Below are 137,817 nucleotides of genomic sequence, written 5' to 3' on the forward strand. Positions count from 1 at the left end.
CGTTTTTTATGACATTTTGAGGTCAAATTTTTTTTGACTTTTTTTGGCCGATTTTGACGCCTTACTATACTAAGACGTTTTTTATGACATTTTGAGGTCAAATTTTTTTTTGACTTTTTTTGTCCGATTTTGACGCCTTACTATACTATGACGTTTTTTATGACATTTTGAGGTCAAAAAAATTTTTGACTTTTTTTGTCCGATTTTGACGCCTTACTATACTATGACGTTTTTTATGACATTTTGAGGTGAAAAAAAATTTTGACTTTTTTTGGCCGAAAAAAACAACATACTATACTATGACGTTTTTTATGACATTTTGAGGTGAAAAAAAATTTTGACTTTTTTTGGCCGAAAAAAACGACATACTATACTATGACGTTTTTTATGACATTTTGAGGTCAAAAAAATTTTTGACTTTTTTTGGCCGATTTTGACGCCTTACTATACTATGATGTTTTTTATGACATTTTGAGGTCAAAAATTTTTTTGACTTTTTTTGGCCGAAAAAAACGACATACTATACTATGACGTTTTTTATGACATTTTGAGGTCAAATTTTTTTTTGACTTTTTTTGTCCGATTTTGACGCCTTACTATACTATGACGTTTTTTATGACGTTTTGAGGTCAAAAAAATTTTTGACTTTTTTTGTCCGATTTTGACGCCTTACTATACTATGACGTTTTTTATGACATTTTGAGGTGAAAAAAAATTTTGACTTTTTTTGGCCGAAAAAAACAACATACTATACTATGACGTTTTTTATGACATTTTGAGGTGAAAAAAAATTTTGACTTTTTTTGGCCGAAAAATACGACATACTATACTATGACGTTTTTTATGACATTTTGAGGTCAAATTTTTTTTTGACTTTTTTTGTCCGATTTTGACGCCTTACTATACTAAGACGTTTTTTATGACATTTTGAGGTCAAATTTTTTTTTGACTTTTTTTGGCCGATTTTGACGCCTTACTATACTATGACGTTTTTTATGACATTTTGAGGTCAAAAAAATTTTTGACTTTTTTTGGCCGAAAAAAACGCCTTACTATACTATGACGTTTTTTATGACATTTTGAGGTGAAAAAAAATTTTGACTTTTTTTGGCCGAAAAAAACGACATACTATACTATGACGTTTTTTATGACATTTTGAGGTCAAAAAAATGTTTGACTTTTTTTGGCCGAAAAAAACGCCTTACTATACTATGACGTTTTTTATGACATTTTGAGGTCAAAAAATTTTTTGACTTTTTTTGTCCGATTTTGACGCCTTACTATACTATGACGTTTTTTATGACATTTTGAGGTCAAAAAATTTTTTGACTTTTTTTGGCCGAAAAAAACGACATACTATACTATGACGTTTTTTATGACATTTTGAGGTCAAATTTTTTTTTGACTTTTTTTGTCCGATTTTGACGCCTTACTATACTATGACGTTTTTTATGACATTTTGAGGTGAAAAAAAATTTTGACTTTTTTTGGCCGAAAAAAACAACATACTATACTATGACGTTTTTTATGACATTTTGAGGTGAAAAAAATTTTTGACTTTTTTTGGCCGAAAAATACGACATACTATACTAAGACGTTTTTTATGACATTTTGAGGTCAAAACAATTTTTGACTTTTTTTGGCCGAAAAAAACGACATACTATACTATGACGTTTTTTATGACATTTTGAGGTCAAATTTTTTTTTGACTTTTTTTGGCCGATTTTGACGCCTTACTATACTAAGACGTTTTTTATGACATTTTGAGGTCAAAATTTTTTTTGACTTTTTTTGGCCGATTTTGACGCCTTACTATACTATGACGTTTTTTATGACATTTTGAGGTCAAAAAAAATTTTGACTTTTTTTGGCCGAAAAAAACGACATACTATACTATGACGTTTTTTATGACATTTTGAGGTCAAAAAAAATTTTGACTTTTTTTGGCCGAAAAAAACGACATACTATACTATGACGTTTTTTATGACATTTTGAGGTCAAAAATTTTTTTGACTTTTTTTGGCCGATTTTCACGCCTTACTATACTATGACGTTTTTTATGACATTTTGAGGTCAAAAAATTTTTTGACTTTTTTTGGCCGATTTTGACGCCTTACTATACTATGACGTTTTTTATGACATTTTGAGGTCAAAATTTTTTTTGACTTTTTTTGGCCGAAAAAAACGACATACTATACTATGACGTTTTTTATGACATTTTGAGGTCAAAAAAATGTTTGACTTTTTTTGGCCGAAAAAAACGCCTTACTATACTATGACTTTTTTTATGATATTTTGAGGTCAAAAAAATTTTTGACTTTTTTTGGCCAATTTTGACGCCTTACTATACTATGACGTTTTTTATGACATTTTGAGGTCAAAAAAATTTTTGACTTTTTTTGGCCGAAAAAAACGCCTTACTATACTATGACGTTTTTTATGACATTTTGAGGTCAAAAAATTTTTTGACTTTTTTTGGCCGATTTTGACGCCTTACTATACTATGACGTTTTTTATGAGATTTTGAGGTCAAAATTTTTTTTGATTTTTTTGCCCGATTTTGACGCCTTACTATACTATGACGTTTTTTATGACATTTTGAGGTCAAAAAATTTTTTTGACTTTTTTTGGACCTTCAGCTACAAGCGCTCACTGTGTGTCGCGGTCGCACAGGGTCAAAAGAAAACAAGAAAGACGAGCAGGGTAAATTAAGAAAAAAGCCACAAACACAGCCAGACAGCCAGCCAGACAGCCAGACACACACACACACACACACACACACTCACACACACACACACACACACACTTAATAGCTTTTATTTGAGCAAAACCACATGCAAGCAAAACACAAAGCATCTTCTCTTCCATGTTTTCATGCTACCAAATAAAGCAGAAATTGAACAGAATTTTGCCAGTCTTTTTGCCTCTGTTCTCCACACACAAACACACACACACACACAGACACACACACACACACACACACACACACACACACACACACACACACACACACACACACACACAGAGTAGTTTTAATTTTTAAATAAACATAGTGTTTGAGTATGCATAGTATGTGAGCATCTGTAGCTTACTTTAGTTCACTCTACTGATTCTATATCATCTATATCATTAGATTGTTTTTATATTGCAAATAAAGTATTCATGTTAAAATCACAGTTCGACTTGCGTCTGTCGTGCGATCGGGTAAAAGGCCTCTCCAAACCAAGCTCCTGGGCTGAATTTCAACCCCATCCTGGTGACAGCTGTGTGAAGTTTCCTTGATTTAAGAGCATCTTGATGAGATTAATATGATTAATATTATTATTATTACTAGTAGTAGTAGTAGTGGCAGTAGTAGTCGTAGCAGTAGTATTTTTACACTGTAAGCTTCCCTAATCCCGGTAAAACCACCTTACTTGACCTAGTGAGTGACGGTGTATTGATTTCCTCAGTGTTTCTGCCCCCGTGTGGTGCAGTGACACTCGTGTTTATCCTGCAAACACAACCGGCTGTAAATTCCCCGGTAAACTACCGCGTTTAGTTTCAAGACCCTGCAGGAAAACAGGAAATAAACGAGAAGCTCCAGCTTGCTGCTATGAATGGATTCCTGACCTAAGGTCTGTTACCATTATCTTTATTATATGATGATTATTATTATTAGCTGTAGTAGTAGGGTGTCTTTCTAAACTTATGTTTTGACAGAGGTCTGCTCATGCTGAGGTGATCATCCTCAGACTTTCATGGCCTCTTTAAACACCACACACAAATATGAGCAATATGTGAACAATTATAACCAAATGGTAAGTGACCATTATGACTTTTTTCCTCTTTTGAAGTTAATTTTCTCCAGCACAGAACATTAAAAAAAACTTATTTTTTCTTAAGTATCTCTGGTAAATTGTCTCCATGTTTGTTTCGGGCAATAGTGGCTGTCTGCATTTCCCCTGCCCACATTTAATGGGCATGTACAGTGGTTTGTGCAGCTATTGAGAGACAACAAGCACTGGATAAATATGTGTGTGTTTTTTTATGCTGAATGTAAATTTAGTATCTCAAAGTTTCCAAAACCTTAGAGGCCTCAGATGGAGCTGGGTTTGTCCATAAATCTCCATTTTAATGAGGTCTTCTTGCAGGGAGACTCATCTTAGTGGATTTTATGACTTCATACATAATTATTATGGTAAACTCTTCATGATAACAGCTGTGAGAGGAAAGTGAAACCTAAGATGTGTTACTCTTCAGCGTTACAGAGTGCCCACCAAGAAAGATGACATTCCTAACAAGTTTCAGTCAGCATTTATGACAGTGTTTGCCAAAGGAAGGGAAGATGTCTTCATAAGCAGGTGGACGTGAACAGGTAGAGCAGCTCTCGTCACCACGTCCTGCTTCATCCTCTGTCTTCTCAAATCTATGGGAAATTAAAGGCAAAGAACAAATCTCTGGCAGTCTGGATTCAAGAGATTTAAGACCTGGCTTATATCCAAATGTTTACAGGCCCAATTGGTTATGCTTAAAGCACATTTTAGGAAGCAGATTGCCCTTTAAAAGAAAACACTGAGGCTGAGCAATTTCTCCCTTGATCATTCCTCTATTTGGCATCAACCACTGGAAACATACTGAAACAGGTCAGAAGTTGTGACAACATAAGTGAGAGCTGGTGAGCTGAGCATGTGTTCATATGATCAGGGCAGCAGTTTATAGTTATCCTAGGTTAACTGTATTATTCCTGCTGTCTGTTTTTATTAAAGTGAATTACGTTCCTGGAAACCTGCTGGGAGTAATCGTCTAAAAACAATAAAAGAAAGTGAAAACTTGTAACTTTCCACTAATGGAATGCAGCACTTTGTTTAGCGGGACGTCTGTCAAAGGACATTTGATTGGATTTCAAATAAACGGGATCCTGCAATTAGTGGAAAGAAACTTTTTTTTATGACCATACATAATGTTATGTTTCCCTCAGCACTTTGTGTAGGAACAGGTGGGAAAATATGATGAGCTAAACTCTGACCAATTTGCTTTTCCTTTTCAAAGCACAAACATACTGTGAAATCTCTTTGATATGATGTAATACCTCCAAAAGGAGATTAAATGAGAAGATAGGCAGCTATTTTGGTCTTAATGGTCCATTTCATCGACACAAGGCTCATTTTATTTCATGAAAAGGCTACGAGAATTAAACTGATTCATCTCTTCTAAACATTTTCTCCAGTTTTATTTTCTTACTTAGTGACATTAACCAGACGTTATGTGACACGTTGCTCTCAGTACAGTAATTTAGTGAATCAATACAAGTATGTTGACTATTATAGAGAGATTAATTCCACCATAATTGGCTGAGAGAGCACTGACGGCCAAAAACACTTTGGCTAGAGTGGAAAGTGATTGTGTGGTTAATAAGAAATGAACTCTGTGTCACACTGTGTCTGTTTTAATGAGCACTGTGAGAAGCTGTGAGTTTTTAACACACTCATATCTGACTTAAGATTAATTTTCTGGCCCTTGTGCCAACATGTTGCATGCTGGGTAAAAAGCAAAAGCCAGCACTTGTGGGGAATCCACTGCCTCAATGTACCTGTTCTCTGAAACCACAGGTTCATCATAACAACATGTTTAAGTAATGGAGGAACCCAGCAGGACAGAAATATTGTTTCTTAGAGACTTGTGCTTTCTCTAACAGTGTCTGTGGTGTAAGCATTGTTCCTTACCTGCTTCTTGTGCCATCTGTTTCTCTGCTGTGAGCTATGCCGTCTTCTTCTGCTGTCAAAGCTGTGTTATCCACACAGAAAACAGCGTCATGTGGAGGAAGAGCTGCGTGGGAGCCATTCACAGAGCAGCCAGGTAGGAAGTCAATGGCCTGGCGTACTTCCTGGGTTATGAAGTTATAGGCAGGTGGAATGCATCGCATGGTCGTAGTACTGTGTAACACGACTGGTTGGTTTAAGCCACTTAACGAACAAGAAAGTCCCCTTGAGGTCTGCTCCGTCACAGGCATCACAAGTCCCTCTTCGTCCCAGTGTCTGCGGGGCCAGCAGGACACGATGCCAAACTTGCAGATACTGGTGAGCATGAACGTACCTCCAACGGAGATCAGGACTGGGCCTAGCAGTTTGGTCCACTCAAAGCTGAAGTCGGCTTGGTATTGTTGCCAGCCCATGGCGGTGAAGGTGATACCAACCAGAGCCAGCAATGCTCCAGAGAACAGCAGAGCAGCTCCCGTCTTCTCACCATCCAGCAGACTGTCTGACTGGTGAGGATGAGGGCGCGGAACAGGTGTGACCATCTGAGTCGGGTCACCAGGTGACCCACTGAGGACCGCTGCAGGATTTCTAATGCAGTTGGTCTCCATTGCAGCCCTTTGTCCCACCGTATTAGTCCAGAAACCTGGGGGGCCTTTGTCAGCCCTTGACCTTGGTATCACATGCAGGTGAACTCTCAGTCCAGGCCACGGTGCTTCTTACAGTGAACACCAGCTCAAACTGAATCAGCACTGAGTAACTCTGGAGACTCCTTCCAGCCAAAAGGACAAGTTATAAGTTAACCTGCTCCAGAATCCTGTAAGGACGTGGTGTACTAGTGTAATGACAACCTCTCTATTTCAGTGTATGAATGAACTAGTGGACGACGTCGTTACTATTGAGTTAATGGCTGACTTCACAAAGAAGTGCTAGTGAATTAGGGCAGCTTGTAGCTAACACTCTCTTACACAGCACACTTTCAGAAAGCGGTCAAGTTATCAAAATAGATTTTCAATAAACCCAAAAAGACCACGAAGGAAAGATCTGATGTGTTTAAGGTCTGTCTGAGAGGCTGAGAAATAGAAATAAAGGGAGGTTCCTGCACGCATAGAACGTGATCCGAAATCCACCTTGTCACATGTCATTTCACGCAGACACGTCTCCCAACTGAGCTGTTATGCATAACTTATCAGCAACAGCTCATGCTGCAATAGTTGAACAATCAGTCTAGCATGTTAAATGGAAGGGCTTAAAAACACGTCACGCTATACGTGTTACAGTCAGAGGCTAAATGAGCTGCACACAAAGTGAAACACACACATAACACGCAGGCGTCCCCCCCGAAAGAACCTCCAGACTTGAACCAGGGTGTCGGAGGAGTGCTGAGGCTGGCTGTTCTTTATGCTGCTGGGGTTTATGCAAATGTATTGATTGTAAAATTGCGCAGCAGCATCATGCCTCAAATACAAAAGGATAAAGTAATTTTAGTAATTTTGCAATGTGCTTTTACAGGAATGTTATTCAAGTGAGAAACTAGAATTTGTTTTTCATGTTTGTGTATACTTTAAGCCCTTCTCACTAGCAGTTTAATTCTCCTTTCTACAATCTATAATCTCTTCTCCACTGTAGTCTCGTTTAGTAATTGTCAGTGTGTCCCCTCTGCAGGCTGCAGCAGAGCAGTCTGCAGAATAGCCAGACGTGAGTGTGTGTGCTACAGTAAAAAAAAAAAAAAAAAAAAAAAAAAAAAACCTATGTTCATGAATTTTTAATTCTGAATGCAAACACAGTGACATGCAAACATGTTTTTCGGTTGAATTTCATAGCGGCCTGCTCTGCTCCCAGCGGACAGCTTGCGTTTGCCTACATAAAAGCACATCCACACTGCATTGCGTGTAACAAATCTGCCATTCGGAAAGGAGGATCATGTGCCGCTTATGGCAAAGCAAAACAAAAGGTCTTCAGAGGGAAACAATTGACTATCAAACACACAAGGCCAGTGGCTGATCAAATCTAACCTGTGTGTGTATTTGTGCCTTTGAATGTGTGCCTGTGTCTGTCTTTATGTTTACCATAGCCTCAGCTCATTTCACTTGGCACTAATGAACAAAGGGACACATAACTACACAAAGAATCCATATGAGTGCAGTGTTTAAAGAACCCCCCCAAGAAATGAAGCTGCACAGATTCTTTCAATTAGCAAACTCCAAATATTTATGGACCGAACATTTCCTCTCTGGAAGGAAGGAGTTCTGTGTGTGTGTCTCCTGTTGAGTCACACTGGGGTGTATTGATCCCCTGGGCTTATGCTTCATTTCACTTCAGCTCTGCCGCCATCCTTCTAAAGCACATCTGTCCAATATCTGCGCAATGTACTGTCTTTTTTTTCTAATCAGGAATGATCACAAAGCGGCAAACATGTTGGCGTCCAGTGAAAGATACAATAAAATGATTTTTTAAAAACTGTGTTAAACAACAATGCCACATCCTTTTAAAGGATAAGATGCCCTCTTATTTGAAGAAGCCTAAATCCTCCATCATTGCTCATTGTGCTCCTAGATTTATGGATTTGTCCATGGATAGTGTATAGTATCTTTGTCTCTTCTTCATCTGTGTGAACGATGACCTTGTCTCTTCTCCCTCTTGTCTGTCCTCTGTCTGTGAGAGCTGCTCTTCTAATTCTGTGTGAAAGGTGGCCTTGTCTCTCTTCCCTCTGTGTGAACGATGACCTTGTCTCTCCTCCCTCTTGTGTTAACAGTATCCTCATCTCCTCTCCCTCTACGTGAATGGTGTCCTCGTCCATTCTCACCTTGCGTGAACTGTGTCCTCATCTCTCTATCTGTGGTAATAGTGTCCTTGCCTCTCTCCTTCTGTGTGAACAGTGTCCTTGAGTTTTGATTTTCCAAATTGAAATTTTACTGATGGTATTTGGGTATACTTACAACATCTTTTGGAAAGGGGATCCATCCTCTGCTGCACTTCCTGCTGTTTCTTTCCTTCCTTCTGAATCACGGGTCTTTGGACAGAGCACAACAGATTTGAGGCAAATTTGTGATTCACTATATTAGTTTACATAAATAAATTGACTTGACTAGAAAACAGCCAAGATGATGTTTCCCATATACATTTTACATAGTCTGTTATCCCCAAAATATAAGGAACTTGTGTGCTTCTATATCATAATCGAAGAGAAGTAATACAATTACAATGGCAGATTTTGCCTGGCCAATAAAGCAGGACCGAAGGACCACCATAGGAATTAAGATGTGGCCATTTCTCAGTCGCCCCCCTCCCCCAACCACACACTCACACACATGCTTACCATGACAAATAGCCTGTGACGTGCCTCTGTGAACATGGCACGGAAGGGTCCACTCCCTCTCCCCAGGGCTGAGAAGGCAGTGAAGTCTGCCATTAGATGGGACTCTGAGCGTCTCATCACTGTATCTCAGTTTTCCTGCCAGTAACTAACTTCACCTTTCTGCCAGTGGTCAGGAAAAAAATCTCCAGAGAAATTACAACAGTACAGAACAGCTGTCTGTTTGTAGTTGCCAGGTAGCAGCAACACACTTATTGCAGTGTATGTATCACTGGGCTTAACATATAACCTGACATGCAAAGGAACTCTGAGATGAGCCGTTCGTATGATTTAATTACTTTGAGCTACTGAAATCCAAGGAATTTTTTTTAAATTAAAAATTAAGGTTGTGTAAGGGTACAACCCACACCCTCTGTTTAAATGACAGCAACCCCACGGAGACTGGGTTTGGACTGTGAAGATTTCATTGCAAAGGTCAACTCACTTCCCTCTCCAAGGGGCATCAAAAAATTTAAGGCGCACCTTTTGTTTTTTTTTTTTCCTCACAAAAAGGCTTGATTAGTGTAATGTTCTACTTTCTCATGTACACAAACAGAGTAAGCCAGCGAGGATTTGTGGAAAAAGCTGCTGAGATTTAGATTTGTTCCAAAATATGCTCAAAAATATCCTTTAGGCCACATTTCAAAGATACATATCAAGCAAAGGGCTCAAGGCTTCTGATGACTTGCTTACTAACAGATCCTAAAGCCTAAAACAGAAACAGTGCTTTTAATGTTGTCTGAATCAATGTCTTTTATTATTTTGGTGTAAATCACATTACAGTGCTCTAAAGATTGAGAGGCTAAAATCAGCTGATTAACTGACTGATTGTAAAGCTGATGATCTGTGGTGTCAGCCAGATAAAAGCAGTTTGTCTCAGTCCTTTCATGGTGATAAATTTCCTGTCAGTTTTCTTAACGCTGAATTGTGTTCATATTTTTATTGCCAGGGGGAAACAGTTGACTGAGGTCTGCTTGCTGAGTGGAAAATGTGACAGATGCCTTTGGATGTGAGTCTGACATGTTCAGGGTTTGAGTTATTCTAAAGAGGTCTTCTGGGCTTCAGAGCGAGTGGGAGAAGCAGGGGAGAGGAATTCATATTAATGCAATAAACTTACACCATCCTTGTTTGTTCAGATGTTTTTTTCTCCTGGTGAGGAGAGAGATCAAATGGGCACATCAATTATAAATTGTCCGTAAATGTTACTGATGTGGGGTTTGCTCTCTGGATTGTAGAATAACTCAACTCTATGGCTCCAGTGGGCCTTTGGACAAACTCAACTGTCATGGTGGACAACAAAGACGAAATGCTCCCTCTGCTCCGACTGTTTCACGGAGCTGATTCTGACGTCCAGGCTTCTCAATCGATACCAGATTTAGGCTGTAGTGTCGATCTTCTAGTCAAACTTTTGGAAAGAGAGAAAACAAGTTTAGTTGCCAAAACGTCAAACCATTCTCTTAAACTTTCACAGTCACATTTTTCTTTATTTGCCCTCTTACCTGTACAATGAGATTCACAAATCCTCTCAAGCTGTGTGAGATTGGCCACACACAAACACATGGACCAGTGCAGTTTCTGGATATGACTTCAGCGCACATATCTCACTTTGGCCTTTCAGAGAATAACATCATACACAAGAGACCCTAAGATCTCTTCATCTTCGTCTGAGTGAGGCAGACAGGGAAAAGTAGAGTCAACACTGATGGCTCACACATGTGGCTGTGAAAAGGCAGCTCAGACGCTGTATTTCAAACAGCGAGGAGGAGGTCTTCAGGCCGAGGGACACAAGGCATGACTGAGTGTGTAAATATGCACAAGGTGTTGATGTAGTGCTGAGCGCGTACGCACAGTCATGCATACATCCTCCTAAGCAAAGAACTGCATGAGGTTCTCGCAGTGCAAACAGGACATTAGTAACACATGTGCGCTGGTGTCTTCAAACTTTGTTTTTGCGCTCTATCATCCTGCACGACTGTACAGAGTTTAATGCCTGACCCTTTGACACGGATTATGGTCATAAAAAAACTGACAATAGATTTGTTGTTTTTATCTTGTAGTATTGCAACTTCTGACTTTTCAGTTTACAACATTTCATCAGGGGGATTTAGGGGGCTTTAAAAGGCCAGTTCACTCCAGACACAGTTTTTTTTTTTTTTCTATCCCTGAGAGCTATCTCTCAATTCAGTCTGCAGCCGCGGCGTTAGCATGCTCTGTTAGGCACAGCAGTGCTCTGAGCGAAGTGAGCACAGAGTTCGGGAAACATAAATGTCTGTACAAAGTTTTGTGCTAAACCAACTAGTATTGAGATATTTGGATATTTCCTGCTGGCGCTGATGGAGGGAAAGTCTGAGGATAACCAAAGTTGGTAGGTTCCAACTCTGGGGACCATGAATGGCAATGCCTCCATCAATTATGAAGACATTTCAGTCTGAAATTAATGACTGACACTGCCATCCCAGGAGCCATGCTGCTAAAAAAATGATGATAAACACACTATATATTTATGATAAGGCTGGAAGAAATTACACAGAACACACTTAAAGTAGTCATTTTCATATATTTGTATATATTCATATATTACACATTTAATACAGGCACAATGAGAAATCATAAAGTAGAGACAAAAAGTGGCTGAGATATTGGTAAAAATGTACAATTTATGAGAATCTTTTACACAATTTTGCTCTTTTTAAACTCTGTTTAATAGAACATATAAAGAAAGAAAGTGAGAGTGACCGAAAAAGGAGCCTTGAAAATTTTGTTTTGTGGAAAGTTTTGTGGGGACAGCAAGAACCAGCTTGCTAATACTGACTATAATTACAGAATCTGTGTACTCTGTTTTTTTTGTTTTTTTAAAAAATGTATTTGGTTTGTCTGACCAAAACCACTGATTAATTCAGAGAGAACACAGAACGGCATGTTGATTTCTCGCTGTACAAATGTCTGGTGCTACAATTTTAGGATTCAATGTAAACTCATTCATTTCAACTACCTTGAAACATCTGGCTGATTAAAGTTTCAGCCTCAAATGCTGAAACTTTAATTTTATTAAGATCGACTGACAGTTGGTGTCTGGCTCTAAATTATTATCAAAGGCTTGAGTCTTAAACCAGGTACTGAAAGAATCATACAAAACATTAAAAAACATTACAAATTGCTGATTACATACTATCACCCTGGTCAGATATGAGGACTGAAATCGAATGAATCATGCGTTTCTACCAGTTTCTGGGTGAGACATTAAAAGAATCAGATATGGAAATTAGTTTAAATCACCTGCAAACCAGTTAAAAACTGCACTGAGCCATGTTTTATAGGATACAGTAAAACATAAGTCTGATGTGAAAGGTTGTTTCCTAAAACCTTATTTGAGAGGTCAGTTGGCCACATGATGCACAGTGTATGAAACTCCTGCCCTAAAAGGTTTCATCGATATCCAATCACAGCTTCGAGGCAACCTGTTGCATCTCCACACGTCACATACCAACACATCAGCCAATTTAAGGATCATCGCAAGGATGAGGTCAACGAAAACATGTCCTACACAACATGAAATAATCTAGAAGTACAACAGCCTCAACAGCAGCTGCCCTTCGATTAGTAAAAGAAAAGAATGAAGCACCAATTTTCCACCCTTCCACTTTCCATACCTGCTTGTGCTGTTTATAAAAGCAAGAAGCTGAAGCTTTTCCCAGCATGCACTGGGTGAGAGGCAGTACAGAGTCAGTAATCTATCACAGGGCAATGGCAATGGCAATACTGTGTCACAATATCTAACCACAGTCAACAACATTGGATTACTCAGTGTAGAGTAGTTGTGATAAGGCATTTCAATCATTAATTTGGCCTTATTGTGCTACTTCACTAACACCATCTACTGCACAGTGAGCGTATGAGAGGTTGAGGTCAACTGACGAGTAACGAATAGAAAAAGGCAAAAATCACAGAAGGCAAACATGACTGATTCATTTCTGGAAGACAGTTGTCTTGTAAAAAGAGGAGACATTTTCCCTTCAATATCCAAATAAAGGAGTTTAAAAAAAAAACACAACTGGCACATTGTTGGTGCTATTCTCATTAACTGTGCTTTAGTGTACAAAAAAAGTAGAGAAAAGTTCGATTCAGGCACATTTCTCCATTAATAGGGCACGAGTATGATTAAAAAACACTGCCAGTTTTTAAATAAAGGTTGCGAGTTTTTGGGTAATGTCCCTTGATTTTTTTTTTTTTTTTTTTAAAGCATCTAACATGTGACACAAGGTTTTACAGTCAAGATTGCTGAGCAATTTTCTTTTATGAAGAGTAAAAATTAAGGGCTTAAAAAGGGCTGAAAGGGGAATTTACAAGGGAAAAAAAAAGCTCAATTTTAAAAAGACCACGCTGATCACAGACCCCATTAGGGGTGATTGTTTAAAAAAAAAAAAAAACTCCATGCATTTTACCACAGAGAAATGTAGCTTAAATCTGGAAACCCAAATCTGGGTAAAACATTGACGTACATTTGTTGCCTGTTGATCCACAGTATAAGAGGAGGCACTGAGGTCAGATTTTTTTTTTCCTTTTTTTTTTTGCATTCGTTTGAAAGCACTTCAATGTTATTTTAAAGATCAAGCTTGTCTCACGACAGCGTGAGAGAGGATTCATACTGTTTAAGACAGATTCTACCTTCGTGGCTTCATTGCACATGGTCAAAAAAAAAGACAAATTGTGAGGAGGAAACGAGAACAATCAGCAAACAAAACTGATTTGAGAGTTAAGTCAGAGCTGGTCGAGCAGAATATTCAGTGTTAATATTTACAGTTCGAAGGGAGAGAGGAAGACACCTTTTCTTCTCTTCCACACAGAAATGGTTTTGTTTTATATTCCTTATAGGCTCTTGAAAAATGAATATAAGAGGAAAAAGAGCATTTGAAAGATTGTTAGTGCACTTTTTTCTTTTTTTTATGATTTCAAATACAATATAGATTTATATCTAATCCATAAATTGTTTCTGACTATACAAAAGTGAATTGATCAGAAAGCATTATTAGACTTCATATCTACACAGTTCCTGAAAGCTCATCTTAGTTTTTTTTTATTTTTTTTTTTAAACAGTGTTCAATACTCAGTGCTGTTTTATTGTAGTGAGATTCTCGCCTCCAGGGAAAAAGCACGACTGTGCTCACGTGGATCCAGAGATTCAGGAGGCAAAGTTGCCAAGTTTTGTGTCAAGCGAGATTTTGTTTTGTTTTTTTCCTTAAGAACCAGAGTGGTGGGTCACCTCAGCAATCTGCCATATAACGTCCTAAAGAAAAGTATACAAGGGATGCAATTTGAGTTGCTCAGGCGTTAAACATACCAAAATCAGACATATGGATGGTGTACTACATACCTGTGACAAATCTCTTCTTGCTCAGAGAAAGTCTGTATCCAGTCCCCTGTAGCTCCATGTCCGCTCCGGACAGGGTGCTCCCCTCATTCATAAACTGCACTGCCAGAGTAGAGGGGTTTGACGGGCCATCTGACAGTTCAAACTTGGCCCTCAGAGATCCGGCACCTGGGGTTGGACACAAACAAACACACCCAAATTCCAGCGACTGATCCAACTCTCTCCCTCACCATCCACAATCTAGAATTTAGAAGAAACTTTCTTTCATGGCAAACAAATTTCAAAGAGTAGAAAAAAGAAAATCTTTACCTTCATTATCAGACTTTTCTGAGATGTCACTCAGTTTCCACAAACACTTATTCTGCTCTGAATTCCTAAAATAAGAGAAAGAAATAACAACTTGAGCTTTTTCTGTTTAACTAAGATAGAAAGGGTTCTTCAGCTCTTCACAAAACAAGCGGCACATCTCACCATATAGAGTTGGGCAGAGACTGCATGTTTGTCACTCCTCCGTCAACAGGCACTAAGATCTGTACGTTGGTGAGCGGCCCAGGAGAGGCCATGGAATCCGGGTTGTAGCGGTAATCCACCCTCAGGTCTGTTGTACTCGGCGTACACTTCCAGTACACGGCCAGGTTTAGAGGAGTGGAATGGATGCCATCAGACTGCACCTGAACACGGCAGTACAGCGAAACAGAAAGCAGTGATACAGCAGTCTGAGTCTCAACTCAGAAGTTCAAATACACTGTTATAGTTGTGACAGACACATTTTTGGTTTGCTGTGCTGAAAACAGAAATGTGAGCTGAAACAAAACCCATGTTTCTCCAAAGCTTCCTGGAAAGTTTGAAAGCAGTTTGAACACCAACTGTTGTTTCAGGTAAACAGAAATCAGGACACATCAATTTTTTAATTCACTTCACATAAACTAAAAATATTAAACTTTATTTTATCAAGAAAACAACAAAAAATTGGGCTTGATTATGAAGTGGTAGTTGTGTCTTGATGCTTGATGACACCGCTGACGAATCCCTGACAAGATATTTAGCCATGACCTGCTCTGGAGCTGCTGGCTGACAAGAGAAATCTTCCAAATCATCCATAAATTTAAAACATTGACCAGTTTTAAATACCTCTCAAAGTTTCTGGACATTTGTTTCATTCATACAGTAAATACTGACTAAATAACACACAATCACTGCTCTTTTTTCTCTTGTCTCACTCCCAGTGGCATAAGATAAGAATCACAGGTAATACTCAGTGTCTGTGCAAACACTTATAATATAGTGTTACAGACAACATGGATTTTCCAGTTTAAACCTCCACAATGTCATTTCATATGCACAATGTCATTAAAGATGGATAAACTGTAAACAAGCCAGCTGGAAACTGTAAAACCAGATTTTGGTTTGTTTGTTTTAAAGATTTCCCAAAGGCATTTCACTTTGTGTGAGGCTACATGATTTTGGGAGCAGGCCCACAGTGCATACACGTAGCTGGAATCAGATTATCACAGCTGTTGTTTTGGAGTAAGTTCAGTTATAAAGACAATGAGTTATGACAAATTGATTTAATTCTTATCTTGTCCAGAAAGATTGCAAGACTGTGTGGCAGGCACAGGCCACAATGTTAAAACTATTATGGATTATTAAAAGAATATTATAGACCGAGTCCGCAAAGGGCTGAAAGATCAACCAGAAGTCTGACACAACACAAACAGCACTATGAAAATACTGTGATATCATTTCTGCACTGCTTGTGTTTCTGCCCTTCTCCCTCCTCTGGCCCCATGTTCATTTTCTTTTTTGCTTTTCTCTCAGACTTGTTTGGACTGTGAAGCACTTTGGGAAATATGTTTTCAGAGAACATTCTTTATCTACTGTTATTTTATCTGGACCGTGTTCTCGGCACGGTGCTGGCTGACTGACCTGGTATTTTAGGATGTCCACATTATAATAGGAAGCTGAAGGATTCTGATCTGAGGCTTTTCTGAGGTAGGACGTCAGTGCTTGCATGTTGAACCAGAAGTCCTTGGAATTCGAGTCACTTTGGGAAGGATCACTAGATAAAAGACAAACAGAAAGAAACACACACACACACACTGAATAATCAGAGGCTCAATTATTCATTGCTCTTCTTGGCTTTGTGTGTAAAGCTCCAATAGCTCGGAAAAAATGACCCTGTTATATCCAACCAGCTACTAAATCATGAATTCCATTTGATTCAATTAGTCCAGCCATGTGGTCTTGGGATAACCGAGAGGAACCGGACGGAGAAACATTAAAAAAAAAAAAAAAACACAAACAGTTTGTTTTGAGAAGTTGCAGTTTTAAAATAGGGCCAATAAATTTAATGGCATATTGAAACTGCAGCACTGCATGTGAGGTAAAACATACACTGAACACCTTCGACTGAGACAGAAGAGGTGAGAGATAAGCTGAAGTATGTTAAATGAAGCAGCTGTTATATAAAGTTTGCTGTTCTTTGCTATTTTAGGGCGTGAAGTATTTCAGAAGAGACATGGGCTGTTGAGAACCTGGCTGTTAAAGTCTGGTGGAAAATACTTCCCTGACAACTTAATGATAGGTTTATGTCAGATTACTAATTGAATTTCCTCTCGCTGACGCAGACTACATTTCCTCCATTCTCACTCGTATCATCGAGGCCAAATCCCTCTTAGACTCAACCGCAACTCTGACAAGTTATCAACTCGTCAACTCCACAAGTTGCAATGCAAACACGCCTGCTTGTGTTCTAGTTTCGTTGCCGATCATCTTTCCTGGACACCTCACCTGTACAACAGCTGTTGGTTGGGCAGGATCTGCTCCAGCCTGCTGGTGTTCTTCAGTTTGAAGGTGAGGACGGCCGGGGAGGGGTTGGTGGTGAACACCTTGATGATGCCCATGGGGAACGACAGAGTCATGTCTCCCGTGATCTTCACAATGCACCTGTGGAGGGCAGCCACATGAATATGAACTACGTCTTAGAAAAGGGCTCCAGGTAATGAGCCATTTCATTATGAATCATCTGTCTTTTGGTTTATAAAATACCAGAAAACATTTTCCCACGGTCTAAGGTGACACTTTTTAATCACTTGTTCTGTATGACCAACAGCCCAAAAACTCAAAGACATTCCATTTTATTCAATAAGCAAACAGGGAAAAGCATAAAATAAAGTGTTTGAGAAACTGAAACTAGAGAATGTCTGGCCTTTTTCTCAAGAAATAATCTGTTACAAAAAAAGATTCTTCTGCTTCTTTTCTTTTTTCTTTTGCTCCACTTTTCATCACTATGACTGAGTACAAAGCCAAATTTGACATATTTGGTATTAATATGGATTGTACTTAAGCCCAGTAATCCACTCTTTATAAAAGGTTCTAACCAATGTCTATTTAGAGTAGATATCAAACCTGAGTAGACTTCTGGTCCGATCTAGCACATTTTCTTTAGGTTTTAGATTTAACACGTCTCCGCTTTTGTAAGTTTTAATATATATCTGTGTGCTTCTATAGTCTAATATTGGTCCAGTTTTTTCTGGGACGGGAAGAGTCCTCTTGCATTCGGGGTCCGGCCGAGGCTGTGGTGTTTAACAGCCCACAGCGGGTCTCAACCTCGCACCGTGTCTCTGCTGCATTGCTTATGAAATGTTCCATTTGCTAATCCCTGCAAAAATAAGCTTTTTTGCACAGCGGCAATTTAACAGCAGTTAACCAATAAAAGGCTGTATGTTTTCTCTGCCCCAGACTATAATCTGCCCCATGTAGGTTATCCACTCTGAAAGAATGGTGTCAGACTAATGCAAAACATTCCACACATGCAGAGCGAGAGCGAGAGACACTCTGCAAAACGCACTACCAAAGGCCTACTGTGCGTTGTGCGCACTGGGCAGGGACCATGAAGTACAGCGCCATTTAATGCAGAACGTACAGCGTCCTATGTGTTATTCTTTAAGTTCAAATATGGACAAAAATGTGTATGCGTGCAGGCCTATGTCAGGGCCTTTGAGCGGTAGGAGGTCATGTGAGGCTCACTTAGTGGGATCAGCTCCTTTGAAGTAAGCATTAACCGACTCTGTGAAGGCCACGGCAATGGGCAAAGCATCTTGGGATGCCAGGGTCACAGGGCTGGGACCGCGAGACGTCCCTGAGAATGAGAAAGGCACAGAGATTCAGGTCTGTTGACTCAGCTGCAGATCAGACTTTCATAACACTGGGGTCCAAAGCTCACATCAGAATTAGGAAGGCTTGATCATGCAAAGATGCATTATATAATTAAGAATACTTGTATTATTACACTTCATGAGGTCAGTCACTCATACGCGGCAATCAGTACATTCTGTTATTTTTCAAATAAACAGAAATGAGATACGGTTTTAGAGCAGTTCGTGCTACAGCTGCTTTAGTTATAATTACGTACTATTAGTCAGAATGACCTCAGACAGCATATTAAAACTGAAGTTAACAAAAGATGTACCAGTCAGAGCACTCGTTACTTCATTATTTTAACCAACAACTCTTTATAATGTTAGAAGTTGATGCTTTTGATAGAAAGATAAATGTGAGAAACAGGCTGAAGGGATGAAAATGCACACAAGACAGAGGAATGCAGTCACTGCAGAGCAAAAAAAAAAAAAAAAAATCCAGTTCTCCATCCAGCCAGTTCATCACACTGGTGTTAGTTTTAGTTAAACACAGAGGAGAGTCCTCTTGAATGAACTTCAACCGTACCTGCTGGTGTTTCACACCGCTTCTCAAAGGTAGGCAGCTTCGCTATGAACACATCATCCTCTTTACGCCAAATTAAAGGCATAAAGAGGGAAGGAGGAGATAAACAAACCCAGAGAGGACAAATGTGAGGACAGATGATGCTGAGCACAGATGTAAGCCGGTTCCTAAATGCATGATGGTGGCAGGTGAGCCCTAAGCTGATAAGGCAGACATGACTGCACATGAGATGAACAAAGAGCTAACAGGACCTAATGATGGCAATCTTAGCATCAGTGAAATGTATACAGAGTAGAGATGATGACTGTAAGCACCACAGAGAGGAGTGTCTCTTAGGGAAACAAGAGTTTGGAAAGGCAGACTCACTTTGGCTTAGTAGAAAGAAAGGAGAAAGGGAGAGCAGCTCTGGCTCTGGGGAGGAGAGGGGGTGAGCAAAGGTGTGCTCAGCTCCTGTAAGGAGAGGAGTGAAGCAAGGAAGGAGAGAGGAGTGAGGGAAGAGGGAAAAGGAGAAAACAGCACATTGTGGTGCAGAGACAACGACATGCGGCAAACTGGTGAGGAGCTGAAGAAAAGGAGAGCAAATCGTCCAAGAAAGGAGAGATTCTCTGTTCATGGAGGAGGCTGAGGAAGCTCACCAACGGTAGGGGTGTTGCCGGCGCTGAGTGAGGCGTTCGAGGACAAGGAGGAGGAACTCTCAGCCCGGGCGAGTGGTGCTGTAGGAGGAGGACTGGCACTGGACGTTTTGGGTGGGCTGAATGGCCGAACCTGAGCGAAGGGAGTCATTCAAATAGGATGGTATTACAATTTCAGAATGTCATTTCAAGAGAAATCGAGGTTTTGTTGTACATACAGAGATGTTTCAATTACTCACGATCTCATTGATTCCCGTGAGTTTTCCAGTGGGAAGTTTGGGCCTAGAGGAGGGTCGTGGTGGAGGCACCAGGGCTCCAGCTGTCAGCGGGGTCGTAGGTCGGTTCGGTACTGGCACTACACAGGTAAACACACGGAAGTTTTAGTAGTTAGCAACAGTTAAACAGCGAGAAACAGGAATCAGTACAAGAAATCATGTACATCTACAACTGGGCTTCACTCAGGCAAATGCAAAACCGTCGTGCATCGAGACCTCTGATATGTAAACCATAAAAGCAAAACAGTCAAAATTAAAAAATCATCACAGGAAACAAGAAAAACACATTCCAAAATAAATTTCATAAAGCAAAACTCAAAGACAAAAATGTTGCAAACCAGGCAGTGAGTTAGATAAACATAAGTCTGTAAAATAAAATGTAAAAAAACAACAACAAAAACTTTCAAAAGTATGTGATTGTAAACTTCAAATATGAAACAAATGCACACAAATGACAAGACACAGAAAAAATAATAAATTATACAAATCAAACTCCAAACCTCAGGCATAAAACACGTCTCTGACATCAGTAATAATGTTACCATTGAATACTTTGCTTGATGGAGCGGCAGCCATCGCCCTATCTGTAATCCCAGCAAAGACATCAGGGAAACAGGAGCTGCCGTCCTCTCTGCTGCCTGGTGCTTTGCAGTAGGCATCAGCAGAGTCATCAGAGAGGAAGCGACTTGACCTGCCGGAGCCAGGCTGAGGCCTCTGGAGGTCCTTCACACACGACCCTGAGCCCTGACGGCGAGGTGGAGTAAAATTATCGCTGAAAGCGATCCACTGGCTCTGGGACCAGGACACGGAGGAGAAGGCGTCTACGCTCTTTGGAGGGCTGGCGGTGACCGGGCTTTTGATGGGGTCAACTGTCTCAGTTGGCAGGGTGATGGGGGCGCTCTGGGCCCGAGCTGGTACGGGTTTGAGTGCTTGGAAAGCATTTTCTGGCGAGTCCCAGGGAGAGGACGTGGACGAAGAGAAAGAGGAGACATCTTTGGATTGCTGGCTCTCTGCCAAGGGAGGAGAGCGCTCCCGTTGTAGCACCGTCTCAGCTGAAGGAGGTGACGTGATTGACAGAGGTGATGAACATGACAAATGCAAAGCAGAGTACAGAGAGAAGCCCCTGAGACATTTCAGACATATCAGACATCTATGTTTCCAGTGAAATCAGAAAAGTTATCATCTGTCTCCAAATCCAAAATGATTTTATTGGTAAAGAAAATGAAATTCAAAATGAACAAGTGTACATGTGTATGTATGTAACTTCACTTACTGCTGTTAACAAAATAAACACTAGAATACTAGACTCATACTACTGGTATTTTATAAGTAAGTATTGTTAGAATTTGTTCATTTGCAGCATGCCAGGGAGATAATGGTTACCGACAGTATCAGTGCTTAGACTGAAGGAATAAAAAAAATCAGCAATGGTCCAAAACATGTCTGCAGACTGACGGCTATGTTTGAAAGCAGATGGGTGAGCCAGCTCACTAGAATGACACTGAGTTTTAAAACACTGGGTAACTGCAAAATTAAAATTTTAGAAACTAAATTAAATATGTTACGTTTTAGTCGTGTCATTAAATTAGCTGCTATTAAACTCATTCAGGAATTTCACACACACAGGCCCCCGAGGTGCTCAGTGACTGTGCCCTTAGAGAATCATTCCTCTAAGGGCGCTGCAGTTATGTCATTGAATTTCATGATCATTTTACTGTACCATTGTTGCACTGTTGTTCTAAATGTACTGTCCTGTTGGGTTTTGCGTCTTGTGCTGTTCTGTATTTATTATCTCGCTGAGTTTTGAGTATTTTAGGGGCCCATCTAGGGAAGAGCATCGCAAACTAGCTTGGGCTGTAATTGCTGTGGTACGCGGTTCACACCACATACCACAGCATTATAAAATATACAAAAGCTATATAAAAATAAACATTAAATAAAGCATAAATAAATGCCAGTTTATTGCATCTGTTCATTATATTGCTTTTGGTTTGTTTCAGCTTGTGGCTTCTGTCCCTCTTTGCTGATGCCGTTCACCTGTACTTGGCGTGTGGTCATGATTTTTCAGGCTGTTCTCCTCGACAGATCAAATAATTCTTAAACCATTTGGCAGATTTGTTTTATACCAATGGAGCAGAAGTTTCAGCTCAGATGATCTGCCCTGTTTGGCTCTCTGACAGTTTTCTCATGCTGCTTTAAAACACACACACACACACACACACACACCACATGCATCGACAGACCACTTATAGCTACAAAAAATCTGCTAACTGGCATTCATGCTAATATGAACCACCTCTGTGGTCCTGTTCGTAACTGTATTGAGTTATAATGATGTTTTTGTCTTTCCTAAGGGGTTACAATATATTTTTTAGCCCCTTTAATGGGTTCAGACACAGCAAGCAGCAATAGTTGCAGCATTTCATCTAAGATTTATTATATTACAGTCGGTGGAAATTGAGTTAAACTAAAGTGTGTCCTCTTATCAACATTAGACATGCATAAGGACACGTCCTGATGATCAAAGTATGAATACTTCAAGTTCTTCAAATGAGTTTTCATTTAAATCACTGTCTGATGAATGGGGCACACACATTTTACCTGATGCCTCTGGCAGAAAGACGTCTGAGTCATTCATCAGAAAAGATGGAGATGGAGGGATTGAAAGGAAAACAGAGGCAAGGTCTAATAGGAGAAGTTAAAATAAAAAAAAAATTTAAACCCATAAAACATCAAGTCATTTTCATTCTGACATTTGAATTGTAATAAAACAAAAGCAAATTTTAAAAAAATGCGTAAAACTGACAAAAATCTACAAACAAAAAACAAACCAAAAAAAAAATCAGTGAACACAAAATAAATGAATACAATGAGTGACATACAAAAAATGAAAAATCCATCCATGTTTTCAAACTCTGCCTCATTCAGTGAGAGTTTAATCTTTTTAATACCGGACAGACTAGACTTATTTAATGTGTCATGTGTGCATCTGGAGCTGGTAATACTGTACAGAGAGATTTAACAGGCCGTACGTGGTTACTTAATTCCCACTTTTCGATGCTCTTTTGACTTTTAAGTCGTGACCTTTGACAGTAACAAGACACAGTTTGACAACATACGTGCCAGTGGGCTTTATAGCCGACTCTCTGACCTCAACTAGGTGCCAATTAACTGTGGATTACGCTTAGCCAAGGCAATGGGTCAGCGCTAATGTCACTCTGTTTAAACACTGGTGTCAGGCACGTAAAGCCATGAGAATCACACTATCACTTTTCTTTTTGTGCCACGAAAACTTCCAAAGTAAAACAAACTCAGAAGTCAAATGTCTCTTGGAAAAGAGTGACTGTAAACACTTCAGGATGATTTTTGAGAAATAAAAACTGAGACAGATTTAGCTCCACGGCACAAACTGGGGGAATGACTATGATGAAAACTGCAAACTAGGATAGAGCAAGCCTGCCATTTTTATTCCCCAAAGTCCAATATTCTGTTGCCTTCAGGGGTCAGTTCCTCCATCTGGGACTGCCCTAAGAGGAAAGGCTTCCAACTGAGCAGCTTGGAAAAAGAAAGAGAGGGGAAGGGAGACTATATAGTGCATAGAGAGATGGTGATATCAAAGAGCTGAGAGGGTGAAAATGACTGGATCACAGGCTCAACTGAGTGTATGAGTAAAAACCAGGGTACTTAAAGCATCGCTGCTCCTTAAACCTTAAGACTGTCATTAAATCAACCCCCAATTTACCTTACTATTTATTGCTAGCATTTTTTCTGAAATTGCCCCTCAGTGTATTTACATTCCATTAGTATCTTTCTATATAGTGGTTCTTATGGGAATGGCGAAGTCCACACTACCCATGATCATTTCAGATTGCCTACAGAAGCACAAGGGATTCACAGAAAACAATGAATGCCTGTATTCCATCGCTGTTTTATCTCATTAATAACTGTTTGCTCTCTTCACACCATCTCCTCGCTGAAATCTGACTGAAATCTGAAAGACTACAACTTTGAAGGAAGGAGATTGTGTGCACAGGACTCCAGATCAAATGTAGAGATGTTACCTGTTGTTGAGGACACAGAGGAGGAGGAGCCTGCTGCCAGAGTCGGGCTGAACGGGTCCAGAGACAGGAGGTCGTTGTTACTCAGTCTGACAGAAGAGAGAGTGAGTCAGGTCAGACTTTGATTGCTATTTACATTGCAAATAGCAGCACAATTTGCTTCACAGTAAAAAAATGAACATACATACATACATATTTTGATGTTTTGCTCTAATACTCACTCGTACGACGTTGGCACTCTGGTTTTTGCCAGCTCATCACCTGCAGCGAGAGAAAAACAAACAAAAACTAAGACCTGCAGACCTGCACAGAGCGATGACAGTGAATACTTTTTCACAGCGAGTAAAAAAATGAAATAAAAACCCAACACGAGAGGTTTTCACCGTCTAGTATTCAAAGACATTTGCCAAAAAGTACATCACACCTTGAACCAGAAATATAAACTGAGGTTTTGAGTGAACAAGTGAGAATCACCATCTGCCATGAAAAACCACTGAAATTTGCAGTAAGATTTAGGTTAGAAACGATATATTTCTCATTTCTGCCTTATAAACCTTACTGCAAAAAAAGAGTTAACCTGCTAATGTGTTTTTATGTGATGATAACACTTTACAACAGGGGAAGGAGTGATTTAAGTAACTAAAAATAAAATCAGGCATTGCTTTGTTATTTTGTGCCCCTGTCTAAAGTGTTACAGTAAACTGCAAGGATTCATTTAAGCAGAACTTAAGCACCAGAGGTAAGAAGATGCAACTGAGAGGACCCAAATTTATAACCGTACGTGTCAGTAAATTCTTCAAAATAAGCTACTGAACGTTTGCAGTGAGAGAACACAGTGTAAGTGGTGTTAGCTGGTGTCAGCTGGCTGCAGCAGCTGTGTGAAAGGCTCCTGTGAGGGGACAGAGATGAGAGCTGTGGCAGATATGTTTTGAGGGGAGGGGAAGGCAGGGTTGGAGGCTAACTACTGTAGTGAAAACATACTCACCAGGACCCTGAGCCTTAGAGCTTAATGTAGATACTCCTGTGATCCCTGAGCGTATGTAGAGTATACATCTATCAATGCCATTACCTTGTGCAAATTGGTCTCAACTCTATCAGTGTTTCAGCAGCAGGATGTGAATACAAATGTCATTTAGTGTCATGCAAATGCTGAGTCTGAAAGTTTTTAAAATTAAGAAAACAACTTCAAGTCTCTCCAGATTAACAGTCGAGGCTTTTATGCCTTTTCAAAAGTACATTTAGACCCCATGAAGTATGACAGATGACTATCAACACAGTAAACACACACTAAACTGTGCTGGTTTGCAGAAGGGATAAGATAATTTGTGACATGTCAAAATACAAACAGCTAATTAAGTAATTAATCGTATTTGTACCAAAGGAGGAAAACATCCCTCAAGCTCACATTTACAGAAAAGAACAGTTATTTACTTTTTCTTGGGATATGTTGGTTTTGGCTAGGTTTCTGGATTTTCCTTTTTAGAGACGACCTCTTTAAAAACATCCCGGGCCAAGAAAAACGTAGCTGAGAAGTTGTACAGTCGACCCCCCACCACCCCCCACCCCCTTCACAGTGGTCCAGCAACACACAGATACACACAGATAGAGGTCAGACAGAGAAAATACTCACTGGACTGGTTCCTCCGCATCTGTCCCTGAAAACAAAAACAGACATTAATTAATCAAAGACGCATGCGACCAACCACAAATTTTCATCTGTGCTTGCCAAACTTTGATCAGTTTGCTAGAAAAAAAAAGAAATCCCAAACACAACTAAAAAGACTGACAAGGCTGAAATGATCATTCCCTACACAGGACAAATAAAACTGGCAGACATGTTTTTAATGAAAAGAAATTAGGTGTTCTAAAGGTCATCATGTTTTTCTCTGCTTTATAACAACATGTGCGACTTCTAGCACGAAACTTTAAGCCTCAACTGGTGTTTCTGTAACAATATTTAAGATTTCAAATATATAAACCACAATGAAAATAGGGTAAAAAAAAAAAATCTTTAAGGGCTGAAAACTATATTATTAATTATTCCCAGTGGCAGAGGGAATTTTCCACTTCAGAGTCAAAGACAGTAAATCACAGGACTAAACTCCACTCACACATACCAGACGTTAAACGTAGGGTGAAAAATTCAGCAGTGCAAAAACCGTGCATCTAAGCCCATACAACGATCAGTCAGGGACAACAGAGCGCGTGGCCCCAACACTTCACCAACTTCCTTCACAGAGCCTTTTTTTTTTGGGACATAAATCTGCCATGTCACGCTGCGTAACACAAGATATGCAAGATATGCTCTTGAGGGCCACCAACCCAATGGAAACTCAGAGCATCAATTTCAATAAAAAACTTATTCGTACAAGGAGAATGATTGGGGGTGGGGGGGGGGCTGTCAAGGGAGGAGGGGAGAAAGAGAAACAAAATGGGTTTAAGGAACACAGCAAAAGCGTTTAACCACCGTAGAGCTGTGAGGCCAGGGTTTAGTCCCACAGGCGCTAAGCGGCAAATGGGTTCAATTACGGCTCTTGCTGGCCACACACACACGACTTCCATTGCTATTTCAATAAAGGGAACACCATGGAGGGGGAACCAAACAGGAGAAGAAATGAAAAAGACAGAAAAATGAGCACTGAGGAAAAAAAAAAAAAAAGAAAGAAAGAAAAAATATAATTCACACCAGATCACGCAACGCTCGTCGTCACCTTGGATGTATGCTTTAACTTTAATCCTGAACTTTTCTGTGAATATAAAGCTGTAGAAGGGTGGGAAAACTAAATCTGAGCAGACACAGAGGACGGCAAATGTAATGTAATGACTATTCTGGTATTCAAATGCAAATCAGTCAAACACACAAACAGCGGTCTGTGTTTTCTTTTGTACTTTTAGGATGAGAAAGTAATTGTGGGTTTGAGTCTCGACAACAACCAAAACCAAACTGCAATGAACAAAGTCAAAGGCTTAAAAGAGAGCATCTTTCCTCCTGAATCTTGTTACATTAAAAAACATCCTCTATAAACTTGTACCTTATCTTTATCATTAATTCCGAGGGTGGAAAAAAGAAAACATTTGTAAAAAAAACTAGGCAACTAACCCCATAAAGTATTCATAAATAACCACAACTGAGTCCTGTCTAGAACAAGTGGGCTCCAATAAAACCCAAAGAGTGAAAGCAAACAAAGAAACGAGGAAAAAAAAAGAGTGAGGTACAACACAAACAGTGAGGAGGAGGAACAGTGGTGAAAGCAGGGGAAGGGAGAGGCTGAGGGAGAGAGCCAAAGCCAGGAAGAAGATGCTGTGACATTCATTTAATGTGCAGCCGGGGAGTGCGGCGGCTCAAACCCACCAGACCCCATTCGCGACACTGAGCGTGCCCTCTCAGCCGCTCCACAACAACATTAACAACAACAACAGCTCAGTGCACACATGGTGCATGTTTGCACACAAGCAGTAGTGGTTTTAAATTTTAATGGCAGCGGCTATTTTCATAGAGCAGTGGAGAGTGATTCAGAGATTGAGTGATGGTGAGGGACAAGGAGCTGAATGAAGGGCTCCATGACTGAGATCACGGATCAGGCTGGGCTCTGTGTGTGTGTGTGTGTTTGTGTGTGCGTGTGCGTGTGTATGTGTGTGTGCGTGCAGCCTGCCGACCACTGCCGCAAAACATTCCCTGCAAGTGCCTGTAAGGAGAACTGTGTGCATGTGTTTGAGTCTGAAGTAAAGGCCAACAACATCAGATACTTAACTCAAAAATTATTGTTTCTGAGTTCTTGATATTTTTTCCTAAAGAAAAAAAAAATGTTCCCAAGGTTGTTCAACATGAAACTGAATTCCAAGTAAAAACGCAACATGAAATGTGTGCAAACAGAAACCTTACTGAATCAGGAGCCAATCTGGCATATGAAATAAATCAGACATGAAACATACGCCTTTCCAATGTAAATAAAATAAGCTTCAAGAAAGAGACTTATGGCAAACATCTACAGGAGGGATAGTACGGCTGGTTAAACGGCGTTGCCATCTGCCCTGAAAGAGGTTGGATATTCTCCTGTTGCCCTCTAGTGTTGCAAAGGCAGAGCAGATTTCTGGTGCAGCAGAGCAAGACAGCAACAGGTCTGAGTTTGGGAGTTGGAGGATTTGGCATGTTTTTAGGATGGCATGAAACCATACCGAAGTTGAGGGCGACAGGATGATGTTTCCGATGGAGGCTTTAAGCTCGTCGATGGTGGCTCGGTTCTGGTGCGTGCCGTTGTTTGGCTGAACGGGCTTGATTTCTACGTGGAACTTCCTGGGTTCGTCTTCATCCTCTGAGTCGCTGGACGTATAGAAGGAATTCTCTTTGGCATGTGAGCAAAAAAAAAGTTAAGGAGACAACAACAACAGCACAAAAAAATAAAAGACGGAGAAAAAGAGAGACCATCTGCAGCACAGTTTTGTTTAGCCCTGGCCTGGGACTGCAAACGGGCATGAACAGAAACCCAACGGCAATGAATCCTTCATGTCTTACAAGCTGGACTGAGCCTGGCAGTGAGAACAGCATCAAGACAAAGAAAAAGGATATCGTTTTCATTTACTTCTGGTCTGATACAGAAGCCCTCTGCATCAACTTGGGGAACATTCTACAAAAACACAAGCAGAAAAAAGTCATGTTTAAAAGTTAGCACAAACTTTAAATAAATGTATGTGTATCCTTTGTAATCTGATGCTAAAGCAGCTAAATGATACACAGTCAAACTGTATTTATCAACTCTTATTTTGCACATCTTATTGTGCTGCTGTGCCGTTTTCTTTTCAAAGTGCATTTAAATTAACATTTTCAATCAAGTATTAGACAAGAAACAATTTAATAATAATATGTGTAATATTTATATAATTACCTGTTGACTAGAACTGTTTAAAGGTTTCAACCATTAAATTTGTCTCTTTGCATATTAATCTTCTGTTTCATGCTAAATTTAAACAAAGTCAAAGTTTTTTCCTAATTCTAAAATGTTAAAGCTAATCAGTTCACACTTCTATACCCCATCCACACATAACTTTGGCTTTCTGTGTTTCTGAAATATGTTTATTTATTGTGATTTACAAACAAAGAAAGGTCTGAATATGAATATCTGTGTATGTATGTGTTTCTGTCTTTATTAGCTTGCTTACAGCATTCTGGATGTCTATGGTCCCATAGAATCCAGGGGGAGCGCCATTGGCAGTGTTCTACAGGCACAAACAGAGAGAAATGAATGAATGAATGAATGAATGAGCAAATCTACAGAACAAACAAGAGGGAACAAAGAGAGAGAGAGAGAGAGAGAGAGAGAGAGAGAGAGAGAGAGAGAGAGAGAGAGAGAGAAAGTCACATGTTCAAGTAGTAAAAAAACAAAGCAGAATCAAATGAACAAGGATCTTTTCTACCTCCCGCTGTTCTGAATCAAAATAACATACAAAGCAGAATTAATATAAACACAAAAGCATCGACTGAAAGAATGTGTTCACTAGCTGTTCTGGTGAAAATTATACTCACAGCAGCTTCAACTTCTGTAGACTCCCTGAAAGATAAAATGGCCACACAATGATGAGAAATTCTCAGGAAAGAAAAATGAGCAGCATAAATGCTGCTGGTGGACTGAAGATGAAAATGTCTTTACTCACGTGGAGTCTGTGTCTTTGTCTTTCCTACGACCTGGGATGCCGAACGGTTTTCGCTTTCTGGGTTTAGCGCCTTCATACAAAAACAAAGCAATTTCAAATTTGTTACCAATAGTTTGTTGGTATAACAACTTGGATTAAACATTTTCTCTTCCCCTCTTTAATTTTTCTAACAAGACTCACCTTCAGTAGCAATGGCTATATTGCACTCCTCAAACTCAATGGGCCCTAATGAGACAAAAAAAAAAAAAATCATTTAGGTTCAATTGGCACGGAAAGGGTCAACGACCCCCTGCTGTGAATACTGTGAATGTACATCACGCAATAATCACACACACACATAGACACAAACACACTTTAGAAAACACACAACATGCAGTCTGGCGTGCCATAAAGAGTGTGTATATGAACAGGGCTAGGCTGGTCCCAGAGGGCAGACAGGGTCAATAGCAGAGTCAACTGTGTGTCTGGTGGCACTCACAGAGATGTGACACTCCTTCCTGGGGACACAAAGCACAACTCTACAACACAGAGTCTTACTCAGAGCAGCACACACAAAAACCCCACCTGGGGCACATGAATCATCACAATCATAAACCAATTCTGAATCAGTGCATGAGCCGCTCTGCTCGCAGCAAACAGCAGGTATGAACTGAGCTGAAACTAAACCTGTCCACACAGGACACGCAAAGACACTAACCCTATTACAATAAGACAAACAAGTCCAAGATTACATGCAGTGAAGTGTTTAAAGCCACATGGACAAATCTGCTCTCAGGCTTAAGAAATGCCCTTTTCTCCTCCTCTGGCACGCAAAAAAAAAAAAAAAAGGCCAGAAAAACGACCCATAAAACAAACAATCGTGCACAAACAAACATACAAAGCCTGCTGTGACAACCTCGGTTAACAAGCCTAACAAACAAATTGTCCTGTCTATTCCAGCTAATGACCATGATATCACTTTGAGTACAACCAGCCATGGATTTAGCTTAACCGAAACAATAACATTGCTTTTGGTTATTTGGATACATCATTCATATGATAAGAAAACAATGAAAAACAACAAAGTTTACACTTAATTTAATGCTCATAAATTATGCACATTTACCTCCAAGGCCCTGCACTCAGACTGTCACGCTTCAAATGTGCCTCCGGAAACATTTATGGAGGCTTTTCGAAGGGTCGGCGCTTTAACGTATACATTCTCACACAAACACACACACTGAAAGCTGTAGGAAACCCAGAGGCAAGACATGCAATGTGTGTATATGTCAATCAGGGAAGTCCAGGAGGCTGCACTGTTCATTTCTGTATGGGTGTGTGTGTGTGTGATCTATTAGAAAGAATGGCAAATGGCAAACCAGCTTTATGATGACTCTGAAATCATTTACATTAGTGTGACAGCTACACGAGGGCAGATGATCCATGTGTTTAATTATAAATTCAAACACACACACTCCACTATATTTTATTTCTATGCTCCAGTATTAATGTTGCAGTCATACAGTTATGTGACTACATCTGGCCCGCTTAACAGCAAACAGCACATCTTGCTGAAATGTTATTTTAAAACAATATTTATTCAAAATGCATGACCCGAAAGGCATGTAGTCTGTGTGTGCTATCAAACCAGAAAGAGACAGATGTATGGTATATAACTAGAAAGCTTAATAGCTTGAAAGATGAGCAGAAGAGAGAGAGATAAAGAGAGAGAGCGAGAGAGAGGGGGGGAGAGAGAGATGGGGCAGGACCCTCTGGCAATATCTCCGATACACTAACATGCCTTGACCTGAAAACAACAAAGCTAATGATATTTTAACTCAAAATGTATACAGTAGCAGCGTTCCAATGAAGTCTCCCCAGAGGACGCCAGTCGCAAGCAGAATTGACGCATTGTTTGGCGTGTGCAATGCTGAGTGAAGCGCAGGGAAGCGGCGAGTCACGAGAGGCATGCATCACGCCAAGTGAAGTGGATAAAGTACACCAATGACCGATCTACTCTACTGTGCAATATTAGGCCTCTTCACCGCCAGCGAATACACAACGAAGAGCACGAACGGCTGTTTGTGTGCGTGCGCGTCAGGGAGTTTCATGCCAATCAAAACAAAATGGGCATGCTCATTCAAGAACTTTCTCTCATGGGAGGAAGTGATAGAGACACACACATATACTGAGACACCATAATTTCATCGTCCCCATTCGGTCATTGTACTGACATAAAACAGGTATGAATATCTGAACTCATGGGGTGTATCTTTTCCTGGAGAGGAAGCTCATAATCATTCTGTCAGCTGATCTGCATCAGCTGTAGATATTGTCAAACAATAGCAATAAAAAAAGGCCCCAGAAAGGGGGAAATTACTGGAAAATTACACATGGCATTCTTTGTTCAAGCTCTGGGATGTTTAACAAAAGCTGTGGATGTACGTAAGGCCAAGGCAGAGCAGGAACTCTTTGCCGCTGGCATCCTGCGATTGCATCTGACAATATTTATGCACACCAACTGCAAAAAAAGTCTAAACACCAGACACATGAATATTACCTAAATCTGGGCAGACATTAGGAACTGTTTAAACATCTCCTAAACAGACAGACGACTTTGTTTATACAGGGGAAGATGTTTCTTTTCTTTCTACTCTCTGTGAGGGAAGCATGCAGTCACGCATGAGCGGAGAATGGTTTTTTAAATTGCATATGCTTCACATGGCACTGGGAGTGGGAGAGGGGCGGAGGGGGTTTGCGTGTCTGGCCCACCGCCAGTTGACAGCTCAGCTGGATATCGTTGAACACTCCGAACCCCCCTGCCTCGCAGTGTGTCACTTTGGGATTGTTTCCGCAATAGAAAGTTTATTCAACCTCTCTCTCTCTAAAGGCACTGGACCGGCCATCCGTTCAGCTATTTAATCAGGGGACAGACAGGTTATTTTTCTGACAGGGCCGGGGCTGCTGTGCAATCCCTAATGAACAGCTTGATACAAGAGGAATTTTCTGACCGTTTTTTAGCCTCAATTAATTCTGCTGTCCAAACAAATGATGGCCACCACTCCTTGGACGCAGCGTCTGGACACAGGGGTCACCATTTGTGTACACACAAACACAGCAGAGGTGAACCCTTTGTGCCTGTGACCTGACGTAATGTAGTACAAGTACAGGGACTAGTGAAGTAATTGGATATTTACACGAGGGCTTTAAAGTGTTCACATGCAGATTTCACAGACTAATTGTCTGACAATAGTTGATGGTATAAAAATCAAGCTTCAGAGGTACGAAACGCACTGCGAGAGTAACTAAGTATCAGTGAGTGAGCTGTGCATGTGTGTGTGAAGAAAAAAGGGGAGGTGAGGGGGTAGAGCCGAAGGAGTCTGAGGAGTATTCCCTTGATTATTGTGGCATGGCAAAGTTTACACAAGAGTCATTGTTGAGCTCTGACCTCCTGAAAAGGTTGGTTCTGCCTGCTTAGTCTGCGAGCACAGCAAAGCCTCCTGTGTGTCACATGCTTACTGGAATGCCAAGCCTGCCTACCTTTACAGCAGATTACTATGATTGACTCTGATGGCCCTCTCCTACTTCTAATTGCCCCTCTCTATACACCCCTCCTATCCCCGCAAGGCAGGAACAGGCAGGGGTCCCGTTCCCCTGACCACTAATTTATTTACACGAAACGCAGGTACTGACAAACACTGATTATTAGAGTAAAACATACAAGACCGTGGGGGCTTACCTGGTCTCTCCTTGCCTGTTCCTTTGCTCTCAGCCAGTTTCTGTATTAGGCTGTCCACTGAGGTGTTTTCAATGTTCCTCACAAATTCGTTGTGGAGCTATGAAAAAAAAATAAAAAATACACGTCATATTTACCGACAGTCACTTTTACCTGAGACTCAGAGACAAGTTAAAGTGCAGCAGATTTTTGTTCCTTTTAGTGTTGGTGTGAGGAATTTACACTGTGAATTTATGATCAATGACGTCCACATAAAAAGGTTGTTTTGGTAAAATGTAATGATCGCCAGTACCCTGACCAAACAAATGTCAGATTAACTACATGTCTAAGTACCGGCAGTACAACCACATCCAACTTCACCAGCAAAGTGGTTTTCCCATAGCTCTGGACCTGACGGAAGAAAGAGACGTTTTTATTCCATTTACTTCAAATTTACTTGTGGTCTCGGGCTGGCATTTCTCCCAGCTGAGCTATTGACTTTTTTCAGGTGATCACTGCTCATTGCACTTGTTGGTAGTTTTTGGTGATGTGAAAGAAGTTTTGTAACTCTGATTAAAAGTTTTTAACTTATAATGACATACACAGACTGTAGCTACATACAGTATATACTGTGTTTTTTGGACAATTTAAAGCTGCACTACGTGAAACCCTTTAAGCTGGAGGAGGCTCATAAATCACTACACCGACTGACGGTGTCGCTTTCCATCAAAGTTTAACAGCCATCTACTGCAGCCAGAAAGTGTTTTTCCACTTGTATTAGTCTTATACCAATACATTCGTTTTTTGAACACTAGAGTGGAATTTGCTGTATTGAATATTTTCTGATTGTAATCGACAAAACTAAACACTAAAATGTTCATCGCTGGTTAGGTAAGTCAGTGCTCAGTAAGCCAACATTAAACTTATTGTTTATTGCTTCTGGCTTTCATACGTTCACTTGAGTCATAACATACACTAATTTCTAAGCATGAAGAAGAGAGGACAGGAGATAAATGCAGCCTGCTGCACTCTCCCTGTAACTTTGCTTTTAGCTGATATTTCTAACATTTACTTTGTATATTAGCCTGTGGAGACATCCCATATTTTACTGTCATTCTATTGTGTCAGGTTGAATCACTGTTGTTGGCACTCTGGGCTGCCCTTTGGGCACTATCAGAGGGAGGATAGTGTTTGTTTTCTTGTTTGTTTTGGATGTGCATGTGTGTTTACCGAGGGGGAAGTGAAAGCGATGTATAGGCGTGGGGATGAAGAATGGTTGGTGACTGTGCCATCTCACCAAACCATTTAGATGTGCGTGATACTGTTAGCGCAGAGTGGTCCCGCTATCAAACAAACACACACGCATACACACACATGTGTCTGCCCCCCGGGTCCCTGTAGTGAGGTGGAGTGCATTAGCCTTCTGTACCCTGGCAGGAGAGGATGTTGGAGGGGGGAGGGGAGGGGTGGGCAGCAGGGATGTTGCTGTGGTGAGGAAGTATGCTCACTGCAGCACACGCAATCTGTCAGGTGCTGCTGCCATGACGGGGGGGCACTAATGTCATCAACCTGCGTGCCCTGCTCGCCTCTCCCTCTCTCTCACACTCACACACACACACACACACACACACACACACACACACACACACACACACACACACACACACACACACAATTCATCCTGTGGAGCCTTCTTTAACCCACATGCTCGAAACATGCATCTGCCTTCAAGGGATCCTCACTCACACACAAATGCTCACTTAAAAAAACAAACACAGCACGCACACTGACAGACACACCTGCCCTTATGTGAGTTTAAAGCTCTCTGCACAGGGAACAACACTCTGCACTTCTCTCAACTCAAACAGGAACTTAATATAACTATATAAGGCATTTTCTTTACACTGCTCACCCTCTTATCCTTCACGCCCACTGAGCTGATATTGGATGAAAATGTCATGATTATTTCTTGATTTTAGTGACACTTTGGGTTACAAGTACCCTTTGCTTTGGTTTCATTCCCTGAACTTCCCTGCAATCACTTTTCTCTGGCAGTTTAATGTCCCTGGACTGACGGCAGCTCCAAAGCTGGACTCAACTGTTGGAGGAGCTGCATGGAAGACAAAAATAACCTTTTTGTTGTTGTTGTTTCGTTGTTTCCCCCAACTGCCCTTGTTCAAATGTCAAAGTCAGCGCTAGCTCCACTGTTGGTCTGGTCTCAGTTTAAATATGTCTCGTCTGATACACATGGACTCACCAGGAACATAACTTTAAGGCTTAAGCTAGAGATTCCTGCTATCCCACTGCAGACGTGCAAACCTGTTCGCAGGTACTCCAATCAGTATCCAACCAGTACTCACTAGTGCAGCGACAAGGACATGCACCCTGACCAACTTCCCAAAAATGAACCAGTTTGAAGAAAAAGTCAAATCTGCAACATCTTCGTCATCTACCCCTGAAGTATCTTCAGAACTCAGAGATGCCAGGTTTTACAGAAGTGTTTGTTTTCTTGCCTTCCTCTGATTCACAGATAAATATTAAACCAAAAGAAAGAATTATTTATTTATCTGCCATAGTTTTACTATGATTCATTTTAAGATTATTCCTAAACATCTTTGATTATCTGTAGTACTGTCAATGCTACCTGTATTTTTTTCCCTATGAGAATTTGTTAGAACATCAACAACTTTATCCATTATACACTACAAAGAGGGATTCAGGCTTTTTAAGACATTTTTTTTTGAGCCAATGCACGTTGTAGCATTTGAGTGAACTTAAGTGAAAGCAGTTCCATGACATCCTCTAATAACTGTGATGTACTTGTTTACCTTCACTTTTCCCGCACTCCCTTGGCAAACACATCACATTTAACCATTGAAAACTGCATGTTTGCTTTGGTTGGCTCTTTCTGTGGTGTGACGATAACAATGCTTCACTCTATTCTTGTTTGCAGTCAAGGTCTCAATGGTTTTCCAGTCCAGTGTGTGATTGCTGGATTTGTTTCTTAGAGACGCAAACTATAAATTTGACTTTTAACATATTTTTTTCAAATCCTTAATTTTTATTGTTTTTTTTTTTGTATTTATTATTGGTGCACATTAGCCTTTTAGCACATCCTCTTGAGTATAACAATAAAATATCCATTTAGGTATATTCAGTATTACTGAAGAAATACATCAGTGGGACAGAATGCAAGGATAATAACTAGAAGTTAATATTCATACGGTTTCTTGCTCAATGAAGATAGAGACTGACATGAAATGTAACACACATGTCAATAAAATTATTCCCAACTTTATAGTATAGTGGCTTCATGTCTTCCGTGTGTGATAGTGTGTGTGTGTGTGTGTGTGTGTGTGTGTGTAACTGAAGCAGTCCTCATTATATCTGATCTTTTAAATGTGAGAATATGCACATGTATGATTTTGTCTGTTTGCCTGTCAGCATGAATGCCTGTGGGCTCAGTGACTAAGCACAATGTTGCAGAGATAAAACTGGTTCCAGCCTCCATTGCCCTTCTCTCTCCCTCCTCCCTCCCTCTCCCTCTCCTTCTCGCCTCACCCTTATGTAATAATGGTATTCCCAAAGTCCCACACAATTTGGTTTTGGACAGTACTTATCACCAAATCACACTTTCTCAGATTGATTTGGATTTTCTGGTTTGGAAAAACTGGCCACTTGTCTTCGGGCGGTCTTTTAATTTGGCTCATCTACAGGCAGCAGCACTGCCCATCTCCTGCTCAGAAGGAGGAACTGTGAGGCCGAAAAAACCTGCGGTAGTCTGTTGCTCCACATTCTTTCCAACTTGCCGCACGAGCAGCAGCCTGGACTGAGACGCTCCCTGAGACAGTAGAGCTGTGTCGCCCTCTGTGGACAATGAGGGAACTGCAGCAGCTGGATCATGACAGAGCAGCCACAGATTAATGAGAGCAGAACAGCAGATTGTAGTCTTGCGTTATTCTGTGTGGCACTGGTAAGTATGATTGCTGGATAAATAAATGAAAAGAAATCTCTGTTTAATGTTAAATACTGATTAATATAGTTGTGAATGTGTTTGAAAGCCTTCACAATTGGAGATGATCGGAGTTGCTGCCATTTTCCAAAACCTAAACACACTCTTCCAGAAAACAAACAGACCTATGCAGCACTTTTAACTATCAGACACAGTATTTGGCAAGTGTTTGGACTTCTGGAGGTGTTTTAGATAGGCTGAGAGGGAGTTTTGATCAGTTTTTAATTGCTTGGCATAGAAGGCTGAATGGACCATTTCCTGCTTCTCAGTTAAATGATTAGCGAGATCAAAGACGACACTAATTGATATGACACACAGTGAACCCAGTGAGCACAGCCTCAGGTCAACAAGACACCTACTCCACCCACAGGAATGTCAGAGAATATGTATGTGTGCATGTGTGTGTGTGTGCATGTGTGCGTACACACTCACCTCTCCTATTTGAACGTGTGTTTCGTCGACAGACTGTGAGTATGACTGAATGATCTCCTTCATGTGGAGGATGTGGCTTTCTTCAATGTCTTGGAATTTCTGTAACACAGGGCGAGGACAGTTATGGCGCGGCGACGCAACAGATCATCCACAGTCGCATGGAACCAAATGAACTCCTTGCCACCAAATGTGCATCACGGTATCAGTCTCATTTAACAGGGATGAAAACAAAAATAAGTTAAGGACAAAAACGCAGCAAAGGAAACTTCACTTCCTTATTTTGTGTCTGCCACTTCCTATGTGTCTGTTTGGGTGGTCTAAGGCGCTCACACACACATTGGTTCTCCCACGAGACGTCAATTATTCTGTTCATGAGATACATTGACGGGGTTCATTTCTGGCTGTAAGCAGCAGTTTGGTGTAGATCATAACCTTAAATGGTAGTAGTTACTTCCATTTGAGTCTCACTCCGGGCTTTTGGGGTAAACCGAGCAGAGGGAGCGTAAATAATCAGAAACTGGAGAATCACAGTGTGGAGGGAGAGGAAGATGAGCCTTTCTCACCACAAACACACAGAGATAAAGAGCCTCTCACTGCTGCATCTAGACTACAGAGACGTGCACACAAGCAAGGCTGTACTTCTGTCATTCACCGCAATAGCAGCCAGCATGCACTCGCACACAGACAAACCCACCCACCCACAGACACACTCAGACAAAGAGTACACACATGTAGGAGCTCCAGTGATGTCAGAGAGCACATGTGTTCAGTGTTTATAACTCATGTCCACATGTGCCGAGTTTGAGATGAGCCGTAGACTGTGATCTCAAGGAAGCAAAGCTGCAACGCCGCTCCTTCTTGGGGAAAACAAAAATGATGGGATAACTGGAACCATTTCTGGTGGCGTAGCTGCTGCGGTGCAGGAGGATATGGAGGCCAAATTCTGTTGATCTGATTTTAATTTGGAGTTTATCTAATCAGTCCTTCAGATGGATCCAATCAGGGCTTTCCACAATGATTCCGTTGCAGAGGAAAAAACACAATCTGGAGATGATACAGGGCACGAAACATGGAACACACACACGCACACACAAGACTGACACATTACACAATAAAAGTGTTGCATGCCACAGAGACAGACAACAGACAGAGTTTGTGAGCACATATTTCATTTAGGCACACGCACACAGCACGAGGAAATTCATTTCTCTCAGTACCTGTGCAGTTTCTGCCATCTTCTGTTCAAATTCTGACTTAGCTGTGGCATATTTCTCCACATAGGACTTGTAGGTCTCTGTGGCTTTTTTGGCTTTCACTCCAGCCTGCAAAGTATAAACAGACAGATAAATGGCTATCATCAGTTCACATACTGTAGACAATAGGCCTCTGTTTTCCCAGATACAACTGACAAATCAGCGAGGAAACCAAACTCCTCTTAGCATTTGAAGGCAAGAGGCTTTTGGGGGGGTTAAAGTTTCTGTATAGACTGTGTTAAGTCACTTCATCATGCCTTATTAGCATACCATGATTATGTGGGTGTGTGTACGTGCGAGTGTGACCTCCCACCTTGTCCACATCTCTCTGGGTGGCCCCTTCTTTGCGAAGGCGCTCCTGCTCCAGCGTTTTGGCATTGTAATTCTCCTTGGACTTCTGCAGAGCCTGAGATATGGTCTGGATGTTCTGGACGGCCTCCAGGGTGGACGCCACCTCTTCTTTTGTCTAACAATACGCAAACGTTTTGTGCAGTTACTCAGCTAACCACAGGCTAAATAATGAGTGCAAGAGTCACCCATGGCTCTATAGTTCCATTTTAGCGTAATACACAGTCAACACTTGTCCTGGAACACCCTTGTTTATTATGTGAGCAAAAAGAAAAAAAAAATACACAGAGGTCCTTTAGTGCTCTAGTAAAAGACTATTTTACTTCCTCCGTTTCACTCTGTGGCATGTGACACAAAACTGTTGCACAGTACAGACGGACGTGATTAAAGCTATGCAGTGGCTATTAAAATGGATATAACTCCGTACTTGATCTGAACAGACCGCATTTGTTCTATTTTTATAGCTCTTCATATCAACTTGAACAGTTAAAGGGCGTAAAAAGAGAAATATAATCAGGAGGGGTAATGACCTACAATTACAGAGACCACACTGTAAGCTCAGCACGTTAATAGTTTTCCGCGTTATTGTTTTGTCACAGTATAATGTAAACACTGGAGTGAGTAGAAGAAGACTGAACTGGCAAAAACCTAAATTATGTACAAATTCTGAGCACCTAGTCCAACATGAGTGTTTATTTTTTGTTATTTGCACCACTTAACTACAACGTGCAAGTTGGCCAAGAAACACAAAGCAGGGAGGAACAGGGAGTGCAGGGAAGTGACGGAGAGAAACTGTGACAGCCTTTTTGTCATGCTCAAAGCACAAACACAACTCCACTAATTCCAAGCTCCTATTTTACTTTGTGCTCTGTGGCTTCATGCATGAGATATGAGCTGATGGTGTGTCTCAGCAGGGAACAGACATGGACGAGTGAGGTGTAGAAAAAAAAAAGCTTCATAGAATAACACTACACACTACATTTTCTCAAGATGGGATTAACTAAAATATTTAATGTTTCTTGTGGAGTATTAACGTCTGGTCCATGTCATGTTTTTTTCACTCTAGGGACAAGTGTGAGACAATTCATAACAGAGAGAAAAAAGAGATGAGAACGGGTCTATATTTAAACTCTTCATTTCCCTCAATGAAGACAACCTTGTAGTGTCTGTGTGGCAACCGCGAAGCAGCAAGCTACTTGTGATGGTTGGAAGAAAAACAGTTCAAGGGAAAGAGCGTCAGACATGTGCCTGTCCACACCTCAGCACCTATGGTAGCAACCGAAATGTGTCCATGCCACCAAGAAGCAAACGCTGGCACAAATGCTCGCTAAGACTTGAACTTGTCTTTATTTATTTTATTTTTTTTATGTTTTAAAACAATTTAAATCTGCTTTTTTCAAATTGTATTTTTAGGCAGTTCTTGCACTGCTACATTTAACATTTGAAAAATTCAGCTTCGTTTTCTAAATGAAAAAAAAAAAAAAAAAAAAAAAAAACGGAAAAAACTGTAAATAAAAAAAATAGTATCCAAAAATGTCAAACAATAACAACTTTGATCTACCCAAATGCTGTAGTTTCCTTTACTCTGCATCTCCGTACCTTTTTGTGTGCTTTGGCCTGCTCTTCCACGTACTTCTGAACCTCTTTTATAAGTTCCTGTAGTTTCCTCACTAGCTCCATGTGACAGCTGGCCAGCTTCTCTGTCGAGGTCTTGAACACATCCCACACTGGAGCGAATGTCCTGGGATAAAGGATGACAGCCACTTCAGAGGCTAGGACATGGCAAGACCTTCTTACATTAATTCATCCTGGTCTTTTCCTCAGAAAGGTCGAAAGCTGTTTACACTCACCCAAGCTGAGAAAAGTTGCCGGCTGACTTGGCGAGTTTGGTCATTGACCTGGCGTAGGCCTCTTCAATGGTACTCCTAGGACAGACCAAAAACACAACACAGACAGAGAAATCACTCATCAAATCATTACAAACAATCACAAACAAAACTTGAACCCGAAATGAACACTGTTGTATGCCAATGATGCCAAAATAACAGTTCTACTTTAAAAAAAAAAAAAAAACCTGTATTGTATAGTATGACAAAGTTTTTCTAAAGTATTTGCAACTAGGTTATGGCTCAAATAGGGCATGCCACTGAACAACTGCAGATCCCAGCCAAAAACACCCTCTTAGAGCTCGCAACATAAATGTTTGACCACATGCACAGTGTGTGGGCAAATACGTGTGGTTTGGCTTGTGATTTGTTCATAAACCTCATGTTGAAGCTGACAGGGTATGAAAGCTAGTGTTTGAAACCCTGCTTCTCTCAATTTTCCTTTTTATTCCTTCATTCTGCAGCAAAGTGACAGGAGTGAGAAAAAAAGAAAACTGTAGCAGTGTTATAGTGAAAGCCTGAATTATGTATGTCTCATTTTGCCAGCCTCTCTCTGCAGTCACGTCACAGGAACAAGGTCAGCCAGGGGGAAACAGGACAATCGTGCACACACACACACACACACACACACACACACACACACACACACACACACACACACACACACACACACACACACACACACACACACACACACACACACACACACACAAACAAACAAGAAACTCACACACAGCACAACAACAACACACAGGATGGGACAAGCTAGAGATGCATTATAGGTTAAATTCATTTTTATACATTATCATGTTATAAATAAAAAATAACCATTTAAAAAATAGTGTTCAAACTTCTAAATCAGGACTTGAAGTTACTGAACTTATTGAAGTTTAAATTTTACGTGCAGTGCAGGTACAAAGCAGCAGCAAGAGATTTTATAAGAGTGGTGTCTATGTCTTAGAGACTGCTAATATAATCTCAGCCTTAAAATGCTTTTAGGCAACAGGCATTCATTCAGACAGGAAAATATCCTGGGAATACATTAACACAGTGCACAGTGCTGTTTTGCCCACCAGAGGGAGGCACAGTGCAGTTTTTCAAAGGGGAACAACCATGAAACATCACTCAGGTCTCTGAACTCCTAAGTGAACAGAATTATTATACCCCTAAGCAATATAAGCAATTATAGTAAAACACAATAAGTTGATCTCTACCTGCCCTTCTGTCTCCTTTGTCAATAATTCATGGATTCATTTGCAGAGTATAAGTTGTACAGTTATATAGTTCTTCAGATTCTGATTCTGATTAGAAACAACCACACGGCCACAGACTGAGAAAAGAGTTAATAATTAAGCAAAGTTAAAAGCTAAAAGATGATTTAAACAGTTTAAACAGCAGCACTTTACAAATGGCTGAACAACCAATCACAGGGATCATTCAGCAACACTAAGTCACATTTCATTTTTGTAAAATCTTCTTTAGAAAGAAGACATGTTTTCATTTGCACCAAGCTGCTACCAAAGGAATAAATGTGCTTAAATATACATATTAGCCACATTAAGACACTGGCTCATGATGATGATGATGATTATTATTTTACTTTAATGAAATTAAAACGTAATTAGCATAATGGAAAGAAGCAGATTTTCCTTAATGTAAGTGTAGAGTAACTCCTGGATTGTCATCATTCATTATTAAACACAGGTGATCGAGGATATCTAATCTGACTGAGTGCATTCCTCAAAGTCAGGTAGAGAGTGGAATCTACTGCTGAATTCCAGTAGCAGACCATCTATCATGTAGCTGGATATGAACACACACCTCTCACACAGTGAGGCTAATCTTTATGGAGGTGGGAAGAGCTTGAACAGAAGCTATTATTACGGTATTATCATGCCAAGTTACAGGTGGGCTCAGGTTTAAGCTCCTTCAAAAAAAACAGAAAGTTTGCATAGCAACCGCACTGATCTACCTGCAGCCACAGCGCTGACACGGGGCTTTGGGGGGTAATTTTTATGGTAAATTAGAGAAACTTTACAGTTTCCGCTTCTCACAATTTATCATGGTTAATTTCTTAAACTACAAAAACCACACTCTGTAGTTTCAGCTGCACTAAGATGCACATTGGTAGCAACCAAGCAAAGTTTCAGCCAGTACTGGCAGCAGCCTCGGCTAAGCAGGGTGTTATTACAAGCACAATACAAGGAACAGGAGCTGCAGGTGTTGACATGGAAATCCATTTATATACCAAGAAAACCACAGGACAGGAAAGACATGTATTGAAGAACTAGACACATTATTAAAGGTTAACAGGTAACGTGTTGTTTGTACTAGATTAACTAGTTTACCACACAGACATGGTCATGTCTTCAGAATAAGCCTAAGTGATGTGTGTGGGACCACAGTGTCTTACCTTTCTCTGATGAAGTCTGTCAGCTCCTTGGAGGAAATTTGGCCATGCTTCATGTTATGGTAGAGCACATCAAAGCCATTATTTTTTTCCCCCTGTGTTTCAGACACAAAAGGAATGCAGACAGATCAGTCAGCAGAACAAGGCCCAAGCCTAACAAACAAAACACAATACCTCAGTTATTGATCACACATTACCGTGAAAGCTTTTTCTAAAAGCAGCTTTCCCATTGTCTGCACAGCTTCCAGCTGCATTTGCAGCAGCCTCTGGTCGACCATACTCATCCTGGCCATGTCTGAGAGTGATGAACGCTGAAAATGTTTAAAACGGTGATAGACTGATCCGAGGCTCGAGCATATAAAGTAAGAGACGGTCAGAGGACTGTATGTTTGTGTTGCCGTAACCATGCCAATGGGTAAGAGTGTCTAGTTGCACCGATGCTTTAAAAATGCAGACGCATCTCTGAATAATTTATATGAGAATTTTCAGGTTTAGGTTTAACAAAATGCTTAATAATCGTAAATGATCATATGTAAGTACTACTACTACTACTGATGATGATAACAACAATAATAATAACAATGTGGGCAAACAGTGTGCATGTCGGCCAATAAGTAACAAGAAGCCGCAGAACAGAAAGGCCAAACTAGGCCTCATGTCATTTAGAAACTGTCACTTCACATAGTTTGTCAGACAGTGACAGAAAGCACTGACAAGTGGATTTTTAACCCTGTGAAATGCCCTGATCATTATGTATGTAAACTTCCAAATATCTATATAAGTTCAGCCTCAAATGAGCAGTGTATGTCGGTCTATATCCTGTACAATGACAGACCCACTGATATCAAATGCTAGGACTGATAAGAATCAGCTGAATCAGCATGCAACAAACCGACAGTCTGCAGAATCAGTACAAACTTCATTTATGAACTTTGCCATTAGACTGACTTCCGCTGACCTTTGCTATAATGACTTTGACTGTGTTGAGTTTGTATTCAAAATAAAAGCTGCATTGGTTTAGCAAATGGTTATGCTCCTCATGCTGTCTGTTTACAAAAGTACAGATGGCAGGTTAGGTTTGTTGGTCATCAGAGCAACACTGTGTTTCGCAGTAGTGGGTGGCCTACACTCTGAACTTTGCTAACACTTTTTTTCTAGACAACCTTACTTCAAAGTCTCATTGTCACTTCTGAGAAGGGAAGAAGAAGAAGAAGAAGGAGAATCACTTTACTTCCTCATCGCCCTCCACTTGGCTATTGCCTCAGTGAGGGAAGAAACATACAAATCAGGGCTTGTAACGAGCATGTTTACGTTTTGAAAAAGACAGATTATCTGATAGATGAGATTAGCCACAGGCAAATAAGGAAAATTATACAGTGAGTAAAACATCAGGCTCCCAAGAATTGAGTTCATCCTCATTCTTGTCTGAAACTGTCGTCGCCAATGTTGTTTCACCTCAACCCAAGACTGTCACAGATATTTCCTGATTCCTGGAGCAATCCACTGTCAGCACTTTGGTTCACATGCTACAGCATCAGAGCAGTTTTAACACATGGGTTCAGCCTCGTTTTTTCCACACTGACAAAAACGAAAGGTCAGGAAGTTTGAGTCAAATAAAACTCCTGCTGGAGCTAGCTCCATTGGGACTGTATTTACAGAGCAAATAGACATTAAAAGAAAAGCATCCTTCTCTGGGCTACATCTCACTGGCCTACATTTTACCCCAGTGAGCAGACCACTGAGATCTGTTTCCTGTTATAACAACATCTAAAAAAGTAGAAGTTTAGCTGTTACTCCGCCTGCAGCAAACAGCATGACATGCAAACTACTGTACGCATTAGATGTCAAGACAGGAAGGTGAGACACAGACCATTACACTGGCCTTACGTAACACTTGCACTACACTGCCTGAACTATAAGAAACACAGAATGAGGGAAACATTGACCATTGGCCAATCAATCTACAAAACAGGGAAGTGACGAACATGGGTGAAAATACAGGGCTCCAAACGGAGCAGAACAGCAACAGGAAGAAAGTCCATTCTGCAAACAACTATGCTCATGTGGAATGTGATATCAATGAATACTAAGAAAAATAAAAACAAACACAGGAAACAGCTCAGGGCGTTTTTGACTTTTGACCAGGTTACAATAGTGGAATCAATTGTGGAAAAAAAAAAGATTTCTACAATGAAGGAGGCAAGAATGTAAATAAATCATCTTAAACAAACCTGACATGTCATTTATAAGTTAAATTAGCAAAGTTATAAGTTAGCAAAATGTGTTCTGTACAACCACATCAATATGAACAGTAGCAGGGAGAAGTGATACTAGAAAGCTGCACAGTTTCTCAACGTCCTCGTCTGGAGACTCATTGATGAAAGCCCTCGTGCTGGGCGTTTAATATTCCAACCACACATTGTGAAATTCAGACGTACTCATTATGCTTGGATTTAGATGGAGAGGTTTTTAACCCTCTGCCCCACCCCAAAGAGAGGATAACATGCTGAGAGGTTAGCACACATGTCAATCACGTTTGTTTGAGCAATAGCTGAGTGTGCAGCTGAGACAGCTTCCTACTGACTGATAGAGTTCAGAAGAAAGGAAGAGAGTGAGCAGTGTGGGCAGTCCAATATCCAGTCTATGCCAATATTATCCCAGAGGGACCAGATCCCAACAGACTTATCTAAGTCGTAGAAACAGACTTAAGTACTGGCTCTGACACATTGCACCATGTCTGCCATGCACAGGCTACAGGGGACTCAGCGTCTTTGTGTGCTTTAGGCTGAGAAAAATGAAAAAAGAAAATAAAAAAGTAGGTAATAACCCAGCAAATAGACATCTGTCGTCATGGTTGAACGTGCGCTAATGCTTATGCTGGGAAGAGTGGTCTCACTCATAAGCGGTTACATGGCGAGCTCAGACGGGAAAAAAAACAGCAACCTCACTTGCTATTAAACGCAGAATTTAATATACAGCAATAAACTATAGCTTCAGGTGATATTTAAACTAAAAGCAGCCGGTTCTTTCCCTGGAAAAAAAGGCAGTGCCACTACTCAGGTCCTTGTACTCTGACTGAGAACTGCTGAGGGTTCAGGGAACTTATAACAGAAGTTATACTTATTATGCAAACAACAGCTTAACATGAATGAAAAAGCTTTGACTCTTGTTTCTGCCACCTGTTTCCTGAAGACAATTTAACCCTATCATTTCTAATAACTCCTGTGGTTCATGGGCAAATTTACTCAGACTTTGAATAACTTTAGAAAACATAACCAACAGATTAGTCACTAAATAACCATCAGTTGCAGGGAACTCATTTTAGTCTCATATCTATATCTATATATATATAGATATAGATATAGATATATAGCACATAGCTTGCTCATCAGGCCACAGACTCCTATGTCAATAAAAGGTTTCAATGGGCAGAGAATGACACACAGGCAGTGGTATAATTACACGGCTCTGTTCAATCTACGGGTTATAGAGCCATGGCTGCAAAATATACCACAGACTGGTTTCAAAACATATATTCTATTGTCCTTTCACACACAACAACATCATCAACACAATTACAGAGTGAAATCAACGCAAAAAGAAACTGTTAAGTTGCTGACACCCTTAATCTGAAATACCACCTTAAAGGGCAGATAAACAAAACCACAGAGCTGCAGTTTATCATGTAACATCTGCTGGGCAGAGGAGGACAGGAATTCACTCTCTTTCTGTTAGAGTACAATACCAGTTTCAATATCCTGTGTGTGGGGAATCAAGTGTTTATTGCCTGAGAGGCAGTAATGGAACCCATGACATGGAGAGAGCCCTGCTTAACACAGTATTATACTGCTTTCTCCTTCTAACAACAAAAGATAACCAACATGAACTAAGCCTGAGAGTCACTAAAAACTTCCTCTAATTTCGGTACACTGCTATATACGCAGTTGGTAGGTTATTAGCTATATGTTGCTAAAACCACAGCAGTCTAATGCAACAGTCCTTCAATAAATCCTACCTTCATTAAGGTTGTAATGTTCAGTTTTTATTGAAAAGTCTTTCAGAGACATGTTGATTAAACTTTATGAATCATTTTCAGCAGCAGCACAATGTTTAGCTTTGCTGTATTGCAAAATTCAGACAGGTGTTTCTCTTATGTCGCCTACAAAGTAGTCTGCATCTATTCAAAGACAGAGTATGTCAGAAAATAACACTGATTTCCAAGTAACGATATGCTTTCCTTTGTCTCGCAGCATGCGTGTATAAGAAATTACACTAAATAGGAGCCAGTAAATATGTGTTGCAAACATGCAGACATACATACACAACACCGTAAAGAGCTACATCAGTGTTAAAACACGCTGGTATGCAGGCTGCAAAGTGGGATTACTTCAAAAATAAAAACCTATTACTATTAAATTGTACGCAGAACTAACAAAAACGTCTTTGTAATGGCTGTTGAAGTCCCTGCTATCGTGTACCTAGTACATGCATTCATCACATAATGGTGCAGAATGTATCACAGGTTGGCTAAGTGTGCTTTAGGAAGTTTTGCTCCATGATTTCCACTAGCAACCGAGTAAACCAGGGAAAATATTAGGATGGATTAAGAGTGTGCCAGCTGACGTGACTTGTCAGGTTCTGAACAAATGTTCAGGTGAAAGCAGCAGGAAGACGTATGAGTGCACACTTTCACTGAGGAATTTGGAAATAGCTAAACAAGACTCCCTCTTCCCAGACAGACTGTAAACGGTGGCCTTGGTGTAGCCTGTAGACCCCAGAGCTCTGAGCGGGCCGACAGCAGGATGACATCAGAGTGTCTGCCCTGGGTCATGTGACCTCTGAGGTCTGGGAGCGGCGCACTGAGCTGTCGCAACTCATCAGTCCTACAGCAACACACACACACACACGTAGTATGTGGTAAGCACACACAGACTGGGCTTTGTTTGTGGTATAAACATCAATGTACAAGAGCCTGACCACTACTTGCGGTTAGGGAAGTGGCATCAAGTGCACTGAATGAAGCCCAGAACAGGTTAGCGCGTCAGAGTTTAAGACTTCTTCCACCACCTCTACACCCAGCTTACATGTAGGAGTTCATAAGAGCTGGAACTCAAGCAGTAAAAGCCAACGACAACAAACCACCATGAGACAGCATTTCTGTTTCAGGCAAAACCAAAAGTCTGCAAAATCTTTTCACCTTCTGGGAACACGACAGAAAAACACCAGTTCTCACGGCTCTTTGCTGGAGCCTCACAACTCTATCCCACTGCAAAAGCTCAGCAACATGGCAGCTGCTTCGCTTGTAGGATTTGAATCTCAGATGAAGAAAGAGGCCAACTGAAAGGAAATGTGTCACCACTGTCCATTTCTTCTTCTTACTTCAGTCTTTGCTGTGTTATTGCAACACTTCACATGGATAACCACAGGCTTACACAGTGAGATGTACGAGAACCTATTAGACCCTACACACACACAATACAGACACCAGGGAGAAGACGGGGTTGTTGGCTGTATCAACACTGTTTGCTTATCACGCTGCCATCTTATTTTCCCATGACAGGCTGGAGGCTAATAGACTCCACATTGGACATACGCTTAGTATACATATAGGACTAAAACTAGAGCATTAAATGCTGCCATACTAATCCACTGACTGAGACATTTCAGTGCAGTAACACATAGTCCACTTTTGCTATGAAAACTTTCATTTGCTGACCAGAGCAAACTGACCTCCTCATACACACATGACAGAAAAAAAAGAGAAATGAGACGTGCAAGTTAATCTAGTGAGCGGAAATGTTGCAGCCAGTAACCAATCAAGTGCTGCAACACAGACTGAGAAACAACATGGCCGTACCATGTCTGGCTCCTAATTCCAAAAGAACTTGTTTACTCAGCTGAGGGGAGATATTGTCTACATCAGAGATTCAAGCCAAGATTACATACAAGGAAAGTAACCACCAAAAATGTCTCAACAAAAGATGACAGGGCAAAAGAGGACAGCATGCAGACAGAGAGGTGTGCAAAAGTAAGATGGATGAAAAACTTTTCAAATCTGACAGTGTGTGTGTGTGTCTGCTTGTGGTGATGATTTGTAGTCAAGTCAAAGGGAAATGGATGCATCCCCTAATGCCAAGTGTGTGTGTGTGTGTGTGTGTCCTGCATGTTAAACACACAGCTGATCTTTGCCATCACTGGATTCTCTTGTGGCCCACTGCAGGGCACAAAGGGCAGATTGAAGAATCAGGAGCCTCTCAGCTCTCCTCTTTTCCATTCAGCTAATGATGAAGTCTCCTCTACCAAAAAAAGAGGCTTAAGAGGTCGACAGCACTGTACTTTCTAATTACCTTAAACAATTAGCTCGATGTACTTTTCAGGACAGCCGAGGCTAAAAACTAGAGCTGTATTTTCCCACCTTAGGGAAGACAGAGATATTTTGTGAATGGAGATTATTTCTGTCTGAGGAACTGGTTGACAATTACTCTTTTTCCAAGAGCTGTAAGTACACACTACCGTAGAAAGATAACAGAGCAAAGCCTAAACACATTTATTTGTATTTATCTCCCCAATTCAGTCATCCAATTTACCTACTGCTATTGTCCAAAACCCCTTGGACAAAAAGAGAAAACGATGATCAACCAGAGAGAGTACAGCATGCACAGCAGTTCACATATAACCTAGTATGACTACAAATCCAAACAAAGCCCAGACTTGCTGCAGTGGTGTCAGTGAAATACGTGACCTTAGGTTAGAGCAGTGACCCTAACGATGTGGTGGCCTGGGTGATTTCCACTGTTAATAACATCGCTCTTATGGCTTTAGTGTTTTGCAAGAAGCAATAAAAGACAGGTGAAAGACAGACAAGTTTGTGCAAGCAGAACTGACAACGAACGACTACTTTTACTTTTCAACCTGCTCTAACATAGCCACGTCAAACCATTATTGGGAGAGAAATAACCTTCAGGGAGTAAACCGACAACAGTATACACAGTGTAACAGCAACAGCACAAAATCACTGTCTATATTATAATATGAGCTAAATTTCCAACACAGTGCGAGGGAGAATTCGTGTTTTTAAAGCTGTTCTCAAACATCTGGCCTCTCACTGAAACTTTGTTACGGAAGAAAATGACGCGTACGGCCAAGGGCTATGACTGACAGCTGAAGCGTCCAATAACATTCATGGAACTGACCATCAACATTCCAAGCGAGCCTGAGACGGCCAATTAGCGGGAGCGGAGGGTGGATTCTCGGAGGTTTCAAGTTAGATAGGTTTACCGAGGCCCAAATCCCGGGGTGGCAAAATAATAATCGCCGAAGAAAAATTATCGGTGGCGAGGGGCTGCTGACCACTAAGTCTGGTGGCAACGGACAAAGTCGCTTTAACAGGAGCAAGCCTACAAATCAAACGACCACCTTATGCACCGTGAATAGTACTGGATCCCTGGCTGACATGAACATGATAGGGAGGGAACACAGTGAGAGAATAATAAGGAATAGCACCGGTGTAAACACCGTGAATAAAAAGGCACCACCTACCCAGAAATTCTCTAGGAAGTAAGGCGTTATCATCTTGTTTTATTCCTCTTCGCCGCAACTCCTTAATCGGTTGTAATGCAACTTTTAAAGCGTAAATTATCCACCGTCCTCCCCCCGTTTCTGTTGTATCTGCCTTTCCCCGTTTTCCTCCTCTCCCCTTTCTTCTCCCTCCCCACCTTTAGACTCCACCTCCACTCGGCTGAACTGCGTCTCTTGCCCGACGGTCTCTTCCCGTAGAAAGGCGGACTTTGGGTGGACGAAACAGCGCTGCCGATGGCGGATACACGCACCAGACAAAACAACTACCCGTTGCTGGGTGAAATGCTGCTTTCAAGTGCTCTGCGTAAACTCCATAACTCATGAAGACGTTTCAGAGGCACGTTGAGGAGGATAAACTGTGAATTCAGTGAGAAATTAATTTTAAACTTATTGAAAGCAGAAAAAAACGAACCCCCCTCCCACAAAATATACACAATATCAATGTGTCAATATAAAACGATGCGGTTTTAAGGTCAGTTTCAGCTGAATTGTGAACACACCTTGTGCAAACTGCTCCTTAATCATTTAAACAAACCTTTTATGCAAGTGCTTATTACATTAATTAGTATGTGTACAGCTTCCTCATATTAGGTGTAAATGTTTTGGTGTCCCAGCTCCTTTGCATGCAGGAAATAACACACATTTATAAGGAGTTTACACAAGCTCCATAAAAGTTGTGGATTGAGCCTGCACTCATTTAATGGGCCCACCTTTGGAAAGCGATGGAAAGAGACAAATTGTGATTTATCTTTGTGTATGTGTGTCACTTGAAAAATCGTGTTTATCTTTTGTTAAATGTTCAATCACAGAGTAAATGCAATTTGCATTTCTGCAAAGTGCATTTATGTGAAGAAATAGGAATGTGGAAAAAACATTTGTTTTTTTGTTTTTAAATAAAACTACCCTTTTCCTGGTTTGTCACCACCTCTGGATTAAGCCTTAAATAAGATCAATCCAGTTTGTTGTGTTAGGTCAGTTTTCTTTTAGGTTGGGTAAATCATCACCTTGTTACACGCTTTGAAAGACATATCACTAAACATTTGATTTGAAGTGTGATTTGCATGCAAAGTGAAACACAGCTCTAAAATCTAAGTTTGGAATCTGATAAACCCTAATCAGGAGACCTGAATCTCACTGATAGAGGGCAGGACAGGCCAGAGACAGCTGTCACTCCTCCGAGTTTCCTTGCATGATAATATTGTGCAGCTGCAGATGGAGAGATGCTCTAAAAAATATGAGAAAATACACGACAAAAACCTGTAATAATGTAAACAATTTATTGGAACAATGTACAGATTCAAGCAATGGTAACCAGTCACACTCACTATATCATCTTACAAATATTACAAAATTACTACAGTACAATATAGATTCTTTGCATGATCCAAAATATTTGGTGGCCCCAAAAGTATTACTTTTTAAAATTCAGCAGCTTATTAAAAAAAAAAGGAAAGAAAAAAAAACTCAAACCATGTCTATCAAAATGATGTTTTTTTCTTATTAGCAAAAAAGATGAAGGCAGATAGTCTAATCAAGTTTGAAGGCTAAATGAGAATACAGGAGTTCTTTGAGTAGACATTCCTCAATATTGGTGGGTGCTTTATAAAATACAAATTTTCAGTAAAGCTTCATAGAAAGTCAAACTTATATTTGCAAACATGATGTTTATAACATTATGTTCATAAGTTGTCAACCTATTCTTTGCTTTTAAATTAGGTGTTACCTGTTTCTTTAGATACAGTATACTGTATATCTATTGCAAAACACCAACAAAACCTCAAAGTATTTGCTCTCAAGGCGTTGTGTACACATTACACTAAATATTTATCATAGTTTGATAACAATCACTTTTGACAAAAGGTACATAAAGTATGTGCAAGTTACCATTTCCAAATTACGCACCCCCCCCCCCCCCCCCCCCCTCCCCGCTTTGCAGTTGTAATCACATTTGACAGCTTGCTGTGTTGCACACATATAACACTAATGTCAATTAACACCCATGGTTACCCATTTTTAATACAAAGGGCAAATGTTTTACTAATCTTTAGTTGTTGAGGAGACGGATAAAGGCGTACACATTGGGGAAAAGATAAAAACAAGGAACACTGAGCACAGACAACCTGAGGTTAACACATAGAAAACACATATTCAAGTAGTGAAACACAACTACGATGTATAGCAGCAGTCAAGTCAGAAATACAGCACAGCAGTGGTGGAGATTGTTTTGTGTTTTTCATAGACCTACACTCTTTCAAAGAAAGAATAACAGGACTATGTGCACACACCCCATCAAGCCATGATTACTTCATTTTTTTGCATGCCAAACAGTTGGAATGTGACAGACAAAATCACTTTAAAACACAAAATGATGTGGCACATATACATATTTGCCTCTGTATTCCATGATGCATTATATCCTGTATTTACCACTGTTTACCTTATTAATATTAACTCTAAGAGACCAGTTATATATTTCATGTTGTGAAAGTTTATCTGAGACACTAAACTATTTTACACTCTAATAACCCAATTGCATCAAGATACTTATTGCATTAGATAAATAAATTTTTAGCAGCAATACTCTATTAATAATGTGTGCTAACACCAGGGCCATATTCTGAAAGGTTTGGCTACATCATTAATTTCATGCACTTGCAATTTAAATTTTAAGTGCATGTCACGTGCATTGAAAAAGGTTAAAATACTGCAGTTATTACTCTGGCCAGCAGAGGAAAAACGACTGGCTGGGCATAAAAAAAAAAAAAAAAACAATAAAAAAAAATCTCTCCAACCCATCATGGAATACATTCAGCCTATCTGTAACTTAAACACTTACACACTTTATAAAATATAACAGCTCAAAAACAACCAGAGACAATAACGTTGTAGTTTCACAGTATTTAAAAACTATACATCCAGCTATGGGGGAAAAGTTTAGGGAGGGCACTCCAGCAAGATTTATGTGAACTTATAACTGACCCAGTGTTGCAATACCTATTTGGTTACTATGTACTTTTTAAACCTTTAATTGAAGCTCCCCTCCCTCCCGTAATCCCCTTCCCACTATATGTTGGGGTGTGAGGGGCCACCAACATGCAAGAGATGCAAGCATCCAATTACCTCACAAAACACAACCACCCAAAACATTACACAGTCATCCTCAACATCATGCTTTTAGCACAAGAAGCCAAACAACCAATAAGAAAACTTCAGTACATTGAGAAATAAACATATTCAACATTGATTTGATGGACTGCGTGGTTCTGACAGCCAAAGTCACCAAAGTCACTAAGACAGGATTTGTCATTGTGGTTTAAGTCCAAGAAATAAAGATAATGACAGACTCACAGGATGCTAACCTGTGTGATTCTCCTTCATTGTTCTTTCATGAGGCTCAGACAATATAAAGGATTGTAAGCATCTAAAGCTTTTATATGCTTGCTGATGAATGTCCATGTCACATTCACACCACAAGACCAAACTGAGAGGTTCACACCTACGTTACATCACAGCCCAGATTTCACACATTTCCTAAATTTGGTGTGTAAACCCACATCATGCTACATTACGGCTGACTGCCGTAATTCTCTGGTAGAGGAAACAAAAGTACTGTAAATAGATAAATTACAAGGTCAAACAAGAACCTTATTACAGGGCGAACACAGCTGTCAAACGCAACACACATCACTAATATTGTACAGCTTTTCACAATGATACAAGCATGCTACCTATTCCCAGAAAAGCTGCTCTTAAAAGAAAATCTTGTGCTCTCCAGTGACATAATTAACAGCCTTTGCCCTGCTAAAGAATAGGAACACTGAAATTATCTCATAACTATATAGGTGATGACTTATTCTTGGTGATATGCAGCATTATAAAATCCTCTTCTCCAGAGATGGATCCATTAGGATTCATTCTTTTCACAAGCTTCTATTCCTTAGCTTTAAGCTATCCTTGTATTTAGAGAAAATATCTCTTAATGAATCTTCAACTTGACTGATTTACTGACAACAGTCTTTAAATTCTGTTTCATTAAACTACCACATGCCATTTACCTGGCTGACAATTATAAATGTGTATTTGCTCTGAAGACCATTTTCTGCATTATCCTTTCCACGTGTGAAAACTCCTCATCTAACCAAAATGAAAGAGCAAATGCTTTACAGAGTTTTGCAAAGTTTTCTGCATTTTTGCTTACATTTCTTTTCAGCAGTTTGGTTGACAGAAAATAAAACGTTAGGGGAACAAATGGAAAAGAAAAACGTGACAAATTTCATTATTTCTGATTGAGATGTGATTACATGAATTTTCCTCCCATGATAAGGTTGTTCTGCCAGTCCCTTTCCCCCGTGCCTGTGCATAGGGGCTCTGAGCACTGCAGCTACCACCTCCCTCCCACCCCGTCCACCAGGTCGGGGAGGGGTCCACACCCCTTCCCTCCCCTCAGCAGACAGACCCTTCCCCCCAGTAAAGGGTAACATGTTCCCTGGGCAAAAGAGGTTCCCTATTTTGTCTCCCATAGCGAATTACCTGTGCAGAGAAAGAGAGGCATCATTTGAATGAGGCATAATCCAACAGCAACATTTCTTTTACATTAAACACTGCAATCAGCACATTTTTCAGTTTACTTTATACAATGGCAAATTACATCAAAGAGGAAACTGACCCCAGTGATGAGGCACACTGCTGTGGAAACGGCTACACCCCGTAAAAGGTTGCCAGCCGTTCCTTCAGTGGCATGGGGAACTGATCTGAGAACCTCCTCCAGTTGTCCTCTCCCACCTGGTTCTTAAACCCGTGAAGGATCTGAAATCAAACACCAGGAGAACTTCATACCCAAGTTATTGCAGATCACTGCCTTTCAAAATAGATCTTGTGGACGACAAGTGTGAACTGTCGACACTGCCAGTCCTCCGGTTGGCCCCTGGAGGGCAGATAGCGTGACTAAGTGAATGAATGAACAAACAAATAATATCATGAGTGAGTCTTCTCGAACCATGGCATGCTTTGCATCTTAAACAAAGTTTGTAAATTTTATTTTTAAAAGAGAGTAAATTTTCAGCAGACACTTGAATTGTAATTCATTTTCAGCTTTTACCTTGTAGAACATGTCTCTGAGATCATCCTTTGGATTTACCCAGGAGGCCACTGCGTCACAGAAGAATATAAAATCCTGTTCCAGAGAAGAGAGATGAGGCAACGTTTCAACTCCCAGAGCCACTAACAACACAATGACCACACTACCATCTCACTGCTGGAGCTCACCTGCACTACACCTCCTGGATTTACACTGATCATAGTGCAAATTCCTCTGAACGCAGAGTCTTTCTCCTCATTGTCTCTTATATTTCGCAGAGAGGTGCACCTGACAACAGGGATGGCCAAATTTAACATGAGACATATGAAAAGAGTCTTCAAGCCACAATTTTAGAAACTTGTATAAATCTACTAATGAATGACTAATGCTAAACCTATATTTGAATCAATACATTTGTGAGAAATTAACAAATATACTGCATTTCAATTCTTACGCAAATGTATTGTTTAGGTGTTCATCAATACTTGTCTTCCTTATCAGTAAATACATATTATGCTCTACGTATACATCCATGTGAGGAGATAATAATGTCTATCATCATCTGAGGTAACAATAAGTCAAGCATGCACACAAAACAAACTAAAATAAAACAAATCAAACTTTTTTTTTTTTTACTTTTAACACAACTACTCTGAGCTCCTATGACTTCACTTTTGTTTGAGCAGTGTGTTCAGCAAAACCTCATCTATAGCACCTTGAAAATAACATTACTTTTTGAAAGATTGACTAGAGAAGGTTTGGGGTCATTTTGGGACAGGCACATGCAGCTGGGTGACTACTAAATGAGAAAGGGATTTAGGAATGCTCTTTTGCAGCAAAGACTGCATCCTTTCTCTGTTGTTGAACCAGCAGGCATGTGACAAATCTGATCCCATGCATCTTTTAGGTTGTTAGCGACAGTTAACAATGACAAAAAACTAGAAATTAAACAAATTAATGTATAATACATGAAGGTGCTACTGAGGCAAAAACAAATCACAAGTAGGACCTAAAAAAGGACAGGGTTAGTCACATGGTTGGCAATGATTACAAACTGATAAGAAAAAAACAAAACAAAACGAAAAAAACAACTGAAAAGACTTCTTTTGAGAAGGAAAGTGAGAAGTGAGGAGAGGAGGAGAGCAACAGGGGAGAAACAGGGAGTAACAGGGGACAGATGAGAAGATAGGAAGAAAGCAGAGAGAAGATGAATTAAATAAAAGATTGAATAATACACACCAGGGTCTTATAAACTGCTGTAGCATGGGTGCCACCTCTTGAGGACAAACGTAACCAAGACGACCAATTGTTATTGCTAAGGTAACGCAATCACGGTTACACACCACCAAACGCCAACCAAGACATGAGCAATGAGAAGGGGAGGAGAAAAATAAAGAAAAAACAAACAACTCAGAGACATAAATCAACAGAATCTGTGTATGATAATAAACAGAAGATTTCACTAGTGTTGATTATTACTGCCCCTTCAGTCATGGGGAGGAATGTAAAAATATGACACTCTAAAAAAACATACAACACGTTTAAGGGAGAACACATTGACAACTTTGACAGGACATTCATAGAAAAAGGCAAACAATGGCATCTGCTTTCAGAAATCATATGGCTCAAACAGCTTTTCAGATCTAGTATGAAACTCGTTGAAATGAGCTTGATTTAAAATGTGGGTCTCAATGTCAAGACACAGGCTAGCTGAAGGTGCAGCATGTGTATGTGACTGGCCTAAACAAGAGCAGTTCACTTGGGTTTTCAATTTCTCCCTTAAACTCACAAATGTTAATTTTCCATAAGAAACAGAAATGCTTTTTGTTCTTTTGAAAAGAAATGACAGATTACTCCAAGCCAACTACATGGAGGGAGACTAGTATCCAGCACAGCAGGTTCTTATGAGGCAGAGAGGAGGGAGGACCTAAGTTTAAGAGACACAAAACTATGCAACATTCTCATTAACAAACAGGCATTTATGAACAGTCCAATGACACATGCAGAAAGCAGATGGTATGCTCATTAGAATAAAGTTCAGTGCAGGATCAGCTGATCAGAGACAAAATGAAAAGTGCTGCCATGCACTCTCCAAGAATGTACTGCCACACCCACCTTTTACTGTGGTATTGCATGGCTGTCTATTTTAAATCTAGTTCCACTGATTAACTGGTTGTGTTAGAGACTTACATAAGATTTTCACATGGTCGAAAAACATCTGATTTTGTTCTTTAATTTGTATCCTTTTGGTTCCCGGGTTGTGTTTTCAATTTTTACATTGAAAACGTGCAACAATGGGTGAAAACATTCACTGGTCAGATGAAAACATTTTTAAAAGTTTTTATGAAACTAGTCTGGCATGACACAGTTGTTGGGATTATCACGTATCCTGCATCAAACATTGGCCATTCTTAACAACATTTAACATCTATTGGCAGATATGCATCCACATTTAAAGAACAGTAAATAAAAGCAACAAATAAACCGACAGCAAACAAACAGGAACACATCTACAGAGTCCCTACTTCTTCTTTTATTCTGGCAGGTTACACTTCACTCTTGCATGCATGTTTTTAACAGCACGGTCTCTGACACATCACATTATAATTTCCAATTCAATCAGTAAAAACAAGAGCAGAGTGTAACCTTTTATTGAGAATGCTCTAGGCTATGTGCCCTAAATTTAGTCAAGTTTTCTCTCAATCATTCATGAGTAGTTATTGTTTAAGTGTTCAGTGAATATGTCTGAATTCTTGTGGTAACAGTTAACTATGTGAGGCTGTGAACTCACCTATCTATCTCACACACTGCCTGTGTTTTGTGTTGTGCTGTTAAAATATTCTGCCTCACCTCACGGTGCACAGCCAGTACACATTAGTTGATTCCAAGACTGGGCACTTACATGGCTCGCTCGATTCAAGATTGTCAGGAATTTCACACCAGGGCTTGCCCACGATTTCATTTTCTTTTATCCCCATGTGCAGGCCACGCTTCCAGGTTATAAATCAGTAGATGAAATATTTTACATACTTTGGCGAAACCAGCGAAACCTGTAAGGCTCACGGCTTGGGAAGGGTTTTTGGACAAAAGTTACAGGGCAGGGCAGGCACCCTAGTGAGTGTGGTGAATCCTGGCTGAATGGACCTGAGTGTGTGAGCACCTTCCTGCATGTGTGTGTGTGAGTGTGTGTGTGGCAACCTGGCTGGCTGGCTGGCTCAGCACTGCCCCCGAGTGGTACCTGTGTTCTCCAGTAGAGTCTTTGGGGTATTGGGCCTGTTAATGATCTCCACCAGCTGGTGCAGCACCATGGCAATGTACGGCTGCATTTCAGGCCCTACGGGTGTAGGAGGATTAAGAAATGACGGAAAGAAACCTGCTGACTGTTCACTTTGGTGACCGTATTTTCACAACACAATAAATAACGTAAATCACATAGTATGTATTATATGTGTAAAAAAAAAGTGAAGCACTCACCCATTTGTATAGAAATCTCTCCAATTGCCCATGTTGCATTGTTGCACACTGATATTAACTCTGGGTTTAAATTAGTACCCAGTATGGGCATAAAATCGGCTGGAAGAAGGGAAAGTGATTCAACTTAGCAACAGACTAACAACCTATTGCAAAACAGTGTTTCAGAGTCAGCTGCACAGAACATACCAATGCATGGTTTGACATGCTGGAAACAAGCCTTGGTCAGATCCCCCAGCAGAGCGAACGAACTCTGACGCACCTCAGGCATCTTGTCCTGAAAACAGGTGGAGAGAACAGCAAAAAAGGTGAACAATGAAAGTGACTCAATCACTTTATCAGATAAGTGACCTGTTATACACTTTGACAGCTCTTCACCTGCATGCACTGGTACATGAGGGTGAGGATGTTGCTACGAGCAACTAGCTGCTCAATGGTGCCTCCCAAACCCTCTGCCAGTCCACTCAGAAGATCCAAAGCCACAATCATGAAATCTTTGTCAGGGGCCTCATACTGGTCTGGCTGTGACTGGTGAAGCTAGAAGAGTGTAGGACGATAGAAAAGAGGGTAAGATTTAAATTGAAATTAACATGAAAATTAAATTATAAACTTTCATAAAAGTTATGAAGTTCTCAAGTTATGGAGTTTGTTTTCTGTGCTGAAACTACATTTCCCACTAGCTGTTGTGGTTGTTAACCATGTGGTTCACCGGACACCAGCACATTCAACTTGGAGTAATTTGTTTGGGGTTTTTTTGCCACTTGGGGGCAGTGCAACAATCCACAACTTTAACCTATTCTTACCATATGAAGCTGATAGGCCAAACAATTACCTATTCACACATCCAGCAGACACAGAGCGACATTAGCATTCATTTGTAGTTGTGCTTGTGTCCACCTTATCGCCACAAGTGATTGCTTTTACATAACACATATTCATTTGATCCATTGTTAAAGTTGCCCTAATGAATATTGCTGTATTAAGCTCAACCTGGTTGTGCAGAAGGAGGAATCAAAAACTCAGGAATCCAGGTGTTTAAATGTTCCCCTGTCGTATCTACAGATAATAAGAAAGTGTAGGGTGAGAGTGTGTGTGTTTGTATGTGTACACATTTGAGGGTCCTACACTCTCACCATGGCCTGAGCGAGGGTTTTCTGGACCAGGTTGACACAGCGTTGGTACACAGGCTCACAGTAGGGCAGGAAGCCACTCTGCAGGGCGGTGGCTACTGATGACAGACACTGAGGAAAGCAGGCAGTAGGAAAATACAGTCAGTGAGTGACCTGTCCATCCAGTGTTTCCATCAGAGACTTGGACTAACACCACTGAGCCAGGCAATGGCTGCACATTAGAAACTCACTTCTAACAAAGGGAACAAATCTTTGTCTTCATCTTTCAGCTGGTTCCACTTCTGGATTAGTGGAGGCATCAACATCTGGATGTACTCCTAGTAAGTAACACAGATTTAATTAGTCTCCACGCAGACACAGCACGAAAATAATGAGTGAGGATGATAATCACAGACATTAATGCATTCACCCCTACATTCAAACAAATAGCTCTGTTGTTAATGTCTGTTGCTGTTCTGGAAGCATAGGGGGATTTGTTGTTTGTTTACCTTCTGGGTATGATGTCTTAACATCTGAAAGTACCCTTACCACTAGTAGCAATACCAAAGTAAAATGAGGAAGAAGAGTATGTGCTAATTTTACACTGACGTAGAAATGTGAAGTGAAACAAAGACAACTTTCACAAGGGCTGATGTGAAAGTCTCTGTTTTTGTTCTGCATACCGGTTTATTCAGATGGTGTCCCACTGAGTCTGCCAGTGTTCCTATGGCGTCGTAAAGAATGAGCAGATTTTTGTGCTGGTACTTGCTGAAGGCGAACACCAGTGTGTCTAGGATGAAAGCCAGGTAGGGCACCAGCTCTGTACAAGCCTCTTCCTCCAAAGTGGCAAAGGCACTGATCAGGAGATATTAAAGTGGGAGAGGGAATAAAACATTGTACAGCAAGAAATGTGTGATTGTAACCTCTCAACAACAATCTGTATGCATCTCAAACGTACTGTAAAATGACATGGGTTTACCTGCAAGCTGCCTCCTGCACACGCTTGTTGCTATCCAGAATACGTTTGAGCAGCTCTGTCATTAGGGGCTTCAGGTAAATATCTGGGGGCTGGCTGACAACCCAGTGGGCATAGCGGCTCAGTGTCCAGCAGGTGATTGAACGCACTAGGGCCTTCTTGTCAGACAAACACTGGATGAGATGGGGAATGAGCTCCGGCAGATATGGGATCATGCCCTGCATACATCCTGGAGACAGGGATAAGAAAAGTGTCAACTGCAGCAGCCACCTCCTCTGTTTCCACATTGTGAGGGGGGCCTTAACCCCTATAGCATGTCACAACTTTTTCCTTCTTTTTCTTTCTCTTCTTACCTTCAGCTATAGCCCCCAGCACAAGGATGCCAGACTCTTTAACTACCCACTCAGGGTGGAAGAGCAGCTCTTTGAGAAGGGGCAGAATGTGCAGCAACAGATCATCCCTGAACACGTTGGCCAACACGTCCAACGCTGCAGCTGAACACTTACCTAACATTTGGAGAAAAGAAGAAAGACATACATACAGACAGACACAGAAGTGTGCGGACAAACATCATACAGACATCACAGGCACAGTGCACACAAACACAAGACAAGTAATCAATGCACTATTTCCTAGCTCTCAGTAAACAGAAAGAGAAACAGTGAAAAGTAAGGACACAAAAGTTGGAGAGAGATCTAGACAGTTCCATGTGCACAGGCTCTGCACTCACGCAGGTTCCAGTCAGAGATAGTGTCATCATCATCCAGCTCATCATCTTCATCTTCCTCTTCCTCGATCCCATCACCCTCATGCTGCTGGGCAACTGTGCGGGATCGGTGGAAGCGTGGTCTGATGTCTTGCTCATTGTCGGGAATGGCCTCGTCTTCCTCAATGTCACCCTGAAGACAAATATACGGGATGAAATACAAACAGTAGTAAAATCAGATTTTCCCTAGTTGTGACGTATGTAATTACACTAACGTCTACAAATGTTTGTGGTAAAATGTGAGAAACCTACATGTATCTGTGCATCACACAGACCACTCAATTGAACTGCTTGTCATCCAGAGTCTTAGGGCAATACGTCGTCTTACCTACAGGTACAAATATCAGGCTATATAAACTGACCTTGAGCAGGATAATGTCAATCTCAGAGTACTTCATCCCGTTGACAAGCACCGGAGTGAGCCTGGAGCGGAAACCAGAGGAAAAATTATGAGAACAAAGGGCAAGGATAGGTCGAAGCCCACAGGCAATCGCTCACATCTGATTCCTGCTGTGGGCACAGTTTAATGTGACAGTTTGGTGACAGATGTTACAGCTGAGGTCAACAGCCAGGCTTCTTAATCAGCCGTCCTGAAGTGAGGAAGAAGAATATCAACCTATGACAAGGTCGTCAGCAACGAACTGCCAAGGTTGCAATGAATCAACAGCTCTCAATATTAGCATCAGAGTGTCAGTCTGTGTATGAGTGAGTGTGTGTATTCTTACTGAGAGAGGTGTCCACACAGCACTTCCTTACACACCGGCTGCTCCGCCAGAGTAAGCCAGAACTCACAGGCCTCCAAGGCAACATTTTCGTCTTGGTCCTGAGTTCTCTGTAGCATGTACTGAGATGGAAATTAAGAGAAACATATGTCATGCTTTTATTCACAAAACTCAATATTTCCTTCTAAATCAGCAACTACATCTGCAGCCTAACTGTGACACAAGTATAAAGTCTGTGGACTAATTCATTTACTAAAACAGCCTGGAATTGTAGTTTTTAGCAAACTTTACTCAAACAGCAGTAAACACTGTATTTGTTGGGGACTTTTTTTTTCAGCTGCACTTTCAGTGCGCAAGCAACTATTTATAGTACCAGAATGGGATCGACTCAAATTAAACTACAGCGCACATGTTCATGGTAATGAAAAAAACATGTCAGTCCAATGGTGTGGCTCAGTCTGTGTGTTTTTAATTGTTTTTAAAAGGTCTGTATCACAGAGAAACAAGTAATCAGGAATCAGAGACACAGACAACACACGTTAGATCAACTCACTATTACTTGTTTTGTTTTTTTGTGATATTTGCTGACAATAAGAAAAACATCAAAATCTTCTAAAATAAATACAGAAAGTCTGACGTACTCTTTGAATACATGTATTTCATTCTTTCCCTTTACACCAAATATTTGACCAAGCCTCACACTCCTGCGCTCATTTTGTCCCCAGCCTCACTCACCTCTATTATGTTATGCATGTGTGGCAGGAGACGGTCCAGGCGAACTTCCAGAAGCATGACCAGAGCTCTGCACACGTTCTTCCTCACTTCTGGTTCCTCATCTGTTGCCAGTGCAAACAGGTTCTGTAGGCAGATAGAAAGACACCAAGGTCTTGAGTGTATGTAAAATAACTACTACTACTACTACCACTAATAATAATAATAATTATTATTATTATTATAATCATAATTGTATAATGTGTGAGTTACAAACTGAACAGATATAATCTAATAGTGCTTCCTGGTTTTCTAAAAATATATAATTTTATATAATTATATGTAATATCTATAATAATAAAGAGATTTGTCAGATCAGACTTTTGTTGTGAGTCATCTCTTCTTCCAACCCCAAAAATATGAATAACACATTCAGCAACACAAAGTGTTAAATCCAGGTAAAAGTTAAGGACTACATAAAATCAGAAGTAAAAACAAATCACGACTGAAACCTTTTCATAAGGGAATTTAAATATACAAAACTTTAACACAGGATTCAAATGAAGCTACACAATGTGTTGGCCATGATTTCCATGTGGTTTGGAGCAGACACTGAGTAGCTGTTTAAAGCAACAAGCTGATAAGCAGAGACAAACTGCTGGTGAAGCAGCCATTATTTGCTGACGCAGGAGGAGGAGCGGTTTGTCTATATGTTAAACTATGTAAAGACTGATGTGCGTAACAGTCATACTTGCCTCAATGAAAGGGTCGATGTGCAGCATAAGAGCCTGAGTCCTACTGATGATGAACTGATTGACGCAGGCAATGGCATGAGACCTGCAACACAACAACCACCACTTAACAGTCACACCAATGTGTTTACCTCACATGTTGCATGCTATGAATGCAGCCTCTGTCTTCTTCTTTGCTCCATCTCCACTACTTTAACCTCCAAATATGAGGAGCTCTTTTCTACAGGCACCAGACCTGCTGCATTACAACAGACTGAGACCTCAACCGCTGAAAGTTATACCTAATCTTAGGACTGCTGTGCTTGAAAAACTGTAAGAACTTGGGGATCATGATGTTAAGGGGACGATCCAGCATGTCACTGTCCAGGATCTCAGCAGAGTCTTCGCAGATCTTCTGCAGGGCTCCAAACGCTCCCTGAGAGAAAAGGAAAAAGCAAAAGGAAAAAAAAAAAAAAAACAACAAAGAAAGTAATGAGAATTCCACTGTCCAGACAAATTCAAAGACAGGTTTTCAGGCAGTTACACACCAGCCCCTGAGAGGCTATGGCTAATAATAATAATAATAATGATCTTGTTGATTCCCGAAGGGAATTTTTCTCAAAAGTGTCCAAAAGGCTGTGGAGATTGAATGGTTGAAGTCTCTATTTAGCTTTTTGTGCTTGCATCCCGCTGTATTTGGCAATACATTAAAAACACATTTTCAACATATGCTCATATCTATCTGCTCTGTAGTGAACACATATAATATATGTCCTTGAATTGCCCCCCAGGGGACAAATAAAGTTCTTGATTGATTGATTGATATAAGCATTTATGCAGGAAATGCATAGGTCTTATAGAGGATTGTGTTACGTTTTTTTGTACAGTCCGAGTGCTCAAGAATTTGTTCAGCCTGTGTATCCACTCCTGCTCTAATAACCTTCAAATAGTTCACAAGCAGTCAGACCTACCCCCCCACCCTAAACACACACACACACACACACACACACACACACACACACACACACACACACACACACACACACACACACACACACACACACACACACACTCTTTCTTAACACTAGCTGCTTGACACATGGTTAGTATGCATGCTCACGATATGCTGCAGACTCCAGTGTCTCTCATAAAAATGCAGTCTGAGGAGCAGATACAAGAAACAGCACAGCACTGACAGTGACGCTGTCTGAAATGTGTTTCCATGGAAACCGCTCCCATGTCGGCATTCCTTTCAGATGACAGATAGAGAATGGTCTCAAAAAAAATGTAGAGGAGCAAAAGGGATGAAACGAGATGGGGAAGGTTAAGGCTGAGACTGTGTCAAGGTCACAACCATGAGACAACAAAGAACAATAAAGAACAAAAAAAAAAATCCCTCATAAATTCAGATAACTCACTGGCATCTTACAGGGGAGCAGACAGCTTTGCAAAACAGTTTTGCAAAAACAAAAATGTGTTTGAGACTTGTTGGTGTTGAGGCTTTAAATTATATAAATATATATAAATAATAAAAAAAAGTACTAGATAAAGACAATAAAACTCAATGGCATGAGATTTTAAATAGTACTGGACACAAATAATATCAGATTAGACTAACTTAAAAGTAAATCATTATGTGGCAACCTTAAATTTTCCAAAAGATGCAAGAACAAATCTGGTCTTTTATGTCAAACAGAACGCTACAACAGTTAATTCGTTTTTTAAATTAATGAATGAATAATGGCGGCTCTGCAATGGACCATCAGATTTGGGCTCTGGAAACACTATAATATGCTCAAATGTTGCTCCATTCTTACTTATGCCATGTGAAGGCGTGAGGAGCAGGACACAGGACGGCTCCGACTGACATCAAAACGTAATATAGGTGTTTGTGTGAGTATGTGTCAACAGAGAAGGGCAAAGAAATGGGAGTGGCCTTCAAGCATTCCAGTGATGCTGAAGCATCTGAAGTGTAATCCACCCTTCAAGTCCTGCTGTGGAAGGTCATTTAACTCGAGAATGTAAGTCATGCAGATGACAGCGAGCCAGGGCAAAGAGAAATATGCACTTAGCCAACTGAACGGCTCTTTAAGACCCCTTCTCTGGAAACTTGTTACGATTCACATGAGCACTGAGGTGACAAACCATTTTCGTACATGATCATTTACCCTCTGGAGCAAAATCAAATTTGAGCCTCACAACACCATCGCAACCACCTTCCAACTGCCATTAATCAAAACAGTAAAACTGCTCTCATGCAAAACCTATATAAAGCCATCCACCAACACTGCATCTGGCATCCAACACACCTGCTCGTGTCTTTTTATAGAGCGTGCAGAGAGGGGTACAGCGTGGTGGCACAGGGGGGCTCTTCCTACAACTGCTTATCTTTGACCACAAACAAGACAGGACTTATGGTACAGCTGCAACCCTGATGTTGCCATGGCAATGAACCACTGTTGTTCTGCATGTAATTTGTTATATATATTTATTGCCATTAAAATAAAAATAGCACAATTCAACACCCCAGCTTAAGGTAACACATTACTCAAAGCCAGCAGCTACACACCACAACCATACCATGTATCCAACCTTCTTCTTCCACCCAACATCAGAAGGCATTATGGCTCATTGTGTGACTGTTGTGCACTCACAGTGAGGATAATTCAGCAACAGAGTGATGAGGATCATCTTGCATGGACATACTATAAATTCATAACACAGAGGACATTTAGACTGATCAAAACACCTGAGGCCAACGTGTATTAACAAGTTTCTCATTGCTTAGATTGCAAAATGCAAACAGCTCCACAGCCGTACTCTGGCAGCCACCAAAAAGCATTCCCAAAATAGACATCAAAGAGTAATGGTGTGGATTAATGGTGTGGATTATTTAGGGGTCTCTATGGCAACAGTCAACACCTTAAAAAAGTATATATATTTTTTGCCATTTATGCCAAATGCCATTCATTAACTCTAATCCAAGTGTCACCTATATAGTTAAGTAGTTTAAGTCCATTATCATTACTGAGAAAAATTCCCGCATCCATTTAAACAAGACTCAGAGTATATGGCCGCGCTGGTGGCTCTGTCAGGCAGAGAAATTATTAAAAACACTTAGAAGAACAAGCTATGGCACTGCAAAAAACCTTTACTGCTTTATGACAATGACACTAAACATAAACAGGGCAGACACAAATCTTAAATTTTATAATGGATTGCCAAAAATAATAAAGCCTTTTAATTACATTTTTGCTCCTTTGACCACAATATTAGGAGACACTTTTTTCATCCAGCACCAACTTAACCATCTTCAACATCAGACGCTAAGAAGCTTTCCAGTCTCCAAGCTGCTTTTCAAAAACATAGTGAGCCTTATGAGAAGCTGCTACATTTGGTCACTGTTCAGCGCTAAGCCTTGCGCACACATACACTTCGGGATCCTCTGCAGTAAATAGCTGACCTAAATCTCAGCTTCTGAGTGAGCTTTATAAGAGAGACACTGTGGTGCTACAAGGAGAGTCATTTTTTTTTCTACTCACACCACTTATAAATTTAATATAATCATGTGGTTGGGTAATCCTGCTAGGATACATTTCAAACACCCTTCAACACAGCTGAATTTAGCATGACAGGTTAACATGCTACTTAATTTCTGAAGGTTCTCCAGTGTAAGGTATTCACCTCCCATATAGTGGCTGAGATCACAGGCACATGAAGCTGACACCGTATTAACGTCCAGGGAGTTTATGTGAGTCTAAGTATGGGTGTGGCACCATTACACAGATCAAGTGATCCGACATCCTCTACAGGCTACTGAATTGTAATTTTAGTGGCCACTGCAGTGGAGCATTTATCTACCACTTCAAACTAGTAACTTTAGAAGAGCTGATATCATCAAGAACTAATGACATGAAGCTCTTCCACTGGATGTATTCAAGAACTGATGATATCATTCTGTTGAGCAAGCAGGTAAAGATATTCATTCAAATACAAAGGAATTGGATAATAACGGGCTAACAAAAAAAACAAAAGAACGTGCACTATAAGACAGAACAACACAATGTTGTGTTAGCTAATACGCACATTTAAAAAAGCTATTCTGAGTGATGTGTGCAAAGTCAGAAAATGGGGTCATATGGTTTCCCGGTAAAAAGGATAGAAACAGAATAACTGATTCCATGTTGAATAATCTGTAGTTGTGGCTGGCGCTCCAGCTGTGAGACTGCCTTAGCTCATCTGGATAGCAGGATGGGATCCAGATGCTGCTTTATAGCTGACCCAGCTCTCTTCCCTTTCCACAATAAATAAATAAATAAATAAACAAACTGACAAACGTGCAGCACTGAGTGCCTAAACAGGCTTACATATATGTGCTATAACAAGAGAATCCTTTATTAGTCCCTCAGTGGGGAAATTGCATCTGATCACAAATCCGAGTACATTTAAATATTTGATTTGATCATAATGCCAAATTTCAAGTTTTTTACAAGATATTACAGAGTAAAAGGATTTTTAAGATCTTGACATGCACTAATGCCATATACCGTAGGCTCTGACTGACGAGCAGAAAAATCACCTACATCTCTACTGGGCCTGTCCTCACCTCACATGTGTTGTAGTCTTCAGAATCCAGCAGCAGGCAGAGTTTAGGCAGAAGCTCTGGCCAGTTTTGTAGCTCTCCTTTGGAGGCAATCGTGGTGATGAGAATACCTGTTATTGGAAGGATTTACTATTAGTTACCCCGGTGTGACAAAAGTACACAGAGTACACGGAACACACAGACACGGCTGTGTTATGCACAAAAATCAGAAGCCATTTTTCTGGTATGATATGAACAAGCAAGCTGTAGCAGCTTGCAATCTTAATATGAGTGACCAATTCATCCAACATCGTAAAGTAAGGCTTCTCACATTCAGTGGAGCTAAAGGATGCAACTTACCCACAGTGGCTCGGATAAGGGGAGAGGAGTCTCCAATGTTTTGGAGGCACTCTCTCTTGATGAAATCAGACACACCATTAGGGAAGCTCTGATAGTGGGCTTTCACATTGTTCTTCAGTATCAGCCCACTCAGGGACCGCGTGGGTTCATCTTGGAGGGTGGACAAAAGACAAATGAGTGAACTGTAAAGTAAAATTTTAGCTGAGCACAAATACACCAGTGGACTCGCAGCAAAGATTACAGTGTTGTGAAGCTGGATGACTCAGTCATTAATTGCTGCGAGGATTTTAATGCCTTCACATTCCTTTTCATTAAACCCAGCATGATTCACACGGGCTGCAGAAATTAAACTACAACCTGTTTTAACTGTGTAACATAACATGCAAAGTACTAAGCTAGGCCTAGAAAAAAGGTACTTTTTAATGGAAAGCTGCAAGTGCTAATTGTATGAATTGCTGCCAATACATATTTCATTATAAATTCATGGCTGCACTTTTGGACTTATTAATCTTTTTCTTTCTGAATATTTGTGTTGTGTTACATTTGAACTATGAGAAAAAGCCCAACAGCATCTGAAAATGTCTTAGCACCACTTAACATTTGGGTTATCTACTGTGCAGACAGTCAAGCCAAGAGTGATGCCAGGAATTAGGTTTAAAATTAGAGTGACCCATATTCTGAGTGCCACATCATCTGTGGCAAAGATGCCATCAGGTCAGCCGAGTCATGGCTACACAGACCTGTCACTGTTACATAAAACCGACATGTCTGCCGTTCACACTGTCCAGTACCATCGGATGATCTAGGAACACGGCACAGATAAAACAAAGCAACATACTGAAACAGACAGACGAAGAGCTTACCTTCTGACTTTAACTTTGTCAAAACAAATATTAAGTAGTTGTTAAAGTCTGGATACTGGTTCAGCTGCTCAAGTCTCTGGGAAAAGCGGTTGAGGAAGACAAGGTGCTAACTGTGCATACAGAATGTTAAAAGACTGTGAGCACGTTACCACTGCAATCTGTAAGATGATAATCATGGCAAAAACAGATTTTATTCCAGCAGAAGAAATGCAGAAAGAGCAGGTGGAAGAGCAGTATAATGGCACTTGTGTGAGGGGAGTAGGTGTAAGTTTATAGGAGGTCATAAACATGTCATTTGACGTGACTGAATACTGTACCTACCCAGCCAGATGGCACATTTAGGGCTATAACAGTGGCACGTCTATGAGTTAATGATGCAGTGCATATGTGTTACATAAGCAAATCATTTAGAATCAGGATGCAACCAGATAAAAAAAACATACGGGCCAGCAGCATGGAGCACTGGGTAATGATTGTTCTCTAATGCAAAAGTATGTGGTGACTTGTACAAAACAATATAGCAAATTTGCATCCGACGATAACAATGCAAAAGCTACATGACAGATTTATAATGCATTTTTTCCATGTTGCACTGACTACTAAACCATATATCTTTCAGCCAGCTTTCGTTTCCGTATTTGCGAGTCCTATTTCATATATTCCATGTCTACGTCAAATGCTTGAGAATTAACCTGGATGGGGGGGGGTCATCATAGCTGTATGTCAAACGTGTGATTTTAAGGATTTGAATGTGGAGCAAATCCTGACAACCTTCCGTAAAGTTAGATGCAGATGACATGGTGTGATGGTTTAATGCAAACCTTGTTACTTTTGTCAAAAACTCAGAAAATATATTTTATTCAGATTTCCTCTGTAATTATGCTTTGTCTGTTGTTTTTTTTATTGTCACGTCACAAGAGAATTGTAAATTTTAGATGATGCATTTATCATAGTCAGTAATTCCATACTTGTACATTGTGATCTTAACATATAAACTTGGTGTACATGTTTTACTACAAAACCACGTCATTTCTTTTGACAAGTTATGTTTATAATAATTATATAACATAACAATTATTTCATCGTTATTACAATATAGTTAATCAAATTTCAACAATTAGCTGTTTGCTTTGGAAACACATTTCACATGTAAATCTGTATCTAACACTCCAGACTGTAAACCAGACTCCACACTCCAGATTAGGTTGTGTATAATACACAGGGGCGTTGCAGGAATTAGCTGTTTACTTAATATTTTCTGCTCGAGAATAAGGCGAGGTGAGGGCATACTGGGAGGCGATTAACTGCTGGATCAAGCCTAAATGCGACGTTTACTTGTCGAATAGTTAAACTGTTATATTAACCGAGTATACCACACCGGTCACCGGTGTTATAAACGCCCAGACATGTCAGCACGACACGGCCTGCTTTGCTAGCATCACGCTGAGCTTATTAGAGACAAAAATGCACCGACCGGTCAGTACCTGCGTACCTGCTTATAACGGTAACCACCCGGCTAGTACTAGCTACCGCTAGCCTGTTGAGTCTGACAGTATTTAAGCACTGACAAGTAACAAAACATGCGATATCATCCGTGTCTGCCCCGGGAAAGGATACTTGCTGGACGGATCTCTGCGTGGACGTATCTGGCGACTGAGACTCTTTCAGCAGCTGTAAAATTTGTTGAAGTCCTTGCTCGTCTGGCTTCCACTCACACTCCATCTTGCTCTGCTGCTGTTGCGGATAAAGGAATGACATTAGCTAACACGTTAGGGTTTGTCACCAAACGACTGACCATCGCGCACTCCCGAGAAGAGAGAAACCCCTAAACGTTACGTTAGCTGGACTAATTTTAGACACAGGGAGGCTTTTACCTGTTTGGACCGACGTACTCGAGTGTAGCTGACTTTCTGTTGAAATGTGACCGTCCGTCTGGGTTTTCAGACATGGGCCTCCTACAGCAGGAACATCCGTTTTCTCAACAATCTGAAAAAGCTGCGGGCCATACACAGTCGCGTCGCATTTAACTGGCTGCCTCGTCAGCTGACACACAGCCGAGGGGTCCTAGCGCTGACTGGCCGATCCAAACATGCTCAAAAAATAGCTGAATGTTTCTATTATTTCACACCAAACTACATCTCCAAAGGGATTTTGGCGTAGCCACACTTTTAAGCTCCTTTCTGTCAGAGAAGTTGTGGCTATGAGAGATTGGAGATAGGATGGGGTTTAGAACGCAGCCCACAAATTGTGATGTTTCCGACAGCACATGAAAGCAGCATGGCGCGACTGAAGGCCCCTTGAAGTCGCTGCTTAGTACAACACTGTTGGTTTATAATTTCAGTGAATGTAATACGGCGACATCAAGCGGTTGGTAAAGAAATTTTTCGTCTACGAAAACAACAATACAACTACACAAAAAATAACACCAAGTGCATACTGTGTTTTGTAGAAACATATGCCCAAACAAAAGTTACAAATAAAACGATGAGTATAAAAGAGTCAATATACCTAATTCTCTAAATAAGCAACAATTTCATACACATTCATCTTTACTTTTAATTTTCTCTTTCAACCAGTAGGACATTAGCTCATTCTTGATAACTGGAAAAAGAATCAACGTAATCTAAAATATCTGTGAACACAGTATAGACATTATTACATTGTGGTGGTGGGTCTTGGAAAAGCACACCGGCTGTTTTAGTTTATATAGGAGCAGCAGCACAAAGTGCAAAACAGCCGGTTGTGGTAGAAATAAATCGTAGGGTGTGGTGATTAGTAACACAGGATTTATGGGCAGCTGTAATCCGACATCTCTTGACAACAGAATACCAAGTCATGACGGATCAGTCATGTGTTTACAGTGTTGTATATTATTTTGTGGCAGCTTGATGTCATTTGCATATGCATTAGCAGATTTATAAACATGTATGTCCTGCTGCCATCAGATGGCTACAGGGATTCAATGAGCTTTACACATACAGTAGCCTATGCAGTCTATGTATAATATAAATATATAATATAAAAGCCAGTGTATAAATATTCTATATAATATTTGCAGATGTCATCAGTGTCAGAAGATTTCTCAGCTGCATTGCGAGATAGAAGAGACTTTTTCTGTTTTAGTAAACGCACCTCCAAGTCAAATTGTTGCACTCACTATTTTTGTTCCGCTAGATGGCAGCAAACGACAAAACTGAGTTTGATCTGCTTTGGGCGTCAGAAGAAGAAGTTAGCATTACGTTCAGTACGCTGCTGCCTCTCAGCGTACATAGCAGCAGAAAGTGGACCAGTCTGTCTGTACAATTAACCTATTTTTTTCATACCAACGTGTGTTTATTTCTATTATAGTAATATTTATTTTGGATTTTTCACAAGGACCATTTAAGGAAGCCCGAGAAGAACCGAGGGCGTCTGAAGATACAGAGTTTTCTCAAACAAATATCCCTTTGGTCTGCCTCCACTCTGCTTGTTAGCTCTTTGCCAAGGGAGTTATTTTCTGGGGCCCGAGGAAACATGAGCTTTCTTTTGTGAGTTACAATAGTGTGATGATTGTTTATTTTGTCCAGCCATTTGGCTTTGTATTTGGAAAATGTCATTGGTGCTACACAGCTAGCTAGCTAGTTAGCTAGCGATAGCATAGTGCGGGCTGCGACTACTTCCTGGACTCACCTTCTGATGTCTGACATGATTCGCTTTGTTTTTTGTAGATTTTTATGAAACTATTCATCGGTATCGATTGTAGATTAACTGTAGCGTAAGAGTACCCGATGTTATTTACTGCATGGAATCTATAATATGTCTATTACCAACCTCAGAGCAAATTTAACTGAGAGAGGTTCCCAGTCCGGCCTGGGTATTTGCCGGTGCGAACACTTTGATACCACAGGCTAATACAGCCCAGATAAAACACAACTCATCACTCAGTCTCTGACCTAATATTTCATCAAAGTAACGCGGTCGTGTTATTTAGATTAATCTAGATAAATAAATCAGTGAATGGAGGAGCAACAGTAAATGTGCCCTGTGGTGAGGACGTAAGTGTCTTTTGGTAATTGGAAAATGAAGAGCCGAGTTATAAATAAATAAATAAATAACACTCAACCTCAGTAAAGCATGTACCGAATAGGTCACCACTCTGCTTAAAGTTAGTTAACTTATGTAAGCTTCAGTTTCAAAGATTTGAAACTGATTTAGGCTTCTGACACTTCCTTTATGCCATATAGCGTGAATACCCGCATAAAAGCCTCCTTTGAATGTTTCCATCAGACACGATCAAGGCCCAGAGACACATTTGATCAGCCACAGCTGATTCCTAATGGTCTGAGATGATCAATAATACATTTCACTTGAAGAAAAGGGCATATTTTCACAAACTGATGCAGGATATGTTGACGTTTGTATAGCTTGGCCTTAGTAGATGTAAGTTCTCTAATTAAAGGCACAACTGTTTTGGTGTGTAACCTACCATGTTGTGATGACTCACAAAAATTCTTGTTTAATGGGGCAGTGAGAGAGATTGAATACAGTACTTCTCCAAATGGCCTCATTACACATTATACACAGAGCAGCGTACTGTTCTGCCCACCCCCCACTCTGATTCAACCAAATCCGTCAACCAAAGTGAAGCTGCGCTCTTTTGTCAGCTTTTTTTTAAATATACTAACTTTTTTGTTAGCAAAAAGCCCTCACCTAGACACCTTGTGAACTCATGATTTGTCATCAAATTTGGCTCCCTCCTCATCTGTCACACCATTTGTCTTCCTCTTTGAAATGTGATTCACAGTGGAAACCGTTCATCCAAGACATTCAAGCCCAAGAAGAATATCCCGGAGGGTTCTCATCAGTACGAGCTGTTGAAACATGCAGAGGCTACACTGGGAAGTGGAAACCTGCGCATGGCAGTCATGTTGCCCGAGGGTGAAGACTTAAATGAATGGGTCGCAGTCAACAGTAAGCGCCAAGTTTACCTTTTCGTCCCCCCTCCCTCGATGCACCCTCTTTGGTTCAGATGCTGGGGAAGAATGTTTTAACCTTCACACCCCTTTTTATGTCTGTTAGTCACCGTCTTTTGTCCTCACATTTGCGTATTTTTCTGTCTTGTTCCTGAAATCTCAATTAATCCACATCAAGAATCGGTTGAGAGTGAACAACAAGGGTGTAAGATCTTGGCATTCCCTCTAAAAACCATGAGCATTCATGCTGGAACAACCACTGTGAATGTTAAATAGACTTTATTGTCTGTGCTCTGAGAGCCTTGTTTGCTTTCTTCTAGACTAAGACAAATGACTAATCAGTAGAAGCTTTATTTCCTCTCACATCAGAGTGCCTGAAGTTTGCATTTAAATCCCTTTTACTACAGTGCAGTGAAGAGAAGTGAGAAGGGATTAGGTCTTGAATTTTGATGTGTCCAATTTGTTACACTGGTGTAATGCACACGGTAAAATAAGGGTGTGAATGCTTCATTAAATGAACTTTTCTGTGATTTGACTATTATGAAGTAATTTCAGTCCCTTGCAGTGCATTGCGGTTGCATTGCATAGACTGCATTGTTTGGTTCTGCAAAGGTTGTCGTGCATTCTGGAATGCGTTTATAGCACAAGAGCACCTGAAATCTAAAGCAGGCTGAACATATTTTTACACAGCTGAAAATCTCATGTTTATTCAACATGTTCATACATTTTCTAGCTTTGTTAAGTGTCCTGGAGAAACAACAATGCATTTATTTTCTTTTTTTTTTTACTATTCCCCAGTTTCATCAAAGGTTAGTGGAAATGGATGGATATTGGTCAGTGTTACAGGAGGTGTTTTAACTGGCACATTAAGGGGAAGTTTGACTAAAAGTCCTGTGAGTTCCCTTCTCCACCACCAAGTTTAAATGACTTTCCACATGATCTGTGTTCATGAGAAGCAGTTCGCTTTATCTTTTTAGATTCTCATGCAACATGCTAGAAAGGTCCCCAACTAGAAACTTGACCTAACCACTGGGCCAACAGTGGATTTGATTTTCCTTTGAACTATCTACCAATTTATTCTGTATCACCTGAGCATCTCTGATATCCTGTGGCTCTGCTGTCTCTTTGCATACAGCTCTATGCCTCACGTAGGCTCTAGGAAAACCTGTCATGGCAAAGTCAACATTTTGACTTGTTGTTAACATGGTAGAAATGACAGAACTGTTTATATTTATCTTGGTCCCATTCATTCTCCCAACCAGTGATCGTCTGTCATTTTATGGACTGCTTGAAATTTTATTTACTGACACAGTGGCACAGTCAAAAGTCCTAAAAGAAAGACCATCAGGATATTGCCTTGATGCATTTTTCTGGTTTTCTTCTCCTTGTAATTTTGCGCTCCCTGGTCATGAGCAAGCATCTCATCTCATCTCAGGCTGTAATAAGTTCAGCAACTTTACTGGCATATACAGCAGTGTGAGTTTTCAGCTCTTGTGCTGCGACATGCAAAGATTCTAAAGTCTAGTGTCCAATTTGTTTTTTATGTCTTTGTGATTACTGTCAAACCTTCACTCAGCCATGGCTACAACAGTGTTGGACTGAAATATCTCCAGAGGGGACTGGGCAAGCCCTAGTCAAACACTGGAGCGAGCCGGTGTCTCCTTAGACAGGACCTCACGCAAATCATATGCCACATCAGCTGTTCAGTATGGATTTTTGGCTAAGATTAGCAAATGGAGCACTAACACTGCCAACCCTTTAAATGGATCTATCCAACTGATAGAAAGCCAAAGTTGGCTGTATGCCCCTGGGAATGAGCGATAACAGAATTTATGGCAGATAACTGTGGAGTGTGCGTTGGTCAACAGCCTGGTCTGGGCAGTGAAGTGGGGAAGGTAGAGGGCTCTGGGGAAACTTGATGCCAGTTATTTTGCTGGCACACATGGTATTTGGTCTCATGTATGCTTGATTCAAAATATGTTGTTTTTTTGTTTTTGTTTTTTTTCAGCTGTGGATTTCTTCAACCAGATCAACATGCTGTATGGCACCATCACAGACTTTTGCACAGAGGAAAGCTGTCCTGTCATGTCTGCTGGTCCTAAGTAAGATTAGACTTTTAGGTCTGCAAGTTAGTAGTATCATAACAACAACCCACAAGCCTAGCTAAACTCATAGTGTGGGGCAGGGGTGTTGTCAGTGGGGAAAAAATAACTTAGATCACAATTAGCCTTCTTAGACAAAGCCACAAATCCAATGTGACAGCTGGAATTAAATGTAACATCAAAATGCATCACACGTGTAAAACACCCACCACAGACACCTTAGTCAGTAGTCTGGCTCACTGTTGCCAGGCCCAGTAAATTCTTTGGATGTTTTACCTGCTAATATCTCCTACTAGCCCCCATACTTAGATTGGCTTCCATAAAGTTGGAAGGTGGTGACAATCTGTCAGATTAAAAGTAAATATTTTCAAACTCTAATGTTTGTCATCTATATTTCCTATAGGTATGAGTACCACTGGGCTGATGGAACCAACATCAAGAAGCCCATCAAATGCTCCGCTCCCAAGTATATTGATTACCTCATGACCTGGGTGCAAGACCAGCTCGATGATGAGACACTTTTCCCTTCAAAGATCGGTATGTTTTTGTTTCTCTTCTCTTTGTCCTTTCAAAGGCGTCTTTTCTTTGCATGGTTTTGATGTTTTACTGTTTGGTTTCTACCCAGCATTTAGGTGTGTGCCGACCATTGTAATTAATGTCTATTCAGTTTTCTTTTCATATTCATAAATATAATCTTAGAAGAAAAGGGCTCTCACTACTAGATATTTTCTCCTTCAGCTGCCATGCAAAATGAATGGAAATTAAAACCAGTAAAACGTAGATTACACATGTATACCTTAGCAATAAAACCGGTCTTGTTGGATTACCATTTGCATGTAATCAAGTTGACAAATTTAAGCTTACAGGTTTCATTTTTACTGATCAGTTTGCTAAAGCAACGGTATCTACATTACAGTCAAAGCTGTATGCGTTGGGAAAAGGGAAAATTGGGAAGAAGTGTTACATAAGTGGGAAGAAGAATTACACAGGGCAAAAGGATTACATAAGAGAGTAGATTGTTGGAGTCATTAGGGAAAATCTCTTTGTTGTCAGCACAGTTCATGTAAATGTTGCCTGTTTGCTTATTGACATAAGTAATGACATATTTTGCAGATATTGTCAGATGAAAATATTCGGGATTCTCCCTGGTAACGGATGCACACATTCATTCATTAACAAGAGGTGGAATTTGCATACATACCAACATAGCTCTCAACCCCTAGACTAGTTGAAGCTTGTGCCTTCTAGGGTGGAGCTTTGACAGAGTTGCACGGCAGCCAGCACAAATGAATGTCTGATCTATTCCTTAGTGCACCTCAGGGGAAGGAGACAGTTAGTAAAGGCGCTCCCCTGGATTAACAGAATTTGCCTCTTTGGCCATGATCAATAGATTTATCACTGATATTAGTTTTGTGCCGAGGGTACATCAAAGCTTCTCACCGTCCCATACAAGGACTTGATCATTGATCCATTGTCCTGCTAGTGGTCAAAAAACCCACAGGGTACCTTTTTAAAATATTTGATCATGACTAATACTGAAGTATTTAAAAGAGTGGGCCGTGTTCATGTCCACCCCTCAGTGGTATAATCTACAGCTCCACATTCTGTTGGTCACCAGCTTCTTTTGAATATCCGATGTTGATGTAGGTGGACCTTTGTACACTGTAGGAAAAAATCAGTCCACTGGGATTCTGGACTGTACACAGGAGAACTGCACAACACATCTGAGGCGTAGAGAGCAGTGCTGTTGCAACAACATCAAAACATCCTAACTACAGGTGAACACTTGTTACCATGAGGCGGTTCTCTGTTGCGGTTGCGATTGTTTGCACTTCCCTCAAATCAAGCTCCAGCCTGCCTGTGAAGACATATTTCAGTCCAGGAGAACAGTCTGTGGTGTGGCTGCATCTGCCTTGATTGCTCTGAGCATTTTGAGCTTATTCAGCTGACCATCAGCAATGAAGAAATAAAAGGAGGCTGTAGTTTTGATGATCTGAATGATATGAACAGCTTTTCTTTTTTTGCCCTCTTGTTCCCAAGGTGTCCCCTTTAAGCGAAACTTTATGTCCGTGGCGAAGACCATTCTGAAGCGCCTGTTCAGGGTCTACGCCCACATCTACCACCAGCACTTTGACTCTGTCATGCAGCTGCAAGAGGAGGCCCACCTCAACACGTCGTTCAAACACTTCATCTTTTTTGTTCAAGTAAAAAAATCTCTGACATTTGAATTCTGGCTTTATTTATATTTCACTTTACTTAGTATATTAGTAGTAAAAAATAAAGTGCACAGTGCATAATCTGATGATGTTTCTTCCTTTTCCTTTGTCTTTTTCAGGAGTTCAACCTCATTGACAGGAAAGAGCTGGTCCCACTACAGGAGCTGATTGAAAAACTGACAACCAAGGATAGATAAACAGCAGTGTAATCCTTATTTTATTGGTCTCCTAGTTTTTGCACAGATACCCACCCCACCCTGGCTGTACGTATGCAGTATAATACTATATTTCCATTTGGGGAAATGTTTTTAAAAAAAAAGGCCAGGAAGAAGGAAGGGTCGTGATAGGTTTAAGGCACCAGGACTAATGCTATCAGGGATAAGACACTTAATTGAACAAACTGCAGATTAACATATTAGAGAAAATGGTTTTAGCTGTATGGAAAAGTCCCCAGTGTTCAGTCATGGCTTACACTTAGGATAGTATAGACATATTAGTTTTCTATTAGACTGCACAGATTTTTTTTTCACCTGGATTTATGGCAACATGAGGCATTTTCATGCTCTTAGATTCCTATTTCCATCTCAACCACAGGGGAGAATGCAGTGTAAGCACAGTTGCTGTATCATAGTAGGAGGCTTTTGTTGGTGTTATGGTGAGAATTAATTAAAGCCAGCCTTTTAGCCAATTCAACAGCAGTAGCTAGTTACTTTATTCATTAAACTACATCGAAGGAGCCGGGTTGCAGTTTGCTACTGTTCACATCTGTTATGGCCCACATCTGTCCATACAAAATAATCCTAAGTGCCTAGCATGGCTCATAATTGCCCTATATCAACAGTGAGAACTGTTAGAATATAAAGGCCATATATCACTGACACGCTGGACACAGCATTCAATTTTCCACCCCACCTCCCTTTAGGTTTCTGTGGCACTAAATTCCTTCTTTACACCCCTTTTCTATTTGTACTGTAACTAGGTTAAACAATTATTTTCTCCGTAAACCCACGTTCTTCACCAGACGTATCCTTATTTAGTTATAACATCTCTTTGCCAACTCTTCTGTGCAGGTTATGATAAATGAATGTGTTGAAGGACAAATAGGTGAGGCTAGAATATCGTCATGTTGTAGCAGGGACTGAAAGTTAACTAAACCTTTAGCATTTTCTAGGAACATGTTCCTGTGTACTAGTTTTCCTCCCCAAAGTTTTAAGTAGAAACCCATTTTAGGAAAGGTCTGCGAGGGATCTAAAACCTTAAAGTGTACATTAAGTTCAGTAAATAGACGTAGATAATTTTTTCATAATCTCCACTGTTTAAAAATAACATTGTGAATTGGATTTTGAGGCATCCCTTGTTTTCCCACTAGCCATAAAGCACTTTGAACAATTTTCCTGACCTCTCTTGCCTGAATGTTTATTCTGCATAGACCGTGCTTTGTGAGAAGCCGTATCATGTGACTGATCATAGTTTGTTTCCTCCCTGATATTTCCCCAAATGAATGTTGAATTGCTTAACCTCCTCTGAAATCAGCTATAAGGCACAAGTGAGATTTCTTACGCTTTTGTACGGTTTGAGTTGTTTGTTGCTGTGCTTCAGACAGCAGATGCATGTACCCTACCCTAATCTCAAAGTGTAGTTTACTATGCAATCATTGACACAACACTAAAGGGGTTACCAGTTGACTCATTCATACTTTATATCCGATGGTCATGTTCCTTTATAGTGCTTAAATTCTGGTGTATGTTAAAAATAGAATTGCTTCTTGGTTTCAGGAAAAGGTGACATGAACATTTTATACCTGAAATTTGTCAGAGAGGTGTAATACTTCATTGCACACATGTAAATACTGAGGGTTAGACATGTCTTTTAAAAAAAAAAATTTTTTCAGAGAGCATGGAGTGGTAGCTTTTGGTTAAAGAATGCATTGAGTCTTTTTAGAGGCTGCTTCTCCTCCCCCGTTTGGATATTCATTTTTGTTTGTTTTAATCGTTGACTATCTGTTTCCACTTCCTTAGCGAACTATTATGAATGTTACTGCTCATCAGATACCAGAAAATGTAATAGAAAATCAGTCATCCTGGAAGCATCTCATCCTTATGAAATGCCCGTAACATAGCCTGTTGCCTACAGTTTTTCCTCCTTGACTGTAATAAATGATGAAATGTTTGTAAATAATGGCTTGGTAGGGGTTTTCAATGCTACTGAATTGATTTATGCTGTTTACAAGGCAAATAAAGGTGGTCTTGACTCTTTGAATGGATTCTGTGTTTACTGTACACCTGTTAGCTTCCTGCAGCCAGTGGTGGAAAGTAACTACATGTAAAATTTGAGGTACTTTATTTGAGTAGTACTTTAAACTACTACTTCACAGTTCAAAGGGAAATGTTTTAATATCTATAAAATAAACCTTTTAATGCTTGAAGTGCATGTTGTTGCCAGTGCTTTTGTACTTAAAGAATATTTCCAATGCTGAACTTGTATTGCTGGAGAGTATTTCTAAATTGTGGGATTCATACTTTTAATGCTGTTTGGTAAAGTATCTAAATACATTTTCTCAAGTAATGCTCTTAAGTCGTTTTTAGGGTGCTTTACTTGGGTGTTACCGTTTTATTCTATTTTCTAATTCTACTCTGTTTAAAAAGGGGAACGTACTTTTTAAGCTGTATTTATTTTAAATACAAAATATATATTGAAAAAATACGATGCATATAAAATATGATGAATGATACATTAACAGGGTAAGAAATAGTTCCAGCTTACATTAAAGCTCTTTTAACATACATAAACATTAATCACATAATGCAATTCAATGACAGCAGCCATTCTGCAGCCTACTTTTACTTTTCGTTGCTTCTACTAGTATAATTTTACTAGTTAAATATATAATGCAGGACTTTTACGTGCGGCAGAGTGTTTAACGGTGTGTTATCACTACTTTAACTGAAATAAACAGTTCAACTCCTCCACTGAGCACAGACCGGTCCGGCGACGGAGCCGAAGCCGAGGGGGCAGCTGCAGCTTCCGGGGCGGAGACACATCTGTGCAAACCGCCGCTTCCTGACGTTTGTTGCCGCCAACAACAAAAAGCCTTCTCCTGCAGCAGCTGCAGCATCCTATCAATTAAACACAGAAGGTTTGGTTTAACTGCTAAAAATGCCTTTTAATCCAAAGAGACGATGCCCCGATTCCATCGACGACTCGATGAACGACTCGATGAACGACTCGATGGAGAAAAGGATAAAGCGGATTTCAGTCGAGGGGAACATCGGTGAGTTCAGAGCTTATTTAAACAGCGAAATCTCATTTTACAAGCTAGTTTAAAACTTTAAACTGCAAAGGTGTTCAGCAGGTGGCATGTTAGGCTGACTGCCTAACTGTATTTGGGATTAGTTGTGTATCGATTCATTACTTATCAGTCAAACTTGCCGCCAATTTTCAGTCTACAGTTGCTGCCTCTTAATATGCCTCTTAACAATAATTCGCCAATAAACCTGCAAAACGTGCAGCTAAATAAAAGCAGCTCTATAAATTTCTTCATGCACAATGACTGAACTTTATGCATCTTTTGTGTTAAGCGGCGGGCAAATCTACGTTTGTGCGCCTTTTGGAGCAGGAGAGCGCGGACTGGGAAGTGGTGCCAGAGCCAATCGCCAGATGGTGCAATGTCCAAACAAAAGGCAGTGACTTTGAGGTACTGACACCACAGTATTCCTCCAGTTTATTTTAGATAGTGATCCTAATTTAGTGCTGTCAACTGAACACTCTCAGAAAAGGTTATGAGATTGCTTCACATCCGCTGCTATAATTTTGTCTCCAGATTGAAGCCAAATGTTGTGTTTCAAGACTTTTTAGCAGATAATATAAATCTAGGATGAATTTCATGAAGCTCCTTCAGTGGGAACATGATCCTCTGGCCTCTCACTGCCATTCACTCAACATGCAGACAGTGCACACGTTAAGATAACTGGGAGAGTCTTCATCTGTATTTAGAGTGCAGCTGCCATCTGTCCTTATGTCTGTACTGGTCACTGTTACACCACCACCACACTCCCCTGAGGAACAGATGGTCCCACTCTGGACAGATGAACATGCCATCATCAGGGCAAACATCTCTAACCTCCCACACAGCTGCAGGCCTGTAGCCTCACCCTCTGTCCTTAATTTCACCGGCTCAACACGTCCATATATACAACTGCCACTGGTGGCTCTGGCATTGAGCAGGATATTCAGGTGCTTGCTTAATATATTTGAGCCAGTGTTTTGAATCATATCATGCTGTCCCATTGGGATAGAGAGCACTTAAACTCTTGATTTAATTTAATTTGGAAATGTAATTAAAAAAAAAAGATTGCATTATGTTTCAGTCTGTTCCATATTAGCGATGAGTGCTTGCATTTATGGTAATAATGATTTGCTAACTGAATCTTTAACCAGTTTCAAGCCCATTCAAGTTTTTTTTTCCTGAAATTTATAATTCTTAAATCTCAAAGAATAATGATCTAAAGGTTAAACTAAAATCCTCACTAAGTACATTTGTAAATTGTACAAATGGTACTGTACATTGCGGTTGGTGTAAAATAACATGGGGCTATTGTCAGTACATGTGAAGTCTTCTAACCAGACTCCTGACCACCACAACTCTGTACCACACAGTTACAGTAGTTTGGTCATACGCCCTCTGCTGATCATTTGGACAGAGTGGACTGTGAGTGTTTTGGAAAAGCTTGTTTCAGTTATCAGACTTGGATGTTGTAATTAGTTTTACGCTAAAGACAAAACCTAAATAATGTACATTTCTGTCAGGTAAAGGCCTTAGAAGGTATAAAAATGTTATGCCTTGGACCTTGAATGTAAGGTGAGCTGCTTGTACAAATATTTCAACTGTACAGTACACATTAAGCTGTGTAATTACAACAGATTTATTCATCCCTTCCATTTTCAAAAGAGGAAATTCAGTTTAGCTCACATGTCGAATCTGATGTTCTAGGAGCTGACCGCTTCTCAGAGGAGTGGAGGGAACGTGCTGCAGATGATGTATGAGAAACCGGAGAGGTGGGCCTACACTTTCCAGAGCTACGCCTGTATCAGCAGGGTGCGGGCCCAGATCAGGTCAGCCAACGGGAAGCTGCAAGAAGCTGAGAATCCCGTTCAGTTCTTTGAGCGCTCCATCTACAGTGACAGGTATCAGTGACACGACTGGAGAATATCTGAGTGTAATAAAAATAACTCTAACTTTTTTTTTGACCTATCACAGACAGCATAGTTACCTCTGGGTGAATAAAGTGTTTGAAATTTGTCCAATAATGCTGAAATTGTTAATCTAACAATTTTAAATGTTCAAGTTGCCCAAGCTTCTCTAATGTGAGGATTTATTGCACAATCAATCAATCAATAAGTAAATAAATAAATAAGGTTTGGTTTTTTTTTTAAATTCATGTCCCTTCCTTCTCCTGTGCTCCTGATGTCCCAGGTACATCTTTGCATCCAACCTCTATGAGAGCGGGTGCCTGAATGACACTGAATGGTCTGTATACCAGGACTGGCACGGCTGGCTGCACAGCCAGTTTGGCAAGCACATCGAGCTGGATGGTATCATCTACCTCAGAGCATCACCTGAGGTACGCTGCCTCGTCTCAGCAGCTTCTCTTACTGCATTGTTATTCAGTTACATCTACGTATAATGCTTTTGCAATGGAAAACAGCTCTTTCTTTTCTTCACCTGACCTTACATTAGAAAGAAATTTAAAGAGCTGATGATGTGATGATTCACAGATGCAAATAATTTCCTTGCTTTTCGTTGTGTGTGTGTGTGTGTGTGTAGAAATGTTTAGAGAGATTGCACCTGAGGGGCAGGGAAGAAGAGCAAGACATCCCTCTGGAGTATCTAGAGAGGCTCCACTTTAAGCATGAGAGCTGGCTGCAGCACAAGACCATGACGTGAGCAAACACATGCACACTTTTATGGCATGTTTGCACTAGAAACTGTGAGAACAACAGCTGTATCTGTGTTTTAGAACAAGAGGGTCTCTAGAGTTTTTCATTACACCGTGTCAGTTATCTGACGGATCTTGGGCTTTAGAAAAAGACCCCATTCATGCAATAACCTGAGGGCAATCTAGAGACTGAAACAGTTTTCGATCCATATGATCTGCATCTGCCACATGAATTTTTAAAGAAATGGATGAGGCTGGAAACGGGCTGGTTCATTGGTGTGTTGTGAGCTCAAGATTTCCTTATAAATACAAATGTCTTAAAGAGGTTCATCTCCTTTAGGAAATAACTTTGAGAATCCTAAAAAGAAATGTTGCTGTTTCCTGGATATGAATATTTAAGAATCACTGAAAGTCTGTCCCTTATCTTCTCTGGTCCACAGTCTGGAGTTTGAGTACCTCAGTGATGTGCCAGTCCTGACCATAGATGTGAATGAAGACTTTAAGGGAAATAGTACCAAGAACACTGACATGATTGAGAAGGTGAGTGAGTAACAGTGCAGCCTCCTTAAAGTTTTGAAATAGTCAATGCTTTAGGATTTGTCTCCAGCCACTTATTGTCAACAGGACTTCGAGCTGAAATTGGGGAGGAGTCAAACATCTCATTGGCCTTTTCCCTTAGATTTAACTGCCCCAATAAATCTCACAAAGCTGAATTACTTCTACTTTAAGTATTCTCGTTTTATGCTGCTTTATACTTCTACTTGATTACAGCTCAGAGATAAATATGTACTTTTTATTTTTGCAGCTGTCACAATACTTATGTGACAGCTGTATTTTGTAGTGTACAGATTATTTTATCCAAAAATATAACATATACAAATATTATAACTGCTGCAACATTAAAATGCTTAAACATGAACCTTAAAAATCTTGTTTTCTTAAAATAAGTGAACAAAATACCAGTGTAGAAACATGTGTCATATACAAATAAAGTTCTTGTACAATAACAGATGGTGCATTCTGCTTCCGTAACGTATGTTTGCATTTGATACTTTGGACAAAACTATATGGACATGTTTGCTGATAATGCTTATTTACTTTCACTAATGAAGTTTCAAATGTCAGACTTGTAATTCATATTTTTATATTGTGACTGTGAAACTTTTTAAATGTGCTGTTTAATGAGACATTTAAAATGTATTTAGGGGGAAGGTTAGGTGCAGTTCTGAGTGTGATCCCTCTGATACTGAGACACACACACACACACACACACACACACATTCACACACCCAGGTTTCACCTATGGAAATGAGGCCTGAAGACCTGCTTATGTAGCAGTTTCATGTTGATGGTAAACACAGGCACTTTCCCACATTTCAGTCAAATCCAAATTATCATTAGCAAGAAATGGACCCAGTTACACACACACACTACTTTGCACACATGACATAAACCAACTTGTTTTTGAGTTTGTCTCACCCTCAGTGAAAGCTGAAACTAAACAAAGGAAATCAAAGTTAGAACTTTCACCTTTTGTCACTGGAAACACTAACAGCTTGTCTGTTGTCGTTCTTTTTCAGGTGAAAGAGTTCTTGAGCACGTTGTAGAGATGGAAAATATAGATGGTGTCCACAGGAAGACGAAGTGGTGGACGCAGTATCACTTTTAAAACAATGAAATGCCTCAACAGTGCCAATTTTTTCCTCTTTTTTTAATGTACGATCATTAAAAACGATCAGGCGTGTTGCATTTTAAAAATATTTTTATTGCTGTTTTCTCGTGTATGTTGTGTATTTATCAGTATTCATGTGTGCAGATTAAAATGGATGTCCTCTTGTTTTTAACAAATGATAATAAACTTGAAATAATTTTGAGTGTTTTGCTTTTCTAATATGAATTCTGGCAATGCCTAGAAAGTCAGCCCCATAGAAGGAAGATTGTGTCAAATTAAAGAATCGTTTATTTAAAACATGATTATTGTTTAACACATTTCATAGTCGTGTCTGGCCCTTGTGTCTCAGCCCGTCTGCCCTCTGAGTCTTTAAAACTCTCCAGAAGATGTCGCCAGTCCCCAAACCAGCGCTCCAGTCAGCTATTCTTGTCTGCTGAGCTCGCCTTTACCTGGTATCCCCAATAGGATTTGAAGGAATCTACCTAAAATAGGTGCTTTAATTTTTACTTTTAATGCCTTTATAATGGCGGAGATGAGACCAGAATGCATATCTAAAGACTTATTGGTGCGCATCGATCATAATGATAACAGTTCTGACTAGAGACACAAGTCCAGATAATATTAAACATTCTGTTGGTGTCCACAGTAAAAGTCCACAATAAATGCTCAAGCTCTGTAAGTTCATATGTAAAGGAATCTAAAAATGATACCACAGGTATGAGATGACTGATTATTGAACTTGTTGGGTGTGGGGGGGGGGGGGGGGGGGGGGGGGAAGCGCTTCAGACTTCAATGTGTTTTTCACATTATTTGGGTTTTGGTGAGATTCTAATTTGCTTCTTTCACATGCAAAGTGAACAACAGAGAAACCGTTTGACAAGTTTAAGTTTTTGTTGCGCCACCCAGGAGTAACTTTCTGACCTCCACCCCCTGGTGGCGTCACGCAGGAGGAGGGATGGCACTTTAAATATGGAAAAAGACACGCTGCGCTCTCAGAGGCTGTCCGCACGCTTCCAGCGAGACACAAAACCAGACTTTTCTCCAAGATGACATTTAGGCACGACCTGAAGAAGTCCAGCACGATATGAGGATTGTGTCTTACGAGTTACAGCTGATTTGTAGAGTCGAAGAAATCATTCCAGCGAGATAGCTCCAGCTCCTGGACTTTCTTACTTCTATCCACTTGAGAAAGGCGACAGCAAGAGTAGGTGAAGATTTTCAAACACCGACTACAACAGCAACTTCAACAAGTGAGCAGAACAACTGCTGGACGTCGGGCTGACCGTCTCCGAAGGCGAAGTTTGTCACCATGAGTTCCGAAAAGAGCAAGTAAGTTTATTGATCCGTCCTCTTTCCTTGTTTAACTCAACATGCGGGTTATGTTGGAAACTTTGTAGCCAGCAGCCAACACCTTAGGGCCATTTCCTGGCCAGGTGAGAGAGTATAGATTAAGCACCAGGTGAATATCGTTCACCAACTAAACTGGACACATTCGCAGTGTTATCCGGCGTCATTAGGGGATTTTCTGTGCGTACATTTTGTTTATTAGTGGCTCGTCTGGGTTTAGTCGGTCACCGGTTTCATACCTTCAGTAAAACTTCTGCAGACTATCTGTCAGGTTACTGATCAAGTCATGAAATGTTTTCATTCATTTACGTGGCATTACGTGGATAAGCCACTGTTGCCGCGCCACTGTGGCTATGAACGGCCGGTAATCTATTTTCCAAGAACCTGTCACCATCAATTAGTGAGACCCCGTGAGCGCAGTCCAAGCGGTGCAGATCGTTTTCTCCGCTGCAATTTCATGAATAAACTGTGTGTATACCTCACACACCATGTGGCCTATGAGCGGACACCCCAAAAATCCACTTTCACCGTGGGCCAGCGTGTGCGTCCACATTGCGCAATGACGCCGATGCCATGGCCGCAACAAATCAGACTTCACGGTAACTAGAAAACACGGAAATCCACGTATGTGTCTTCATAAACTTTTCTGATGTGCGGCATAAATCACGAGTTGCTTGGTAATCTTCATCTGCGGCCTGTAGGAGTTAGTAAAAAAAAAACATTAGGACTTACAGTAAATGCCCTCAGAGCATTTACTGGGTTGGGCACAGTCACTCAGTGTTCACCCTCTCCAAGTAGCAACGGGTGAAACCAAGAGTAACCTACAGTCACTTTATCTGCCTCCGCTTTACAATGGCAACAGAAACTGTAAAAACACAATCTGATTCTTCATTGTTCTAGCGATTGTGAAATCTGGTTTGCAATGGGGAAATGTCTCTCTCTTCTTTTTGTGCCATAACTTTACTTGGCTGACTTTTCCGCTTGGTGTGAACTGGAAATCTTGAATGCTCTTTTGTGCAGTGCTGAGTGATGCACAGTGCAATTAGACATCCATCCACTTCCTCGTCCATTCAACTGTTGTTAGAGGAAATTCCAAAATTCAAGGTGGATCTGAGAGGCAGGCAAGTTAATTGCAATTCAGTTATAGCATCAAAGATAACAGCAGGCACATTTGTGTTTTTATGTCACTGCAACATGAATGTCTTTAGATTTTGGACAATTTTCTGACGTGATCTGATTTCTTTAAGACTAAATGACCTGAGAGAATAAGAAAATTTGTAATGAAATTTGTTAGTTGCAGCTCTAAAATAACAAACTGTTAACTCTTGAAAGTGATTTTGTTCGTTCAGTGCCACTCATCCCCTACAGACCTGAAAGGTTGCTAAAAATATTGCACTTTCCTCAAAAGTGGATTACGCAATAAGTGTAGGTTGAGAAGTGTCAGTGGAGGTTTTAATGCTTTGACTTTTCAACACTGAGAGCCATTGTAACTCCCTGAATTCAAGCTGACTCCTCATCAGGGCTGACTAAGAGTGTTTTGCAGCCGCTTTTCAAGCCATCAGCGGTTCAGTGTTACATTCTGAAAAGATCCCTTTTGGGTGGAGTATCATAAATCATCATTGTTGTGCTTGTTGCACTGCCTGTGCTGGAGGCACCTACCCTCATGCTGAACCTGGCTGGTGGGATTGGGTGCGTCATTCTGTACAGAGATGGGGATGATCCCTGATCCCAAGCAGCTGATCCTGGCTCCTCACGCACCGACAGGTTTATCCAGCCTCATGAGGTCACCAAGAACTCGAAGCAGAACTGTGAAGTTCACCAGGGCGAGATGGATGCAGCTGGTTGTTCTGACCCTCACTCAAGCTTTTGATTTTTTTTTTTTTTTTTATTAATCAAACAGAGGAAGTTGTAACAGGAAATGAAAAAGATAAAGAAGATTTCCTGTGTTTCTAGTGACGTGACTGAGGAGACATAGGATCTTATCTGCCTTATGTTTTTACCCACAAGATATAGATTTAGCCTCTGCGTTACTCAGCTACCTGATCTGATTTTAACTCAAGAGTAAGTCATTTAAACTCTGCAGACTATGCTGAAGAGTAGATTGTTTCTCATCCTGTCTTCTCCTAGCTGCTCCTTCTTCTATTCATCCGTACATCACCTCAGCCTTTCTTCTACATTCTGCTTTACAAACCAGTTTAATTCATTTTGATTTAGCACTCCACTCAAAGCTGGAATGCTGAACTTGTATCACTCTTCTCACATCCTGGATGTCTGTGAACCACCTGTGGTTTGTTGGTCTTCATAAGGGTCTCCCTGTTTGAGGCCTCAGTGTGGAGAGCTTAGCATGGCTCAATGGGCTGGCTATAGCCAGCCGTAAACCTGCAACATGAGCTTCCTTAGCTCTCCTGTGTGGCCAACGGTTTGCTGAAGACCCTCTCACTGTGTTACATGACCTTCCTCCGCACACACACACACACACACACACACACACACACACACACACACACACACACACACACACACACACACACACACACTATTACTTTGGTACCTGTTGCACAGGTAAACGCTACAGGACAGAGCTGTCTTCCTGGAAAGCTTTCCACAAATATCATCAACATCCTCCCAAGATAGGTGCAATGTTTGTGTAGGAATGAATTAAAATAGCTCCATCTATTTGTTTTTATAGTTTTGAATGTGTCTCTTTTCTGTTCATTGACCATGTTCTCAGCGATGCATGAGATACAAGCAGAAAACTGTGTGACAAAAGCAGCTCCCTGAAGCTGGTGATATTTTCTGTACGCTCTGTCCCAGAGGGAAAAAAGATAAAGAAGCGTACACAGAGAGCAGCACACACAGAAATCTGGAGCTAAAGAATAGGGTTGACCCTCTCTACATGGCACCGTGTGGGAACTTGACCTCTTTTTTTGTAGGCAACAATAGGCAACAAAAAGAGGGTACAGAGGCTAATCAGTATTACTATTGCTTGTAAACTTGGCGCTAGGCCTGGCCACTCCTCATCATCCATTTGATCTTGGAGCTGGTGGCTCAACATTACGTCTATCAGCGTTATACCTCTATCTCTCTCAAGGCCAGATACCATAGCCACTGAGGAAATTCAGATGAGCTCGCAGTGCAAGCAGAGGAACAAGTTGTATCCTTCCTGACTTTGTTTATTTAGCTGTTTGTGTACACTGCTCCCATCCCCTCATTTTTCGAACTGTCATCCTCAGTCTGGGATTGTTCAGTAGCAAATGGAAACTGTTCAGATGTTTATTGACATTCCTGATACGCATCGTACATCAAATATTTATCTTTTGTTGTTTAACAAAACTATTCTCATAAAGCGGTTAGTCAGATTAGCTATCACAGACGAGCCCCTAATTCGATACTGACACGCTTATGTAGTCTGAGAACAGTCTGAAGGAATGAATTGACGTCTGCAGATAGTCTGGAGATAGTCAGTCTGTTTTTATGACAGAGGTACACTAGAAATTAGACACATCTAAAAATATGTACCTTGCACCATAGAATGCTAGCCTCACTTTTTTGTAGTTAGAAACAGGTTTATTGTTTCCTTTGTACCCGCTTTTGACAGACGTGTATGCGCAGATCGGGCTTTCCAGTGTGTTGTGGCCTAAAACACCTTTCATGGCCGGGATTAGTCCACAATTTGCTGGACTGGAGGAGCCACATTCCTTCCAACCTCCTGGAAAGGTTGAGGCTTGATGATCAAAGGAAAGTCCAGGTCATGTAGCCTAAAAAGATGGCCCTAACTTTGTCATGGCCTGGAGGTAAACATAAGGCCTTGTGCCATTCAATAAGATAATGAAAGGTGCTCTGCAATTCATACTTGCACTCACTGAGGAAAAGGAACTTTTTTTTAATATAGTCATAGGTGCAGTAGTGTAGGTGGAAGAGAAGGTGACATTTTGGCCGTGTGTGGGTGAGTGCCATAGCGTCAGAAATGCTAATGCGATTTAAAGCTTGTCAAGATCGAAGCCTTGCTGTGCAATTATACATCATATTTAAAAATAAAAATCATTCTGCTTCCATTTTCTTGCACAAAACATCACATTCAAACCCGAGTACAACAGAGTGAGTGTGATGATTGAATATTGTTCTCCCTGTAACGTGTGGTTTGTCCATCTTTTTAGTTCTTATGCCACAGTTAGAGGCTGACAGGTCCAGAATAGGAGAGAAATTGCTTGTCAGGTACTGAGGTAGCTGAATAAGTTGTTGAATAGGAGCCATTATCAGATTGTGTTTCATTTGACCCGAATTTAACCCTTTTCAACATAAATGTGAAATGAAAACAGTTTTTGATTTGAGTCCATTTGTTCACTGTTTAATTTTAAGTATGTCGTAGTGTTTCATGTGTTTTACAGTCTGTGGATGATTTTTGTGGGTAATGATTGTGAATATATTGTTAGGCTCATATTGTTGAAAGCTTCCCTATGTGGTGATCTTTGTTTAATAATTATTTTTCTCTTTTTCCTTGTAGAATGGAGGATGAAGCAGTGTTGGACAGAGGAGCTTCCTTTGTCAAGCATGTCTGCGATGAAGAGGAAGTAGAAGGTACCATTATCGAGCTCACTGACATGTTATGAGCTTTAACGTATCCCTTTGTTTCCAGACATACTGCACACTATGTGGCATGGTGCCTCAGGTGAAAGGTGTCATTCTCCCTGTAGTGCAAGCATCAATAAAATTAGTTTACACAAAACGAATAACGCGCAGTTTAGCTTAACGTTTCTGTGCAGGAAGATGCTTCTTCAAGTGTTCTAATCCTGTCCAGCATGAGAGCCACAGAGGAATTCATCTGGAGACGCCCACATGGATTTAGTGACACGTTCACATATTTCACAAACGAACACTTAAGGGTGCACACAAAGATCACCACGTCAGAGTTTTTGGCAAAATGTCAAACTGTTTATCTGTATTCAGTAGTAGATGCAAGACCCTTTGCTTCCGTGCATGGGAATGCACGTCATTTAGTGTGCACTTCAGGTGTACTTTAGTTTCTATGAGGAAGCACGACTGACCACAGCGGTGTGTTTATGGAATTTATGGATGAGTGGAAAAATACATGGTTGCTTCAGTGCTAACTTGGTCAGTCAATCCCAGTATGGGTAAGAGTTTTCTCTCTCCCTCTCTGTCTGTGTAATTACTTCCTGGAGAAATTAAGTCATCATTTCCTGTATGAGCTGCAGTGCAGGAAGTAATTGACATTTATTTAATTTCAGCGTGTGATTGACATACTGTATCTCTTCCCTGTTGGGAAATAACCAACAAACCGCTAATTGTCACTAAATAGTTTCAGCATTAGAACAAGCCAAAAAAAAAGAGTTGTGAAAAGCAAACTTTTCATACCAAATCAATCCAGACCAATCACTCGCCACTTCCAGTGGTGATACAGTTTGCCAGTGCTCAGGATGAGTGTGATTTCTTTTTCACTGTGAGTGTAATCCAACCTGCATTCCCTGTATTGTACTGTATTATGGCAGGTCACCACACTGTGTACATTGGCGTTCACGTTCCCAAGAGCTACCACCGGAGGAGGCGCCACAGACGCAAGTCTAGCCACAAGGAGAAGCGGGAACGAGCCGAACAGAGCACGGAAGGATACAAGTCCGATGGAGAGAACGCAGACGAATCCTCTGCAAACATCCTCAAACCTCTCAGTGAGTTCTGATGAAACTAAATGGTGAAATTAAGTGAAAGCATCTGCTGAGCAGAGTATAATTTATGGGAGCCACATTAGTAGTGCATAACTCTCTCTTGAGATGTTGGTTAAGTCAGTTGGGTGAGGTCCAGAGGCACTCTGCAAATCACAGCCTACAGGATATCAGTGCTTCTGTAGTTAAGGATGTAGTCATTCGAAGAGAGCAGGGAGGGCTGGGTGGGGTGGCAGCCAAGAAACCAAAGAAAAAAAAAAACAGCAGGCAGGAACCTACACTCAACAGAATTAATGGAGCGAGGGAATGGGAACATGTTAAATGCTAATCTGAAAATGACACTGCAGTAGCTTAAAGTGCGTAAAGTAAATACAAGAGGGGTATTATCTGTCACCTCGATGATTAACACTGTACTTTGTGGGATTTGTGAGAAAACTAAAAACCAGGTAGATGGGAAGAAAGAAGTATAAAGAGGCCACAGAAGCGACAAAATATCAAGATGTTTCACAAGATATCACTGAACTACAAGTGGGCCTAACAAAACCTCAGTGCTGAGAAGAGCAATGGAAAAAATAGAAGTAAGAAATATTAGTCCACAAAGTGGATAGAGATGTAAAATGCACATTAAGATTGTTGTCAGCCTCAGGAGTCTTCCTCTGCTATAGGGAAAGAGCACCAGATGTCATTCCTTGTATAGAAGCTTAGAAAAGAGGCAGGGTAAAAGCATTAATCCCATGATCATTTTCTAGAGCAGGGAGAATTATAATTCCAAAAGACTCTTTAGATATAGGTCAGTTTTAACCCGTATGTCTCCTGAACATACTAAAAGATTTTTTCTTGTTTTTTTGATGTGCAAACACAGGTGGGAAAGCGTTAAACAAACAGCCTTCAGAGGCGACATCATGATTTAACATCAGTGTTCAGTAAATGAGCCGTTTAATTATGTGGGGATCTCCATGTTTCTAAGCCTTGATGAAGGCTCTGCACCAACACACAAACCTCATGGGTGGGGTTTTTTTTTTTTTTTTTTTTTTTTAAGAGCACCAGACATTACAGTTTGGTTAAAAGCTATTTACAAAACATACAATTATCACAACACTGGAATTCACCTTTAAAATGGCACAGCTTGAAAACCGGCGCAGTGGGAGGTCATTTAAGCTCTGCCTTAGTGCTTAGTGCCGGTGGAGGTAACCATTACGGTATCAAAATGGGCTGAAGATGGGAAAGCTGGAGGAAAGGCTGGGATTTGCCTAACAACTCATCAGGGCATGTGTGGACAATGACAGCAAAACCACATACCTGAAGGCTGCTAGGTTTAAGGTAAACTCAATCAAGAATAAGTTATCACTGAACTGGTAATTTCAGTGAAATTAGAAATAGATCATCAGAAGTTCAAACAAAGCTTTAAACAAATATTTAGCTAGCATGTAGTAGAAGAGAAATCTTCAGGTGAATTCCATAGAAGCATCGTTTTGAGCAAAACCCTTAGATAAGGTAAATAGGTAGGACAGCATATGCCGTACATCAAGAAACTATAAGGCATGTCAAAATAGCAGGGACAAAGGAAGGATCAACTGAGCAAATTGCTTTGAACATTTTCAAATGAATGTGAAATATGGACGGTATTGATTCACAGCAGGAGTAGCCTGAGATTTGCTGCTTTGATAAAACCACAAGCAACGTAAAAGGTGAAAGCTTGTCCCTCCCTTTGGCTCAGATAGACTTTAAGAATGCGACAGTAACCATTGCTTACAGTCGGTCGTACACTTTGCTGCAGAACTTCGTGTGTCATTTCTTGGCTGCATAATTGCGAAAGAAAACCAGCAAAACTGAGATGCTTCAAAATGGGTTGGGAATTAGATTATGAATTAGGAATTCAGACTGGACACAGAAGGACTATGACACTGCATGGTACGAGTGTCGGAAGGAATTTATATCTGTTTCGTCATCTGACAGTCTTTTACACGCAGCTGCTGTTACAGCCCAGTTTTACATGTTTGCTCAACATTCAGGACCTCGGTTACACATGTCTGTTTTCACAAACTGGACCCTGATCAGTGCAGATAAGGATGTCCATATAGGCGCCTCAGCATTATCAGTTTGGTGCCGTTTTGATTTTTTTTGTTGTTTGTTTGTTTTTTTATCATGCCAGCATCACATCACGCTGTCGGTTCACACACTCCACGCAGCAGACAAGCACTTGACTAATCCTCTCACGCTGCTAGCTCCTCTGACGCTGTAATCCTCCTTTGTTACACCTCATGCTCAGGTGTAAACCGGCCTGTGTGCTTAGTCATCCAAAGGTGCCATGATATGATAAGAGTTTTGCTCACATTAATCTCTGTCTAGATGTTGTGAGGCCTATCTGATCACTGCGTGAGTCATACGAGGGCCACAGTGTGTAGGTAAACACTCACATAAAAGGAAAACTGCACTGTCAGAAAGCTTTTCATGATCGGTTATTGCCTTTTCCTGCAGTTTCACATCTCTTACAGGGTGATCGAGGTATCAGTGTGCAAATATATCTGTGGATGGCGATTACATTTTGTAATTGTTGATAACAGCTTTACAACTATTCACTGCTCAGTCAAGCATTATCAGTGATATAAAACTCAGAACAATAGCAGCGTAAACTGTGAATTGCTTCATAAATTCCAACCTAAATGTCTGAAGCAAACAACAGTACAGATATGGCTTGTCCCTTAAAGACCTTTCCAAGTCTCTGTGGTCTTAAGTTGATGTCTTTAATTTACCCAGTAGCCTTTTTATGTGTGTATGGTCCAAACAGGGCAACATTTGTGTAAATGCAGACAGTTGCATTTGTGCAAACAGTGTTGCTGCTTGTTCATCCATAGAATTGATATCAGACTGTAGATCAGCAGGCGGTGGGACGGAAGTGGAACGAAACTAAATACAGAAGGAGTTTTAAACTGAACCATGGTTCACTTTGGTAGCACTCCCTAACACGTACACACAAACAGAGAGAGCCTCCTACTTCTTCCTCATCCCACTGTATCTCTGTAGAAGATCTGAGCTGTAAACAGTCTTGTAAGGTTGAATGAGAGGGCAGACCCCATGAAGCCAGAGACACTGTTGGGATAAACATTTTTCTCCTGTTGAGCAGTAAAGTAAAGATTTTCGCATAAACCTTTAGACCTTGATGCAATAAGAGGGCACGTTGGCTCATGTTAACTTCTGCCCTTGGTGGAATCCCCACCTCTAGCTCGCCATGAATAATTGAAGAGTATTGAGGGATCAGGATTTGCATGTGTCCTCAGGTGTGAAATCATGTTTAGAGTTCCCTAAAAGTAACGTGTGAAAATGTTCAGGTCGTAGGGAGGCTGTGAGACACAGCCGGACACAAAGATACAGTGTAAGATGATGACCGGAGAATCTAATGTGCGGGTAGGCTGACATAGCCCCGACTCAAAACACACACGCTGCTAGACAGTGCATAAAGAGGCCTCCACTTGGATTTTCCGCTGTTTTGCCCTCCATCTAAATCTGCATAATCCTGTTGATTCTGACAAACCCCATGGAGCTGGCCACTTGAAAGTTGTGTGTAACCACAACAAAGGCCGGGTTTTCATTGATAACACCAGTTGTGAGGTTTAAGAGGTGAGCGGTGTTGTGTACACCATGTGGCGTCAGTAAGTGTTAAGTGTTAAAAGTCAGGTTGTGCCAGTCAGACAAAGGGCGACAAAACGGTCCTGTGGCAATGAGGAAAACTGAAATATCTCTCGTGTTTCTGTTTTTAGCCGCCGGTGGATGACGTCACTGTGTGTTCTGCACAATAATGCTGACATACAAGATGTGGAGACATTGGAGTGCTCAGTATCTTAAAGCTGTTTCCAGTGTTTCCAAAGCATTGATCTTGACCTTCATGTAGCTTAACAGTTGTTAGGTTTTCTCGCTATAGTAGAACAGTTCCAACTGTACTATTTTAAAAACAGCCATCCTAAGTTAGGCTTAGGTGTGCTGTGTCAGGATTAAAGGGTTACAGCCACTGTTACGTTGTCGAGGTATCGGCCTGTGTTGGCCTTGTGTCTTACCACTTAAACTCCACTTTGTCATCACTTCACAGTTGCACAACTTTCTTAGAGCTGTTACAAGATTAAGTCATTCATCTCACGCTGGATAACCCATTATATACAGGATATAAAACATCGAGGCTCTCCTTATTGTTGGCGAACACGGAGAGTCCTGCGGTTATAGCTACCTCTGTGTGTCTATAATTTCTGAAGAGGAAGAGTAAGAGGAAGATGAACATTTAGTGTAAGTGATCAATACTTGCTGACACATGTCTTGGCACACACCTTTCTCAGAAGGAAGTAAAAGTTATATGCTGAGGAAAATTTCTTCCTCATGTTCTTGCGTTGTAAAGTTTCTTCCTCTAGCTTAAATACCAACACTCTTGTCCTGGGTTCAAGCTTGTCAACCAGCATCTGCCATGCTGTATACCGAGGCTTTGCCTTTATTCATTTACATCATTGTTTATCCAAAACACACCTACACTTTTTCATTTGCAGACTAATGGCTTGGATTATGCAACTTACCTGCAGTTATTTGGAAGGCTAATATCATCCTCTGTTTTCCTGAATAGTTTTTCTGCTGACGTTATCATTACCTGAGACTGTAAAACTCACAGTTTCTACCCTCAGTCTGAGCATCTGACCTCCAGGTACTTCTTTGAGGAGGAGATGAGTGTTGGATGTAACAATAATCATTAAACCCAAATCCCCAGGACTGATTTGTTGGTCCCTAAATTATCTTTTTCTAATCGCAGTTTCTCCAGCTGAGAGGATCAGGTTTATGCTGGGAGAGGAGGACGATGGCCCCCCACCACCTCAGCTCTTCACTGAGCTGGACGAGCTACTATCTGTGGATGGACAGGAGATGGAGTGGAAGGAGACAGCCAGGTGAGCCACGGAGTCCATTGTCTTTCAAACCCTGGCATGTGATCCGTCAACTCCCCCACCCCCACCACCCCAACTTTTACATTAAGAGCCATGGGCAGTGCAGTCAAAAATTTCCTGCTTCACAATCCCGGTGCAGTCAGCGGAACATAATCACTTATGAATAATCAGGTTTTGTATGTGTAGGGAAATAGGCCGTACTCCAGTGAACTCCCAGTCTGCTCTTATCTGATCAAGATCTGTAGTACCTGCTCTGTGAGACCAGGAAAAGGCAGAAACTCCCACATGGCCAGAACAAGACTTAATGTTACAGTTGGCTCTAGTGCACTTTAAATTTGGATAGATGTGGATATCATTACAGTGTTCAATGGACCCTTATATTAATGTTCAAAGTGACTTTTACAGACATTTGTGTGTGCAGTAAAAAAAAGATGATAACTCTTGTTTGGATGCATCTACATTGATCCTTGAATCTCCATCGAGATTCGAACAATGTTACGAGCTCAATCAGTGGAATCTTTTTGATTTAGCTGAATAGGAAAGGTCCACATCTAAGGAATATTTTCACTCAGATGTAAGTATTGTGTAAATTAATTTGTGTCTGAGGAGCACACAACAATAACATAATAAGTATGTATAAATATTTTGCCAGCATGTTTAATTCCTTGCCCTGTTTTGTGAAGGGAAAGAATGAGCTACATAAAAAGGAAGGTAAATGACCTCCTTGATGTCAACAGTGTCTCCATGGCCAGGCTCCTCTCCCTATAAGACGGCTGGTCACAGGCGTGTGGCCCATAGCCAGAGGGATACTCTATCCCCAGAGGAAACCCCATCCTCAGGCCTCAGGAGAATGGCTCTTTGTCGTGGTGACATGTGAGGCATTACTATTAAAAAAGAATCCTTGTTCTGAGTCTTACCCTCAAGACTAAGCAATCCATGGTTGCACCGAAGTCTTGTTTCTCTGATTGAGCCATGTGTGGTCTGACAGTTATGGAAGACTGTTGACAGTCCAGCATGTCATGTATTTTCTTAAGTCTAGTGATTTATTTTGTATTTCCACGCCGTCCTGCATCCCCTATTCTTGCCTTGTGAACTGTGTCGAATTCAAAACAGATTGGAGTTGTTTTGGTAAAGAAAGGAGAACCCATGTTGTCGCCTTTCGTTTGTAGCCCGTATTTGTTCATGAACTTGTGAGGCCCCTGTTATGTACGCTTATGTATATACTGTAGTGACCTTTCAGGAACCAGAGTAGAGAAAAAAAAGAAAAGATTACACACGTGGTATCTCGGCTTTTTCTGAAACACCACATTTGTTTATCAAGGTCCAACACAATTGTACAAGTCCCAGTATTTTAAATACATTACTTTCCCTCTGACTTTTGTCATCCTTTGTCCAGATGGATCAAGTTTGAAGAAAAGGTGGAGAAGGGCGGCGAGCGCTGGAGTAAACCTCATGTGGCCACGCTGTCCTTACACAGCTTGATGGAACTCAAAAACTGCATCGAGAAGGGCACAATAATGTTGGACCTGGAGGCCTCTACACTGCCACAGGTTGTCGGTAAGTGGGCTTCATTGTACCTACAACGCCCGAAACACCGGTATGCTTTTCAAGGTTTTGAAGAATCTGAGGACAACCCGGTCTTGATCTTCAATCTGTCCCTCTAACAGAGACAATCATCGACAGCCAGATTGAGACTGGTCAGCTGAAGGCGGACCTGAAGGAAAAGGTCATGTACACTCTGCTACGGAAGCATCGCCACCAGACCAAGAAATCCAACTTGCGCTCTCTTGCAGACATTGGCAAGAGTGTTTCCAGTGCAAGTAGGCTGTTTTCCAACCAGGAGAACGGTAATTCAAAATCATTTTTTTTATCCCTCTTAACCCAAACCTTTCCACTTTTACTCTTCTCATTTCTTGTTTCTGGTGTTAAAACCACTTAAAACACTAACTACTGTTGTAAAATTTCTTTCCTAATACAACCTCTCACTTCTTTTCCTTCTTGTCTTTTCTCCACCTTGTCAACCTGCTTTTCCTTCTCCTTTTCTCTGTTTTTCCCTATCTTCGCTGGTCTATTCTGCCTCTGACTTCCTGCGTCTGGGGTGTTATAGTACGCAGCCCCCTTGAGCACCCTGTGCCTTGTTTAAACCCACAAGACTCAGAGGAACCATGTGAGGTCATGAGGAGCTCCAGCATGGGATACCTCTGTAAGTGAGGTCACAATACTCCTGGTAGTTGGAACATACTCCATGCACTGGAAAAGCTGCATGCATGGAAATGAACAAATTTGAGTGCAGCCATCGTCCGTTGTGTTAAAAAGCTGGATGTGTGGTTATTCAGCGCTCCGTGTAGAAACACACAAAGATATCGCTCAATAGCTCGCGATGCACTTAACTAAATATTTATTTGGCAAGATAAATCTTAAATGTTGAAGACTCTGTTCTCTAACATTTGTCAGTAATGATGGATGAGTAAATGGACTGGAACAAATGGAGGTTCAAAGTGTAAATTCTCACTCATTTGCCAGTAGTTGCCTAAGCATGTTTCTGCTGATGCGTGTAAGCAGTGAACCTAAGACGACCATGTATCCCGGCTCTCCTCTCTCTGGAGCGTCTGAATGAATGACCATCTGGCATTAGTCCTAAAGCTTAAGCCTTGCCACATTTAGCTAGGTCCTGATGTTTCTGGCTCTCTTCGTGTACTTTCCTGATGCCTTTCTTTTCTTGGACTCATCTTCTTCCTTGGCCAGCGATGTCTGATTTGAAGCTCTGTCGTCTTGCCCGGCATCTCTGATCCTAACACTGTCTTACCTCTCTGCAGGTAGCCCAACTACTACCCACCGAAACCTCACCTCCAACAGCCTGAGTGACTTCTCTGACAAACCAGAGAAGGACCAGGTAATGCGTTTGTGTCTCTCTATATCATTTCACAGAGATGATGTGCATACTGTTGTACAGTCTAGCAGATGATAATTCAGGCTTGCACTCATAAAGCAGCACTATGCTGCATTCACACAGCCCAACGCATGCAAGGTCATGTGTTGGGTTGTGTGAATGCACGAGCTTGTGAGGCTCACACACTGATAGATAAGTCCCCTGTCTCTCTCAACAATGGCTCACTGTCTCCTGTCTTTGTCGTGTGAATTTCTATCATCAGCACATGCAGTAGCTCTCTCTTGTCATGACTCACGGTTGAGAGAAATGTCTGTGTGATCTACAAATACAACGCACGTAGATGAAAGATCACAGAGGCAGTTAAAGTGTAACAACTGGAATTACGCTTCAGCAACAGCCAGAATGGTTTGGCCTTTGACATTACACCAAGGCCTGAGTTAATCATCATCATGCAAGAGAGTTTTTTTTTCATCCACTGTGTATGTGTGAAAATCCAAAATGAGCACAGTGTAGACTTTGCTTGTCACTTAAGTTTTTTATGACGTAGATGCAGTTTAATTCATTGTAGTAAAGCATGTTTATAATGTGGCATAAAGTCAAGCTGCTGTCCAGCAAATAATTCTAGGAAAGGGCGGGCACTACCTGTTCTTACATGCTTATAGAGACAGTAAAAACACCACGTCAGTCTCGGCTGTGGTGCAGCCACACTTTAATCACATTTTAATCACCACATTTATTTGAAATATCAAATATCATTGATCATATTGCATGTGACAGAGAAAGGAAGCAAGAGTTTGTGTGCGCATATCCTGCTTCTCATGTCGTCTATCTTCTAACCAATAATTAGCATTTATTACTACAAATCCTGCTTGACATTTTCATTCACTGGCTTTATCCCCCCCCCACCGCCCTCTCTGTCCTAACAGCTGAAGAATAAGTTCATGAAAAAACTGCCCCGTGATGCTGAGGCATCAAATGTGCTGGTTGGAGAGGTAGATTTCCTGGAAACTCCCTTTGTGGCATTTGTTCGTCTGCAGCAGGCTGTCATGCTTGGGGCTCTAACTGAGGTCCCTGTGCCCACAAGGTAGAGCACACAGCATCATTAAAGTACTTCCCTCGCTCACAGTTTTACTGATGCCATGACCAACTACACTAGAACAAGATTCTCAGATTCTGACTTTGTAAATGTACCCTTACATCTTATTTTCTTGTTGTGTTCAGATTTCTCTTTGTGCTGCTGGGCCCCAAAGGTAAAGCCAAGTCCTATCATGAGATTGGAAGAGCCATCGCCACCCTGATGTCAGATGAGGTACATTACGACTATGCTAATTTCATATTGGGTTTTTTTTTGTTTGTTTTCTTGATTTATGGGAGGTGGTAAATGGGCCCGAAATTCATTTATAATGATTAATGAGTGGTTTGTTTAATGGGTTTTGTTTTGGGTTGTGTATATATGGGAACGACAGAACACTTAATTGATTCTCACTGTTCTGACAATAGATGTCATCCTCCTTTAAGCCTGGATTTGCTGTGAATCTGAGATAATGGGCAGCTTGGGATTTCTTTTAGAATGGAGTGGCTAATCCTGAAACGCTCCTATAAGATTTTGGGAGTTGCTGGTCTAGAAATTGAGGATACTGATACATATCTCTGTCTCTCAGTTTATTTACCAAATTTCAGGGGGTCGTTATTTTTCAAAAACACAGAAGGCAACAAAGTCAGGGGATCACCAAAGTCAGTAAGATTGATCCTCTGAGGACCACAAATGGACTGACAGAGAGACATCTCATAATTAATACTAAAACATTATTTTCCCCATTTCCTCGTTCATCTCATCATTTACAAGTTCCAGCCGCACTGATTAACTTGTGTAAGATGACGGTCCACCCACACCTCCTACAGCACTTGTCCTCTTGCCAAATCTCAGCTCTCTGGATATTGCTATATTAATCATCACAGCAGTTGTCCTGGCCAGGCTGCTGGTAGTGACCAACTTGTAGCTCAGCTGTTAAGCTGTGTGTCGAATTTGTGGTAGGCATTTGTTTTGGTGTCAGCAGAATAAATTAAATACAGAAAACCAAAGAATGTTTATTTACTTTCCCTGCGTCATAGGTTTGTTACGTCCTCCAGTATTTTCAGCTTTGTCTGCTTTGTGTCTCTGGTGTGTGTCTTCACTTCTCTTGGCTAAATCTCTCTGTTATCAGGAATGTGAACAGGCAGCTCGTAATGTTCTTAACTCTGAGAGCACCTGGCCCGCAAATTCCCACAGGCCTCATCTCTGCCCAGTATATCTCATATGTCAACACAGCAGGATAGGAAGTATTTTTCCAGGATTTCCTCAAGTTAAACTTTACCCTCTCGGCTCTCTCGTGACAGTTGTGTCACAGGTTTATCTGATGTTTGTGTTTTTGAGTAATCGCCCCCTAAGCTGTACTCTACCTGCCTGTTCCAGTTGTCCTGGGACACACACAAACAGTGACACATTATTTATGTACACTGTGAAAGAGTTCAGAAAATTCTTGGTTGTTGTCACTATTATACTGGTGAATTTGGTTGTTATGATTTGGATTTCACTGACATGCTGCACTTTGTGTCCCAGTAATCAAAACTGAGTTGGCGGTACTCTCCGGTGAACCATTGTAGTTACACATTTTGTGTTTTTTCTCTATAACCCAGGATAAATAATTATATATATGTTACATTATCAATTAGCTGATTGCTTATAGCTTGGTTGTGTTTTGTTTGGTGGCAGGTATTCCATGATATCGCCTACAAAGCGAAGGACAGGCAGGACCTGCTGGCTGGTATCGATGAGTTCCTGGATGAGGTCATCGTCCTGCCCCCCGGCGAGTGGGACCCTGACATCAGGATAGAGCCACCCAAGTCTCTGCCCTCCTCGGACAAGAGGTTTGCTCTAATCCACATGACCTAATCCAAATGAAGTCACTGTACATAAATCTATTTCAAATCCATCCAGTGTGCCACATGAACAAACAGTATATTTGACACATTACATGGAAATTCTCCCAACATCACCTCATTGTCATAAGCCAGTGGTCATACCAGACCAAGGCTGTAGCAGCAAAATCTGTGAGTGTAATAAATTGAGCAAGAATGTTAATAATTTCATGTTTTTTTTTTTGGTAGACAAAATAGGACAGAAAATTTTAGTGACCGATTTCAGGCTAGTTTCTCTTTGTGCTTGCGTTTATTGACAGTTTGTGGTATGTGACTGTTTGTCTTCTTTTTAAAGGAAGAACATGTATGCTGGAGTAGAGGCACCTCAGATGAATGGTGACACTCCCCATGATGCGGGACATGGAGGGGGAGGAGGTCACCAGGTTGGAGAGGAGCTTCAGTGCACCAGGAAGTAATAAAACTTTCATTTTCATTATTAGTTATTGTAAAAAAAATTTAAGAAGAAAGCAGAACAGGAGAGAAAGAAAGAAATAGAAGGATACATATCATCCTCAGAGATTGTGGATGTAAAACAAAAAAGGCATTTTTTTACATATACACATTGTGTGTAAAAACCTTTCAAAAATGTTTTAGTCTTAGTCTCTTTAGTCTTCCAGTAAGTTTCTGACAAGGAAATGTTCCACACATAAATAGAGAACAATGAAAGTGATTCACTGTTGGATAAGTTTTGGTTTTCCTTTACTCGTAACAAGTTTTTCCTTTGACGGAAACTAGGCCAAAAATCTTGTCTTCTCACTTTTTGCACATCATGTGTCATTTATGTAGCTGACATAAGCCAAGTTATGACATGAAACAATGGTTCTGTCTTCAAGGTTCTGTGGAGGTCTAATCCTGGATATCAAGCGGAAGCTGCCTTTTTTTGCCAGCGACTTTTATGACGCACTACATATCCAGTCTCTGTCGGCCATCTTGTTCATCTATCTGGGCACGGTCACCAATGCGATCACATTTGGAGGCTTACTTGGAGATGCTACAGAAAACATGCAGGTAAGCCCTCCCCACACTCCTTATTATAGTATTTCATTTTACAGTATGCACAGGGAATGAGGCTCGTTCCTGTGGAGATACGTTGGTGCACATGCAAAAGGAAATCTTCACACTGCTGTTGTGTACAGCTGACTCAAGACGAAACAAGTTTCCTCTTCACTGTGAACCAGCTTAACTTCCAAACTGCGTTATGATGGCTAACACCTCGTCCCTAAAAGATGAATTGGCAGTCAGGTGATTCTGTATTTAAATGTCTGTAAATGTTGAAACAGACATGAATTCAAACACAGAAATTAGCAGCAGTCATATATGAGCAGTCATATATGAACAGTTAATACAGGACTTCCCTTTGAAAACAAAAAGACAATGTACCAAGTTAAAATAATCCACCTGTAGCACAGTGTTTTGTAATTTCCAGAGAGATTCTAATGCTAAAGTTAGCTGCGTTTTGCAGAAGTGTGATTCTGAAACTTTATTTTGGTCACACGCAAAGTGAAAGTAACTAGATTAACGAGCTGATAAGTGCTGATAAATTGACCTCTAATGCACGTGTCTTAGTCACAGCTGTCAAAATGCTGTCTTTGTCGTTTCCTTTCCTCTTCTTTATACTCGTGTAGCACATTTTACCATATTTATCTTATGTACACTTCACCTCTATCACTTGAGTCAGTTTGAAGATGTTTTTTTTTTTTATCTCCACAATTGCTCCCTGTGTTAAGTCACACACTATTGAGCGACAAAAAAGAGTTGACTTCAGCTGATAAGCCATGCTAATTTGGGGCTCAAAGGCTCATACTGCATCCATCTGTTGCACCTGCTGTTGATAGAACTGCATATGGGGGAGCTGTGCAGTTGCGGTATGATAGCAATACACTGCTCGCTGCATCAGTCCTTGTGCCCCTGATAGGTGAGTGAATGCAGTTTGTCCAGTGACCAAGGCACTTTCTCCTTTAACCTCTCTCCTGGCAAAGAGCTGCATCCTAGCAGACCTGCAGAGCACCAGCCTGAGGGATTTGCCCAAGCTGTAAATAACCACAGATCCAGATTACTCAGCCACAGTAGCCTCGTCATGGCTGCGTTTCCAATGACCACCCCTCCCCCCCTCCCCCATAGCGATCAGCACTCCTCAATCCTGCATCAGTCCCCCTTACCACTCTGAGAACAACAGAGGGAATCCCTGCCCTCACCTAACCTGTCTCAGCGCAGGCCTCAGAAGTACAGCCCGGCTGTCAGTTACTCATCTACCTACTGTATCTGTGTAGCATTAGGCTTTTAAAGAAGCACAGATCGTGAACGACTGATAAAGCTGGAAATTAAACAGGCCTTTCCTGATGAGCCAGAGCTGCAGCGGTATGATGTGTATAGGGAAAACAAAGTTTCATGCTGAGTAAGCAGAATTATACCATTTATGTTTAGAGACTCAAAAAAGGAAAGAATGAGTGAAAGTTATGCTGATGAAGGAACGTGTCTGTTGAACTATTTCTTTCCAAGGTAGTTAATATTGGGTCATGCTCACCATATGAATGGGCTCTCTCGTCTCTTCTGTATATGTTTTAGGCTAAGCATGCTCCATGAGCTGTGTGTAAAGCCTGCATGTGTTTTTTTTCTGTGTGCGCTGTGTTGCAGGGTGTGTTGGAAAGTTTCCTGGGTACAGCACTGACAGGAGCAGTGTTCTGTCTGCTGGCTGGTCAGCCCCTGACCATTCTCAGCAGCACAGGCCCGGTGCTCGTCTTCGAAAGACTCCTCTTCAACTTCAGCAAGTGAGTAGTTCAGTAGTAGATCAGAATCATTCAGTCACCTTAAAATCAATGCATATTAGTGAGGGTGAAACAAAGTTCAGAAACAGCCACGGTAGCCTGGGAGTTATTTTTAGGTTGTAGTTTTTCCCCAGAGGACAGATGTAGTTTGTGTGTTTTAGAGATTGTTTCCTTGCGCCCCCTGTACATAAAATAAAAGCCTAAGTACACACACATTCACACCTTTGCAACTTTGCTTTAAGTTTATGTGAGTAATATCTCACTATGATTTTGGTGCTTACTGTAAATCTCTTGGCAGTAACAGATTGTCCAGGGTTCAGTTGCCAGCTTATTGTCAATCTCCCCATTTGTTTTTCACGTCAGCTTCCTGTCCTTGTGTAGAACTACATGAAGGAGAAAGTAGAATAAAGTGCATTAAACAAAAGGCATTAGCTCATGTAATAGTACCATCAATGGGGGAAAAAAGTTTAACTTTAAATGCACATTTATATATATGCACACACACACTACATGCCACTTATTGTGCCCTTGTTATGCAGATGAAACATATAATTTCACAATACCTGAGGGGTATTAAAGGCTGATATATGCTGACTTCTCTGCCGTCCTTCCACTGTACTCCCTTCCTCTGCCAGAAAGTGTCTTCTAGCATTACCAAACACTGTGCTGATTATGTTCCATTATTAATAATTCACTCTCATTTAATTTTACACTGTGAGCAAAGAATGTTGTCGCGTCTGTGTCCTCCAAATGTTTCCATGCCTCTAGTCAACGGCTGCTGAGTCAGTGGCAGCTGCCAAGCCTGCCTACAGCTGTGGTATATGTATATATATATATATATGTATATACCACAGGTGGATATTTTCCATCTGGTGAAAAGCCCGCTAACAGCTCTGGCTGCAAGTCACAGCTTCAGAATCAATATTATTTTATTTTGAAGGGCCAGAGCATAACTACGATTTCAAAAGCCCTCATGTGAACCAAAGCTTCACAGACTTCAGGTTAGACAGGACTGACTGAAAGTGCAGTTAATTCTTCGAGGGATTACAATTGCTTGAAAGTTAAACACAGAAGTGTAGCCATGCATTTGTTCACAACAAAAACACACTCACTCTGTGTGTGTGTGTGTGTGTGTGATTTTTCCTCAGAGACAACGACTTCGACTACCTCGAGTTCCGGCTATGGATTGGCCTGTGGTCGGGTATATTCTGTCTGGTGCTGGTTGCCACAGACGCCAGCTTCCTGGTGCAATACTTCACGCGCTTCACTGAGGAAGGCTTCTCTGCGCTCATCAGCTTCATCTTCATCTACGACGCTTTCAAGAAGATGATAAAGCTGGCCCACCACAACCCCATCAACTCTGAATACAATACCAACCTTGTCACTTTCTACGACTGCCGGTGCATGCCTGGTACGCAGACTTCACTTTTTCTGCAGCAGATTAGGACCAATGGCTGAAATGGCCAAGTAAGATAGATTACAGCAGGGGCGTCACTATATCTGGTAACATAGGCAGAGTCTGATACCACCAATCGGTCATGTTGAACTCTTCTTTGCCTAAAAACCCCTCATTGTTGATTCTTTTTGGGGGCATCATCTAAATCTCAGTATTACCAGTGAAACCAGACAGTGAAAGCTGAACAGTCGTATTTGGTTTTGTCCCTTTTGGCAGTGATGTTACTATTGTATATCAAACAAAGCTTACAACTAATTTTTTCAGTGTTTACAGTGGAGATAACAAATGATACTAGAGTGTGTTGGCCTGTAGATACTACTGTTTACTTTCTCAACAGCCCTATCAGTTTCTGTGTCACAAATTACTTGGCAGGATTGTTTGGGAAAGACATGTCGACACAGAATGAAAAAAGGGAATGTGACACTGCCAGTAATAGAGACGTTTTTCATTTCAGTGATTAGATATTACTGTTTCTCCTCACTAGGCAATGTGTCAGAACCCCTCGATGTCTCCTCCTGGACAAACAATACTGATCTGGTATGTAGTGTCCTTGTTTTTGTGACATTTAGCACGGCATGAATTCAGAATTTAAAAACTGTTGCTTAATATATTGTTGTTATTTAGTTAAATGAACCTCTTTGCCCTTCTCTCTCCAGCCAGTGAATGCCACCTGGGCATCCCTGAACAGGCAGCAGTGTGTGGATTACGGAGGACGGCTGGTCGGAGAGACCTGTGGTTACGTGCCTGACATCACCCTGATGTCCTTCATCTTGTTCTTTGGGACCTACACCTGCTCCATGGCTCTGAAGAAGTTCAAGACGAGCCGCTTCTTCCCCACCACCGTGAGTGGCACGGGATTCATAAATTACAGCTAGTTCATTCACATTTAATGTATTTTCAAATCACCAGCAGCACTTATTTGCTAAATCAACAAAATAAATTGACAACGCAAATGTTTGCTAATTACAACTAAACACAGAGTACAGCTAAAGCTCATGGGAATGCCATTTGTTTTACAGATGAACACAATTTTTGACCTGATGATGAAGGTCAAGCTAAGAGATCACCAACATTATAACTATTTATGTGTTGTGTTGTAAAGGCTCTTTATCTCTGATGTAAGATTGAAAGCTGTTTACAGTTGTTAGTCACCAACTGATGAACAACTGTGTTTACTTCTTAGAAATTACGACTATAATTGCACTAGCTGCACTTGCAGTAATAAACGCACACAGTCAGCAAGGTAATATCTGCCTGTGTTTACCTACAAACATTGTTTTAGAGGGTGCAAGTCTTTGTCAAACATGTGAAAAAAAATGTCAGTACAGCCAGTAGTTTCTTTTGCCACAAGCTAAAAAATATTGCCAACCCTGCTGTAAACGCTTCCGCCCCCTAGGTCAGGAAGCTCATCAGTGACTTTGCGATCATCTTGACCATTCTTCTCTTCTGTGGCGTGGACGCCTTTGTCGGTGTGGACACTCCGAAGCTCATAGTGCCAAGTGAATTCAAGGTACATTTCACACATTGCAGAGCTTCTAAAGAAAAAAAATAAAATTACATCTTTTACAAGAACATAGTAATTATTCCACTGTGTGCCTGAAATCATTGTACTGAATTGTTTTAAGTTGAATGACAATGGTCAGCCAGGTGCAGTTTCCTCTAATTACACTGATAATGATGCATGTTTCTGCGAGAAAGCCTCTGTAAATCTTTGAAATCCCAGTATAAAGCTTTCTTTGTAGTTTGCCCAGTAAGTGATACATATTAGCTGAAACTAAGACACAGTCAGTCCTGGAGGTTCCTAGGCTCAAATGTTCCTCAGCTGGCATTAAGACCCCCCCACTCCACCCCCCCGCCTTCACACAGAGAAAGGGAATGGTGGGGTAGAGGAGTGGGCACCTGCATCAAATAACAGCTTGATTATAGGTGATGTGAGAACACAGACGGTCTCATAATTGCAAGTACAGAGCCAGCTTTGTTTGACCACAGAGTCTTGATTCACAGATTTTTGTCATGTAATCATGCACCAGTGTTAAGACTTACCGAGTGTAATGCAGTAACTACTTCAAATTGGGTTTTTTTTCCTGTTGTATTTAAGATGTTATCGATGTGTAAGAGATCTGGACTTGTGCACACACACAGAAACAAGATGTGCACTGAAGTGTCTCCATGTAGTGGGGTCTGGGTCTCTATAACAGGCTTCTTATTGTTTTTTTTTTTGTGTAGCCCACGAGTCCAAAGAGGGGCTGGTTTATTCCTCCTTTTGGAGGGAACCCTTGGTGGGTGTACCTGGCAGCCGCACTCCCCGCTCTGCTGGTCACCATTCTGATATTTATGGATCAGCAGATCACTGCTGTGATCGTCAACAGGAAAGAGCACAAACTCAAGGTTGGTGCACCACCTCAAAGTTTCACTTATTTTTAAAAAAAATTGGATAAAATAGATGAAAAAAGTCAAGGATTATAGTGTGCAGACTCCTGAAAATGAAGAGCTGTATCCAGGAGTCCAAAGTACCCCAGTTTTGTGGCGTAATTCTGACAAGTGCTTTCTTCTTCTCTTCTGCCGTCTTCCCTCATGCCTCCTCTCAGAAAGGGGCAGGGTATCACTTGGACCTGTTCTGGGTGGCCATCCTGATGATAATCTGCTCTTTCATGGGTCTGCCGTGGTACGTGGCTGCCACTGTCATCTCCATCGCCCACATTGACTCCCTGAAAATGGAGACCCAGACGTCAGCCCCCGGGGAACAGCCTAAATTCCTCGGTGTCAGGTGAGTTAACGCAGCTGCTGGACACAGTATCTGCGTCATTTAAGAATTAAAGTGTTTCTTATGTGATGGACTTGAACAGAGGTTTCTGCTCCTTTCTCTATTTTCCCAGAGTATTGTTGGCTTTTGTCTGTGCCAGGTAGTTAATTGCATTGATTTTGGATTCCTGGGCGTAAATAAATCTCGTTTCCCGTGGGCCACAACGCTTTGTGTTAAATCTGCACCTAATGTTGACACGCATACAAAAGACAAAATTGTGTGCACCAAGATTTATAGACCTCACCGATTTCATCTTGTGCTTTTCCTCTTTCCCGCCGATCCAGGGAGCAAAGAGTCACCGGTATCTTTGTGTTCATCCTCACGGGACTCTCCGTCTTCATGGCCCCTATCCTCAAGGTAGTGCTCCAGCTTCTTAATTCTTCCGTGGAAACATGGATTACTGTCCTCCTCTTTTAGGACAAACTCCTGTCACCCCTCTGAAATTTAAAATAATTTCAGATCTTTTATTCATCCGATTAGGAACTCCCATAGTTGAAGTAATGTGATGTGAAATAAGCATGTTCATCAGGGCTTAAGTTCCGATTGCAGATGAGTGCTGTCTTGAGTTACCATTCCCTCATTAAGCTGCCAAATTAAAAAAAAAAAAAAATGTCACTGAGTGGAGATTGGTGGAGCTGATACTCCCCCTTGTGGACATTTTGTATACTGAGCTTCTGGTCCCACACTGTCTCACTTGCCAGATTGTCTTGTCATCTGGTACACTACAGTGACTTTTGAAAAGATGCAAAATGATTATTAATGATGCATCAAATGTCTTCTCATATTTAACAATTAATCATCTTCTGGTGCAAATATTGCCTTTTTATTTAGATAGATAGATCTGCGCTGTCTTGCCAGATTTACTACTGGATTTTTTTCCTCTTCTGCTTTAAAGCTGATGCAGGACTCTGTGGCTAATATTAAGCCAGTAGTTACCAAACCTACACCAATGGCAGCCAAGTGACTGGTCACACTACTGATGTGTCTATGAAAAGAACGTTCTTAGAAAAGCTGCTTGTGGATTATTTTTAACCAAGCAGTGATGCTAAATATAAACTTTCTCATTGCATCTTTTGAGTTATTATTATTCTTCTTATTATTATTTTTACCTGTGCTTATGTTACTACAGCCAGACACACATGACATTAATACTTCAAATTTTCGTTCTGTGTCCTTCAGTTCATTCCCATGCCTGTGCTTTATGGTGTCTTCCTCTACATGGGTGTGGCGTCACTCAATGGTGTCCAGGTGAGTGAGTCTGACCTTTTCAGTACCTGATAACCAGTGTTGGGCACATTACATTTTACTAATTGAAAAAAGTAATTACAGATCTAGTTACTCTACAGCAAAAGTTTTTAGTTACAATACTTGTTTCTTATGTTGTTCCGTCTCTTAACCTGTTTGTTTGTCTTTATCAGTTCATGGACCGCCTGCAGCTACTCCTGATGCCAGCCAAGCACCAGCCGGACCTGATCTACCTGCGACACGTCCCTCAGAGACGCATCCACCTCTTCACCTTCATCCAGGGCCTGTGTTTGGCCCTCCTCTGGATCCTCAAGTCTACTGTGGCTGCCATCATCTTCCCTGTCATGGTGAGAAATGGCTGCAGTCACCGATGTAGCTGAACACAAACACACAGAGCTCGATATCAGGGCAGTGAAAGCTAATCAAATTCTTTCTCTGTTTATAGATCTTGGCATTGGTTGCAGTGCGCAAGGCCATGGACTACGTGTTCTCCCAGCATGACCTCAGCTACCTGGACGACGTCATTCCAGAGAAAGACAAGAAGAAGAAAGAGGATGAAAAGAAAAAGAAAAACAAGAAGAAGGGGAGCATCGACAGTGAAATTGAATTTGTAAGTAAACCGTACTTTCAGCCTAAAGATTTAAATGTCCATTTGTGTAGATAAAAATGTGCACCACCTATTCACTTGTCCAGTGTTGTCATGTGCTTGTCTACAGCCTCCTGTAGATCCTCTCCTTATAAGTGTTTGTGTGTGCTAAATCCATAAGTGTTAATGTTCCTCCCTCCCTCCTCCCACAGTCCGACTACCCCTACCATGAAAATGTCCCCAGTATAAAAATTTCTATGGATATGATGGAACAGGAGCCCATGTTGGGGGAGAAATCTTTGGATAGTGAGTACCAGCCAGCATTTGCTTTGCCATAGCACCAATGGTTGCTTGAACTTTGCCTCTAAAAGCTTCATACTCACATTTCCTTCTGTTGTACTAGCCTTTCTTGCGTGCACTTCAACAAATCTTAAATGAACAATATGCTTTTCTGACTTAATGGTGCTCTAACCACCCAGTTTGAGCTCTTAACGAGTTTATTAGTCAATTTACAGTAATACAACCCTTACAGCAGCTTTGCTGGTGCTCGCTTTCTCTGCTTTTTTCTCTTCTTCCCTGCTGGAGCATTTGAAATTACAGCGTCTTTGAAATATGTTCTAAATTGCTTTTCTATTCTTTTTTCCCCCAGGACATCAATCCCAGACTTTCCTTAACCCGCATTCGCCGTGCTGAGCATTACTTTGAGTCTCCCACAGTGGCCGAGTAAGTGAGTACCAACTGGTGTCCTCATCACATGTTTTCTTGGACAAAAAAATGCACGAGTAATTCACACTTCTTGGTTTTGAGTTCACAAGACATCACATTTATGTTACACCGTATCTCCTCCTCTTTCAGTCTTGACAAAGGTTCATACACAAAAGGTTTGCCTCAGATTCGAATTGGCCGGGACTCTGAGGATAACGGCTTCTTGTGGAAGAAGGGCTCTGAAACTGATCTGTGAATGAATCATCCAAAGATACGGCAGAACCAACACAACATCACGAACATAACCATCCTCTTCTGTGCTACAGTACCGCTTCACAACGGTATTTTTAATCTTATTCCTCATGCGAGGATTTAAATCCGAATGGCTGGAAGTATTTGTCTTAAAATTTGAAACACTGTGGTGGTACTGAATTTTAACGAGAGCTGACACGAGATCCGTTTGTCATCTGCACGATTTCCTGTGGAAAACAAAAGGGCTACTCAAGGTCATCTGCATGCAGTTTTTGTGGGACATTAATGTCTTATTAATGTGTGCGCTAAGGATTTTTTAAGCATCCAGCTAAAGATGTATAGGCCTAATTCAGGATACAGTAGGTTGGTAGAATACAGATGGCTTCAGACCATATACACCAGTCTTTATTTACCTCTGTACATATGCAGAGGAATTCCCTTCAGTTTTTTTTCTAGATTTTTCCAAAGAACACAGAATATAACCATGCTCTCTTCTGATAGTACTGTTTTTATAGTCCTTATTTTTTAATGTTCCTTGTAGCTTTTGAGTTATAACTACTGGATTTTTAAGATTAAAATATGTTGGAGGTACTGTATTCGGAGGCGAGCACAAGAGAAATCCTCCTTTTCTTGTAGTGAACAAAAGGGCTACGAGGGGTCATCTGTACACAGTCATGAGCGGACATTAATTTTCTATTTATGGGCATATTATATACATTTATTATTTATCAGGCATCCATCCAAGGATGCATATTCATAAAACACACCCCGAAGATAATGTAAGCATACAGTGTTTGTTTCAGTATGGTAAGAAGTAAATGGTTCAACACCATAAAGACTGGAACTTCTATTTTTGTTTCCTACTCCTTCTTTTTTTTCCTTTTTATATATTTATTATATTTAAACTCTTGGCAAAATAATTTGCTGTTTGAATCTTACGTATGGCTTTACCATTTAAATTCCCCATTTGTGCAAATTCTTTCTGTGGTGTGTATCCACTCTGTCATTTCCCTGTTTTAGGGAGATATAGATGTATTATACCTGTTTGTAGCTCTACCTCTTATTTTCTGTAGGTGCCAGGCATTATATATTAAAAACATCTGTTGTGCAATTATTTGTGATCAAACACTGTTTTTTTTTTTTTTTCCCAACTGGCACTACATAGGATCTTTGAATCTTCACGTTGAGTTCCTTTTTGTTCTCTGACACTTAGGATATTATATATTTGTTTTGTTTTTTTAATATTAAATAATTCTGTACAATTTTATGTTTTAAATGGTAACTCCTCCAAAATTACGTTTTAGGTTTTTCATCCTAAAAGCAAAACAATTTAACTATAGAGATAGTTAAATGTTTTAACTATCTCTACAGACACAGGGAACATAAAACATGAAATTGCATCTTTTTTTTGTTTTTGTTTTTAATGTTTCATGTACTGAATTTGGGGGAATGTGATGGTCTGTCCCTTTTTAACCCATTTGAATGAATGCAGTTTGTTGTTCTCACACACTTGACCATGAACTTAACCCTAAAAGTTTATTTGAGGTGACTTTTCCTTTAAAATGTGATCATATTTAAAAGTCATTAATGTGATAAATTTTCAATCTTTGAGTATATTTTTTATTTTTTTTAATTATGTATTTTTTTTTTAATTAAAATCAACATTAAATCACTGTGAGGCAATGCAATGTTGTGATTTCCAATCCTGCAAGAACTACTGCTTTACAGTCTACAACAGACATTTTGCTGATTTCATTTAATGACAGTTTGATGAGCCGTGAAATGCACCAGTTTTTAGTTATGCAATATCATTTAAATGTCTTTCTCATGCTTTTATTGCCATTTGAAGTATACACTAATTCAGTAAATTCAAGATATGATTGCATATTTGAATGTAATACATCTCAATCATTTGAAATGTACATTTATTTTTTTGAAGAAAAGGACGTGCACAATCAATGCTGTTTTATGATTTGTAGTGCAAATAAGGGCTTTAATTCACGCTTTTAAAATCACATGAGTAGGCGTCAGTGTGAAGTACAAGACTGTTAAAGTTGCTCTGAACCAAAAACCAGAAACCACATTGTCTTCCACTTTGTTCTGTATATCTTGACTTTTTAGTCTTTCTGGTTCTGATTCCAAAGTTAATGTAATTTTTGATGTTCTGACTCTGAAACCAATTTTATACAAGCATCTATTGTTCTCAATAACCATAGATTACTCAGAAGGAAGCAGGCGTTGGTGGGATTTTTTTTTTTTTTTTTTTTTTTTTTTTTTATGGAGTAGTGTTTCAAATGAAAGCAATAAAACAGTACAAATGATTCTTAAATACATATGTTGTTTTTTTATTATTATTATTACATTACATTGTTATAAGAGTTTGAATCATGTGGCTCCTATCCATTGTACAAGCTCCCTTACCTTGTACAATGGACATGATCAGCACTACGGAGGTTTTACCTTCTGAATACAGATTTTCTGCAGGCATGCATCATTTAAGAGGCCCCAAAGTGTGTTTTGACGTCTGCCAGTGCACAACACTCGTTACTCCAGCATATTTAATGAAAATTCAGTAAGAAATGGTATGTGATGAGAATACAGACCATCTGGTTTGGGAGGTTCAGACACGTGGAGTGCATGTGTGTTTTTAAGTGGATGTATTGGGTTGAATTCAAACTAAGAGCTAAGCCGCAGACACCGTGCTCACATCCTGCTGTAAGTGCTCAGTGTCACAGCAAAGATAAGAAAGGAAGGCTGCATAGTTTCCGCGATCACAGGACTTGAATAAGCTGGAATGAAACTAATTGGCTCATTACCATGAGTCTCTGTGCTCTTGTCATTGCCAAGAGGGAAAAAAATGTGTAATAATTAACTCCTCCTTTTGGTGTAGGAGGGAACATCAGTGTTTTTCCCTACACATCTGCTCAGGTTAATGTTATTGGATATTACATGTGTTGGCCAAGTGACTGAGTATGAGTGACGGCGTGACCGTCAAAACTCAGGAAGGGATTACATGACTGGCTGAAACTTTGCATCCATTCATCACATATGAACTCATGAATGTATAATACAGCCAATGGTATAATATACTGTACTATTCACTGTGTAAACAAACATAAATATAGCACATACATAACCAGTAAATACTCTCTATTTACTGGCTGATTCTTCACAAGGTGTTTAAATCCTTAACTGTATTATATTTTGGCTCCAGGTGGCAGTAGTGACTCTTGTCAACAAGGCCTGTGCACATTGAGGAGAGCTTTGCAGGTAAACAAACATGATCCCAAACAACAATAACAAAAAAAAAAAAAAAAAAAAAAAAAAGCAGACGAAGAGTATTCCTGCATAAAACACATCAGCTCTTAAGGCGTCTGACAACATCCGAGAGAGAGAAAAACGAAAACACCTGTACAGTCTGATGCAATCCAGCACAACAGAACTGCCTCTGTGAAACTTAAACTCTGTGCCAGAGAGAGATGGTATTTTCTGAGGCTGTACTTTGTCGTGTTCTTTGCAATTGCATAATACTGAAAGATGTTTTTGATATTTTTAACTGTCAACAATATCTGAAATGAGATGGTACCACTTACCACCCCTTACACTCTTAAGTTGGAACTAATGTCTTTGTTGATGGTTAGTAAATCATGTGGTAATACTTACGCTTATAAGCAATAAGAACAACTTTTTGGTTGCCTGGCAGTGAATAAATAAAACTAAAAAAAAATGGATATTTTTAACGACTGACCTGGAGATGTGAAAACTTTAAGTCCAGAAAAATAATCAACTCAGTGCCAGGGGTGGAAATAGATGTTCTGCTCAGAGGCTTCTTCCCCCAGCAGCTTTAACACTGTTAATAAACTGACAGAGCACCCGCTGGCTCTTGACACACTGTACACATACTGTACATCCCTCCCATGACATGGTCTCCAAGGTTTTTAACAATGCCCTGTGATTGTCTGTCCAGACTCTGCTCGCTGTGCCATTTCTCAGTCGAGTGGAGCCATTAATGTGCTTTCGCTCTGGGTGTTGTGGGCAGCGCAACAAGAGCAATAATCCTTGCTGTCATTTTTTTCCAAATAAAATGTCTTTCACTATGCCAGCCAAGGCATTCATGGATTTGATATTAGCTGTGTCACAGTTAATAAAATGAATTTATATTTATAATTTAATTTGATGGCTGTCTGCCACTTATTCTGCACTTGGTGATGCGTGTCTGCTAATTAATGTTACTGTGTTCTAACTATCATGCAAGGGACATAATGTTGAAAGAAAAGTGTTGGAGGACAGATGTGTGCAGGCATCAGGATGTGGTGGTCCACTGCTCAGGTTCACTGGCATGACTTTTCTTTGCCACACATCTTGATTTGATGACAACATAAATGCTATGTAATTAGACCATCAATGCAATGTCTAAAAGAAAAGGAAAAGCATGGCCAAATGTATATGTGTATGTAAAGGAAAGGATACAGTGTGAAAAAACATATCACAGTTAGTTCTCAGGGGAAGATAATAAGACGAGGAGTGGGACTTTTGGTAGACAATTTAATAATGATGTAAACAGAGCAGAAAACCACTCTGCGACACATTTTCCTTTTGACTCTTGAAGACTGTAATTATTGTTCTATTTAAACTGAGCGTAGAAAGTCGTGTTGTTAACCCAGATTCTAATCGTGATTTTTAGTTAGCGTCTGCCTCCTTTGTTGATTTCAAATGTTTTTGGTGTTTGATTGTTTTGGTGTGAAAACTCACAATGATAAGAACTGACAGTAAAACTATTTAATTGTAAGAGTTTCACATTCATGTAAAGTTGTGAAAAGTAGATAAGCACATTTGTTCAAGTTCTGTTCAAATTAGAGGTTGAGATTTGAGGCTGGGGCTCTTTTAATAATACATCAAATTTGTTTTACGTTTAGGCCTCTGTTTTGGATAATTCTGGGCGATCTCCGATTGTGTTGGAATTCTTTTTGGACTGCCTGAACTTCAAGTGAACACGTTATGGACTGTATTTGGACTTTTCATGATCCGCCCCTGGGAGAGTCCGTTTTGGATTGTTGTTAAATCGTTATGGCCCATGTTAGGACCCTTGTTTCGGGTTCCTGAGTATGTTCTGTATTTCCTGTTAAGTTTTAAATCCTGTTTAATAGGTACAGATCCAGGTTGGTTTGTTCCGTAAATTCCAGGTTTATGTTGAAGTCATTACTCTTACTTTCGATCTTGAGTGTTTTCTTTTCTGTTCCTGGTTGGGTTCTACATTTCCTGTTTTATTTTGTAGCCCTGGTCCTTCTGCATCTTTTCCAAGTTCACTTCCTGTCTTGTTCTTGTTTCCTGCCTTGTTGATTGTCTGTCCTGCTCTAATGTGAATCACCTGTTTCCAATTAACCCCAGTCTCATTGCTCTCCTTTCTCTTGGTCAGTTTGTCTGTGGTCTTGTCTGTGTCTGTCTGTCGTTCTCCCTGTTTGTACCTGTTCTTGACTCAGTTTATTCATGTTGATTTTGCCTGAGCTTGGTACCTGTGGACGTGTGTCGACTCTGTGTTTGTACCTGTTTGCTTCTCTGATCCTGGTCCTTCTGTGGATCTACTCCTGAGACTGTTTTGAGGCACGTAAGAGTCCTGAACTCCCTTCAGGCTTAGGCTTTTAGTTTTTTCTCCCTCACCAGCAGAACACTATAAGTTATCCCTGAATTTTGTTTCCTGGCTTAAGGATTTTGTAACCAGTCCAGAGTCCTCTCCCCTTGTGGTCCTGGCTTGGCAATAGCAGCATCTATTGGACAGCAATTTTTTATTTGTTTTATTTATTTATTTCCCAGGCAGAAATGGGCTTCCATAGAGAAGCAGGGTTAGGTATCCCTCATGACCTCAGTGGTCATTAATTAAGGCTTCCAGGGGCAAAATACGTTTTTAAAATCCATTACTGGTGCAGCTTTTGAGAGAACAAACACACTCCCCTTGATACCATTGAACCTTTCATTTCCCTGCTGTTTACCAGCAGTGATACAGCTCCCTCTCATGCATCGGGTGCAAAATGTTACACAAGCTTGGGGCTCTCTCTATAAATGTCCTGTCCTGTCTGATTAAACCAGTAAGGAACAATTACATGAAAGGTACCCATGTCTGACTGCCAAAATACCAGCACTTCAACAGCTTAATGAAGCCCGCAATACCACGTATTTGTCTGAAAAGATCTATACAGACAAATGACCAGATTCATACTTATGGGCAGTACAGAATATAAAAAGTCTACCAGAGCTGCATTTTTCTGGGCTGTGGCAAGAAACTTCTAATGGCAAGGAGAGAAATCCACACAGGCAAAACCCAGCTGGAAGTTTGGTTCAAAATAATGACTTTCCTGCTGTGAGGCAACAGCTCTAGTTAAGTCATACAGATGGTTGACAGATTAAAGAGAAAAAAAAAACCTGAATAATTGGAGAAACATGATAAATGCAGATGATTCCGTTCAGGTCGAGACAAGAGGGCTCACTGGTTTGAGTGTGAAAATGATGTGAATCAGACAGAGATGTGTTGGAAAGTTCGTGAAACAGCACTTTACTAAGACACTTTTTTTCCTTTAATTTGTCACATATCTGTATGTCCAAATGCAGCCATTTGCGAAATACATGTTTGCCGTTCACTCTCTCGCAGACAGCGGATGCAGTTTAAGTGCAGATGACACATTTTGATGGGCCACTGTTTTTCAAGCCATGATACAAGGTCAGACATTTTACAACATAAAAACCCACCCTAATTCTACTAGGTTTTATTCCTTTCCAAGGTGCACAAATGGGCACATAATGACTATCAGAATGCTTTGGGGTTCCTACTTTTACTTTAAATTTGAAAAGCCCATTCATTACAAAAGTAGCAAAAACTGCTGTTGCTGCCTCTGTCTTTCACCTCTGACAGGTAAAGCTTGTTTTTTTTTTTTTTTTTATTAATCATCAGCAGGGTGATAAATGACAGTATAGACAGACAGACAATGACTGACCTGAAATGACAGTATCTCAGTGAGAACTTTTTGAAAGGCTGCAGTGAGAGTTTTAGCAGGAAACATCAGGAGAATGCTGATTACTCATGTTTTAAAATTCCCTCATATCTTTCTGTATGTTTTGTAAAGTATCTATTCTCTTTGTCTGTAGCCCTCGTCTTTCTTTGTGGATTTACACCTATGTTCTGTATTCCAGACAGAACTTGTGTCCTTCAATGATGATTTTAACTGTTTGCTTTTGTAAATAGCAAAATGTTTTCAGTTTATCATCTTTACATTTTTGCAAAAACTGAATCAGCAACTACAGTATAACTAAATAATCTTTTTTGCCCTATTGTGTCACACAGTCAGTCAGTGTTATACTGCAGAAAACATAAGACACACATAAAATGTTTTGTTCAACACACTGCTGATAAAAATAGAAGGATCCAGCATTGATCGCTGCTCCTGCAGAGGTCAGGCAGGGGAAAAGCAATGATGATTTGCAAATAACACATGGAACATCAGCATTTTTTAACTGAGGGGACAGATGTTACAGGACATGAAGCAGTAATGTACCCTGGAGGGATGAGTGCAGAGAGCCATGGAAAAAAATAGCACTGCTAGAATTGTGATTAGCCAATAGCCTTGGGCAAAGAGAGGAGGAAAGGGATTATTTAATCCACTGATGAATAATTCCTGTTTGAGAGTTATTTTTGTTTTACTGAACTCACTCACTTGCAATTCCAAATAACACTGCAAGGAACTGAAGAGTAATCACTGTAACAGTGAGTAACTCTGAGTTACATTAATTTCATTTTCACAGGTAAATTGTACTCAAGAAAGTAAAATGCTGTCAAAAGCAATACAGTTTTAAGCTTTCATACATTTTAGGCAAAAAAATAGTAAGTAAGATAAAAGTCTCTTTCTTTTTCTTTTAATTTGACTTATTTTTAATTTGAACTTAATTTGAATTATTTTCATCAAGTCTGTTATGTTATTTCACAGAACAATGTCAGCCATTCAAACTTAATACAAACTCAACACATCCTGTCAGTGTTTCAAATTAAAAGCTCCAAAGCATCTCAGTGGACAGAAACTCATCATTTCTGAACGGGGCTTTTGGTGTGAAAGATTGTACTTTACTGCAAACTACAATTGTTATTGTGTGAGTTATTAACACACACACACACACACACACACACACACACACACACACACACACACACACACACACACACACACACACACACACACACACACACACACACACACACACATTGAGTGAAATCACAACACTTTTTATGAGTAACTCAAAACAACAGTGTTGAAAATAACAATTATATTGTTGAATTTATTAAATTGAAGAAATGTACATTAACTCCAATATGCCAAACTATGAGATGATATATTTTACTTTATGTAGTTAATCCAAATAATCTTTCTCTAGATATTTAATAATCTTATATCAATTTCTTTCTTCATCATCAATGAATATAAATCGGTTTTCTTTGTGAAACTGATTTGGATTTACTCATTTTTACATTTGCTTAAATTTAGTTAATATTTTTTAATCAAAGTTGTAGTACTTCCTTCTTTCTGTTCAGTTATAGTAAATGTCAATATGTCAAGTTACCACTGGTCACATATTTTTTACATGTGCACATAAGTCTCAACCATCATAACATGTCAGCTGCCTTCTATGTATTGCATTGAAATTGGAAGTATTATAACTTGTGGCAGCCATCACAAGATTCAGTATGGACTGGAAACTATTTTTAAAATGCCAGACTTCATGCAAAGACAAAGTCTAGCTGACAGTCTGTTTCCTCCCCTCACTTCTCTCTAAGGTGAGAATCCCTACCGTTCTGACAGGTTTTATGCTAAGGCACTTTGACGTGTTAATTAAGTATTTTATAACAGTAACAGTAGCATCAGGGGTTTTCTCTGAGTTGGCTGACACGGACAGTAATAAATTATTTTGTCTGGCAAACACATACAAAATAGTTGGGTGTTACTTCCTCCTTTCTACCCTCATCTCTGTTTTTAACTTTCAAAGCCAATTTTCTCGCAAAACATGCCGTTAATCATAAATTCAGCTTGCAATATTGTGTGTTTTTTTTTTTTTTTGCAGGTTTCACCCTTAAAATTGTAAGAAATGCTGCAGCCTGCACTGAAGAAAACATTTTAGCCAACATGTACCCAATTAAAATACTGCACTGTAAAGACGTCACTAAGACTTCACGTTTTCTCAACTTGGTGAGGGTGTGAGGAGGTGAGTAGTAAAAGGTGAGACCTGACTTACGCAGGACCTGCTCAGTGCAGGGGTTGTGCACTGAGCACAGGAGGACTGGTGCTTGATAACTTCAGAGTCGATCCAAGACAAGCAATGACACCACTCAACACCTCCTTGCTTGACTGATGCCAAAGAAAATAGGTGTCTCAATCTCTTCACATGCTCAGCCTTTGCTCCTCATTGGTTCAGAGACAATGCAGAGTGTGACAGCTGAATTATATTCAATCCATACAACGCCTCCGGACATGTATTGCTCCCAGCTCCCTGCACCGCCCAGCGCATCTCTCCCGAGTGACACTCATTTCCTCTCTGTCCGTTACAGCAGTCTCTGCCTGGCAGGCGGCTTGCGCAGATGCACAGGGTCTCACACTGGGATGAGAGCGTGTGGCTTTTTGCTCTGAATGAGTGGAATTTCTGTGAAACACATGCGTATCTTCTGTAGGAAAAGAAGAGAGGAATACATCTCAGATACTGTTTTACTGTAAGGTAAGAAAAATACATATTGGAGGCAGAATATTTGGGAAATTTCAGAATTTTTTACTTAAAAAATGTACTTCTGGAAGAAATTGGGTCTTTTCATCCCATCACCCCTGCTAATTAATTATACACACACAGTACTGTACAATTTACTGGTGTTGGTGGTAAAATGCAAAGATATTAAGGCTGTGTGACTGCTCACTCATGGACAAGAAAAACTTTTAGTTCAGTTAAACTGAACTGTGTTATCATTAAGACACTGTAAAAACTGCTAAGAACAGGATACACATCAGGAATGACTTTTTGCCTTAGATCATAAAGTGTCTGATTGCTTTGCATCTCACGGGAAACACTCATGCTCAGTTCAACAATGGATTTGTAAGGTTTTCTTTTTTGCCCCAGCTGCGTTTATAGCAATTTGGAATTGAGCTCAAACATCTACCCATCGATCAATGTAATTTTTACAAAAACAACTGAACAAAGAGTTGAATAGTTTCAAGGAAAACCATCTATCATTTCATCCAAACCCCTGCTGATGAAAAGACAAAGTCTGATCTCCTCTCATCTACAGAGAGTTTGATTTCCAGGTTGTTATTCAGTCAGTGTTTAAAGCAGGGGTGTCAAACTGTTCCACAAAGGGCCGGTGTGGCTGCAGGTTTTTGTTCCAACCAATGAAGAACACACAGTTTGACCAATCAACTGTCTGAAGACTGAGATCAGTTGATTAAATGAGTCAAGTCTGGTGTGCTGCTGCTTGGTTGGAACAAAAACCTGCAGCCACACCGGCCCTTTGTGGAACAGGTTTGACACCTCTGGTTTAAAGCATGCTACAGTACTGAGCAGCATGATGAACATAACTGTGTGAGTAAGAAACTACAACTTACAGTTCAGCTATAATCAAATATTCTCCTTTATGATTATGTTCTTGAAACACAAAGGTTGCAGAGTGAGTCTGAGTCAAACTGTCACAGAAGCACGGTCAGTTTTTTATCTGAAATTCAGGTGGTTTATACAACAATAAGCATATTTCAACAGCTCATTTTTATGTAAATGATATTATAATTATTATATAGTTTTTTTCATTTCTTACAGGTTTTCAAAATATGTTGTAATAATAAGTGTGAAAATGAAATTAATTAGACTGCATAATTTCACATGCAATTGCTTATTAAAATTAAACCAATTCAATTCAACACATGACATTGATAAAATATTCATCACAGAGTAAACCTGGCCTATTTGGGTTTGTTTACGCCACTGAAAACCATTTTCACACACGCTCTGATCTGACAGCCCATTATAAACAATTGTATAGTGGATGTTGAGCTGCAAGACAAATATTTCTGCAGAAGGTAATAGCCTTACCTTCCAGAAAAATTTTTAGAAAAGAAGTTTCCAAAATCCATCTAGATGAGTACAATTTACCAATCGCAAAACTGTCAAAAAGAGTTAGAGATCAATAAAAAGCTTATTCGGTCCCAGAATGCCAGATTCAGATGATTGATGGTGAGCTATCAAGCAGGCTTTCACACTGCTCTCACATCAGATTGGCCATTTTGGTCAGTATGTTGTTTCCACAGGGTGTGAGTGAGCATGCACTTGACTGAATCAACCCACCTACAATAATCAAAAGACATAACAATTGGACTATTGATTTCTGGAGAGATTCTATTGTTTTATGTAATTACCAATTGATTCTTCTTCTGGTCTGTGTGATTGAACTCCCAGTGGGAGGACGTGTGTGTTGGTGCTCTGGTTGAAAATTGGCTGAATTTGTTAAAGGAAGATGTTGGACATTTAACCCAGAGCACATTCATGTGTCATCCTTCTGTTTCTATTTGTCTGTCTCTGTTACCCCCAGATTTCACAATGACCCAGGATCTACTTCTCAACACTACCTGGGAGAGCCTGAACTCGTCCAATTCCTTAAGACTGCAAGAAAATCCTTTGACCCACCAGAACATCACTTATGTCGACTTCTACCTCCACAAGCCCTCTGTGGCAGCAGTCTTCACGATCTCCTACCTGCTCATCTTTGTGGTGTGCATGGTGGGCAATGGTGTGGTGTGTTTCATTGTGCTGCGCAGTAAGAACATGCGCACCGTCACCAATCTGTTTATCCTCAACCTCGCCATCAGTGACCTGCTGGTTGGCATCTTTTGCATGCCAACCACTCTGGTGGACAACATCATAACAGGTCAGGCTGTAAAATCTTTGTAGTTCTGATAATTCTCTCTTTAATAATATGAGAAAATGAGTCAATTCCATCATCAATTCATAATTTATACTCTACTTCTTGTTTCTGTTTTGGCTTTGATTTGGAAGTGGTGAAAAATTCACCTTCTTTCTAACCATTAGGATCAATTCCAAAGTTTAAATAATTCATGCAGTCTGCTTGTCTTTGTGTTTTTAGACTCATACAATTTTAACAGTTTTCCTCTTTTCTGCAGGATGGCCATTTGGTAGTGTGGTGTGCAAACTAAGTGGGATGGTTCAAGGAATATCTGTGTCAGCATCTGTGTTCACTCTAGTGGCTATAGCTGTTGACAGGTGAGGGTAGTAATTGTGCTACTGGTTATTATGTGTTTGTGTGGGCGTGTGTTTTTTTCCTAAGAGACTTCGGTTCCTGAATGCATTTTCTTCAATCCCCCTTGTGTCAGGTTCCGCTGCATTGTCTACCCTTTCAAGCAGAAGCTGACCATCGCCACCTCAAAGCTAATTATCGTCATCATATGGGTCCTGGCTGTGTCCATCATGTGTCCCTCGGGGGTCATGCTCCAGGTCACAAAAGAGCAGAGGGTGCGGATCGTCCTTGGCCACAACAACGACTCCAGCCCCTTCTACTGGTGTCGGGAAAACTGGCCCAATCAGGAGATGCGGAAAATCTACACCACCGTCCTCTTTGCAAACATCTACCTCGCCCCTCTCAGCCTTATAGTCATCATGTACGCCCGCATTGGCTTCACTCTCTTCAAGACCACTATTCCTCCCATGAGGGGCAGTGGAATTGTGCCTGGAGAAGGGAGTGGTAACAACAAACTGAGCATGGAAGGTCGTCACACAATTTCAAGGAAGAAGAAGAGGGTGATAATGATGCTTCTGGTTGTGGCTCTGCTCTTCATCCTGTCCTGGTTGCCTCTCTGGACGCTGATGATGCTGAGTGACTATGCCAGCCTGACAGAGCACCAGTATCGTGTCATTAATATCTACGTGTATCCCTTAGCTCACTGGTTGGCCTTCTTCAACAGCAGCGTCAACCCCATCATCTATGGGTTCTTCAATGAGAACTTTCGCAGAGGCTTTCAGGCAGCTTTCAAATTCCAGCTGTGCTCTGCTGACATTGAACGCCAGAAGACCTACTCCCATCGGATCAGAGGGAACGCTGTGCTGCCGGTCCAGCCCGCCACACTCAGCAGATCAGGCTCAGGAGTCAGATCAGTGTTAGTGGGGAATGGGAAGTGCTCATGTCAGGAAAGGGAGTGTTTGGCTGGTAGAAATGACACCAAAGAACAGGACCTGATCATGGAAGATCTGGAAAAGGTGTCCCAGGTTTAGATAGACTGAGAGTGAGCAGCACATGGACACTTTAAGAGGTTGTGAAACTATTGGAGGATCATTTATTGCATTTTAAGGACCACGGACAACAGGTCCCAGAAGTACATAATCAAATGTCGTGTTGTTCCAAATGAATGTACAAGCTCTACGGCATCATCAGGAATCATTTTTGAAAATCCCCTGTGAATGTCTATCATGGTGTATATTGCAAAGACTTGAGCTTAAAGTTCCCCAAAACTTAAAATTTGGTGGTTTGATCAGATTTGGTTGACAGTGTCTTGCAACCATGAACAAACAACCCACCAACTGACCACAGATTCTAATTTAAATGTTACTGAATCCTGGTTGGTGGACGTGCAGTTTAATATCAGCTTTTTACAGCTGATCCCTGCCTTCTTCAAACCAGACAAATAAAAAGAAGACAGATAAAGCACAAACTAAAGAACTCTCATGTGAAATAAACCTAACAGTTTGAACTTTGGCAGGGAATTGAGTGATTATGTAGCATCCCATCTGTCAGAGTAACAAGTTGAGAGAGAAAAAAGGTTTTCAGGGCCTTCAGGGGACGAAATGTAATCTGAATGTCCATTTTTTAAATTACAGTGTAATGAAAATTGTTGGATGGCATGAGATTTTTTGTGTTAATTGCTTTGGTTGTGTTTTTGCAGTTCACATTCTGCAAGCCTGTACAACTCTGTTAACTCTATTACAAATTCTCTTTGCAGCTGATGTAATACCTGTGAGATTCAGTGAATGGCACGGTGGTGCACTATGATCAAGGACATTCCTCTTAGCGTTGGAGGTTTTTTAATGTTTCAGGGAGAATGAAGGCCTATCTAGCTACCTTTGGCAGTTAAAAAAATCAAGATTAGAATAGCACGCCTGTCAAGGGTTAAGTGCAAGGCTGTGGGATGAGACTTGTGTCAGCTTCCTCCAGTCGAAGTGCATGTTCTTGTGCCCCCAGGCAGCTGGTGCTAGGCTGATGGCTGTGACATTCAGTGGCACTGGAAGAAGATCTCAGGTTCATTTGGAAAGCACCCGTGTGCCCTCCAGGTATCTGCTCCACACCGGCGCTTTGAGATTTGAACACTTATAACAATGTCAGAGGGAAGAGAGTTATATTTATTGGTGGTAGTCAGGATTTAAGCTTCACCTGAAAGCAGAGCAGATGAGAGCTTAGAGGGACTTACCATTACCATACCAAGTGAATGCATGAGCATTTATGCATAACGTGGTAACATCCGTAAAGGGTATGCTCAACATAAAAGTGTGGGAGAAAATCACCATCAGTTGAAGACTGCATCAAATATGGAAACAAAGCTTATTAATATATAATGCTTAATAGCTATTTTTGCTCTACGCAAGGCATGTTCTTTATTTTTTCAGAACTATTAACACAAGACTACCATACTTTACTGTACATACAGTGTTTAAATCACTGTTAAGAAACCTTCATATCTCAAGAAAATGGATGTACAAGGTGGATGGATGGCCATGGATGTGCAAGATTTGTGTAAAATTTAACTTATTTTTTTTGAAAACTGTAGGATTTGTCCCCAATTTCCACAAGCAATTGCATTTGAAACAGTTATTTCAATATGTGATGTGTTTTTGAACAGTGCTGTTGCTGATACTGGAGCAGAACATTAACAAGTAGGGTTAAGAGTGCGTATATCTGATAGATATTCAATGTGATTGTTAAAAATTTGAAATTGATTTGAATTCTTGGGATCTGCCAAGACAGTTACAAAGAATAAAATGTAGTACAATTAAGTACTATTATAATTTCTTGTAAAATTACTGCTAAAACATTTGTCATGGTTTTTTTTTTTGTGGTCAATATTTGTCAAGCTACAATACGTGATATATTTAAAGGGACCCTATGGCGTTTTTGACCACTAGTAGCGCTATGGAGCACTGCTTTTTAAAAGTTGGTCCCTGTTTTGTTAACATCATACACAATGACGCACATGCACATAATACAATATATGCCCAGAAATGTAGCAGAAGAAAACAATGACCGCCCGCTAACACACACGAAAGCAAACGTGTTTTGGTGAGAGACACTGAATGTTACCTTTGTTTATTTATATGAAAACTCCACAGGGCACCTTCAAGGTCTTTAATAATTTGACGAATCATAAAGACAATGATACACGTGATCCTTGCTCTCGCTAACGAGCTGCTGCTCAGTAAGTATTATGCTCTAAAGTGTGTAACAGTAATGAAGGTGTGAGTAATGTAAAAGGTATTCTTTTTTTTGTACGCTGCAGTGGTATTTGTGCATGCTTTCTTTGATCACAGTGTTTCTCCAAGCAATTCATTCATTCGTTGACAGTTACGTCAACGCCCTCAATGACCCTACGGCGAGCGCCCAAATAACCAGACTCAGGGACTGAAGGAAAAAGAAGAATACCTTACTGATGGAGCCATGACGAATACACAGCGTGTACTCACCATGCAGTGTTTTGATTTTGATGATGTTTGCAGTCTTTTTGTTTTTGGTTCTTAGCTGATCTGCACATCGATTGCACTGAACAGGCTTATTTACAAGTCACCACAAGAAAGATGCGTTGTTATATGAAGAATGTTCCTCAGAAGGTGACATTTCTGAAGGTGTATGAATGCAATCACATTGTAGCGACCTGTATTCATGCACATAGATGGATGTTTATAATATGTAATATATATTCTAACCAACCTTTTTTGCTGATTATGTACATACTACCTGTATTTGAAAAAGTATCAAACATACTGTACTGCCAGTGTATTTTGCTGCTTGTTTGTGAACTACAAATAGTGATTTTCAGACAGTGTGCTAATGAAAAATAAAAACGAGCAGTTCCAGGATGTCGTTCCAAGATCAATGCTGTGAAGCTTTTGTGAGAGAAAATTATAAATGTATACGTGCATTGTTCATGTGAAAAGTCTCATTCAGGATTGTAAGAGAAAGGCAGACCACACATAACACACACCTAAGACAACAAAATATGTACACAAGCTTGGTCAGAGGATTTAATTTGATGCACCGAAAGGCGTAAATCTTTAAAATCTCGGTGCATGTTTATTATAATGAAAAAATATTTCACACCATGCAACTGTGTGTCTCACTGATGTGTCTTTGGACAATACTGGAACAATGCTGGAGCTCTGTGGCACGAAGGAATAAGCTACATTAAGAAAATTTTATTAAGTTCAGAGGATGTGAGTCCAGAAGAGCAGCACTGTTTTATTTGCTTGTTTTCTGAAATTTCATGTGCCTGTAATGGACTGAACAGTCTCCATTTCGTTTTCCTCCATCACTGAAACATAACCACCAGATGACTGTGAATGTTTGAGTTCAAAAAGTGTCCCGTCTTCAAATATTTGTCATCAGTGTTGATGACAAATGTGTCTTATAAATAAAGGTTTCAAATAATTTAACAAACAAGAAGAAAAAAGACAAAGGAGAAGAAAATCACCACAGAAATGAGCTATGATGATGCAACCTTTGCAACAGCAAGCAAAATGCTTTCTCTGCATCGTGTCTTTTGTTTGTGATTAATAAGATCCACATTTACACAGTAACACTGTACAGATAATGGATAAAGGAGAACTCCATGTCAACATTTAACATATGTGTGGTTGCAGCCCACTTCAATTCAACTGCACCTCAAGACGATAAGTATGTGAAGTACCACACAACCCCCACCCCCAATAAGAAAGAATTATTGTATAATAGCTTTAGAGAGCTGACAGTTGTAGGTGGAAGAGGTTGAATAACCACTGCATTTGAAATAAATTGATTTTAAAGAAAATCTTTAACACTTCTAGGTGTCAGTGTAAAAAATCAATAACCTGAATTATTTAGTTACATATTGTCGAACTGACCGTAGTTAGAACTGACCGTAGTTTTCTTGAATTTCTTTAATTTAATGCATAACAAATACAATCTTAAAATGCAGTTCATCAGCACAGTTTTGGTTTTATGTGTGACGTAGAAAAAAATGCACCAAATGGCCCCCCACCCTTTAGTGCTTTAGATGTCAAATGTCAATTATTTGAAGAGATGTTGCTGAAAACAAGACAACACTGTGAACTTTTGTACCTAAAATTCAACCTTGAATCAAACGTGGCAGCTAATTTGAAATTACTTACATGCTTTTTCAGATTTTCCTAGATATTACAAATCCCATGTGTTTAGCAAAATGTAACATGCTGTAATTTGTCTTCATTAAGCTGAAGGACCTTTAGAGAAATGTAATCATTAATATCATCAAGGCAGTATTTTAGTGTATCTGCTGTCCTTGAAAACTGGGTTTAATCAGCAGACACAGATGGGAATCGTTAGCCTGATGATCAAAACACTTGTGTTGTATGTTCAAGTGGAATTAAAAGGAAAAAAACACGTCTTTTACAGAGATCAAACCACTTTGATGTAGCATCCAGCTCTTAAAGTGAGATTTTCTCTTCCATTCATTTTCTTATCCCAGACAGGTTTGTAAGTTTAAACTTTTACAAAACTTTTATAAATCGCAGCGAGATAGAGACATTTTCTAACGCTCCTGTGAATCTGCTACCAAGAAACCTCCCTTGACAGGACTGGAAAAACACATCTTTGTCTCCCTCTGGTATATTACTCACTCTGCTTTCTTTCGTCTCCTCACATTTTCATGTGCACCCACACTAATACATTATATTTAATCTCTAAAGGAGAAACCCCTCACCACTCCCTCAGCAATCTACAGTGTCAATCAAGCCACAAATACCAAATGTTAGACAAAGAAGTATGGCTTTGTGTGCACGTTTTTCCATTGGTTTAAAAAGGAAATAAAATGGATTTCAGTGATTTGTGTGAGTGGTACATTGCTCCTCCTATTCCTGCTACATTGCCATATGGTTATATTTCTAAGTAGAGGAGTAAACTGAGTTGAATTGAGTAAGACTGAAAGGAAAATGAAAAATAATTCACAAACATGATTTGTGTAGCAGCTCTTCATTATGTTTTTGCAGCCACTGCGCAGCCACAGGAGCTGAAATCTGATACTGACAAGTACGAAGACATGTCTGCCCTTCAGCTGGTCTCATTGGACTTGAATGACAGATGAGTAACAAGGGATCAGAGAGGGCTTGTCTGCTGGAAAAATCTAATGAAGAGTGAGCAGGAGTGTGTGGGACCAGGGTGATCTCCTGCACCAGCAGTCCTGTGATCCTTCTGGGACAGATGGACAGCTTGAGAAGAGGAGACTGGTTTCCTTGAACTGTGCATTGTTGCACTGAGGATGATGAACACCACGGATATGGTGTGCTACCTTAACTACTTATTCAGTAATTGGGGGACTTTAGAGTTAGACTGCCATAGTGCTGAGGGCATGTTACATCATTATGTAATCTTATGGAATATGTCAATTTTGTTTTGATCAGCCCCAAGGGTGGCTGTTGACTGTTTGGACTATCTTGGACTTTTATGGACCTTTTGGAGAATTCTTGTTTTGGTTTCCTGAGCTTTCTTCTGCATTTCCTGTTTTATTTTGAAGCCTTGGCCCTTGTGTGACTGTTCTTAGTCCCCTTCCTGTCTTTGTCTTGTTTCCCGCCTTTGTTGATTGTCTGCCCCTCCCTAATGTGAATCACCTGTTGCCAATTTACACCAGTGTATGTAAGTCTCGTTGCCCCGCTGTCTCTTTGTCAGTTGGTCTGTTTCCTTGGCTGAGTCTATGTTCATTGCCTCTGTGTTTCTTGAGTTTTTCTCCCTTGTGGATGGTTTTCAGTTGCCTGACTTTACTGGTTTCCCAGCCGTGGACTCTATGCCAGTGATTCTGAGTTTAATGAAAAGTCATTATTGTTATCCATCTGTCAGGTGGGGGTCTGCATTTGGGTCCTCTCCCTCGTGTTCCTGGCAGCGGCCTTGTAACAAATTTGGATTATACAGTCGATTTGTGACATTAGGCCTAATGAATAAAACTGATTTGACTTGACTGTTGCCAAAACAAAGTCAAATTGTCTCTGAGATTGTGAAATGTAAAGGTCCACTGCATGTTCTCAGTGAAGCAAAGAACACTGGCAGAGGAAAAACAATAACTGAATTACTGACGTTTACATTCAGGTCATTATTCCCCAAGCTGCTGCATCCAATAATGTTGGACTCTTTTGATACAGCAGTCCTGTCACACAAGCTGTTCTGTGCCTACTGTGACAGAAGACAGCTGATGTGTTTTAACGTTATGAATAAATCAAGTTGTCTGCACTCTGACAGCCTGGATTAGTGACATGGAAACTTGGAAACTTGGTGTTGCAGGAGTTGATCCTCCTCTGACAGCTAAAAAATATGTGACTACCTTTGAGTGGCTTTCATTTTCAAGTAGGGACAGCTTAAAAAAAAGACAAAATAAATGTAAAATGTCTTACAAATGATAAGAAATTCAAAATGACACAACTTGTCTGGCAAACAAAAAATTAATAAAAAACAGAGATAAACATTAGTGTTACCTGGTGTTGATAGTCACAGAGCAATGAGATCATGTGTGATCAGCTGATATTACAGGTGATTAGTGAAGGCCACAGTAACTGTGGACCACACTAACTATCTATTAAATCTGTGTCCTGTGGGTGCAGAGAAAATGGATTGTCTTCTGAACAGATTAAAGTCACCTTATGGACCCACTAATCTCCAAAAGCCATTAGCGTGTCTACCTTCAGCAATATCTCCACCCGAGCTTTTCCATTAGGTTTACGTGCCATTTTATGTGAGATTTCCATCAAGAAGACACATGTGTCACTTTGTTTCCCAGAGCTATTTACTGTAAGAGCCCGTGCCTTTTAGCCGCCCCACACCAAGGACATTGTTAATCTCTAAACATCTGAGGAGATTTTTACTTCTGACACTACATTAAATGTTTCGGAGCATGTATCAATACTGTAAATTGATTTATTTAGTTTTAATTATCTTACTCTACCTGGGGAATGACAGAAAGAGCCTTTTGACTGAACAATATGATAGACGCTTTATATTAGATGTGGAACGCTGGAACGTGTTGATGAGTAATATTCTCACAAGGTTTCTGGTGATTGATATGGGATTTGAATGTATACATACAGGGAACAACTGGGTAGCAATGCAGATAAAATATCCCTCTGTTTATTGTTTATCTGGGCCGACACTGTTACCTCGGCAACAACCACTCTCCAAATAGCTGAAAATAAATTGCATAACTGTTTTCTCATTTCATTAGTCTTTCAGTGAGGAAGGCAAATGTGACCCATCCTGTACCTGTCTCGTGGCACTTGCAGAAGATATAAAACATTTTGTAAAACATTCAAAATGGTCGTTTTGGCGCTGCCTCCGGGTAAAAATGTAACAAGGTTGAAACATTTACACGCATTGCATGTTCAAGCCTGTTGAACTTGCAAAGTCTTGCACTTCATTGCAAAACACTCCACTACAAAACGTTTCTCAGGACCTGTCTCTCGGGCAGCTGTTGGGTGTTGTGCGCAGGAAAGTCCTGACTGGTGGTGCACTACTCAAGGATGCTCTGACCTCCAGACTTTTGAGTCAGCTGTCACACAGCATTGCAATAATGAGCTGTGTTGTCAAAGTTACTTGTGTGATATCTCAGCTGTCATTTCATCCCTGTTTATGAAGTCTACAGGCTGACTAAAACACTAAAATAATGCACTGGCTGTTTTTGTGTCTGTGTAAGGTAGGATTGCCTGCCTGTCAGCTTCAGAGAGACAGGAGGAGGTGGAGTAAATTTTGCACAACAGAAGGTGCTTAATTTTTAAATATGAACAGGAAATAAATAAGGACACGTCTCCATTAACTTGTAAATAACAGAAAAGAAAACATTTAATGACACGTACAAATAAACAACATTGTAAGGTTATTCTTTATCTGCCATTGCTCTTTTCTGTCGTTGAGATTTTGTTCACAGCTACCAAAGAGAGAACATTAAAAATCTATGTTTTTCCTTTCGCAAAGCTTCTATCTCAAGAACCTGGGTGTATGAGTGAGAGGAGAGTGTGTGAGAGGAGGAACTGGCACCTCTCATCACAGTTTCATGTATGCTTTTTTTCTGTGTGAAAGAAACAGAGCTTCCAGAGAGGCGCTATGATGAGAACGCTTGATTCCACTGAGTTAAAGAGACTCCTCTCTCTGTTGTTGTAAAACAGCCCTTTTGCAGTTCAGACTCAAGCTGATGGCTGTGTACTGCTGTCCACTTGTGTCTGTAGTCATGACTTTCAGTCATAGTAAGTAAATTAATTTATGTACCAGAGATGACATGACACTGAATTGTAATTCAACCACACTAACACTAGCCCCTCACCCGTGTTCACAAATGACAAAGGACATTTCTTAAACCCAGTCAGTACTTGGACAACAGCTATTTTCAAGTGCTACATTTGATATTAACATCTATTTAAATAACTCCCTGGAATGTGAAAGGTTTGCATAAATTGAGAATCCCATAGAGAATCAGCTCAGTCTGCAGCTCTCCGCTACTTTCATCTTTTTTCTTATCAGCTCATATGGTTCAATCCCAATGGCTGTATCCCTAATATAGAACTTTGGGAAGCTGCTCTGTCACATGCTCACAAAAAGCCATTGCGTGCCACCTTAACAGTGCAAAACAGTGGTGTTGCACTGTAAAAGTCCTGACTTGCAATATACATGTCATATTCTTTTCAGCAGGCGTTACCTGTTGTGAGTAACAGATGAAATCAGATTAAAGTGTCACCTGTATATTTCTTTATGTTGGTATTTATCATGAATAGCACTGACTTATCATTAATTACTCTCAGAAAATAGGCAGGAGATCTTGGGATTCCTTTTTTTGGTTTTCAGTGTTGTTATATGTGCTTACAGAATGTTTTTCACATCATGTGAATCAGTGAAGGCACCCATGTTATGCATGTGTCACTTTCATCACTTACGATTTGATTGGTGCCATTTAGACTTTCCAACTGATGCAAATTGAAAGCCTTCGAGGGGTGGGTGGCAGGGTGGGCACAGATTGGCTGTGACATGGCCACAGATGGGTCCCTGAGACATATGACGTAAAGAGCAGATATGATGGAGGACATGAATGAAGTGTATGGGAGAGACGATCATCAAAATTTAAACATCAGTTACACCCACTAGCACCAAGTACACCAGTACACCTGGCAAGAGTTCTAGCAGCTACAGCTGATGTCTTCTGTTGACCTAAATATCTAAACTGTTCTGCATAAGGGACATAACAGACAATGTGAGCTGCACATGTATGGTCACATAGTAATTTGTCACTTGCATTTTAT

At 40.5% G+C, this 137,817-nt stretch overlaps 7 protein-coding genes across 18 annotated transcripts; 4 read left to right on the plus strand and 3 right to left on the minus strand.

Moving 5' to 3' along the window:
* Nucleotides 1–3,543: 3,543 nt before the first annotated feature.
* Nucleotides 3,544–6,346, minus strand: tmem174 (transmembrane protein 174). The gene is made up of 3 exons (XM_041058394.1): nt 5,706–6,346; nt 4,314–4,408; nt 3,544–3,551 (listed from the first exon to the last, which is right to left on the minus strand). Exons 1-3 carry the CDS (start codon nt 6,344–6,346, stop codon nt 3,544–3,546), a joined length of 744 nt encoding a protein of 247 aa, XP_040914328.1.
* A 5,281-nt stretch (nt 6,347–11,627) lies between these two features.
* Nucleotides 11,628–51,555, minus strand: fcho2 (FCH and mu domain containing endocytic adaptor 2). Of its 7 annotated transcripts, XM_041058667.1 has the most exons (31): nt 51,369–51,555; nt 43,833–43,924; nt 41,384–41,458; nt 41,133–41,274; nt 39,499–39,651; nt 39,150–39,254; nt 37,933–38,031; nt 33,513–33,609; nt 29,975–30,019; nt 29,795–29,864; nt 29,667–29,691; nt 29,303–29,359; nt 28,713–28,770; nt 28,322–28,497; nt 25,776–25,800; nt 25,131–25,175; nt 24,367–24,406; nt 24,149–24,234; nt 22,689–22,772; nt 20,630–21,139; nt 20,052–20,167; nt 19,816–19,945; nt 19,547–19,630; nt 19,184–19,243; nt 18,488–18,599; nt 17,249–17,404; nt 16,385–16,517; nt 14,930–15,129; nt 14,768–14,832; nt 14,462–14,626; nt 11,628–14,374 (listed from the first exon to the last, which is right to left on the minus strand). In XM_041058667.1, the coding sequence occupies exons 1-31, from the start codon at nt 51,399–51,401 to the stop codon at nt 14,352–14,354; spliced, it is 3,261 nt and encodes a 1,086-aa protein (XP_040914601.1). In that variant the 5' UTR covers nt 51,402–51,555; the 3' UTR covers nt 11,628–14,351. The 7 variants fall into 7 exon arrangements, with proteins under 7 accessions (XP_040914601.1, XP_040914603.1, XP_040914602.1 ...); XM_041058669.1 differs by lacking the exon at nt 19,547–19,630; XM_041058668.1 differs by lacking the exon at nt 25,131–25,175 and having other exon boundaries at nt 51,369–51,554.
* A 1,759-nt stretch (nt 51,556–53,314) lies between these two features.
* On the minus strand, nt 53,315–72,790 carry tnpo1 (transportin 1). Of its 4 annotated transcripts, none has more exons than XM_041058628.1 (25): nt 72,650–72,790; nt 72,393–72,509; nt 70,776–70,851; nt 69,913–70,062; nt 69,577–69,683; nt 65,273–65,406; nt 64,995–65,076; nt 64,264–64,386; nt 63,532–63,650; nt 63,169–63,229; nt 62,771–62,939; nt 62,394–62,546; nt 62,044–62,269; nt 61,748–61,919; nt 61,316–61,402; nt 61,089–61,196; nt 60,334–60,492; nt 60,145–60,232; nt 59,959–60,057; nt 59,723–59,818; nt 57,724–57,799; nt 56,673–56,772; nt 56,506–56,580; nt 56,074–56,213; nt 53,315–55,937 (listed from the first exon to the last, which is right to left on the minus strand). In XM_041058628.1, the coding sequence occupies exons 2-24, from the start codon at nt 72,495–72,497 to the stop codon at nt 56,106–56,108; spliced, it is 2,673 nt and encodes an 890-aa protein (XP_040914562.1). In that variant the 5' UTR covers nt 72,498–72,509; nt 72,650–72,790; the 3' UTR covers nt 53,315–55,937; nt 56,074–56,105. The 4 variants fall into 4 exon arrangements, 3 of the variants coding, with proteins under 3 accessions (XP_040914562.1, XP_040914561.1, XP_040914563.1); XM_041058627.1 differs by having other exon boundaries at nt 72,393–72,506; nt 72,650–72,776; XM_041058629.1 differs by lacking the exons at nt 53,315–55,937; nt 56,074–56,213 and adding an exon at nt 56,243–56,351 and having other exon boundaries at nt 72,393–72,506; nt 72,650–72,777.
* A 1,225-nt stretch (nt 72,791–74,015) lies between these two features.
* LOC121195424 (MOB kinase activator 1B) lies at nt 74,016–82,301 on the plus strand. Its single transcript, XM_041058876.1, has 6 exons — nt 74,016–74,302; nt 75,559–75,725; nt 77,736–77,829; nt 78,233–78,366; nt 79,870–80,033; nt 80,165–82,301. Exons 1-6 carry the CDS (start codon nt 74,289–74,291, stop codon nt 80,240–80,242), a joined length of 651 nt encoding a protein of 216 aa, XP_040914810.1. The 5' UTR covers nt 74,016–74,288; the 3' UTR covers nt 80,243–82,301.
* Nucleotides 82,302–83,109: 808 nt separating this feature from the next.
* Nucleotides 83,110–87,855, plus strand: dck (deoxycytidine kinase). The gene is made up of 7 exons (XM_041058875.1): nt 83,110–83,316; nt 83,624–83,739; nt 85,036–85,229; nt 85,519–85,666; nt 85,870–85,985; nt 86,422–86,521; nt 87,562–87,855. The coding sequence occupies exons 1-7, from the start codon at nt 83,202–83,204 to the stop codon at nt 87,586–87,588; spliced, it is 816 nt and encodes a 271-aa protein (XP_040914809.1). The 5' UTR covers nt 83,110–83,201; the 3' UTR covers nt 87,589–87,855.
* A 783-nt stretch (nt 87,856–88,638) lies between these two features.
* Nucleotides 88,639–117,560, plus strand: LOC121195087 (electrogenic sodium bicarbonate cotransporter 1-like). 3 transcript variants are annotated; one of them, XM_041058312.1, is made up of 26 exons: nt 88,639–88,982; nt 93,505–93,578; nt 94,508–94,684; nt 99,465–99,597; nt 100,991–101,151; nt 101,262–101,441; nt 102,411–102,487; nt 103,411–103,568; nt 103,706–103,793; nt 105,237–105,391; nt 105,738–105,854; nt 106,276–106,450; nt 108,077–108,210; nt 109,356–109,618; nt 110,148–110,200; nt 110,320–110,505; nt 111,060–111,173; nt 111,890–112,051; nt 112,252–112,430; nt 112,751–112,823; nt 113,646–113,714; nt 113,885–114,058; nt 114,157–114,321; nt 114,510–114,603; nt 114,947–115,024; nt 115,153–117,560. In XM_041058312.1, the coding sequence occupies exons 1-25, from the start codon at nt 88,963–88,965 to the stop codon at nt 114,988–114,990; spliced, it is 3,225 nt and encodes a 1,074-aa protein (XP_040914246.1). In that variant the 5' UTR covers nt 88,639–88,962; the 3' UTR covers nt 114,991–115,024; nt 115,153–117,560. The 3 variants fall into 3 exon arrangements, with proteins under 3 accessions (XP_040914246.1, XP_040914247.1, XP_040914248.1); XM_041058313.1 differs by having other exon boundaries at nt 114,947–115,020; XM_041058314.1 differs by lacking the exon at nt 114,510–114,603 and having other exon boundaries at nt 114,947–115,020.
* Nucleotides 117,561–126,861: 9,301 nt separating this feature from the next.
* LOC121195606 (neuropeptide FF receptor 2-like) lies at nt 126,862–128,547 on the plus strand. Its single transcript, XM_041059180.1, has 3 exons — nt 126,862–127,189; nt 127,443–127,542; nt 127,653–128,547. The coding sequence occupies exons 1-3, from the start codon at nt 126,862–126,864 to the stop codon at nt 128,545–128,547; spliced, it is 1,323 nt and encodes a 440-aa protein (XP_040915114.1).
* Nucleotides 128,548–137,817: the final 9,270 nt, after the last annotated feature.

The sequence above is a fragment of the Toxotes jaculatrix genome, chromosome 16, assembly GCF_017976425.1.
Source record: "Toxotes jaculatrix isolate fToxJac2 chromosome 16, fToxJac2.pri, whole genome shotgun sequence".
In the NCBI taxonomy this organism is placed as follows: Eukaryota; Metazoa; Chordata; class Actinopteri; family Toxotidae; genus Toxotes; species Toxotes jaculatrix.

What these genes read in the sequence shown, in the direction of transcription:
- dck (XM_041058875.1), top strand. Translation starts at nt 83,202, where the DNA reads ATGCCTTTTAATCCAAAGAGACGATGCCCCGATTCCATCGACGACTCG. An exon ending in CAAAAGGCAGTGACTTTGAG is followed by an intron (nt 83,740 to 85,035) that starts GTACTGACACCA and finishes CTGATGTTCTAG; the next exon opens with GAGCTGACCGCTTCTCAGAG. An exon ending in ACACTGACATGATTGAGAAG is followed by an intron (nt 86,522 to 87,561) that starts GTGAGTGAGTAA and finishes GTTCTTTTTCAG; the next exon opens with GTGAAAGAGTTCTTGAGCAC.
- fcho2 (XM_041058667.1), bottom strand. Translation starts at nt 51,401, where the DNA reads ATGATAACGCCTTACTTCCTAGAGAATTTCTGG. An exon ending in AGATGGCAGAAACTGCACAG is followed by an intron (nt 38,032 to 39,149) that starts GTACTGAGAGAA and finishes CCTGTGTTACAG; the next exon opens with AAATTCCAAGACATTGAAGA. An exon ending in CTCTAAGGCTCAGGGTCCTG is followed by an intron (nt 24,407 to 25,130) that starts GTGAGTATGTTT and finishes CTCTCGCTGCAG; the next exon opens with GTGATGAGCTGGCAAAAACC.
- tmem174 (XM_041058394.1), bottom strand. Translation starts at nt 6,346, where the DNA reads ATGGAGACCAACTGCATTAGAAATCCTGCAGCGGTCCTCAGTGGGTCA. An exon ending in ACAGATGGCACAAGAAGCAG is followed by an intron (nt 4,409 to 5,705) that starts GTAAGGAACAAT and finishes AATTTCCCATAG; the next exon opens with ATTTGAGAAGACAGAGGATG.
- LOC121195606 (XM_041059180.1), top strand. Translation starts at nt 126,862, where the DNA reads ATGACCCAGGATCTACTTCTCAACACTACCTGGGAGAGCCTGAACTCG. An exon ending in GGTGGACAACATCATAACAG is followed by an intron (nt 127,190 to 127,442) that starts GTCAGGCTGTAA and finishes TCTTTTCTGCAG; the next exon opens with GATGGCCATTTGGTAGTGTG. An exon ending in GTGGCTATAGCTGTTGACAG is followed by an intron (nt 127,543 to 127,652) that starts GTGAGGGTAGTA and finishes CCCTTGTGTCAG; the next exon opens with GTTCCGCTGCATTGTCTACC.
- LOC121195424 (XM_041058876.1), top strand. An exon ending in GTCATGTCTGCTGGTCCTAA is followed by an intron (nt 77,830 to 78,232) that starts GTAAGATTAGAC and finishes TATTTCCTATAG; the next exon opens with GTATGAGTACCACTGGGCTG. An exon ending in ACTTCATCTTTTTTGTTCAA is followed by an intron (nt 80,034 to 80,164) that starts GTAAAAAAATCT and finishes TGTCTTTTTCAG; the next exon opens with GAGTTCAACCTCATTGACAG.
- tnpo1 (XM_041058628.1), bottom strand. Translation starts at nt 72,497, where the DNA reads ATGGAGTGTGAGTGGAAGCCAGACGAGCAAGGACTTCAACAAATTTTA. An exon ending in GCTGGGGGCTATAGCTGAAG is followed by an intron (nt 62,270 to 62,393) that starts GTAAGAAGAGAA and finishes CCCTGTCTCCAG; the next exon opens with GATGTATGCAGGGCATGATC. An exon ending in TCAGAGACATGTTCTACAAG is followed by an intron (nt 56,214 to 56,505) that starts GTAAAAGCTGAA and finishes GTTTGATTTCAG; the next exon opens with ATCCTTCACGGGTTTAAGAA.
- LOC121195087 (XM_041058314.1), top strand. Translation starts at nt 88,963, where the DNA reads ATGAGTTCCGAAAAGAGCAA. An exon ending in GAGTGGAAGGAGACAGCCAG is followed by an intron (nt 99,598 to 100,990) that starts GTGAGCCACGGA and finishes TCCTTTGTCCAG; the next exon opens with ATGGATCAAGTTTGAAGAAA. An exon ending in CTGCCCTCCTCGGACAAGAG is followed by an intron (nt 105,392 to 105,737) that starts GTTTGCTCTAAT and finishes TTCTTTTTAAAG; the next exon opens with GAAGAACATGTATGCTGGAG.